At 32.3% G+C, this 144,179-nt stretch overlaps 15 protein-coding genes across 18 annotated transcripts in view; 7 read left to right on the plus strand and 8 right to left on the minus strand.

The window, feature by feature from the left end:
- Positions 1–13,529: 13,529 nt before the first annotated feature.
- LOC122590726 (chaperone protein dnaJ 11, chloroplastic-like) lies at positions 13,530–13,931 on the plus strand. Its single transcript, XM_043762906.1, has one exon. It carries the CDS (start codon positions 13,530–13,532, stop codon positions 13,929–13,931), a length of 402 nt encoding a protein of 133 aa, XP_043618841.1.
- A 2,708-nt stretch (positions 13,932–16,639) lies between these two features.
- LOC122594614 (chaperone protein dnaJ 11, chloroplastic-like) lies at positions 16,640–17,287 on the plus strand. The gene has a single exon (XM_043767050.1). It carries the CDS (start codon positions 16,690–16,692, stop codon positions 17,095–17,097), a length of 408 nt encoding a protein of 135 aa, XP_043622985.1. The 5' UTR covers positions 16,640–16,689; the 3' UTR covers positions 17,098–17,287.
- A 2,532-nt stretch (positions 17,288–19,819) lies between these two features.
- LOC122592881 (protein DNA-DAMAGE INDUCIBLE 1) lies at positions 19,820–26,103 on the plus strand. The gene is made up of 15 exons (XM_043765205.1): positions 19,820–20,006; positions 20,151–20,183; positions 20,308–20,444; positions 22,075–22,183; positions 22,256–22,372; positions 22,504–22,569; positions 23,030–23,092; positions 23,173–23,217; positions 23,375–23,436; positions 23,846–23,939; positions 24,020–24,182; positions 24,277–24,347; positions 24,889–24,931; positions 25,329–25,366; positions 25,805–26,103. Exons 1-15 carry the CDS (start codon positions 19,941–19,943, stop codon positions 25,931–25,933), a joined length of 1,236 nt encoding a protein of 411 aa, XP_043621140.1. The 5' UTR covers positions 19,820–19,940; the 3' UTR covers positions 25,934–26,103.
- Positions 26,104–28,768: 2,665 nt separating this feature from the next.
- Positions 28,769–32,289, plus strand: LOC122594338 (alpha-ketoglutarate-dependent dioxygenase AlkB-like). Its single transcript, XM_043766812.1, has 4 exons — positions 28,769–28,936; positions 29,817–30,122; positions 30,333–30,653; positions 31,218–32,289. The coding sequence occupies exons 1-4, from the start codon at positions 28,784–28,786 to the stop codon at positions 31,491–31,493; spliced, it is 1,056 nt and encodes a 351-aa protein (XP_043622747.1). The 5' UTR covers positions 28,769–28,783; the 3' UTR covers positions 31,494–32,289.
- Positions 32,290–33,124: 835 nt separating this feature from the next.
- On the minus strand, positions 33,125–35,521 carry LOC122593190. The gene is made up of 5 exons (XM_043765562.1): positions 34,851–35,521; positions 34,525–34,723; positions 34,135–34,413; positions 33,823–33,940; positions 33,125–33,739 (listed from the first exon to the last, which is right to left on the minus strand). Exons 1-5 carry the CDS (start codon positions 35,377–35,379, stop codon positions 33,200–33,202), a joined length of 1,665 nt encoding a protein of 554 aa, XP_043621497.1. The 5' UTR covers positions 35,380–35,521; the 3' UTR covers positions 33,125–33,199.
- A 486-nt stretch (positions 35,522–36,007) lies between these two features.
- LOC122593191 (heavy metal-associated isoprenylated plant protein 41-like) lies at positions 36,008–39,145 on the minus strand. The gene is made up of 5 exons (XM_043765563.1): positions 38,742–39,145; positions 38,110–38,308; positions 37,528–37,806; positions 36,534–37,042; positions 36,008–36,453 (listed from the first exon to the last, which is right to left on the minus strand). Exons 1-5 carry the CDS (start codon positions 38,965–38,967, stop codon positions 36,290–36,292), a joined length of 1,377 nt encoding a protein of 458 aa, XP_043621498.1. The 5' UTR covers positions 38,968–39,145; the 3' UTR covers positions 36,008–36,289.
- A 981-nt stretch (positions 39,146–40,126) lies between these two features.
- On the minus strand, positions 40,127–44,624 carry LOC122593193 (25S rRNA (uridine-N(3))-methyltransferase-like). 2 transcript variants are annotated; one of them, XM_043765565.1, is made up of 5 exons: positions 44,286–44,624; positions 41,665–41,863; positions 41,233–41,511; positions 40,784–40,898; positions 40,127–40,719 (listed from the first exon to the last, which is right to left on the minus strand). In XM_043765565.1, exons 1-5 carry the CDS (start codon positions 44,512–44,514, stop codon positions 40,237–40,239), a joined length of 1,305 nt encoding a protein of 434 aa, XP_043621500.1. In that variant the 5' UTR covers positions 44,515–44,624; the 3' UTR covers positions 40,127–40,236. The 2 variants fall into 2 exon arrangements, with proteins under 2 accessions (XP_043621500.1, XP_043621499.1); XM_043765564.1 differs by having other exon boundaries at positions 40,784–40,901.
- Positions 44,625–52,311: 7,687 nt separating this feature from the next.
- On the minus strand, positions 52,312–55,503 carry LOC122594228. Its single transcript, XM_043766696.1, has 5 exons — positions 55,130–55,503; positions 53,937–54,135; positions 53,464–53,742; positions 52,960–53,077; positions 52,312–52,894 (listed from the first exon to the last, which is right to left on the minus strand). Exons 1-5 carry the CDS (start codon positions 55,344–55,346, stop codon positions 52,415–52,417), a joined length of 1,293 nt encoding a protein of 430 aa, XP_043622631.1. The 5' UTR covers positions 55,347–55,503; the 3' UTR covers positions 52,312–52,414.
- Positions 55,504–69,056: 13,553 nt separating this feature from the next.
- On the minus strand, positions 69,057–71,834 carry LOC122590728 (heavy metal-associated isoprenylated plant protein 41-like). The gene is made up of 3 exons (XM_043762907.1): positions 71,642–71,834; positions 69,863–70,061; positions 69,057–69,702 (listed from the first exon to the last, which is right to left on the minus strand). Exons 1-3 carry the CDS (start codon positions 71,832–71,834, stop codon positions 69,057–69,059), a joined length of 1,038 nt encoding a protein of 345 aa, XP_043618842.1.
- A 13,508-nt stretch (positions 71,835–85,342) lies between these two features.
- On the minus strand, positions 85,343–86,607 carry LOC122592444 (sufE-like protein 1, chloroplastic/mitochondrial). The gene has a single exon (XM_043764671.1). It carries the CDS (start codon positions 86,554–86,556, stop codon positions 85,501–85,503), a length of 1,056 nt encoding a protein of 351 aa, XP_043620606.1. The 5' UTR covers positions 86,557–86,607; the 3' UTR covers positions 85,343–85,500.
- Positions 86,608–97,084: 10,477 nt separating this feature from the next.
- LOC122593483 (ankyrin repeat-containing protein P16F5.05c) lies at positions 97,085–99,856 on the plus strand. 2 transcript variants are annotated; one of them, XM_043765899.1, is made up of 7 exons: positions 97,085–97,231; positions 97,427–97,524; positions 98,574–98,661; positions 98,846–98,910; positions 99,306–99,374; positions 99,455–99,504; positions 99,600–99,856. In XM_043765899.1, the coding sequence occupies exons 2-7, from the start codon at positions 97,450–97,452 to the stop codon at positions 99,706–99,708; spliced, it is 456 nt and encodes a 151-aa protein (XP_043621834.1). In that variant the 5' UTR covers positions 97,085–97,231; positions 97,427–97,449; the 3' UTR covers positions 99,709–99,856. The 2 variants fall into 2 exon arrangements, with proteins under 2 accessions (XP_043621834.1, XP_043621835.1); XM_043765900.1 differs by having other exon boundaries at positions 97,431–97,524.
- Positions 99,857–103,903: 4,047 nt separating this feature from the next.
- Positions 103,904–105,720, minus strand: LOC122591044 (fructose-bisphosphate aldolase, cytoplasmic isozyme 1). Of its 2 annotated transcripts, none has more exons than XM_043763235.1 (3): positions 105,621–105,720; positions 104,822–105,504; positions 103,904–104,380 (listed from the first exon to the last, which is right to left on the minus strand). In XM_043763235.1, the coding sequence occupies exons 1-3, from the start codon at positions 105,646–105,648 to the stop codon at positions 104,018–104,020; spliced, it is 1,074 nt and encodes a 357-aa protein (XP_043619170.1). In that variant the 5' UTR covers positions 105,649–105,720; the 3' UTR covers positions 103,904–104,017. The 2 variants fall into 2 exon arrangements, with proteins under 2 accessions (XP_043619170.1, XP_043619169.1); XM_043763234.1 differs by having other exon boundaries at positions 104,780–105,504.
- A 2,564-nt stretch (positions 105,721–108,284) lies between these two features.
- On the plus strand, positions 108,285–111,674 carry LOC122593451 (regulatory protein RecX). Its single transcript, XM_043765864.1, has 6 exons — positions 108,285–108,388; positions 108,513–108,739; positions 109,439–109,688; positions 110,130–110,222; positions 110,709–110,796; positions 111,150–111,674. The coding sequence occupies exons 1-6, from the start codon at positions 108,339–108,341 to the stop codon at positions 111,432–111,434; spliced, it is 993 nt and encodes a 330-aa protein (XP_043621799.1). The 5' UTR covers positions 108,285–108,338; the 3' UTR covers positions 111,435–111,674.
- Positions 111,675–112,330: 656 nt separating this feature from the next.
- Positions 112,331–115,889, minus strand: LOC122590731 (LRR receptor-like serine/threonine-protein kinase RGI3). Its single transcript, XM_043762908.1, has 2 exons — positions 113,102–115,889; positions 112,331–113,010 (listed from the first exon to the last, which is right to left on the minus strand). The coding sequence occupies exons 1-2, from the start codon at positions 115,887–115,889 to the stop codon at positions 112,556–112,558; spliced, it is 3,243 nt and encodes a 1,080-aa protein (XP_043618843.1). The 3' UTR covers positions 112,331–112,555.
- A 22,152-nt stretch (positions 115,890–138,041) lies between these two features.
- LOC122593130 (cytochrome c oxidase assembly protein COX15) overlaps positions 138,042–144,179 on the plus strand; it is a 7,019-nt gene continuing 881 nt past the window's right edge. Inside the window, exons 1-6 of the mRNA XM_043765488.1 lie at positions 138,042–138,529; positions 139,359–139,660; positions 140,436–140,661; positions 141,667–141,912; positions 142,018–142,128; positions 143,894–144,025. Coding sequence (XP_043621423.1) covers positions 138,296–138,529; positions 139,359–139,660; positions 140,436–140,661; positions 141,667–141,912; positions 142,018–142,128; positions 143,894–144,025 — 1,251 coding nt within the window. The 5' untranslated portion in view covers positions 138,042–138,295. The remainder of the gene's footprint in view (positions 138,530–139,358; positions 139,661–140,435; positions 140,662–141,666; positions 141,913–142,017; positions 142,129–143,893; positions 144,026–144,179) is intronic.

A 144,179-nucleotide genomic window follows, 5' to 3' on the forward strand; every position in this document is an offset into this window, starting at 1 on the left:
GTGGCCCAAATTGGTTCCCGCGTTCTTTTTTTTAAGGGTTCTCAGAATAACCCATCCCTATAAATTTTTATCCTTTCAGAGACGACGCATTATTAAGAAAAGTAAGTTACTGTTCTTGTTATAAATTTGTGTTTATATCCATTTAGACCCGATGGGTTGCTCCGACCCATTTTATCTTTAATCTGCCTCAACTAAGTAGTCATTCAAGTTTAAGGACCTACCTAAGCCAGAATCTTCGCCACTGGTGCAGGCTAAAAGAACAAGGTGGTTTGGAGATAAAAGATATAAGAACATGGAATGAAGTATTGTTGATTAGGCAATTCTGAAAAATTGTAGAAAATAAAGGATCCTTATGGGCCAGACGGGTGAATGTGGTGAAGCTTAAAAACAAGACTATTTGGTGCTATCAAGTAGGTAGGATTGAAAGTTGGGGATGGAAAGTAATGATGGAGATAAGAAACTTGATTAAACAACATGTATTTGTTGAAATTGGTGATGGAAAGAGAGTTTCTATGTGGTATGATAAATGGTGTGTGGATGACCCTTTACATGAGTTTATCGGTAAAAGAGACTTATATGATGCAAGGGTTGAAGATGATGTTACAGTGGATAAAATGATTATAAATGGGAGATGGAAGTGGCCTAATAGATGGGTTGAGCAATTCCCATTATTATAAACATAGAGGTTCCAAATATGTGTAGTGGGAAAGAAGATAAGGTGATGTGGCAGACCAAAACTAATCAAAAAGTGGAGTTCTCTGCTAGACAAGCATGGTATGATTTGAGAGATGAATGACCAAATATGGAGTGGAAGAATGTGATTTGGTTTAATCACTTTATACCAAGACATGCATTTATTTTATGGCTGACAGTACAAGGAAAGCTCATTACTCAAGATAAAATGGCCATCTAGAAGGAAAATGCAGATTTCAAATGTGTATTCTGTAATACAAATGCAGATAGTCATGATCATCTATTTTTCAATGTGATTTTGTCAAAGGTATTTGGATGGAGCTACATCAGTATATGCATCAGTTGCAAGAAATGGACAGAATGCAGGATGTGATCAGATTAGTGGCAAGAGGAAGAGGAACTAATAAACTAGGTGTGGTTGTGAATAAACTTCTTGTGACAGCTTTGTATATTACATATGGCAGGAAAGGAATGCTAGAGTGTTCACGAACCAATAAAGAAACAAGGAAGCTATATGTCAAGTCATAGTAGACAGTGTTAGATACAAGCTTATGACAATTAAAGTAAGGAAAACAAGGAATGTAGAAAGGATTGCAGATATGTGGAATTTGAGCTGGATAAGCAACACTTTAAAGGCTAAGTAATGGTGTTGTATTGTTATGGAAGGTTGCATTTGCGTATGAGAATAGTGAGTAATGAAAGATGGGACTACTTGGTTCTTGGAGTCAAGTCACTCATACATTACAAGAAAGATTTAAAGATGACAAACAACTCAATAAATACTTAAGTCCTTGGTTCTGGAGCTGAGTTAGCTTGGATGGTTCCAAGCTGAGTCAGCATGTACATTTTCACTGGAAGATGATATCTCTTAAACTCCAAGTATGTTTGTGATTCTAACTGACCCAGCCCACCCCAAACATTAAACCACCAACTTAAGCCCATTATCGATTTTAAGCCATGAAACCCTAGCCTACATTACCTCTCTCTCTATGTATATATATATATAACTATGTATACAATGGCGGATTTAAGAATGAAAATCACGTGTGTCCAAATTTAGTTAATTTGGGTAAAAAAAAATTCCCCCCCCCCCTATTCAATAACGGGTCAGGTCTTCACAAAACATTATTATATATATCAAAATGAAATTCTTTCGCAATTTGAGTACTTTCACAAAGTACCTATTAACATTTATGCGGAGTTCTTATAAGATTTCATAGTTCTACCTTGTCATATCGTTAACTGAACTTCTATTCCGGCCAAGGCACGAGGAAGAATATCTATCGAATGAATTTATGCCCAACATCAGGAATCAAATAACACCGTGGAGTAATTATTGTTAAGAGTAAATGTATGCGATACCACATTAGGACCATTGTGAACTTCAGTAGTACCCGCCTCAAAATTTCACTTATCCCCCTTTTCTCTGGTTTCGTCGTTTTGCACAACATCCCGCTTGTCATCATAATTGCTTGGCAACACCCACGGTACGTTTAATTGTATCCACCATAGTAATGATCTTAAAGTTTATGACCCGACGGTTAGTCTCAAATCTCTTACATGTTAGTCACACTAGTAGTCAATGCTCTCATACCGACATGCCACACATAAATCATATCTTTACACTAAGGCAAAAGTACTAATGTTCTAGGGGAATCGTTATGTATCATGTCATCATACCAAGTTAACAATAATTGTTCCTCATCAAGCCACATACTTATGTTCAATACAACACACAACTGCACAACTAAAACAAGTGGTCCAAGGTATAATCCGAATTCGATATGCTCTCTAGTTATTGTCCAAGTATGTATACAGGGTGTACCAGCGGCTAACCCTCCACCCATTCAACTCCCATTAAGCATATCGGTTCCTTATTATACTCTAGGCCAACATATGCAATCCATGATGTCATTAACTTGTTATAACACCGGGTAACCATAAAATAGTTGATCAGGCTCTTTTAGGGTTGCCACAATGTTACATCAAGTTAACGCCATAACTTCATTTTGCCCTAAATCATCAAACAACATCAATTTAAATCATCTCAATCCAACAATATGCACATGACCTCATTGACCTCAAATAACCACATTGACCTCATGCACTTGACCATCACACAATAACACATTGTCCGCATCAACCCAGTTGTACTCATGTTATCACATTCATCACACTGTACTTGCCACAACATAACACATTGTTCATATTGTACCCGTCACAAAACAACACGTTGATCACATAGTACTCATCTCAAATCAACACATTGATCACATAGTATCCATCTCAAAATAACACATTGTCCAATTGTACTCATATCATTACGTATACGATCCTGCCTACGAACTCTTAGTGTACACTTACAAGGTTCATACAATTCACATTGCATTCAAAATTCCTAACCATGCATGCTATATGAAGAGATTTAACTTAAGCCGTAGTCTAGGTCAAACCGCCTAATTCTCTACGACCACGCATGGGCCACCATTCTGTAACACCCCGAGCTAGGCTCGAAATACTACCGAAAAGATATAGCGTATGCATGGGATTATCGTAGGACATGAACTATATGAAAATAAAGGGATTCGGTGAATCCATCATTAACAAACAAGTACATAAAGCATAATGCAAATAGAGGCAAATGAATCCTTGATCCATGTAAGACTAAGCTCAAACTCTGGCGCAAGCATCCATCAACCATCACGTCTTGGATTCACAAGGTTACCTGAAAAGTGTACTAAACAAAGTCAACACTAGGTTGGTGAGTTCGTGGGGACGAATGACGAGGATCTAATGCCAAAGCCATTCACAATATGAACTAAGCTAACGAACAAGGAATACACTTACAGTAAGCCCTTAAAAGGCACGAGTACTCAATATAGGTTGGCTCGTAGCGCAACCTGGACCCACATGTATCCATTGCACAATCATACCATAGCTAGAACACACATAATGCACAAGAACACAGAATGTCGACATCAACAAATATCCATCAAGTTCTAAAATGTCAAACATGTCCATCAATGTCCCTCAATTGTTCTCATGTCATCTAATTGTCATCAAGTACGTATAGCACACGTTTATTGCACATGCACACATTGTCCCTCTATTGTCATCGATATTGTCATCAAGTACATAAGTACCCGTTTAATGTCATCAAGTACATAAGTACCCGTTTAATGTCGTCAAGTACGTAAGTACCCATTTATTTGTACATGCACACATTGTCCCTCTATTGTCATCGATATTGTCATCAAGTACATAAGTACCCGTTTAATGTCATCAAGTACATAAGTACCCGTTTAATGTCATCAAGTACGTAAGTACCCGTTTATTGTCATCGAATACGTAAGTACCCGTTTAATGTCATCATGTCCATCAACTCAACCATGCACAATGCACATACATTTCATACGACTTTACATTTAAGGAATCTTAGATGTTTGTATACAGGGTCACCCGCAGCCTTCCCACCACATCTCCAACTCATTAAATGTATCATCGTGTTCCATGTATGTACAACTACCCTAATCATAAATAAATCAATCATACTCAAACAATACATAATCAATCAATGTCCATCAATGACCCTCACATATGTACTCACATAATGAACTACGCAAGGTATTTAGAATACGCATAGTAAACAAGAACAAGTAATAATGATATCAAGAAGTATCTAACAAGTTCTATAACGCCCAACATGTCTATCAATGTCCCTCAATTGCACTCAACTACACGTAATGTACCTGATTGTACTCAATTGTGCGTAATGTACTTCATTGTACTCAATTGCACCATGACCATCAATGCCCACCCAGGAACAAACACTATGTGTATATACTTCGTACGATACTACTTTTGAAAGGCCTTTGATGCTTATATATAGGGTCACCCGCAGCCTTCCCACCACATCTCCAACCTTTCTAAAGTATTACCGTCTTCCACATATGCACGACTAACCTGATAATCAACCAAACATGCACATACAATAATCATATAATAACCACGTATTTACACGTTAACAATTCCATCAATCAAATAATGTCATCACTCAAGACACTCAACATATGCACAATCAAGTCATGTCATCATCAAGGAAATCAAACGTATGCACAATTGAACTATGTCATCAATCAAGGCAACACATAATTGTACAAACAAACAAGTAATCACACAAAGGTTGTACACTTTTCAGCCCGAATCTCAAACGAGTAGGGAGCTACGAACTCACCTTGATCGGCAATAGCAAGTTAATATCAAGCTACGAATGCCCAATGGTCGTCAAAAGTCCACAACCTAACAATATATGTCACAATACAAGACATGGTCAATACTAGTTATACTATACCACAATTTCCCCTAAAGATGTTTTATAAGTCATTCGAGAACGTTTAAATGACAAATGAAGAGTTTTGGTTAGACACGGTTCAATGACTTAGCACCAAAATTCCACTTGAAAATCAAAGTGTTTAGAATTGTGTTTAACCAATTTTGTTAACCTTAGTATGTTAATATAAGACCAATAAACAAGTTTTGGATCATTAAAAGTCGACCGATAACCGAACGAAAAAGTTGGGGAAGGAACAGAAATACTGCGGTCGCTCGCACGGTCGGCCGTGCGAGCGCCTGCAGTACGGGAAGAACTGGGCACATAGCACGGCCACAAGCACGGTGCGTCTGTCTGAGCGGCCGTGCTCCGACTGGGCAGATTCTTTACTTCAAGATCGACTAAGGAAGCTCCAAGACACATTTTTATGCATAAATCACCATATTTTAACATCATTGAACATAACCCATATCATAATTTTGATTCATAACATCAAATCAAGGTTAGAAATTGTTTTAACCCATTTGAAACCCTAGGAAACCCTAAATGCCCTTTTGACCCAATTTATGACCCAAATTTGCTTGAAATCAACTAGAAACAAGTTAATAAACATAAATGATGATTTTGGGATGAGTTTAGCTTACCAAAACCTTCAACAAGTGTTGAAACTCAAAATTGACCCGAATGAGAGGTGTTCTTGCACTATGAAACCCAAATTTTTCATATGTTATAGACAAAATGAAGATGATAATGTTTCTTGTATAATTCTTGCTTTAAAAGACAATAATGGTGATGAATTTCTAGAGAGAGAGAGATATGAGTGTAAGTGTGTGTTCTTGAGAGTTTAGAGAGAGAAAAGAGATGAAGAATGAGAGGGTGGTGGTGGAATGGGGGGAATAAGAGTTGGGTCACGGGTTAGGGTTAGACCCATGGGTAGGATCCACATTCATTTTACTAGTTAAATGTCATCCAAATGAAAATCGATTAGCACCACTGATGACCTCGACTAACACATAAACCATCAATTTAATAATACATTGACCCATATAAACGCATTGCACCCCATTGAACCTCAAATTGCACTTGAACTATATTGGTTAACTTAGTAGTTAGTTAAATTGTTCACAAGTCAAAGAGTCAAGGATCGCGGTTATTACATCTTGAGTTTTATTAAAGAGAAGAAGAGAAAAGAAAGGAAAAGAGTTGAAAGAAGAATTCAATATATTTTGGTTACAATTTTTTCTTTCCACTTTTGGGATGATTTGGAAGAAAAGAAAAATCCACTCCTTCTCTTCTATTCACCTCTCTTCTCTTCTTTCCCCTTCCTTTAAGAATGAACTCGAGAACACAGGGTTAAAGTTTGGAGGGATGCTACTAATGAACCATTAAGATTAGAAGAAGAGCCTGTGTTTTTTGAAATTTTTTTATTTTATAACTATTTGATATAGGAATAGAAGAATATGTATATCTAATTATATTTTATATACTTCAAATGATTCAAAAGACTTACTTTATAATTTACCTAGGTCTGCATCCTTAAATTACATGTGTCAAATTATAACTTTATATACGTTTGTTATAAAAATTTTCGATCTAACGTTGGTCCGTGGACCTAGTTGACTAACACTTGGAACCGCCCTTGTATGTATATATTTACACATACCTTAAGCCCTAAATCCGTTTCAGCAATGTCTCACTTTTTTCTACTCCCTCTTTTTGGTGCTAACAACATCATTAGATTAGATGTAATTTTTTTTGAGTTGTTCTTTAACAATCCATTATATAAGCATTCACACAAAGATTTTTAATTTATTCGGTTTTTTATCATCTGAGTCGATTTTTGATATTACATGTTATAAGAGTTAATTTCTGCTTTTAAGGTTTTTATTGAGTTTTATCATCTGATTCAATTTTTTATATTGCAATATAAGCATTCATTTATGATTTTAGAATTTTTTTAATCAGTTTTATCGTATTTCTTAGATAAAGTTGTGAGCTTTCAATCGTTTTTTTGTTGAGTTTCCACCAGATGAGAACACTGATATGCTACGAGATCTGTAAGTTTTCTATTTTATTTTATCTTATGCTCTTCTCATTTTATTGATTTTTATGATTGTTTTTTATTCTTATGATGACTTTAGTTTTCTTTTTATCATATGTTATTTTGTTTGATATCATGTTATGTTTTCAATTTTATTTTATGTGGATTTTTAGGTTTATTTCCTAAAAATAATCCTAAAAAGCTTGTGTTATTTTTAGGAATATTTCTTAAAAATAATCCTAAAAAGCTTGTGTTATTTTATCTTATGTTATTTTGGTTGATATCATGTTGGTTTTCTTTTTATCATCTTTATATATAATAAAAGAAAATTGTCTTACAAAACTATTTTTAGAAAACAACATTATGTGGCATGTGTATATTTTTTTCTAAATTTTTTATTTATGATGTCATATTTAATATTGAATATTTTTAAAGATAAATTGTTCATTAAATACTTATTTTAAATTTCTATTTTTATTTAAAAATATTTTTATGTTTTGTTAATGCAATAGGTACCCATATATCTATAATCTCTTATAAAATATATTGGACTCCCTATTTTAGAAATTCAACAATCTATTCAATATCCTCATATTGCCTTAATTCACACGTTACCTCTAATTCTATATCTCTAAACACAATCAGACAAACACTTTACCAAGATCTAACACACAGTCACTTCTTTATCTTCTTCTTATTTACACACACACATATTAATTCCCTCACTGTTTTGTATTATTATTACCGTTTAACCATCGCAACGCGCAGCACCAACCCTCGTATATATAAATTATGTTAGTCAATTTAATATCTCCAAATCAAGTTATAATATGTCAATACAAAAATTACATGTATTTTTTTAATAATTTTTTTGCTTTTAAAAGTTTCAGTTAAAATACCCGGGTTTATTAGTTAGTATGTTATTATGTTAGCTTGTGTTTTTTCTTTAATCCTCTTTGTTTGTTCTATATGCAGGCTGATGAAGGTCTATTTGAATTTTGAGACTCTTTTGCGCATCAAACTCCCCTTCTTCAACAGACCCTCTTTGCCAAGCTGCTCTTCGTGATTTTCCAAACTTACAAAAATATAGAACAAGGCTTAATGACCATTTAAAAAGTTGAAAAGGTAAATGAAAGCGCATTAAAAATTCATTCGCTTTACTTGCTCTTTATACATGATGGGCTAGTACCTATCTTGAGCAAGAAACAAGAAAGGTACTAACCTGTCATGTGTAAAGAGCAAGTAAAGTGGAGGAATTTTTAATGTGTTTTTATTTACATTTTCAACTTTTTAAATGGTCATCAAGCCCTGTTCTATATTTTTGCAAGTTTGGTCAATTGTGTTGAACCATGATATTCAGCCTTATAGCTGTGATTTAGTATGAATATTTGCTGTATGAATGACTCTAATAGATTAATATGAGGTATTAGCTATGCACTTTCTAAATTGCTATCACTTTGTTTGTCGCTCTGTTTTAATTTCCCGATTTTATTACAGGTTATTTAAATTTTGCTTGTGATTCATGTTTTTAAGATGTCACTTTACATCTATCTATAATTTGTTTGTAAAAAGTTTGTTTGTAAAAAGTTGTTTGTAAAAAGTTTGTAAACCTATAATTACTCTTTCTATTTTAATCTGGCTGGAAACTAGGGGACACATCCACTTATGGCGTGACATGTCACCAGAGCAAAAGAGATATGTGATGATCTTTAGTTTTTGCCGCTAAAAAGGCAGAAGGGCACGACGTGGCTTTTGGCTGGGTGGAATAATATTTGTGGCTACAATTCAGACAAAAATACACATATAGAAGCAGCAGATTTCTGGAGGAGGATCGGATTTTTTTGAGGCACCACACTTGACATTTTCACAGAACTTTCCTCCCATTTTTCATCCGATCCAACACACACACACACAATACCATTCACCCCAAAAAAAAAAAAAACCTTATCTTCATCATCAAATCATCATCTAAATCACCATCAATCCATAATCATCTAAATATTCATCCACCCATCTTCATCTCTACCACTCCCTCTACAAAACCCACCAACCATTTTCATCTAAATAATGAAGAGTTGTCATATTCGGGGATTTTGGGTCTTGGAGCATTGTGAGAGTTGAGGAAGAAGAAGTTTTTCATCCATCTCATTCATTGATTTGATTTTGCATTTAAGGGTTGTATTTCTCTACTCTATTTTATTTTATTGTAAACAACATGGATATTTTATATGATAATATATTTATGTTTGTTTCCTTAATATGATTTGTGAGTAGTGTAATATGGTGTTTGGCTAGGCATTAGAATGAGACACACTTTGTGATGACATTGTTTAATTGATGGTTGAAGGTTGATTGTTTGTGATTTTGAGATTGTTGACTTTAAAAGTCATATTTTGACTAGATGATGAATTAGGATAACATGATATATACTAGTGCTTTGCAAATGACCGTTTGATTGAACTTGTATATGTTGGTGATTTTTCACCATGGTGTTTATGAACGTAAAACCATATGTTGCTTTTGGAGTCGATTAGTAAAATAAGATTTATAAATTAATAGGTTATAATTGCATTAAAAGATGAGCGTCTAAATGTTTTTATAACTTGTTAGCTTGGTTTGGGTACATAAGTGGGACACCAAGTTGTATTTTAATCTAAGCCTCTTGAGTCGTTTTTCTTGCTAAACGGTGGGAGTAGAGAATACTTGTGACCGCAATACTCATTTTTACCGTTTCTAGTGATTTTAATGTCTAAATCTTTTATCGTAGATGACTGTTTAGTTAATTGAATTGGATAATTAAGTCACACCATTTCTCAAGTATAAGTCAATAATCTCAAGTCATAAATAGTCAACCGGTTTGCATTGCTTTATTTTAGTCAACCATGGTCATCACAATATGAGAAGAATTCGCCTAGCCAAACACTATTGTTGATTATTGATTGTGTGTTTGTTTAACTTGCTTTAGTTTATGTTTGAATTTAGTTTTCGTAGTTTAATTAATCATCAAATTTCTCTTTTTAAATTTAACAAATTGCCTTGCATCATCATTATAATTCGTATAAGATTTTCAATTCACCGCCTCTTTGTTCGACACTCGAGTCATATTTGCCATATACTTGTGTATTTGGTCAAGTCTTAGACTTTCCATTAATTTCTTCTCGTTTTCCACCTCCATTATTATTGACCGCGACCCGGTGATTTTCCGACGACGTCATTCGGGCCCCGCATCATTTATCTAAATATACTGTAGAACAATTACAAAGAACAGTATCAATTTTACAAAAAGATAGAAGGTTAAATTAAGTTTTATCGTGGGGCCTTATTCTTGACCCATAGTAAGCCCAAAGTTTTAAACATTCTGCACCACTAATCCATGATGATTCCATTGAAGACTTTGTCATTTCTTACCTTCCATTTTCCCAACCAGTAACCATAATAAACCAAGTGTGCCATAACCCATACGTTTCTTAAGCTCAAGGATGCCAAAATTTCTAAGCTTGGATCCGCCTTGAATGCCGAAGACATAAAAAGCAAGCATAAGGAACTCTTGACACAAAGAAAGTCCGAATTGAAATATCTAGTCATGGTGAATACAATCCAAAACATCAAGGTGGAGGATTCCATAGATCCAGTCAAATAATGTACCATACAACAAAAGAACATCCCAGCAGTATAAAATACTGTTTGCAAAGTTATTGAATCCATTAAATAAGGGTATACTATATAAAATACTTAAAACCAAATTTAAATATATTTCATAAAAGTAGTATTTGTTTGCAAACATATTATTGCATTTCATCGTTTCAAAAAGAATACATATAATAATGCAGTTATTCCTCATAATCACATGGCATATTTTTATAACCAAAATATATTTATAAGTGGACTAACTGTGGATACTATCAAATGGACCGCGTCTTAATGGCCCATGCAAACGATTAAACATTTAATTAATAAGAAAGTGAAACACATGAGAAATGTAGAACAAATACTAACTTTGAGTTAATATTGATCATTTTATAAGGTTTCACATTATATTGCATGAGTAATCTATATGAAGATTATGAAATGCTTAATTGAAAAATCTAGGTGCGTATATCAGTATTGTTGTGAAAAGCAAACAAAAATATAATACATTAATAATTATGATGTACATGCATGTTTTGTTTTCTTTGATTGTCTTCACTAAAAGCTTTAAATTATCTTTTGATTAATTTTAAAACGTGTTTAGGAGATCCTTTATAATATCTTCAAAATGATAATAATATACTAGCTTCTATTTGTTATACAAACATTAATGTTTCATTTTTGAAAAGTAGTTTATATTAGAGTTGGAAACAAGGTAATAACATGTTCCTTCTAAAAATCACTTTTTTGAATAATAATAGTAACACGGTTGAATCACTTTTGAGGTCACTTTAAAGTATTACAGCAGAATGAAATTATCCAAATCGGAACATTTAATTAACATGCATGCTAGTCGGACTAGTAAGTTCGAATTCACATATTTGATTCGTTTGTCAAAACATAATTCTTTTATGGCAGGCTGTTTAAGTTAGTGATGTACTGTATAAGTATTAAGTATATAGATCAAAGATTATTATCACTACTCCTCTATAAAAGTTCTAGGTTACCTCATTAATTTTGGAAAAACTACAAAGAAATTTACTATCACTACTCCTCTATATATAAAAGTTATAGGCCGGTTACCTCATTTTAGAAAAACTACAAGAAATTTACTAATTCACCACTCGACAATTGCCACCACTAGCATAGTCTCGCAGCATCAATAATACCCGCCTCCTTCACCACCCGAGCGTCGTCACCACTATCACCGCCACGTTACGCGGATACTGAGCACTTAATACATCATATTCGTTTCATGTATGACAATACATAAGCTCTTGGTGCAAAGTACCTCCTCTTTACGCATTCCAAGTGAAGGATCGCTTTCACGAAGACCTATTTGTAGCCGAGATCTCCTCTACTTAGGTTAAAGATACTCAATCTGATCATACTTGTGTATTTGGAGAGCTAGAAACAACAAGGTTTTCTCCAACAAAAATGTCACCTCGAAACGGATCATGGAAAAATAAAACACACAAGCTAGCTTCATTTGCCTAACCGGAGATCAAATTACACAAATGTGAGTTGGAATTGTTGGTGTACTTTTGATTTGGAATATATGTAATCTTTGAAACTTTTCCTACATGTATTTCTCCTATATTCTCGCTAGTTTCATTAAGTAATAAAAATTATATATGTTGCCGTCCAAAAGAAGAAAAAAAAAAAATTGGGTTATGAAAGTAGGCCGGGTGATTTATCCAAAGAATCTATAATATATATTTGACATCTAAAATATGGTTTGCACAATGTGAAATGGTGACATAGAATTGAAGGACATATGCTTGGTTACTTGGAAAATATCGATAAATAATTTATAACTGTTAGAATATATGAACATATAAATATACAAGATCACGAATAAACGCAACGAAAAAAATCGAAACATATATGCAATCACATTAATTAATAAAGAGATAATCAAAACGTGTACCTTATATGCAAAGATCCAATTAAAATAATAATAATAAGATTATTATTAATGCTTAGGGTTTAAAGCAAAGCCCCTCCATGATCGCACACTAGACACCCCGAATAATGTATGCTAGTACCCCGATCACGAACCTAAACAAGCCTTTGTTTAAAACCCTAAACTAAAGTTGAAAACCGAAAACCCCTTTGAGGTGGGGAGTTCGGCCGAACCAAAGAAGAGGGAGAGAGAGGAGAATTGTTTGTGAATGAATGAATGAAAAACCTAGGAATTAGCCCTTGTATTTATAGGGTAATTTTAGGTTAAACAAAACTTGGAAACTAAGCAACATCAAGGCTATGGAAAGCCTTGATGAAACCGTCCCCCATACATGGACCAAGGTCCAAGCCCACTTTCCAATTTTCACATTTTAATCCTCCTTTTTAATTAATTAAATATAATTAATCATTTAACTATGTTTAATTAATTATTTCGTGATCAAACTAATTAATATATTACTTTAATATATCAATTGTTATTATCGAGTTACCGTGTCATTTCGTGTGACCCCGTAGGCTTAAATTATTCCCGGACATGCGACTTATAATAATATGATCATATGCCAACAATAACAAAAACTAATCGTCTAATATATTATATATGTGTTAACGATGAAAAGAGATTATAGAATTCCATACATTAGCGAAAACAAGACCAAAGACCTATATAATTCCACTTTTACCAGAAACATTAATTTGAGATATTGATTTTTGACCTTCTAGAAACACTGATCGAGCCCACAACTCGATCCACAACACATTTGTTATATATATAACCCAGCCCTTTAACGCATTAATTATCCTGCATTCCTAGCTACCAAATCAAAAATTTCTCATCATTTTTTCATTATATATATTCATCTTTCTAGAGATATGAATATGCTTGGAACTCTCACTGTCTCTGGATCTTCCTCCAACATGTTTTCAGGAAAGCCTTCGATTCACGCATTACTCGACACAAAGCCAAGGGTGGCCATGGACCGGATGACGACTAAAAGACCAAATAGTAGTCTATATGAAGTTCTACGTGTTGACAAAAACGCTACACCTATAGAGATAAAAACAGCTTATCGTAGCTTGGCAAAGATTTACCATCCGGATGCTTCCTCGCGTAATCATGGCGATCATCATGATTTTATCGATATTCATAACGCTTATGCTACGTTATCTGATCCTGAGGCACGTGCTATGTATGATCAGACCACCGGATTCAGACGAAAATACACGGCTGGATATAACACGAGGCGGAGATGGGAGACTGACCAGTGTTGGTAGCTAGATTTAATTTAATTTTACTAAGAAATCATGCATAAAAATCATATATATATATATATAGATTTTTTTTTTTTGGTAAAGATATATATCTATATATATATAGATGGGTTATGCATGAGACAATAATATATAGATGTTAGAGTTAAAGAAAAACATGACATGTTTTCTCATTAATTAATTTTGACCTTTTTGGTCTTTTTTTCCTCTAATATATATATTGTCAAGTATATATGCTTATGTTTTTTTCTATCAGATACAAATTAATCTTAGTGTTTTAATTTGCTAATGAACTAGTTAATTAACACAAAATGATAAAGCGAAAATGTGATTGTAGTTAACATTTAAAAGGAAGCCAAGATTAAAGCAGAACTGTTTTATTATGTGTAACAACTAATTATAAGCTAGGACAGCTTCTCTCTTCTTGTTTTAATACAATATGGTTAAGAGATTATCATGAAAATATTATAAAGCAAGAAGACTATATATAATTAAATTTCATCCACTAAAATAATACAAGGAGAGGCTAGGGGCGGGACAGATCATTTACTTTTAAATAATCAAACTTTCCTTTTCATTGTTAAACTAATCAATCATGATTCTTACAACGGTAGAAACATTGTTGTTATAAAGAATTAATTTTAAGTGGGCTAAATCATATGAATGGTATCCGAAGTTTCTCGACTTAGGTTATTCATACTTACAGTTTAAAAATTACGCCAACTATATTTGAAATTGACATTTTTCCACTCAAACCATATTCGATCATGAGTGTGACTAGCTAGTGTAATTTTTAAAATTATTCTTAGATTACAGGATGATATCTGTGGATATGGTCCGAGTGTGAAAACGCCAACTTTTGATATGCTTGACATAATTTTTAAACGGTAAGCAGTATGAAACCATTTATGTATTTTACCTTTTTAACTATTAGTGTTGTTGTCAAAGACAAAAAAAAAAAAACGAATGAGATTTTCTTGTTCGATCAGATTATTCCAATAAAACAAAATTTTTAAATTTTTTTTTTTAATTTAATTCAGATGTATATGATATATATAATTGGGTATCCCATAGGGCCGCCAACTAAGATGTTACTTACTAATTAAAAGTTTGAACCTAATCAAAAATTAACTTTATAAAAGAAATTAAAGGTATAGTAGTTAAATAGTAGTAGCTAGTAGTATCACGTAATTCATGTGAAGTGATAACTCTATAATGCATCTAGTTAGCTAAAATCAACTTTAAACGCCACTAACAAAAGTTACTTGTAATGGAAATGACGATCAATCCAACACTTGCGAAATTAGAATCTTGGGTCCCATGTATATTGATCAGGTTCAAAACACAACTCGGTTAATTAACGTGATGTAAATCCTAATTATATAATTAAAATATTATAAATAACAGTGATAGATTTAATTAAGATAAAGTTGTTATTTTTAACCTTTTCATTTTCACCATATTTTAGTTTAGATTCAAAACGTACTACTTAAGAAAATTAAGAAGCGTAACTAAACGTATGTTCAAATTGTAAATATTTATCTTTAAATTTATTACTCGTATTTTTTTTATAATCTAATTAAGGAGCCGTCGAGGCATTCACGAGGAAGTGCTTATTTCATAAGAAAGGAATTTTTAGCTTAAGAATAATTATTTAATGGTGCATTCTGACAATGAAGCATATATGACGTATCATACTTTTAAATTCCTTTCATATGGTAGTGTTCTCAACTTACGTTTGTTTGTTATTAGAACCTCTAGTTATTTCAAAATCCGGCTGTTTTCGGCAGCCCTAAATGTCAAACATACATATAATTATAGTTATACTTTAATTTAATATAATGTATAGTAATAAATATTTCTAAAATCCATAAATCTAAACATTTTGAATCAATATATCTATTGATACATGGATTTTACCTTTAACTTTGTACCATATCAATTCTGTTATTCTTTGTATACTATGTCTATGTAAACATTTCAAGTGAATATCTTGATTTCGATATACATACGACAATCATAAAAAGAATATGACATGATAAAAATCATTAGTTTTATTCCGTATGGATTTTTCTTTAAGCTCTTTCTGCGTATAAAATTATTTGATGTATAAAATAACCTATTTAACTTATTTCAGTCAATAAATTCAAATGAGAATATTCCCTTCATTATAGTAATGAAATAGTGTTGATATATATGTAATTCACTTGATAGGGATTTCAAACATTTGCTATTTTAATTTTAACTTTTGATTTACCATGGGTTAACACTAGATTTTTAAACATGTATATCAATTTAGTCACACTTATTATTTTTATTTCACTAGGTAAATTACACTCTATGATACTCCTTTTATAGCTATATATGAGTTATATCTAGATAAACATTTAAATATTTGACAATCGTAAGAGTATTTATCCATTATTTTTCTTTTTTCAATACTAGTAACAAGTTTTATTGACATCCATAGCAAGAACGACCCAAGACTTTATTCCACCTTGATTTACCACAACCATTTAGAAATGAACCCTTTGACCAAACCTTTTTGAGGATTGGATATTGACCCTTCTAGAAACCATTGAACCAAAAAAACCCACAAGCCCATGGGCCCACAACAAAACCGGAATTCTTGGCTTATTGAACCAAGGCACATATTTATAAATAAAACCCCACCTCTTTACTAACTATTCCTATACACACACACTAAAATATTTATCTACTTGAACATATAATTTTTTTTTTTTTTTTGTTTCTTGTTGATATGAATATGATAGGAAGCTCTTTCCGGTTAACTAATCCTTCAAATCCAACAGGATCTTCCACAAGAATGTTTTCAAGTAAAGCTATTCTCGAGACAAAGCCAAGGGTAGTCGAGCAGACGACGTTCAAGAGACCAAATAGTCTATATGAAGTTCTACGTGTTGAAAGAAATGCTACACCTCTAGAGATTAAGACTGCTTATCGTAGTTTGGCTAAGATTTACCATCCGGATGCTTTAGAATTCAAGCAACAGGATGATCAAGATTTTATTGAAATTCATAACGCTTATGCTACGTTGTCTGATCCTGAAGCACGAGCTGTGTATGATCAAAAATGTAGACGAAAAACAGGATTATACACGAATGGATTCAACACAACTCGACGATGGGAGACTGACCAGTGCTGGTAGATTTACTAGGAACAAGAAAGTTATAACCAATTCAGGAACCAGAAAAAAAATGTGACCATTCATGGATATTACATGCCTCCTCTTTTTGGCCTTTTCTTTTGGTCTTTTTTCTCTAATATGTTGTCTGGGATGTCAAGGTATGAGATATAAAATAATCTAATTGCTTCTATAATAATTAATTTAATGAAAATAATTCATATTGTATTGTCACTGCTAGCTAGTGTACAAAGTAAATTAGAAGTTTTGCCGTTTTGGTACTAGATATAATGAGTGATACATATATTTTTGTTCAAAAGTATTTAAAAACTTAATTAGATGATTTTAACTATTGTAGGTAATTAATTTGTATCTAAGTTTGATTGTGTTAATTACTTCAAGAAAACCAATTAAACCAAGCTATTCAGGTGTATCTAGACAAGGCTTCTTCTTCTTTTTTTTTTTCCAATTTTTTTTTTTATCAATGGAGCGAGTACTAGTTTATAGAGAATTTGACGGTTTTGATTAATTTCACCCACTAAAAAAGAAGAGGGGCCGTAAAACCAAATGATATCAAACTTTTACAAAAGTGAAACCGTTACTGTTATAAAAGTAGTCCGATCGTTTTAGTAGTAAAATACAATAATTCATTATGCATAATATCAACTTTAAACCCCACCAACAAAAGTAACTTATAAGGGAAATGATCGATCCAACAGTACTTCATATCTAGCTTTGGGTCCCCTATGTGATGTTTCAATGGAAACATAGTTAAACGTTCATCATGTGAATCGTTCTAATTAATATTAAGTGGTGATTTTGAGATATCCATTTTGGGTTTGATCACATTTCACCCATTTTAACTATTGATATCTTCCCACCTTGCACCGATTCTTTCTATCCCTCAACTGATCACGGTCACATCTTTTTTGCGAAAAGATTCTACTACAAAAATTAAACGGACCCGTATGCCACATAACAATTTTATTTGAAAAATAAATGGTGGGGAATAAAAAATATTATATACAACAACAACAACGGTATTCAATCCCGGCGAGTACCCGGGATTTGAGGGAGATGTGACGTAGACAGTCTTACTCCTACCCAATGGTAGAGAGACTGTTTCCTAAGGACCTCCGGCCTAGGGATTACCCTTGGAAAAATATTATATACAACCTCTCAAAATACAACAAAACAAACAAACGCGCGTGAAGGTTGACTCAATACCATGATTCGTTTTGCTAGCTATGTGAAGAAACAATCACTAATATTTGGAAACAAGAAACACCCACAAATTGCATAAAAAAAACACCATAATGCTCGCCACTTTTCTCCTCTATCTATTTCACAAAACATTAATAGTATTTGAAGCGAATTTCGTTACAAATTTGTATTGGATATATATATATATATATATATATTATCACACATAAAAACATCGAAGGATCTATCTTAGTATAAATGAGGACATGTTGTTTGATGATATGCATTACATGTGTATGCTTGGTAATCGTGGGAACAATACTCGGTTTGGTTTTTGGTTTCGATATATACAACCAAGAAATCGAGAAGATAAAGAACATCGTCCATTATTCTCAACCTCACCCTTCGTATTCTTCGCATTTCATTAGTGGCAGGCCCTTTCGTTCTCCTCCCCCGCTCTAAATAATGGGGTTGAAATACGTGTGTATGATGTAATTAACTTGTCAAATTTCGACGTTATTCTTTTGGATTATATGTACTCTATACAATAATAACAATTATATTATACGCCGTTTAATTTTCATTTTTTATTGAAATTATGAACTCGATGCTTTTTGGATTAAGATATATACAACAACATATATGTTTACAGTATGTAAGTTTTAACAATCTGTCCAATTGTAATATTTAAGTGCGATAAAAAAGAAAGTTCATCAACATTTTCAAAAAAAGTATCAAGCATATGAATGTATAATTTTGATCGATCTACAATTCAATAGTTTGACAAAAGAGTATTATAGTATATTAAGTGGAGATGTATAAATTAATTAATTATAGGAGAAAACTTATTAATTCATTAAGGGTAAAATGGTCATTTCACATGAGGATATTTGTTGAAAAGTGTTAGAAGAGAGAGTGTGATAATTTTTATAAAGTAATATATATATACTAAAAGAGATAGAGATCAAACTAATGAGAATGTACTTTAAGGAGGGGAGATAAAGAATGTTGGTTTTTGATTATTATTTTTTTTTAACTTGTTTTTTAAGGTTTTTTTTTTCTTTTTTTATCTTCTCTTTTATTAAATAATTCTATAAAGAAATTTAAAAAAAAATTCTTTTTTTTCAAAGTGCATAATCCGTAAGTTATAGGCAAAGCCTCTTGGTCTATGGCAGAACACGTTAGGTAGATAACTCATCACCGATCACCCTATATAACCTATCAATCCCATCAGCTACCATTTATTAATATCTTTAAGGGCGAAACTAATACCGTCAATTATATGTATAACTCACCAACTCGGATTATATTTTTATTTTTTATTTTTAAATTTTGTTTTTTATAGATTGAGTTGATTAAAATAAAGAATGAAAAAAGTAAAAAAAAAAAAAAAAACTAATATTCTTTTGACCTGATTAAAACAAAGTTGTGATATTCGATCGGTACAAGTAAAAAAATAAAATCATGAAGTCTTAAAAATAGTGAATCGATATCACTTCGCTTTAAAAGATATCTTTACTCGCAAGATACAGTTCCCGGTAATCTAATATAAACCCACATACCCGATCCCAATAATTATAATTAGCGGGTCAAATAACACCACCTACAAAAAGTCAAAACCACACACAAAATCTTTATTCAGAACACTTGGAAATCAAATCGGTATGAAGATCACTGTAATGACCCCAGATGAACAAATCCTCTCTTTAGAAGTTGATCCTCATGAATCTGTATATAATCTTTCCTTCCAAAACCCTAATTAAATCTTTATATGTATATATATATATATATTTCTCTTTTTTTGTATAAATTGTTTAAATTATTTTGCCAACCGAGTAATAAAAATAATTACTTTACTTGTATATATGTTGCAGGTTGAAAATCTTAAAGCTTTACTTGAAATTGAGGTAAATTTTTTTTTTTTTGACTTTTGGTATTTTTTTTTTGTTAGTGTAGTTACAATTGTAATAAAGTTTGAATCTTTTTGGAAAATACAATATGGGTTATTAATTTTATAGTTTTTTGTTGTAGTCTCAAGTGCCACTTCTGCAACAACAATTGCTCTACAATGGAAAAGAGATGAGGAATGCTGAGACATTGAGTGGTTTGGGTGTTAGTGATGGAGACTTGGTTATGATGGTTTCGAATGCGGCTTCTTCTACTTCGAGGTGGGAATTTTTCGGTTCTATCTTAGTTGTCGGTTTAAATAAGTTTAATCACAATGCTGTTTGTTTTTAAGTTGCTGTCTATGTAAGTTTTGCTTGGATATAGCTGATGTAAATGTGATAAGGACATTGTGATAGGTTCTGTAGGAACTGAACGCCTTACTTTAAATGATTGCTACTAGAAAGTAGAAACAGCTTGTATCAACCTGACCATTTTTTACCCAACTCGATTCCGGTCCTTGTTACTGTAAACCTAGTATAATGATGATTGAGGTGGAGTCACTGACCTTTTGCTTCTATCACCCAGTAAATTACTCATTGGATCAACTATTGTTGTTACAACTTACAAGATTTTGGTTTGATCTATATCTATGACATATATGATTAGCCCCATTTGTTTTTTAGTGACAGTTTTCATCAATTGACCACTGATATCTGTATTAGCCTGAACTGCTTAGTATCAGTTGATCTGACAGACTGACATGCTAAATTTTTAGCTTAAAGAAAAACATGTAGTTAATTAGTCATATGAAACACATTTGGTTTTTGTAATCATATAATACGATAATTTTATATAGAATGGGTTTACTAGTTTTTAAATGTGTCTAACTTTGCCAGAAAATCTATTGTATGTATCCTACTTATAACTTGCATTTATCTGTTCAATCTTCAATTGTTGTTGTATGAACCCGATGGCTTCTTCATTAGGTAAACTAAGATCTTATAATGTGGAATCCATTTAAGTTGCCATGTCGTCTGGCGTATCACCAAAATAGGTGCCAAGTCAATGGGTTGTAAGTCATTAGAAGCCACTAATTGGAACTTCAATAAATGCAATAGCATATTCTAAAGTACTCACAGAATAGTTTTTCAGGTGAAGCTAGATACTTTTAAAAACTTAACCCATATAAAATAAAGAACTTAAACCTGTTTGTCTGTCAACATGATCAACCTCTTTCAAACCGTACTATAAACACAATGTATGATGTATCACCATTGTTACATGTACACCTTCTTTTCAATGCTCTAGTTTCTAGTTTTAGTGTTGAATGACTGACAGCTGAGATCTTTATCACTGTAAATATTTTGGTGGCTTCGTAGTTTGTAAACACTTTAGTTTCAACTGATCTCTCGTACATGGTAATCTGTAACTCATTCCCGTAGGACACCAGAATCTTTGTCTTTTTTATACTATTTACTGCACCTTCTACTGCTCGTGATTATATAATTTCTTATGTATTTTATATTATTCTTTCCTTTATAGATCTAAGGTATGTGATATTAGTCTTCCTCATCTTAAGTCCAAGGGGTTGTCTTGTCATTAGTATAAACATTGTTTTCGCTAAAGCTGTAAAGTCAAAAGGGGTAGTGTGTCAAACACTCAAGTCCTAAAGCATATAACTTCCATAACCAAACCAATTCTCGAATGGGTGCCATGTTAGGGTTGCGGCTGTTCACAACAGTCACCACCACCAAATCGGTGGCTATATATACAATTCATGTACTCAACATCAATATAGTGATTTGACTATTTATAAAAAATGTCAAGATTATCTATCAGTTTGTTATTTGTTTGTGAATCTTTGATTTTGGGGACAACAAGCTATGCTAACATCAAAGTTTGACAACACAGGGCTTCTAGCAATGAAGTCAGATTAAATCCAGATGGGTCCGCTGTAGACCCAGCTGCCTTCCAGCAGCAAGTGCGCAATAATTCAGATTTAATGGCCCAATTATTTCAGGTAAAACATAAGTTTTGCTAGCTGAAAAGTGAATTTCTACTGTAGACTCCTCACCTTTGATTTGAATGTCAGAGTGATCCTGAGTTAGCACAAAGTGTTCTCGGGAATGACCTGAATAAGTTGCAAGACCTCTTAAGGGTGCGCCACCATCAAAGATCTGAATTTAATAGACAAAAGGAGGAAGAGATGGTAATTTGCTCTAGGAACGTTGATGGCTTCTTTTCTATAAATTTATGATGTGTCTTTTCATATTCCGGTTATCAGCTGTATTTTTTAATCTGACAATTATGTTCATGGTAATTTGTTTTTGTAAATCATAGGCGCTACTTTATGCAGACCCTTTTGACGTGGAAGCTCAAAAGAAAATTGAAGCTGCAATCCGGCAGGTGTGTGATCATTTGGTCTTTTGTTTAAGAACTACGTGGTATAACTTTTCTTTTTTTTCATTTGGTGTGGGGAAATATGTGTTTTATCACTATTAACCTTGTTATTTTTGTCTCTTGATATACTTATGCAGCTCTTGATCAACATCACATATTTACATATCAAAGAATCTTAATATCCACTTCAATAATTTACCATGGGAAAGCCTGAACTAGTTTAAAATTACAACATTAATCAACTAGTCAATTAATCTCTGTAATATACTAATATTAATCTCTATAATGTTTTGGAATATGGTAGAATTTATCATTACGCTGTAGTTTCGTGTTGCAAATGTTATGCTGTTATACCCAGTTTTTTTGTGTATGGCCTTTCATTGCTCTTTTTATTAGCTCCTTCTGTTTGAATTTTTTGTGTCATCTTGTTATTTTGACTTTTGATTCCGTGCTCATTATTTTTTAGAAAGGTATTGATGAGAATTGGGCTGCTGCACTAGAACACAACCCTGAAGCTTTTGCAAAAGTGGTATGAATTATTGACCAACACTTCATAAAACCAAAACTTTTGTTTATCGTAACCAAGTACTTTCTCGATTTTCTATTCAGGTCATGTTGTATGTTGACATGGAAGTTAATGGTGTTCCATTGAAGGTACTAACAGATAAGAAAAATCCTTCATCTTCTTTTATGGGATTTTCACATTAATATGAGTAGTTATTTCAATCCATGTGTTCTTCAATGTTTTTTGGAACATATGTATACAAGTACATAAAGAGTTCTAATTTAGGTTATAACAATTGAAATTCAGGCCTTCGTTGATAGTGGAGCTCAGTCAACTATTATATCAAAAACGTGTGCGGAACGTTTGGGGTATGTACCTTTTTTGCATTATTTGTAGAGACAGATTAGTACAACAATTTCAGAAAATCATCTATAAAACTCTATTTAGCCGGTGAAAATCTCCTAAACTTGTGTGCTAATAAGTGATTATTACAGTTTTTCTGGGTTACTTGAAAGTGCATAAAAGATGCCACATCAATCAAACATCAATACTCAACACAATGTCTTTTTGCAAAGCAAGACGCCATGAGTATCATCTATTTCATGGAAAACCTGGCTGTGATCTCAACTTGATTAAATCATGTACAATATATAAAGTTACTAGTCTAGGAATTTTTTTCAGATCCACAGATCAAGGAGGTTTAAACTTTAAATAATCTTTTATCATACCACAGTTTTTTGAAATGGTAGTTATATTCTGTACTATTGCAATGTTCAGATTGCTTAGGCTCTTAGACCAACGTTACAAGGGAATTGCTCAAGGGGTTGGCCAGACAGAGATTCTTGGTCGGATACATGTTGCTCCAATTAAAGTAGTAATCTTTCCTTAAGTTGTTTAGTTTATATATTTCCCATTGTTCTTGTTAAATATGTTAATTTTACATCATGATAGATCGGGAATATTTTCTATCCTTGTTCCTTTTTGGTCTTGGATTCTCCCAATATGGAATTCCTCTTTGGTTTGGATATGCTCCGTAAGCACCAGTGCATAATTGATTTGAAAGACAATGTCTTGAGAGTTGGTGGAGGAGAGGTTGCTGTACCGTTTTTGCAAGGTTGATCATTGTTATTACACTTCATTGTCATTATTATGTTTTACTAACTATTAGCATTTGTTGACATCTTGAACTATATTGTTTGAATTTACAGAAAAGGACATCCCAAATCGTTTATTAGATGAGGAGAAGCAATTGAAGGAAGCTTCTAGTTCTGGACTTCAAGTAAGATACTGGTCTATATGTCGTGCATAGTAATCATCCCATAACAGCTCACATTTCTGAAATAACCTTTAGAAGTGACAAATGGGGGATTTAGGCTACAAGTAAATTTGGGTAGTTGTTTATATGGGTCGAAACGAGGTGGGCAGACAGCATTTTATATCTAATTAATTTTATTTTTTTTTTCATTTTCTAACTAGTTAATGTATTAACTTTTAAATATGGTCATAAAAACTAACCACATCAGTAGTATTTAATTTGTTCAAATACATTTGATTTAAATCTATACTGTGAGCTACTTATAAAACCCGTTTCCCTTTCAGGTAAATTTTGTAGTTTGAACCATTTGATATGTCAGAAATAAAAACGAACCCATATATGATATATTTTCAGATTAAGGGTTGGAATGGCCACCTTTAGTCACCTAAGTGTTAAAGACTTAAAGCCACCTTGTATTTCAATTTTCACTTGTAATGGCAGATTCACTTTAAGTCTCCATAGATTATATAACATCAAGATGTCTTCTTGAAAATGTATTTTACAGGGTACTTCTGGATCAGCGACACCACTCAGCGGTCAATCCTCTGGTTAGACTTATATCCTGTTATGTATTTTGTTAGTGTTATTTGCTTCCAAAAAACCTCAAAGAGCATTGGATGCGAGTAAGTCTCGCTACAGCTCATTGCTTTCTATTTCAAGTCTCATGAAATACGCAACTTTTGACCAAACAAATAGGTTCTATGAAATTGCTTAATTAGCAGTTGCATATCTAAAATGACTATTAATAATGATGAAATGGGGTAGTCTTTCGGATCCAGAAAATTATCGTCATTGTACTGGTGATGATATCAAACAAGTAGCTTTCGGTTCAAAAAATTCCATGAAAGAAAATGTTGCAATTTTCATGTCGTTCCAAAGTGGAAAGTGGGTCAGGGAAGTGTATATATTTTAAGGACAATAATGACAGTTGTTTGCCTTGTTTAGCTCAACCTGCAGGACCAGTTGGTGGCATTTCTACACAGGTAAAATTCTTCGTTCTGTAATATTCAAAATCACAGAGGGATTTGATTGAACACCAATCATGAAGGAAAATTACAAAATACATAGGTGGCATAATGGGAAGTTGGTAACTGAATAACGGGTTGGGCTTGTCGAACCATAAATATGTACAGTAAGTTTATAAAAAATGATGATTTCAGAAAGTATATTAACTCAATAGTTTCAGTTGTATGCATTGAGCATACACTGTGGGTGACTTATGGCCCGTTTCTTTAGCAATTGCTGTTGTTGTTGCCAGCAATTAGATTCAACCCTAACCATTGATAAGTTATAAGTAATTGAAATCCAAAGAAAATGCTAGTGGAACATGAAACCCTAACCATTGATAATTTATAATTGAAATCCAAAGAAAATGCAAGTGGAACAGTAAATCTCATGTTTAATGCTTGTTGTGATTTCAGGGGGCCGAATTTGAAGCAAAAGTTAGAAAGCTTATTGAATTAGGGTTCAGTAGAGAGGCAGTTATACAAGCTTTGAAGTTTTTCGATGGCAATGAAGAACAAGCAGCAGGGTATCTTTTTGGTGGCTAAACCTCATATCCACATTAATTTTTTAGCTAATCATGCAATTACTAAATCTTTTATCCAACAATATCAAATGTGTATTTTGTATTATTAATCTTAATTTCCCAACTTTAAATTGTACTTCATAACATTGATTTTGCTGGTCAATTGAGAATGGTTCCAGTTTTAGACATTTATTTCAGCGTGTGATTGTTACTAGCCATTTTTCTATGTTTCATAGCTACCGGCGTTTATCCTATGATAGTTTCAAATATTTATCGGGCCCTCTATTGCATAGGTGAATTCACGAGTCAGTACAAATGTAATCACTCAAAAATCTTTCGGATTAGAAAGAACTTTCTTAGAGACTTAAAATATCAATTGCCTTTCCCTTATTCAGATAGTATAAACACATTGAGCTCTTCTTGCATTTCAAAAGATAGCTCATGAAGCAAATCTCTAGTCTTAGTAGACCATACAAGATGCGACCAGGAGCTTGAAGAGCAAATAATGTTTTCTATGGGATCTTCGTGGCATGCTCAATATGGCATACTTACCGGTTGCTCTAAGAAGATCATGCTGCCATGCAGATGAATAAGAATCTTCATGCTGATAAATGCTTTGGCAATCTTCAATCAAGATGTCATGTATATTAGGACGTGCTACAAAAGACTGTATATATGTGCCGTTTTGATAGCTCATTCCAAGTTGTCAGTTCGAGTCACATAGCTTTATTCTTAAACCTAGAATACAAAATGCATATATTTTGTAAAAAGTTTGTAAACCTAAAATTACCCTTATTCTCTTAAAAATAAAAGAGGTCAACATTCTTCCAAGCTGGTTCTAGACCTCATGTTGAGTGTTTTGTGAGAGATGATTAGACTTTAGACATATTTATACTACTATATAAACTTATAAAGCATCAACCTCTTTAATATTTTTAGTAATAAAAAATTAATTTATATATTAAAACTTTGAGTTTTATATTGAAATAGTTTTTAAAAATATGTTTATTGAAGTTGTTCACTGGGACACCATTAGCGATATTTGAATTTTACAAAATCATAATATGCCAATCAAAGTTGTAGATTGTGATATACTTAGCGATATTTGAATATTAAAAAATTATTATAGATCATTTTCATTTTATCGGTTGTATTGTTAAACATGGTGTATTACATTCTTTTTTTATTCTATTAAAAATAATATTTTATTATTAGATAAAATCATCATAAATATTTAAATTAAAATATGACAATGTTATCTATGTTTTCTATACTGATTATGTTTTTACATGTTTTTTTTTTCTTCAGTCATGATAATTACTAAAAAAAATTCTAAAAAGAATAATAATACAATTATTTTTAAAATCTTAATATATTTACAATAAATTTATCTAACTTTAATTAATTAGTTATGTATTTATATCATTGAACGTACTATTAAAATATATATTATCTGTTATTGTGTTAGATATATTAGATATTATTCTATTGGATAGAGATAAGCTACTCCCTCCATCCCATCAAATGTGTCCACTTTTAAAAATTTAAGGTCAATTTTTTGCAACTTTGACCTTGAAAATCTTTGATTGTGTTATATAATATTCGATAGAAGTTATATTGATGTAAAAATATATAAAACTCAATTAATTCATAATCTTACGGGTGTTCGTGGACCGGTTTGGTCCGGTTTTGACTAAATTTCAAACCAAACCGACATTTCCGGTTTTAACATATATTAAACCAAATCAAACCAAGTAACTTGTCAAACCGAACCAAACGAAACCATGTGAACCGGTCCGGTTTAGCCGGTTTGACGGTTTTACATTCTATTTCTCTTTCTTTTATTTCTATATAATCTTGTGTATATTTGTAAAGATTTGTGACAAGGAATCATAAAGAACACTTAAAATTAAAACATTTATCACATTATTAGAACACAATACACGTTTGAGCCAACAATGAGAATACATTCATCATATAATATTTTTCATATAGATCCCACATAATTTAATTTGTAAGAGAAAGAAAGTTTAATTTCTCCAAAAACATATACAAGGTCGAAGCAAAATATTTACATAAAATATATTATATCCATTGTAGTATCAACACATTATCGTAATTAATATCCATTGTAGTACCAACACATTATCATAAAACTATATATCTGTGTATTTTTTTCTCTTGATTTGAACGACTAAATATTATCAAATATTATGTACGTAAATGCTATTTGGTCAGGTCCGGTTTATGACGGTTTGTATTTTTTAAACCGTAACTGAACCAATGAACCCGGTTTTTTAAAAGATATACTATCAAAACAAACTTTAACAACTCAATCCGACCAAACCAATCCATATACCACGGTTTGGTTCGGTTTTGACGGTTAGACGGTTTGATGAACACCTGTAACTCATATAATTTCATCAAGTATTATCCAACATAAACAAAGATATTCAAGGTCAAAGATGTAAATATTTGACTTTGAAAATTTAAAAGTGGATACATTTGATGGGACGCAAAAGGTATAATTCTTTATTTATTATATTAGAACCATTGTTTAAAAAATATAAATTTGTAATGAAAAACAAAAAAAATATAAATTAAAGTCAATTTTAAATAATAAAGTTGTAATTGATCGATAAGTTCTTAAAGTTTTTAAAAAGATTATAAAAAATTACCTGATCTACCTTGGATGAACTACGTTATCCTATGAAAAAAACGAAACTTACTCGTATTTGTTTAGAAAAAGAAAAAAAAAACGAAGCTTATTCAGTTATTTGACTTATTTGTTTAATTAATTTGTAATGTAAAACCCAATAGTATATAAATCCCCTTTCACCTTCTTTTAAAATTCGATTTTTGGGAAATAACCATGATGAATCATTTGTGTGGAATTGGTCAGTCATCATCATCGTTGATTGGATTGATCTGCAAAAAACATACATTAAATCTTTTTCAGTTTTCATCTCATCGTGGAATTATGAATCTTTGTAAAGTTTCTCACCATCCCATTCGCCATTTAAAGGTCAGTACTTTTTATACTAAATTAATATAACCCCACTTCTTTTTAACCTTTTGTAATTTGTACTCTATATTTTGGTATGTTTATTCACTCTTTCTAGCAAACTTTGTATTTTGAGCTGTTAAAATGTTGAAAAAGTGGCCTTATAAATAGAATATTAAAATGGGGTGATGCATTTGTTAGAAAATAGGTCTCTTAAGCAGGAAGAATTTACTATTTCAAATGTTGTTAAATATTAATTAGGGTTAAATATATGGAAGTGTAAGTAACTTTTACATTTTTTTTATTGTGTGAATGTAACTTTCATTTGGTTCATTGTATGTAACTAACCCGTTAAATTTGAACGATTAATGTAAAATTTTTACGTTGACCAATCAAAACCTTCAACGTGGCAGCTCATATGGTGTGCCATGTATACACTTTTACATTAATCGTTCAATTCAGCGGGTTAGTTACATACAATGAACCAAATAAAAATTACCACACAATAGGAAAAGTGTAAAAGTTACTTACACCCCTAGATAGTAAACCCTATTAATTATAAAAGACTTGTGCATTCTTTAGATCAATAGATTGCCTTTTCTTTAACGTGTTGGCCCGAAAAAAAATGAAACGAAAATCGCCAAACTTAAGAACACGTTGGTAGACACATAGTTCAAAAATGTATGAATCTGCAGAATTTATCCATTGGGTTAGATAAAAATGCAGAATGTTGCATACCAGCAACTAAGACTTGTCGGCTTTGAAATGTATCTACAGGAAGACTTCAGATTGTAAAGAATAAGTTTTTTAGTTCTATTGAGACTTTGTTAGCTTATAGTTTTGTTTTTTTTTTCTTGTATATGTTGTGTATACACTTATTACAAACTTTTCATGTGATTAGGATGCATTTCTTCGATCTTCAGTTTCAGATCATGACTCTGATATGTACAAGCGGGCTTCTCTTTCTTTATATGAATCTCTAGTAGCATTTGGTAAAGGTTGGGCAACATATTCTACTGGAACGGCCAAGCAATATCATCAGATTGGTGGTGCTGCTAATTTTCGCCAAACAGAACCGTTTAGTTTGATTCTCCCCAGGAACATTGGCAATAAATCAACCAAAAAGAAGAATGATGCTGAAAGTACGTATAAAATACTTGGATCTGGAATGATACTTTTGAAGAATTACCTCAGCATTAGTGACCAGGTACGTTCTGTATTCGAGCTCTATTATTTCTGCCTGCTACAACATGTGTATTTTGAAGTTCTGCTTATATCAAATGAAGCTAAAGTAAAATCATGATGCTTTGTTAATTTAGTTGCAAAGTTCCACGAATAATGCATCATGCTTGTTCAGCAATTGAGTTATAAGTTCGATTAATTAATACTCGTATCAACTTGCACATCATTTTATCAGGTTGAAATAGTGAATATATGTCAAGAAGTAGGCATAGGTCCTGGGGGATTTTACCAGCCTGTTTTCTTAAGTGGAGCAAAAATGAAATTGCAGATGATGTGCCTTGGTCGAAACTGGGACCCACAAACAAGCTCTTATACACGTTACAGAAGTGATGGTGTTCAAGCCCCATCACTTCCCGATACACTTGTTTCATTGGTTGAAACTTCACTTCAAGAATCTTGTGCCCTGACAAAGTCGAAGGATGAAATTCCTTTAATGTCTCCTGATGTTTGTATAGTGAATTTCTACACAACTACCGGTCGGCTTGGTCTCCACCAGGTTTGATACACAACCTTTATATCTGTTATGTAAATAAATTGGTAGTACACTTTGTATGTAGATTTGGACAAAAGGCAAAAGCATTTTGCATAAGAATTTTTGTAGACTGTCAAATATCCTTTTTTCTTGAAGTTTTTTGTATTGCTTTTGACATTTATATAAGAACTGTGGTTAGCCTGTCTTGAAACATGTAAATAGATCATTTCATTCAGTAAACAAGCTGTCAACCGAAGTGTTAAAATGTTCCTGGGGCTTTTTTAGTGCCGTTGAACATACGCCACGCTATATTGGACAGTACCACAAACACCTTTTTACCAATTTTCCTTACTAAAATTTACAAAATCTGGAGTTCTTAAGATAAACTATTGAGTTTTGTTGCTGCATTTGAATACAGTGTCGATTACTCTTGACCCATTTGACCCATGCAGCTCATTTCAAATTTAGTTGAATTCTTTAACAGAAGTTATTACCCATTACAGATAAAGTATAATCTAAGTTGACTCTTTACTAGAGGTAAATGCGTTGGAAATGCCTACTGGAAGTTAATTGCTTTTTATGTTGCAGGATAAAGATGAGAGCCCTGATAGTCTGAGAAGAGGATTGCCTGTAGTTTCCATCTCCATTGGCGACTCTGCAGAATTCTTGTATGGTGATACAAGAGATACACAAAAGGCAAAAAAGGTTTTGTTAAAATCTGGAGACATACTAATATTCGGTGGCAAATGTAGACATATTTTTCATGGGGTACAGTCGATCATACCGTACTCAGCTCCTCTGTCATTGTTACAAAAGACCATGCTCAGACCTGGCCGTCTTAACCTTACTTTGAGAAAATATTAATTAGGCTGAACGGATGATGTTGCCATAAGTTTGACCATGCTAATTTTTCTTTTTGAAGGTGGCTAGAAAACCCCATTAAACATTGACAAACTTTTGGAAGTTTGAAAGATTTTTTTCTAGGACTAGTAAAGTTAGTTTTCCGCCATAGAATGAGATCAGAGTTTGCTGCTTTTTAATGCAATCTGCTCGTATTTTGTTTGCCTAATTCACAAAATTTCCTAGCTTTGAAATGCCTTTTCCTTCCGAAAGGTGATTGGACTTTTAGATCTTCACTACCTAAATGCTTTTGTTTTTATGATAGATTGATAGATAGTGGTTTGCTGTACGGTTTATACTACTTTTTGTCAGTACCGAGGAAGTAACTCGGTGTGTTCATTATTCGATCTGTTCAACCGGTCTATTTATTAGTTAAATCCTTTAGCCTAACTATGACTGAGTACGTAACCCAAATAGGCCATGTTATAGTTGTTTGTAAGTTTTTGTTTCGAATTTGGATTGGGATAAGATCCCTAATAGTCTCAAAAGAGGATTCTTTGGGGTTTCTAGGCCTCTCCCAAAGGTGGTGTCACGGGCTCTTCACCAATTTGTCACGGGAAGACACCGTTGGCATGACTTCTTCACAAGCATGTCACCAAAAAGCTCTTCCTCGTAAAGAAATATTGAAGACGAGCTGAGTGGATTATTGATGGAGACAATACTTCATGTTATACATAGATTATAGTAATATATATTTACATGGTGAAGTATTTATGTGTGCATGTGTGTATTTTTTTATTTTAATGTAGGTATTTTAGTATATTGGGTATAATAAAATATGTGAGAAAGAAGTAAGGAAATGGGAAGGAAGAGATATTGTTTGCAGAAATGTGTCATGAGGTTAAAAAATAAGAAAAATATGACATGGCGTTGATGTGGTAGTGGAGAGAAGTAAAAACAGAAGCATGATTGTATCGGAATCACATAGTTTTGGTATTTTGCCGCAGTTCTAGAATCTAGACAGTTTTCACGGAGAAAAGAAAATTGTCGTGGATTGAGCCCCTGCACCGTGGTGAAAAAGCTCTCACATGGTAAGAAAAAAAAAAGAAAAAGAAGTAAACCTTGAATCCATTTAACACATGCAGTTTAAGGACATCAACATCATCCTTGCGTTTCTCCGTGTAGTGGGCTTATTATAAAATAATAAATTGCGGTGATAATGCTACTAACTTTATCTTTCTATTAAATCACAAAAGCTACAAAAACAACATTATAATCAAACTTGTCGGGACTAATTGGTATTTTCGGGATTAGTGGATTACCAATCCTCCTTGCACCCACCGGCCACAAGTAGGTGCAAAATATTTAAGGCCAAGGAAAATGAAGAAATTTGACCCAACGATGAAGGAGGCATCAACAAACCAATAACTTTGTAAACTTGACCCTTTCTACCAGTTGAATCTTATGTGGTTGAATCTTTGTTTCCAACTTATGTAAAAACTAGAAACCTTATTATGCTATGCTAGCCTATGAATGAATCAGATTTGGCGTATACCACTTTTTTTGTTTGCAAAATTTTGGCATTTGATACATGTTTGTTTTTGGCAGTCTCTCTATTATACGAAGATAACACAGACTCTTATAAAGCTTAAACATGCATAAAATTCATTTGCATACATATTAAAAGTAAGTCCAAGCCATTACAGTACTATCTCACAAAAAGAAAAATACTAAGAACACCAATAACTAACTACTAAGACTACAAATATCATCAAACATCTTTTATAAAGCTTATTCATCCATATTTTGTATGCATCAATTTCTTTATTTAAGGACTTTACAGATTCCATTAACTTTTCCTTTTGAATCTTTTCTTTACGTAAAGCCTCAATTCCTGCTTCTTTCTCATTCCTTCGGCGAGTTTGAGACTCCATTAGTTTTTCTTTGTATGAATCCATTTCTTTACTTTGGGATTTTAAAGCTTCCGTTAACTTTTCTTTTTGAATCTTTTCCATAGCCAAAGCCGCATTCGCGACATCTTTCTCCTTCCTTTGATGAGTTAGAGACTCCGTTAGTTTTTCTTTCTGAATCTTTTCTATAACCAAAGCTGCAATCGCTACTTCTTTCTCCTTCCTTTGATGAGTTAGAGACTCGATTAGTTTTTCTTTCTCATCCCTTTCACGACGAATCTCATACATTGCTTTTTTATACCGGCCACTTAGAGATGGATCAATCCAGTCAATGGATTTACAGTGCTCACTATCAGGTCCCTACATACAGTCTCAAAATTAATTTGTAATATTAGTAAACAATCAATCTCTAATATTACAAAAATACTCCGTAACAAACTTACTTTATATTTAGGACAACCCATAAATCTTCTGTTTGGGTTGTTCTTTGACCAAGATATATGCTCAACTCTTCTTAGAGGAGGATCGCAATTGCATAATCCATCTTCCTTGATCGGATTGCTGTTGCAAAGTACAGAAGAGCAAGAACACATTTAGTCTCAATTGGTGTGGGCAAAACATATTAGAGGTGAACAAACGTATACAACGGCAAAATAATGACACGGAGACTCTGTGAAAACAAAATACATTTTAAAAGTGATTGCTAGAAATAGAAATGAAGAACACAAAGTGTGTTTCTACATCATGCAGCTTACCCTTTCGAAAACAACACAAACTTATAAGTACTGCACTCTCCTAAAGGAAATGATGCGTCAGATCTCTTTCCGTCTCCTCTTTTATTGCTGTAACCTGGATAATCTTCAAGTTTGAACTCCATGAGTTCAAGCAATATTAGAGAATTTTGAGTGGCAAGCTCTTCAATATTCCAAGATTGGAAAGGATCGGAAGTCTTGTGGGTTACATGAACTTCACCCTTTGGACGCAACATGCCACTTGCATTCTTAAGGAAACCACAAACCAGATTTCTGTGCATCCTTTAAAGTTCGTGGAAATATAACCAAGAAAGATGAACATTTTACAAGTAGTAAACCAGATATGAAACTGTGAAAATTAACTAGCACAAATACATTAGAAAAGGAGCTTACTTGATGACCCGTTGATCATCTTCAAGCCCCAGAAAACCGGCATGTGGAAAGTTAAAAATAATCCGGTCAAACTTCTGCATTTGAAGATCTCTATGAAGCTTCATTTGGAGTGCATCAACTTCATGTAACAACTGAGCTCCAAGAGAATGCAAGTTCTCCAAGTTTGTTTTTGCTCCCTTGTATTTCTTAATCACAACATCTAATAAAAGGGAATCATTGATAACAGGGGAAATTTCATAAAAACTTTTATGCTTAATTATCTCAATTCCATATATATAATTACCAACAAAGAAAGTGAAGACAAAATACGGGAAATCGTTAATTACCACAAGAATCAAGGGAAGTAGCCACGATGTTGGAAGCATCACCAAAAGTCATAGCCAAACTACGTGAAAATGAGAAATCTCCTTCTCCAACCAGCAATATCCGATGATCAGACGAATAATGCTTTAACCATTTTACTTTCTTCTCACTCCTTATCCTTCTCCTCCTCACAGAGTTGGGCTGGTTTGGGCACTTTGCTCCCGAGCTCTCTTCTTCACTCAAAGACGTCAAATTTCCTTCTCCTGCCAAATTAGACGAATAATGCTTCAACCATTTTACTTTCTTTCCACTCCTTCTCATTCTCCTTTTACTAGAATTGGGTTGGTTTGGGCAGCTTGCGCCCACCGAGTTTTCTTCTTCCCTTAAAGATGTCAATCCTCCTTCTCCTACCAATAGTTTCTGGTGATCAGACGAATAATGCTTCACCGCTTTTACTTTCTTCACACTCCTTCTCCTTCTCCTTTTACTCCTAGAATTGGATTGGTTTGGGCAGCTTGCACCCACCGGGTTCTCTTCTTCCCTCAAAGACATTAGCAATCTTCTCTAGATTGTGTAAATTTTGTTGACAGATGTGGGTGATTTTGACGACTTACAAATATGCTTGACTTGACTCCGATCACTTAGTAGAGAAGAGAGAAAGTATGTTTAGTCTGCTTTTTTAAAGGAAGCAACTAACGACTTATGGGTCTTTGCTTTTTAGCTCTACAAATGATTAAAGTGCTACAGTAAATAAGTTCTAAAACATTTCCTTCAATGTTAAGAAAATACGGACATAAAGGTGGCCAAATAGGCCAACACAATCACTAACCAACCGCTAGAAAGTTGCGTGGAGTCGATCATCGATTCTTCGTCACCCGTATATCTTGACAAAAAATTAAAAAAGTTGAATAACTATATGCATCCGACAAAATTAAACACACTTATTATTAGACGAGTAAAGTACTTATTTTGAAATGAGAAATGGTTTTGCTAACTTATGCCATGGGGTACAAGCTATGGAATATCTAATAAAATATACATTTCTGAAATATAAACAAATGCATTTTATTTATTTTTTTTATCAATTTAATATAAAAATATTTACCATTTTAATATGAACCATAAATATATATAGTTTTTTATATCTACACCAAAGGTTCTCTAAATCTGACTGAACAAGTTGAAACAAGAAAGATTCTTAGTACTAGAAGCAGAAAAAGGTAAACAACAATGTTTTCCCAGTTGACAATTATGACAAATGGGTAATGTTTTACAAGAGCATGAAAGAAATTTCCTAGAAACTAAAAAATCAAAGATTGTCAGGGGAGGCCTCGACAACGATGTCAAGTAAGAGATGTGACAACAGTGAACGACACAGTAGAAGAAGATCGATCCAATGAAGGTAAAACAGGATAAAAACTCGCCAAAGCTACCGCTCTGAAAAGTGTTCAGGGGGACGTCATTACTGTACTAGGTACATTTGTCCTATCCTAGTGTAGTCAGAAGGATGGGGCTGTAGCCCGCTTTCAGACAGTGACAAGTTGTATCCTGCAGCTGCAGCGTGCTCGAACGTAGGATGTATTAATAGCGAGCCGGAGGGTGATACACTATCATAGGTTGACCAACCTAAATAAGCAACAAAACAGCACCATTACCAACCATAATTGATCTTGATTTAGGACAAGATGTTAGTAAAGAAAGACTACCTGGAGCACCAGTGTCCGTGTAGTACATTGGGTCAGCCTGAGGTGGCTGCAAAGACATTGAAGAAAAAGCTGAAGCCAGATCTGTAGAAGTCGCACCCTGTTCCCCATAAAGCAGAGTAGGGGAAGCAGTGTAACTAGGCCAAGAGTTAGGCTGAGCATGCCCGTATGCAGACCAATCTGGCATGGTTGTAGGCTGCGACTGTTGTCCTTGAGATAGGCTTGCTAATGGTAGTTGCTGGTCTGATCCATATGTGGCAGTTGGGTATTGCGATGGTTGCCCAAATAAATTGACTGGAGCGGGTTGTTGTGGAGCCGAGGAAAATGCCTGAGCCGGAAAGTAATGTGGAGCCGATCTAACAGCCCCTGAAGGCTGCAAACCTGCAAAACAATTCCCAAAAGGACGTTGGGTGACTTGCTGGCAATACTGTTGAGGCATATAAAGCTTTTTCTGAGGCTGCTTCTTTTTTTGTGAAACTTTGTTCCGGCCAGCTGAGGGTCCACACTTGGCTCTGATACCATGAAAGTTAAGAGTATTCAGTATTAATCAACGGCTATAAATATACAATATAGCGCCATCATGTGACCACTTGGGTCCACAGATGAAGACTAGGTCACGTAAAACTTACCAAATGCAAGTGGAAAAACTATATCGTGTGATCCATGTGTGAGGATGGTGAATTACCGGGCATGAGTTATATGCAGTATGCGCTCTGGGTACCAAGACCAGAGGGTCCCCCCCCCCCCCCCCTTTTTTTTTTCTTCTTTTTTTAAGATAAATAAACCAACTATAACTATGTAGGTTCTTTGCCTAAGAGTATATAATGACAACATAAATGCTTTAACTAACAGGTGTCACAGATTTTAAACAGAAGCAAGGGTAAAATGTTTCTAAAATTTCAAGAAATTGGTAGTTCGCTTTTGTTACTGAAAAATTTTAAAGGTGGTTTCTAGAAATAGAAATGAACAGAGTATGTTTCCACATTATGCAGCTTACCCTTTCGAAAAGAAGACAAACTTATACGTACTGCACGCTCCTAAAGGAAATGATGAGTCAGATCTGTCTCCATCTCCTCTTTTGTTGTGGTAGCCTGGATAATCTTTAAGTCTGAAGTTTACGCGTTCAAGCAATGTTAGAGAATTTTGAGTAGCAAGTTCTTCGATGTTCCATAAATGAAAAGGATCTGAAGTCTTGTGCGTTACGTGAATTTCACCCTTTGGATGCAACATCTCACTCGCGTTTTTAAGGAAACCACAAACAAGAATTCTGTGAATCCTACAAGCAACAAAAAGTTCGTGAAAAACAAACAAAAGTAAAATATTATTTTTTTTATTATAAGACACTAAATAGATAAATAATTTACAAGAAGTAAACCAAATATGATACTTGGAGAATTAACTTTTTTTTAAAAAAACTAAATATTACACTAATTCTACCCCTAAACAATCATGTCTATGCCAAGGTTTGAACCTTGGTCTCCTTCCCAAGAGGATCTATCCAAGCCTCTACCAAATTGGCTAACCCGGCGTTGGCACTTGGAGAATTAACTAGCACAAATTCATTAAACAAGGGGCTTACATGATAACTTGTTGATCATCTTCAAGCCCCAAAAAACCGGCATGTGGAAAGTTAAAAATAATCCGGTCAAACTTCTGCTTTTGAAGATCTTTATGGAGGTTCATTTGCAGGGCATCAACTTCATGTAACAACTGAGCTCCAAGAGAACGCAAGATTTCCATGTTTGTCTTTGCTCCCTTGTATTTCTTAATCACAGCATCTAATAAAAGAGAATCATTGATAATAGGGAAAACTACAGAGAAACTTTTATGCTTCATTATCACAAGTTCTTAACCATATAGACATAGAGGAGATTAAGGTGCAAAGGGTGTTAAAATGTGAAGCGTGGACGGCCTTCCTCCCCGTCACTGCCACCGCTTCGAAATTATGATTTTAAGCGGAAAAGCATTGATAAGGGGGACCTGGTGGGGTGATTGTTCATAGAGGGCGATTGATGAGGGGGTGATCTACCTCATGTATGTTATTAGTAACTAAACATATAGCTCTACGTTACTACACTAATATTATTAGGGCTTCAAACACTTCGTAACTTATACACTTCGCATAATAACACACATCTATTATTATTATTATTATTATACACAAACAAAATAATTAAAGACAAAAAAAAAGGGGGGGTAATAGTTAGATACCATAAGAATCAAAGGAAGTAGCGACAATGTTAGAAACATCACCAAAAGCCAAAGCCAAACTAAGTGAAAACGAGAAATCTCCTTCTCCAACCAACAAAATCCGATGATCAGATGAATAATGCTTCAACCATCTTACTTCTTTCTGCTTCCCACTCCTTCTACTGCTAGAATTGGGTTGGTTTGGGCCGCTTAAGCCCACCGGGTTTTCTTCTTCCCTCAAAGGCATGATCAAACTTGTCCAGATTGTGATCTTGACGACATACAACTCTGCAGGTTGACTTGACTCCGATCACTTAATTAGTCGAGAAGGAACAAAGTATGTTTGGTTTGCTTTTTCTGAAGGAAGGGAAGCGAAGCGACGACTTAGGGGTCTTTCTTTTTTAACTCCTACGAATTATTTTTTTTAAACGGCAACTCTACAAATTATTAAAGTGCACAATGGGCCAACCCAATAATATTAGGATAGTCATTCCTAATATCAAAACAATTAATAAAACTTATACTTTCTATATATCAAAAACCTATCCGTAAATGTACGACAGTCCATACTAAAACCTTTGTTATCATTATTGTATCCTTATTCTATCGAACCAACTATATTTATTTAATTAAATATAAGTATTTAAAAAGATATTCAAATTTATTTTTTAATTCTGGATTTCGTTTTTTTATTAAATATAAAATTCTTTTATTTTCAAATCTATTAATATGAAATTTGTATGTTGATTTGTGTTGTTTATGTTGAAAATTATTGGTAAACAAGCTGTAGAATTAGTATTTATTTTAGAATAATGAATAACTCACACCAATCGGCTTGGCCACTTGGAGTTGTACGCGAACTTCCAACAATGTCGTTTCTTGAATTGCTAAACGTTGATAGACTTATTATTAAGCCCGGGTTTTACAAAAATGAAGGCACATTTTTTTTTTTAATACTTTATTATTCTTGAAAATATATATATATATTTTTTATAAACTGAAACCCAACATTTGGAATAAATCACTTATAAAAAAGTCTTACTAAAAAGAAATGGAGTAAAAAGCTAAAAAGCCAATAAATCCTTGCTTCTTGAAAAATACTTATTAAGCTTGGAAAAAAATTACTAAGCATAAGTTGTTTCGGTAGGAAAAAGAAAAAAAAAAACCTGAAAAATGCTTAATAGCACTAACAAAACACAATTAGTTTACAAGGGCAAAATTAAAAAAAGGTATGCCAAACACCCCCTTAAGAGAGCTTATTAGCTTATTATGGGTCAAATAAGTTGGTTTAACTTCCAAACAACTTATTAGATTACCTTGTGCTATGCAAGCCTATGAATGAGTCATGTTTGGTTTGGCAGTCTACATATTAAAAGGAATGAAGTAAACAGCAAGACATACAAAGCTTTAACATACATAAACTTCATTTGCATTCAAATTGAAAATAAGTCCAAGGCTCCAAGACATTACAGTACTATATCACTAAACAAATACTCAGAACACCAACAGGCAACAACTACCGTTTCTTTGAACGACAACACCAATAACCAACGACTAAGACTGCCGATACCATCAAACATCTTTTATAAAGCTTATTCTGCCAAATTTCGAATGCATCAGTTTCTTTATTTGGGGATTTCAAAGCTTCCATTAACTTTTTCTTTTGGATCCTTTCTTCAGGTAAAGCTTCAATTGCTGCTTCTTTCTCATTCCTTTGATGAGTTAGAGACACCATTAGTTCTTCTATGTATGCAAGCATTTCTTTATTTTGAGATTTCAAAGCTACCATTAACTTTTCGTTTTGAATCTTTTCTTCAACTAATGCTTCAATTTCTGCTTCTTTCTCCTTCCTTTGATGAGTTAGAGACTTCATTAGCCTTTCTTTCTCATCCCTTTCACGACGAATTAAATGAAGCTCATACATTGCTTCTTTATACCTTGATTCACTCAAAGGAGGATCAATCCAGTCGACGGATTTACAATGCACACTTTCAGGTCCCTACATACAATCTCAAAATTAATTTGTTATCGTAAACAATCAAGCTCTAAAATTACAAACTTACTCCATATTTAGGACAACCCATAAATCTTCTGTTTGGGTTCTTCTTTGACCAAGATGTATGCTCAACTTTTTTTAGAGGAGGCTTACAATTGCATAATCCATCTTCCTTGCTCGAACTGCTGTTGCGATTTACAGAAGAGCAAGAGCACATTTAGGGCTCAATGATGCATGCAAATTTTGGGCAAAACAATATTAGAGGTGAATGAACATATATAATGGCAAAATAAAAGTTATACCTAACGGTTATTATAGATAATGACGCGGACCATTATGGAAAAGAAAAACATTTAAATTAACTTAATGGTCAAGGAAGCATTAAGCCGAAGTCAGGGTTAAACATTTCAAAAATTGCAAGAAATTGGAAGTCTGTTTCTATTATTGACAAATTCTAAAGATGGTTTTTTAAAATAAAAATGAACACAAGGTATGTTTCTATTTTACGCAGCTTACCCTTTCGAAAACAACACAAACTTATAAGTACTGCACTCCCCTAAAGGAAATGATTCGTCAGATCTGTTTCCATCTCCTCTTTTATTGCTGTAACCTGGATAATCTTTAAGTTTGAACTTTATGCGTTCAAGCAATGTTAGAGAATTTTGAGTGGCAAGTTCTTCGATGTTCCAAGATTGGAAAGGATCGGATGTTTTGTGGGTTACATGAACTTCACCCTTTGGACACAACATGCCACTTGCGTTCTTATAGAAACCACTAACCAGATTTCTGTGCTTCCTACAAGCAACATAAAGTTCGTGGAAAATAAAATGATAAAAGGAAAACATAATCTATATATTATAAGAATCAAGAATGACGAATAATTTACAAGTAAACCTCTATGATACTTTGAGAATTAACTAGCGCATATTCATTAGAAAAAGAGCTTACTTGATGACTTTTTGATCATCTTCAGGCCCAAAAAAACCGGCATGTGGAAAATTATAAATAATCCAGTCAAACTTCTGCATTTGAAGATCTCTATGAAGCTTCATTTGGAGTGCATCAACTTCATGTAACAACTGAGCTCCAAGAGAATGCAAGTTCTCCAAGTTTGTTTTTGCTTCCTTGTATTTCTTAATCACAACATCTAATGAAAGGGAATCACTGATGATAGATTAAGTTGCATAAAACAATTTCCTTTCTATGAAATTTTCCTTTACAGTATGCCAAATCAGAATACAAATATATTTTCTTTATTTGTCTGTTAAAATAAACTCTCAGACAACAAAAAGCATGAATTCTTATTTGACATAAATGTGAACTTAAAAACATTGGAGTGAAACATGAACATGAGTACATGACCACGAACTGAACCTTATCAGTTTGGTTATATTGGTGAGGGAGTAGTGATCAAACCCAAAGATCGTTTTCTTTCCCAAACCAGGAACACGATAGTATGATATTACCCAAAAGGGAATCCTTATTAAGTTTGGGTCATTCTATGGGTGTCTAAAGTAGCAGCCAGAAATCATTGGTTATCAGCCCAGTAGCCACATGCCCCCCTAAAAAGCGGTTTGGTGCTGAAATAAGTGGAGATTCGAATCTTCGTTCCCCAACCAAGGTTTCCGGGGTGTCAACGCTAGTCAGCGTTGCAGGGTCGCTAGACTGGAAGGAAAAATTTCTTCATGGGATTAAGGGGTTCCCGGGCATTTACTCTATTCTAAGAAGCAGCCAGAGATGAACATGAATACATAAAATATATTGGATAGAAAAGTTTGATCTGCATCTTATCAAAAAAAGAAGTAAACCAGAGAAAACATACATATATATCGAATAATTTGGGTAACCAACAACATAAATCACTCTCTTCACACTACGGCTGACAATCAGTGCCGTGTTTGGAATGATGGGTTCAGGTTGTCGAGTTCATATAACAACCGCAAACCCAACCCATTTAGCTAGAAAAGTGGAACTCTAAACAGTAACCCAGTCCTGTAATAAGCCGGTTAATCATGTCGCTGTAGTATATAATTAACAGGTACCGGAGTAAATTTTCCTTCCTCTGTCCCAAAATTATTGTCCATACACAAAAATCACATATTATAATAAAAGTGCAATCATTAAACTGTGCAACCAAATGACCAATAAAAACTTATCAATGACATCCCTAAGGGTACCCAATGCAAAACGAGATAATATATCTAAGGGATAAACCACCCTTCATCAAATTGTAAGCAATGATCATCAGCACCATAAACCAATCTTCCTACTATATTCTGCCCAAAAACTGGTATGTATGTTTAATTATCTCAACCATATATTATAAGGGGTAAACCCATAGTTGTCAAACAGTCAACTCGTACGAGTCAGAGTCACTGGTCGACTCGTACGAGTCGTATCAAACCAAAGTGAAAACGAGGTGACTCGGTGGATGACTCGACTTTGCTCCAAACTCATCCAAGTCTATGCGACTCAGTTTATGCAAGTCACTTTCTGAGTCACAATAAAATAAAAAAATTTAGCATAGTTATTTTATATGTTTTTAAATTAGATTTTATTTCAATAGTATATTTTCTTATTTTCAGCTTAATATATATAAAAATTATATTATATTATATTATCCTTGTACAATAAATACTTGTATATCTATATCTATATCTATCTATACTTATCTATACTTCTATACTACTATATAAAAATTATACCCATATGTTGAAAAGTTTACAACTTGGGACATGCGAAATTACCGTTTTACCCTTAATTAATTAACTTACACAATTATTCCATAATCTTTTAAAGGATATATATTCAGTATCTCTAATTTCAAATATCTTTATATCAATTTCATACACCACTTGACGCCATCACCATCCATTGACGCCACGTACCACATTGCAACTAATATCATCGACGCCGCATTGCGCGGGTATCATGCTCGTAAAGACAATAAGAAATAACCTTTTTATTTTTAGAACTGTTGAATGTTACACCATGCAATATTACATAAATACCCCCTTTTTTCTTTTTTCAAATTATCCTCTTTTTCATTCACTAATTTAATTATTTCCACTAATATAACTAATATATCCTTAATAAAATAAATCATACCACCAGTCCCTTAACTCTTAAAATAACTACACTAATCAGTCACATTTACTTCAATAGACTGCAATTATCGTCATTACCACCTGTCGCTGCCACCACCATTACATTACCGTCGCCACGGACAACATGCTAGTTATTATAAAAGTAAAGATTATCTAATATTGTGACTTTAAAGTCTTATGATATGTGAGTCATGTATCGAGTAAGGAGTCAAAATATTAAGCTTTCGAGTCGAGTGAAATACAATGAGTCCACAACTAATAACTATGGGTAAACCACCCCTTTTATTCTACCCATACATTACAAACCCTCCTTTTAGAGTGTTATACTCTAAAATATTACTGAAACACCTTTGGTGGTATACGACATCAAAAAAAAAAAAAAAAAGAGGCGGCATATGGATCACCTGTATATCTATAATTACCAACAAGGAATTTGAAGACAAAAAAGGGTATGTGAATTACCATAAGAATCAAGGGAAGTAGCCACAATGTTGGAAGCATCACCAAAAGCCATACCCAAACTAAGTGAAAATGAAAAGTCTCCTTCCCCCACCAACAAAATCCGATGATTTGACGAATAATGCTTCAAACATTTTACCACTTTCTTCTGACTGTTACCACTACTCCTCTTCTTAGAATTGGGTTGGTTAGGGCAACTTGAGCCAGATTTTTCTTCTTCCCTCAAAGACATGATGATCTCAAATCCTGGCTAGATAGATTTCATGTGTAAAATATATTTCAAGACAAATGTGGCTGATTTTGACGACTTACAAACTCTGGGTTGACTTGCTTTTGATCACATCATTTAGTAGAGGAAAGAGAGTATTTTTAGTTTGCTTTTCTTTTCTTTATGTATTCTGGAGTTTTTATTAAAAGAAAAGAAAAGCGAAAATTGGATAAGAAAAAAAAGATAAAAAATTATATTTATAAATTAATTCTTGAGTTTTATTATTTAAAAGAAAAGAAAGTGAATAAAAGGATTTAAAGGCATTCTTGAGTTAAAAGAGAAGGATAAGAAAGGATAAAAATATGTAATATTATATTTATAGACCCATAGTTATTATACTTCATATAAAGGTTTGAAAGGTATATTGATAAATTTATAACTTATCCTTCCAAATCATGCCAAATATGGAAGGAAAGTTTTTAGCTTTAAAACCCCTACTTTTCCTTTCCATTACTTTCCTTTCTTTTAATCAAAAACTCAAAAATACAAAAACATAAATTTTTCTTTCCTTCTCTTTCTTATCCCATAAAAATAAAACTCAAAAATGCATTCTTAAAACAGTGATAATCAATTGTTGGTGGTCTTGCTTTTTAACTCTAAAATAATGAAATGATTTAAAGTGCTACGGTTAAGTAATTTTTTTTGTTTTAAATAAAAACATTTCCTCCATTGTTAAGCAAACGGAGAAAAAGGTGTCCAAATACCGTCACTAACCAATCCTCAAAGATTGCGTCAATCGCTCATCGTCACTTTTAAATTGTGTCTCAATTAGATTGAAAATTTTAAACAGTTATGAAACTGTTCGTTTATACTTTATAATTTAAGTTCAGGCCCGTGCCATGAATTTTGGGTGCCCAGCTCAATAATATATTAATGGTGCCCATTAAACGTCAAAATTTGTCATTAACGGCTGAAATATAGTAAGTATATACAAAAAGGTATCAAAACAAACATAACTATAATGTCGTTCGAAAATATAAAATAACTATAGCAAAGTTTTCTAACTTATTTTTAAATGCATCAAAAGTTAAGTTTTGATAATTAATACCACAAATTATTTAAGTCTCACATAAAAAAAATTAATCAAAGTATATAAATCAATATATATGTTTGAACAATGAACACTTCCAGTTTACGTATTTACTCTTTGCGACTATCTGTATATATTAACGTCAAAAAATATAGGATGGGATTATTATGTATGGTATAATAATAAAACAATAATATAATTCATAAGATATTGATGGACTAGTGGACTTTAATATATAAGATAACAACAACATCTTTTGCCTATAGATATATCTTTAGCAGCAAAATTAATTTAATATATCAATATATAGAGTGACTCAGTAACGTATTGTATACAAAATTTGGTGCCCCTTACTTTTTGGTGCCCTGCTCAATTGAGTTTTTCGCACTTGCCCAAGACCGGGCCTGTTTAAATTTATAGGTACAAGCTACAATAATATAAATACAACATTTTAATAGGACCTTATTATTAGAAAATTACTTATTTTGTAACGAGAAAAGTCTTGTAAACTTATGTTTATACTTTACTAGATTAATCCCATATGATGTATATGGTAATATACGCATTACATTAAATTGATTATAAATATAAGATTTTAAGTAATATTACTTGAAGACAATGATTAACATATATACGTTAAAAATATGAAAGTAGTCTCTCTACCTTTGGATAGAGTTAAAACTGTCTACAACTCACCTCTCCCATACCCCGCTCAAGGATTGGGTACAGTTGTTGTAATTAAATAGATTTTTAATAATATTATACTTTTATTATGCATGTAAAATCTAAAAGAAACATATATAAAGTAGAATAAAGAAAAAAAATTAAGAGAAAAATTTAGATATAAAGGTGAAGATAGGAAAATTAAATCATATATAATAACAAATATCAAAAATATATGTGTGAAATTGATAAAGTAAATATCTAATTTAACATTGATAATATAATCGAAAAGTAAAATATTAGATAAAATTATCAATGTAATCTAGTTTTATATTAAATTAAATTAAAGGGAAAAATCTATAAAAAAGGTAACCTATTTACACGAAATTCCTATTAAATGTAACCTATTTTGTTTTCGTCTATTTAAAGGATCTTATTTTCATAAAATTCCTAATAAAGGGTATATCGTTAGATTTTGACAGACGGAGCCCATCAAGTGCCACGTCATCGCTGCCATGTCATCACTTTTGCTGACGTGGCACTTGACTTTGACCATCCCAATATATATATATCGATTTTATATATCATTTTTCTTATTTTTTTTTTCCTTTCTCTCTCCCCGCCAAATTCTCCCCTTTTTCTTCTATTTCCCCCCAAATTGAAGAACCCTAATTACTCCGCTCCAAAATTCGTTCGATTAAACACTAAATTGATAGTAAAAACTTATACCGCAATGTTCCAATCGCACAGGTAAGTGTTTAATATTGCTAGGCTGCCACGACTCTGCGACCTTCGAAGATCCATAATGAATCTATTTCTTTAGCAGAGGAAGCTAAGGCTGATGCAATCTCTGTTGTGATTGACCTTCGAAGTTAAGATATTTCTTTAACAACATATTTTTTAGTTAATCCAACTACAAGTCGAACCCGTTTTCTTTAAGAAAAATTTGAAAAAGTATATTATTTTATGATGATTTGTATATCTAAATATTTTAAATTGTTTATAGAATTTAATATTACAGTCAGTGTTTGATTTAGGTCATTAAAGATCGTTTTTCCTAGATTTTATTAAGATTTTTCTTTTCTTTTTTTTAAACAATTAACGTAGTTATAAAGGTATCTTTGTTAAAATGTAACATTTATATAATACTTTACGAAATACATATAGGATTAGTTAACATTGTTCAAATGGCTTGTTTAAGTATCGAACACGATTAAGGTAAAATGATTAGATAGATTTTGATGAGTCAATTTATTTTTGTGTAAGTTAAGATTGTGCAAACAATTAGAATTTGATTGTGTTCCTAAAAAAAACAATTCTTTTTTTATTAATATAAGAGATAAGAGATATCCTTTAAAGTTATTATTCTATCAAACCAACTATATTTATTTAATTTATATTTAATTAAAAGTATTTAAAAAGATATTCAAATTTAGTTTTTAACGAGATACGTGTAACATTTGTGATTTTTGACTCGTATTAACGTATATTAAACGTAGATAATCTTGATTTAACTCCATGACTTTGTGGCTCAATTGATTTTCGACTCGTTGACCCGAACGTGCTAAATGATTTACTATGCTAACTGATTTAAATAGTTCATGTATTTATGTATGAGTTAGAAACGTGTATTTATACTAGACGAGGCTATGTGGTCGTATTTATCGGTTTTATGACGTAATGTGACGTTAAAAACTGACTAGAAACGTAATCGGGGTGATCCATGGGTCGACCCATGATCCATGAACCACCCATGACCCAACCCTATCCTCCCAATCATCCATCCATTCAATTCTTACACTTTCTCTCTTTCTCATCTCTCACTAAATGCACCAACAACTCATCTCTCTATCTCTCTAAATTCTTGAGTTAATTTAGTGACATCCCAACTAGATTTGCAATAAATTCATCATCATTATCATCACCTAATCATCATATCAAAAGACCAAACCTCAAAGTGCAAGAAATCTCCTTTTATAGCTCAAATACGGGTTAGAAGCTTGTGGAAGATTTGGTAAGTTAAATCTACCTTATATTCATCATTTTATGTTGTTGAACGTGTCTCTAGTTGAATCTAAACGTTTTTGGGTCAAGAATCGAGTCAAAACCGTATTTGAGTCAAACTAGGGTTTCATTTAGGGTTTTGGTTGAATTAAGATGGTTTTGAACTTGTGTTGATGTTATGGACGGAATTTTGTTATGGGTTATGTTTATATGTGTTTATGATGCTTAAAAATGAGTATTTGCACTTCCAAAATCGTTCATAGGTCAATTTTAGTGTTGAAATCCGTTTTGAGCAAGAACATGCCCAGTTGTGCCACATCGAGTAATGATGTGCCACAGTTTTAGTGTAAAGTTCGAACATAGTCAAATATGCGGCACATGCAGGTATGCATGTGCCACATTTTTCCAAAGATTTGAAAAAGCTAAATATGTGCCACATTGAGTAATGATGTTCCACAGTTTTTGTGTAAAGTCTGAACAGGGTCAAATATGCGCCACATGCATGTAAGCATGTGCCACATATTTGCCCAAAAATCTGAAAAAGCCAACTATGTGCCACATGCTTTTCCTACGTGTCACATATTTGCTAATCATGTATATTTAGTGTTCTAAAGTGTTTAAACCTTAGTTGCTTAACCCAAACTCATTATTACATCTTAATGATCCATAACAAGGCGCGTGTAACACTTTGATTTCTACGTCCGGATTTAGTGTCAAACCTCAACTTGTGTTCAATCAAAACCTTTATATCTTTAACCAAATGTTCTAAATTCATTTTACAAACCATCCTTGGGAATGTGGCATAGTTTAGGATATAATGTGATGATAAGATGTTGATGTAATAGGTTTGTGATCGTTGTGCTCCTCATTCGTCTGCTTAATCTCCTTCTAACGACTTCTAGAGGCCAAGGTGAGTTTCGTAGCCCCTACGTTTACTTTATTTGGGGTAGAAAGTGTACTCGTTTGTTAAATGCTTGTCGGTTGATACGTTTGATTATGATATTGAACGAAATGATAACTACTTAATTATTTGCTTGCGATATGTGTTATTGAAACGTTTATTACATATATATACTTACGTTATGGATTGTTAAATTCACGTTATGGGTATCCTTATACTCACGTTATGGGTATTTTTATACTCACGTTATGGGTATGTTTATACTCACGTTATGGGTATCTTTATACTCACGTTATGGGTATCTTTATACTGACGTTATGGGTATCTTTATACTCACGTTGTGGGTATTTTTATACTCACGTTATGGGTATCTTTACACTCACGTTATGTGTATCTTTATACTCACGTATTGGGTTGTTGAGCCCACGTTATTGAACGTTAGTAATCCTCGTATATCATTAACGGTTGTTATCCCGACACACTAGACTTTATTATTTAAACCTACGAACTCACCAACTTTATGTTGACCCGTTTTAGTACACTTTTCAGGTGAACAGGTGAATCAAAGACGTGTTGGATGATAATTGATTGTTTGCATGATAGGATTGGACTTGGACTTTACTGTGGATCCGTGATTCATTGTCCCTGCTTATGGGTTATGCTTAGGATCATATACCATCTTTTGTACTCTCTTTTGTAAACGTTTGATGGTCGTGCTCCTTGTGCATTTTTGTATGGTCTCGGATTTGTAATTGACTAGCTTGTAAGGATTCCCAATCCTTTTAATGCATCTAGATTTGTCTCTACTTAATTTCCATGTCGTGCTGCGCTTTTCTTGTGATATCCCATTATTCCGCCTTGTTGGGGTGTTACAATACGTTACTCAGGCGTTGCCCCGGGAGAAGTTATATTTATTGTGTTCCGTACTGTATAAAAATTATTACATGCTTTTAGAAACATTATATAGCTCAAAACCTGAGTTGATATTGATTTTTTAATGAGAAGCAATTATAAATTAGAAAAAATCGACAGTAAAATTTTATTACAGATTAGTATATTATATAAATTCTAAAAAATAATAAATATAAAAGTAGAATCTTTAAAATAAAAACATAATTAAAGCTAACTTCTCAAATCATTGAAAATAGAAAGTGAAACAAAAATAATCCATAATAATAAAACATCAACCGAAATAACATTGAAATTAATAAGTATTGCAAACAAATTTTTCGGAGATGGTTATGTGTATATATTCAAAATATACACCAACTGTTATCTGTATATATACTATGTAATAATTCACTTGTAATAACATGAGATAATCTTAAAAAGGTTACAAACTTAAAAAATGATAATATGCAATTAAAATAAGTGATCTTTGTAAACAAATTAGAAGCAATTTAAAAAATCAAAACATAATTTGTCAAGCCCAAAATTAAGAATATAAGATGGGTCCAAAATAAAATGAAGTTAGCCCATTAAGAAAATAAAAATGGGCCCAAACAAATAAAATGGCCTGTTACTATTCTTTACACGCATTTCCGTACCTTTGTTTTTAATATATATATTAATTTTGGATTTCGTTCTTCTTAAAATACTAGATTTTAGACCTGTTTTATATATACGTGTTTTACAATATTATTAATATAAGAATTAGTATATGAAGCAAAAAAAAAAAATAAACTTATAAGTTATATGTAGAAATATACTTAAAAAGGAATTGAGATATTTACATGTAAATATTGAATGATAAATCATATCAAGGTTGGATTGTGTAGTAAAGTTTTTTTTATAGAAACTCTTTCAAAGAGGCAATATCTTAACTTTGATTATATAATTGATCGAGTTTTCAATGATGTATTGCACCAAAATAATTTTAATTTCGTTGGCCATGATTGTTAAGAACAATAAAAGTAACTGCTAGTTCGTGGGATTTTCCATAATTTTGTCTGTTGTGATTTTATTTGTAATTTTCAGTTTATATAAAAAGAATATGTGTTCTAAATATAACTTGATTTTGATTACTAATAACAACAATGATATCCTAATTATAGTCTGATTACAATTATTAATAACAACAATATTACAATTATTTTGATTACAATTAATATTATGAAATAAAATATTGATATAAATATGTAACATTCCTAACTTTTAGCTATATTTTGTTCCTTAGATAAACATTATGAAATAAAGTATTAATTATATTTAAATTGGGTTAAACATGTAAATTGATGATGAAAAACAAAAAAGTTAAACCATGTGTCGATTTAATTAATTTTGAAAAATTAAAAGTTGTGATTGATCAATTAAAGTTAGGCCTTTTAGTATATATTAATATTAAGATTAAGATAAAATTCTTTTATTTTCAAATCTATTTATTTGAGTTTTTCTTTTTAATTAATATCAAATTTGTATGTGGATTAGTGTAGTTTATGTTGAATATTATTGGACCAATAATATACATACAAATATTGGTAAACAAGCTGTAGAATTAGTATTTATTTTAGAATAATGAATAACTCGATCGAGTAGGAACGAAACAACACTTGGCCATTTAGAGTTGTATGCGAACATCCAACAATGTCGTTTCTTGAATTGCTAAACGTTGATAGACTTAAGTTTATTAAGCCCGGGTTTTACGAAAATGAAGGCACATGGTTTGAAAACACAGGCTTAAAGTAAAGGCCCGAATTTGTCAAATATGACTATATTATTCCTGAAACCTTATTTATAATTTTGTTTTAATTTTTTTTGGCTTAAATCTCAACATATGCAATAAATAACTTGAAAAAAAGTTTTACTAAAAAGAAATGGAGTAAAAAGCTAAAAAGCCAATGCACCTTTGCTTCTTGAAAAATGCTTGTCAAGCTTTGAAAAAAATTACTAAGCATATGTTGTTTGGGTAAGGAAAAAATCCTGAAAAGTGCTATGCAAGCCAAAACACAATCACTTTAATGGGGAAATTAAAAAGCTATGCCAAGCACCCCCTTAAGAGGAGAGAGCTTATTAGTTTATTATGGCTCAAAAATGTTGGTTTAACTTCCAAACAACTTATTAGATTACCTTGTGCTATGCAAGCCTATGAATGAATCATGTTTGGTTTGGCAGTCTACGTATTAAAAGGAATGAAGTAAACAGCAAGACATACAAAGCTTTAACATACATAAACTTCATTTGCATTCAAATTGAAAACAAGTCCAAGGCTCCAAGACATTACAGTACTATATCACTAAATAAATACTCAGAACACCAACAGGCAACAACTACCGTTTTTTTGAACGACGCCACCAATAACCGACTACTAAGACTGCAGATACCATCAAACATCTTTTATAAAGCTTATTCTGCCAATTTTTGTATGCATCGAGTTTATTATTTAAGGATTTCAAAGCTTCCATTAACTTTCTCTTTTGAATCTTTTCTTCAAGTAAAGCTTCAATTGCCGCTTCTTTCTCATTCCTTTGACGAGTTAGAGACTCCATTAGTTTCTCTTTGTATGCAAGCATTTCTTTATTTTGGGATTTCAAAGTTTCCATTAACTTTTCGTTTTGAATCTTTTCTTCAACTAATGCTTCAATTTCTGCTTCTTTCTCCTTCCTTTGATGAGTTAGAGACTTCATTAGCCTTTCTTTCTCATCCCTTTCATGATGAATTAAACGAAGCTCACTCATTGCTTTTTTATACCAGCCACTTAAAGGAGGATCAATCCAGTCAATGGATTTACAATGCGCACTTTCAGGTCCCTACATACAATCTCAAAATTAATCCGTTATCATAAACAACCAAGCTCTAAAAATTACAAACTTACTCCATATTTAGGACAGCCCATAAATCTTCGGTTTGGGTTTTTCTTTGACCAAGATACATGCTCAACTCTTTTTAGAGGAGGGTCACAATAGCATAATCCATCTTCCTTGCTCGAATCGCTGTTACAATGTGCAGAGGAACAAGAACACATTTAGGGCTCAATTGATGTGTGCAAATTTTGGGCAAAATATGTTAGAGGTGAATGAATGTAGATAATGGCAAAACAAATACTTTAAGTAACAGTTATGATCGTTCAAAAAAAACTAATAGTTATTATAGATAATGGCACGGACACAGTGTGAAAAGGAAAAACATTTTAAAATTCACTTGATGGTCAAGGTAGCATTAAACTGAAGTCAGGGTTAAATGTTTCGAAAATTGCAAGAAATTGGCAGTTTGATTCTATTATTGGAAAAATCCTAGAGGAGGTTTTAGAATTAGAAACTTAAAGGTGATTTCTAGAAATAGAATGAACACAAAGTATGCTCTACATTATGCAGCTTACCCTTTTGAAAAAAACACAAACTTATAAGTGCTGCACTCTCCTAAAGGAAATGATGCGTCAGATGTCATTCCAGCTCCTCTTTTATTGCTGTAACCTGGATAGTCTTCAAGTTTGAACTCGGCGCGTTCAAGCAATGTTAGAGAATTTTGAGTAGCAAGTTCTTCGATGTTCCATAAATGAAAAGGTTCTGAAGTCTTGTGGGTTACATGAACTTCACCCTTTGGTTGCAACATGCCACTTGCATTCTTAAAGAAACCAGAAACCAGATTTCTGTGCATCCTATAAGCAACAAAGAGTTTATGGAAAATAAAATCATAAAGGGAAATTGGGAAAACATAAAAAAAAAAAAAAAAAAAAAAAAAAAATTATTATAAGAATCAAGAATGATGAATAATTTACAAGAAGTAAACCAAATATGATATTTTATGAATTAACTGGCACAAATTCATTAACAATGCCAAAATGGAGCTTACATGATGACTTGTTGATCATCTTCACGCCCGAGAAAACCGGCATGTGGAAAATTATAAATAATCCGGTCAAACTTCTGCATTTGAAGATCTGTATGAAGCTTCATTTGGAGGGCATCAACTTCATGTAACAACTGAGCTCCAAGAGAATGCAAGGTCTCCAAGTTTGTTTTTGCTTCCTTGTATTTCTTAATCAGAACATCTAATAAAAAAGGAATCATTGATAATAGGGGAAATTCTATAAAACAATTACCTCTTTTAGAATTTTCCCTTGATAGGATGCCAAATCAGAATTCAGAATACAATATACGTTCTTATTTGTCTGACAAAATAAATCCTTCACACAACAAATAACATGAATTCTTATTTGGCACGAATGTTGATTAAGAACCGTTAGACTGAAACATGAGCATTACCACGAACTGAACCTTATCGGTTTGGTTAGATTGGGGGGGAATATGATAGCATAATATTTACCCAAAGGGAATTCTTATTAATTATTATACATGTTGGTAACTCTAAATCTTACATACATTGTGATTTACATTCTTAAGTTTGGATCATTCTATAGGTGTCAAAAGAAGCAGCCAGAGAAAATAATGAGATCACAAGCTTCTACGTCACAAATATCCCTAAGGATTAAAGGTTCTAATACGTTCTAGTACTACGTCACGCCCCCGTGCATCAGAACCTTGTCGATCTGACAGGGGAGTGGAATTCACAAAAATAATAATGGTGTTCCCATTGGGTGTCTAGTTCCAAACTCTCGTCGGGCCTAACGGGTCCATATGAATAAACAGGAACCTTCAACACTGGCAAACAGAGAATGGTGCTTCCCAACAATCTTAGGGAAATGGAAAGTCATATTAATGTCACAGATCCGTTTGTTCCTATTTCCCATACGCATGCTTCAAATATCAAAAATAGTGCCGGATTTTATTTTTATTTTTGAAAAATAGAATAAAATAACTAGTTTCAAATTACAACTCCACCTCATCATACAATGGCATGTGTAGACTAAGTTATCTTAAACGGGTCGCCAATAGCAGGCTAAAGACTCGCCCAGTTGATCTGGGATCATTGTCTAGCAGGGGAGTCTTTAGTTATCTAGGAGGTGTATATATGCTTTTTAATTTATTCATTAAAAAAAAAAAAAGACAAATGTTAAAAAGTATTATATTATATTATGTAATTACCATGAGAATCAAGGGAAGTGGCCACAATGTTGGAAGCATCACCAAAAGCCATACCCAAACTAAGTGAAAACGAGAAATCTCCTTCTCCAACCAACAAAATCCGATGATCAGATGAATAATGCTTCAACCATCTTACTTCTTTCTGCTTCCTTCTCCATTTAATATTATTCTTTTTCCCACAATTGGGCTGGTTTCCTTCTTCCTTCACTGCAGACATGATATGATGCTCTCAATCTTTGTCTAGATATTTATATTTCATATATGTGTAAAAATCCAATGTGGGTGATTTTCACGACGACTTATTACAAAGTTTGGGGTTGACTCTGATCACATCACTCACAGTAGAGGAAAGAAAGAGAGTATTTTTAGTTTGCTTTTCTTTTACTTTCTTAAAGCAGGTGATAATCAATTACTAACTTGTATGCATTATTGTAGGTGGTCTTGCTTTTTAACTCTAATAATGATAAATGAAATGATTTAATTTAAAGTGCTACACTTAAGTAAGTTACTCGTATGAGAATTTTTTTTTTTTATGAAAAATATTAATTGTCTTAAAAGAATAGCCTAAAAATCCTCTTAATTATTAAATGGAGACATGTGATAAAATCAAGTGACAAAATTAGGAAAGAGATTTAGTGGATAACACATGTCACCTTCTTAAAGTTTTAAGATGATTTTTGGCTAATTTTTAAAAGGATTTATCATTTTCTTTTTATTTTTAAATTAATCGTTCCTCCATCGTTAAGCAAACGGAGAAAATTCGAAAAAAAAGTGTCCAAATGTGCCAATACTATCACGAACCAACCTAAAAGCTTGCGTGAGTCGATCATCGTCATTTTTAATTGTGTCACAACTAGATCGAATTATTTTAGTAAAAACTACGTAAATGGTTAAATTCTAAGATGCATATCCTATTTTAAATACCTATAAATAATTTTACTAGTTTGATAAAAAAAAAAAAACAATTACTACCTAACTTTAAGTAAGAAACAAAATTAACCAATCATAACATGACAATTGTCAATGGTAAATGATTGGAAAAAAGTGTAAGTCTCAACTACGAATAGATAAGTGTTGAAGACACATCTATGTCAATGGTAAGTGTACTTTGCAACACTTTCACTTAATCTGGACGTGACCAGTTTAGAGTGAACAGTGTACCAGGTTAACTTGAGTTATACTTATTAAGGTGACAAGTCGAATAAGTAAATACAATGCAATAATGTAAAGTACAAGTAAAGTAAATTGGTGAGACAATATGTAATTTTTCAAGTGTATTTTATTTATTAATTGTTAAATAAAATACAAGGTTGTTGCGGAACCAAGATAATACATGAATGTAAATATTCTAACAACCTATGAAGTACAATTGATCTATACTTGGAAATTCTCTTAACAATCGAAACACTTAGAGTTGTGAAATGTTCTTTTTTGCGATTGAGAGAATATTGCACAAGTTCACCAACAATATTGCAGAATGTATGTGGTTGCAAAGTTGTTGAAATGCTTGGGCAAGGACCTCTATTTATAGTCGAAGGTTGAGCATTGGGATCTCAACTTCGACGTACAAATATGTTTGACAGCACACAAAAGTATTAGTAAATAATTATTTGTGTGTGTGCTAATTAAAGTAAGACAAAAGTTTACTTTATTCAACCACTCTACAATTTTGCACTTTAATCCACAGACAAGATTATTATCCGGGTAAAAGGATGTAGTGTATAGGTCCTCCTCGTAATCAGTGTAAAGCTTTGTAAAGACATTTACACTGGAAGATCTCCAGTTGATTAATCTGGTAGAAAGTCAACTGGGCTTCGCTGCCATTGCCTTTCTCTTTCTTCCACTTGTTGTCTTTGACTTCTTCCCCGTCACTGCCACCGCTTCAAAAGGGTGTTAAAATGTGAAGCGTGGACGACCTTCTTCCCCGTCACTGCCACCGCTTCAAAATTATGATTTTAAGCGGAAAAGCATTGATAAGGGGGACCTGGTGGGGTGATTGTTCGTAGATTGCGAATGATGAAGGGGTGATCTACCTCATGTATGTTATTAGTAACTAAACATATACCTCTACGTTACTACACTAATATTATTAGGGCTTCAAACACTTCGTAATTTATACACTTCGCATAATAACACAAAATAGTTAGATACCATAAGAATCAAAGGAAGTAGCGACAATGTTAGAAACATCACCAAAAGCCAAACTAAGTGAAAACGAGAAATCTCCTTCTCCAACCAACAAAATCCGATGATCAGATGAATAATGCTTCAACCATCTTACTTCTTTTGTTTCTGTTATGGGCCATTGATGTTGGTATTTGCGTACCATTTCCACCATCTTTAGTTGAACACACACACACAAAGAAAGTGGTAATGGAAATGGCCTAAAAGGAAAGACTTGAGCTTTCCTCTCTGTACAGTATACATGCGGGTATTTGGTATAATGGAATGATACGAACATCATTTCCTTGTTTGTGATACATATATCAAAAATCATGAAGAAAGACTTCCCTTGTTTGTTAACATTGAAGAAAGAGAATGAGAAAGGAGAAGGGAGAATCAATTTCATTCTCCTCATTCTCTACAAATTGTAGAGAATGTGTGAGAATCGAGAAATATATATTTTTTTTCTTTTCAAGATGTTATATGTAATAAATGCATTATTTTTTAAAATTTTATTTTTTTATATATATTCATTCTCTGTGGGTACCAAACAACGGAATTCATTCTCTTTCCAAATACTCATTCTTTTTCTCACTATTTCCATTATCAATTACATTTACATTCTCTATGATTTCCTCCTACCAAACACCCCGAGTATGGGACTAAGTGTCAGGATGGTATTACCATATTACCCTTCGTTTCATCTGACTTTGGAAAAGGGAAGTGATATTAGCACTACTTGATCATTTTGATATATTTACCACAACTGTGTTTTACTATTTCATACAGTCAGCTGTAAAACTTGTACGTTGTGATACGTATATCAAAAATCATGATACGAACATTATTTCCTTTTAAAATCAAACGACATGATGGATTTGATACAAGAAGTTAGGGCATGGTTGGTAATAAATTCTATTGCGACAAAAGTGTGTACGTGAAAAACTGTAAAAAGATTGCGTAAAAACTTTTAGAATTTTTGAAAATAAATGATTTATTTAAAAAAATATAGTATGTGATAAGCCTCAAATTGTAGATGTTTCCCTACACCGAATTGGACGTTTTGTACTAGTTTTATAGCCATTTATACTTGTTTTGTGGTGCGTTATGGTGTTTGCTAGTGGTTTCAGGCCTATAGCAAGTATATTGCCCCAAATGGTAGAAAATAGCTCAGAAGTGGTCCATATGCACTAACCGAAGAAGAACGAAGCTGAAACGGCAAAACTCTGCAAGACCTCGCGGCGCGATGAGGGTTTCTCGCGGCGCGACCTGAGAAACTTGAAGTCATAACTCTGGCCTGCATGAACTCGTGGCGCGAGGAGGGTATCTCGCGACGCGAGACAGGGTTTTTCAACCCAGTAGCAGCGCGAGTGGAAGGACTAGCGGCGCGAGTTGGGCATTTTCGAAGTCAGAACTTTGGCCTGGAGGAGCTAGCGGCGCGACCCGAGTTCCTAGCGGCGCGAGTTCTATCTGACATCACCATTTTCTCTCTCCTGGGTATAAATACCATCCACCACTCCACCCAAACCCTAGTCTTGGACATTTTTCAGCTCACACACTTATACTTCAGCCGTTTTTCAAGGTTTTCAAGAGTTTTTCACTACTTCAACATCATTTGAAGACTTGAAGATTAACTTTAGCTATTGTTACTCATTGTAGCTCGATTGTAACTTCGGTTTGTATTTGTTCTCTATATTGGGTACATCATGTCTTCCTTTCTACTTCAATCTTTAGCTTTTAACATTATGAGTAGCTAAATCCTTATACATCTATGAAGATGAAGTGAAACAATTAGTTATGGTTGCATAGTATTTTGAATTCAAGTTGGTTTTACTTAACATTTTGTCAAGATCTTAATGAAGTGATTTCTTCCACTTAGATTTGTGTTCTTGGTGATATTTGTGTTTTTCAATAGTGGTACTAGTTGAATGCAAGTATTATTTTAGTTGTTTGTCTATGAACAATTTTTGCTAGGTCATGGTATGATAGTAAAGAATATAAGTTTAATAGAAATTACTTTGTTAAGTGAACTTAACGGTTGGTGGTACCACGTTTCTTCCACAAAGATAAAATTGTTATTTAAGTAGTCAAACAAACTAGTTAGTTCAAAGAAGTGTAATAAGGTTGGTGGTACCACTTGTTGTAAGGAATTGAATTGATTAGGTGATTGAGTCGATTTTACAACCGGAGTGCACGCCGAGCGTGTTTTAGTCTTGTCACGATGTCACCAACAATATCGAATTTTGAGCTTAAACCATATGCAACCTAAACTTCTTGTGTAGCGGATTCGACATAGATGACTTTTTAATTATTTGTTACGACTCAAACTATTTTCGCATACTCTCGATTGACACCCCGAATGCAGCCTAGCTCTCCCCATTCAATAGGCTAAGCCTATCCCTTTGCCGTAAAGCTAAGACAGAAACTCAGCTAGGACGGTTGAGTATTTAATTTATTTTACTTGTCGATTAATTAGCTTTCTGAAACGCAAAGTGACAACTCGGTCACAAACCAAACTTTTTCTTGATTTACATTTTTACAACCTTAAGTACAACATTTAGTCCTTGTGTTCGATCCTGGTCTTACCCATTAACTATATTACATACGAACGGGTACACTGCCCGTAAGTGTATGGTAGACAGTAAACGGTAGATCTTGTTATAAATTATTAAACTCGATTTCACACATCAGTATGATAAATAAAAAATGTTAAAACAAAATAAATTTTATAAAAACTAGTGTTATACCCGGACGTTAGTCATCGATAACGATCGGACACAGACTTTTTTAATATGTCAACGGTTACCATTATTAGGGGAAAAAAACAGCTTTAAATGATACGTAAATCTTAAAACATAAACTTTGATAATGAAATAAAAAATTGTAAACTATCTTGAAACTTGAAAGATAAACATTAGAAACTTAAAACTTTCATGGTGCAAATAAAAAAAAAGACTAAAACTAAGTACCATGAATTATTTTACATAAAACATTAATGGTAAAAATAAAAAGTTCCAAAACATTGAGTAGTTAAAGTGTGAACTACTAAAACGTTATCACTCTAAAAATAAATATAATAAATCAAAATATTATATATAAAATCCAATAAGACAAGATAACATCACATGCTTTACTATTCACGCAAAAATATTTTAAATACTCCCTCCGTCCCAATTTAAATGTCACATTGACTAACTTTGACCGTAAATAACTTTGTTTGTACTATATAGTAGATGATGAAACTTATATGAACGAAAAGTAAATTAAAAACTCAATCCATTCATATATTTTATATCAAGTGTTACATGACACAAACAAAGTTATTTACGGTCAAAGTTAGTCAACATGACATTTAAATTGGAACGGAGGGAGTAGTATATATGGCATAATATAACGATGGTGTTACATTAATCTTTTTTAAATTTGTATATGTCATTAAGACATGAAGTGTATATTATACGAGTAAAAAATTAATTTAACAAGTTACTTGCGCCTATATAAAAAATTAAAAAGAAAAAAAGGAAAGCCATCAAAAGTTTGAAAAAACAGTTCAGTTCTTCAGTTTGTTCGGCTCAAGGGGCTTTCACATCATTCTGCGCCAGATAGGTTAGGCTACGAGTATATTTTTTTATTATTCGAATTATTAGCATACTTACTCTTAAATTATATAGTGGTCGCATTATATTTTTGATTGTGAATTATATGTGAATAGTTTTGATTTTCTGGTTTTTTTATTCATTTAGTTATACATCTCGAATAGTTAATTGTATGTAATTATTGATTGCTATTGTTATTACGTATGCCTATTTGATTAATTGTGAATGAAACATATTTGATCTTGTTTGCAAAATAGTTAATCATTTTGTATACCTGCGTTGGCATCGGATATAGGCATACCCGCGTTGACATTGGATATAGCCTATATCCAATGCCAAGGCGGGTACACAATCGGATCAAATAAAATGTTTACATTGAGTTCAATGTAAAGGTTTTAGACTTTTAGGCTAGAAATCAAGGGGACTGGTGGGTGCAAATAAAACCTTTACACAATCATATATTTGCTCTGTCATGGCTAGTGTTCAAATATTTATAGGTTGGGGTCGCTTGATTCGAAAAAGCCTTTATACTGGTCGGCTATAAACTAGTCTTGCAATGGAAAGCATGGACGGTTTGCAGGGCTAAGCACCCACCAGTCCCCTTAATGTAAAAGACAACCATTTTGTATAAATTAAGTATAAATATTTGATTTCTAGTAATGGAAGAGCAAATAAAACTTTTACATTGGGCCCTTAAAAAGTAAACTATCGTCATATAATTTTATTTTAATAACATTTTATTAAATGGTTATGTCTTTTACATTATGTTGTATACAACGATCAGGAAAATCATATAGTTGAACCCCGTCACGTTAAATCCTGGCTCTGTTTCTGATACCAACAAAATTAAAAAATGTGGGTTAGAGAAAAATAAAGTTGATATAATATAATAAATTGGTTAAAAGTATTGATTGAAATTATGTTGTGAGTTGGATTGCTATTACGCTTAACTATTCAAGCTTCATGTTAATTAGTAGCTAGACTCCGAAAAGGTCATTATCACATGAAGTAGGGGTGAGATTGGGTCGGTTTTGGTCCAAAACCAAAAACTGAACTGAAACTTTCGGTTTTTGAAAATCAGAAACCATTGGATTTGGTTTTGATTCGGTTCGGTTTGTCGGTTCGGTTTGGGTCGGTTTTCGGTTTTGTTTCGGTTTTTTTTTTTTTTTTGCTTTATTATGTAGTGTTAACTAAAAAAAATGTTTATTATGCAGTAAAATTCTTAAAAGTTTATAGAAGCTAGACTATTAAGTTTTGGTCATCTATTGTTAATGTCTAGCAGCAAAAAACATAGAACATAATATAACTTATATTTATGTAGAATTGGGTTATTAAGCAGGAATAGTTGCAAAAACAAATTAACGTGACTTTCGTATTCGTATTGTACATAATGTAATGAAACATTAGTTACGTAAAGGAGCTAAACTAGTAATAGATACGAAATGATATAAATACTAAATTAAAAATTATATATATAGTATTCGGTTCGGTTCGGTTTTGAGGGTTGGTTTTTGTACATAAAACCGAAAACCGAACCGATCCGTTCGGTTTTTGAAAAAACAAAACCAAACCTTTATTATAATTATAAACAATTTAAGTCCTTATCTTCTAAAAATTTCCACTATCACAATTACATCAACCTACACCACTTGACACTGCCACCACTACCAATAGTACCATCACCGACACCACTAGACTGTCTTCCCCACCACCGTCGCCGCATTGCGCGGATACCATGCTTATATATATATATGGTAACACTCCGGTGAGAACACTTTTAAAATAGAGTTAATTGCATAAATTATCCCTGTGGTTTACCAAAATCCGTGGTTTTCATCCCTCTCAAGAAGTTTTAGTGATTTTCATCCCTTTCACAAGAATTTTTAGCGATTTACGTCCTTATTATTAACGCAGTTACCTTCTTGCCGTTAAAAGGCTTCACGGGCCGCCCACGTGAGGACTGTTATGTCATTTTGCATATCACAGGGACGTTTTCTGCCAAAATATAACTCTATATATATTTTGCTCTTTCTCATTTCCCCACTAAAATTATTTCCCCTTTTCCCTTTCTCTTTCCCCTCATTTCTTATAAACCTTAAATTAATCAATCCCTTTTTCATATCATCAAAAGTTATGGTGATTTATTCATCATGTGGATCTCCTTCCATCATACGCATATCATGGACACCTAATAACCCAAGAAGAAGGTTTTACTGCTGTTCAAGAAAGATTAGTTTGGGTTTTTCAATTTTATTAATAATTAATCATGAACATATTTTCGTCTTTTTGATGTTCATGGCTGGATTATTCGAGATTAGGGATCAAGGTGTGGATTCATTCGTTGGCACGACCCACCAATGTGTTCAAGGGATGTTGAAGTTATACCCAATTTGCTACGGTCTATGAATCGAAGTGAAGAAGTTGCTAGAGCAAAATCAAAGGAAGCAAGAAGATATAAGATTATGTTCGGATTTAGTTGGGTTTTTTTATTGTTTACATGATGTTTTATTGATCAATAATGTAACAAATTTGATGAATATGACTGTATGTGTAATTAGTGGTTTTCATGAAATGAAGGTATTAAAATTGCACCAATTGTTTACTGTGACACAATTTGGCATCCAAGAGACAATCTACCTAGTATTAAAAAACGACCATATGACAAAATGACTATATAACGGCTTCATAATAAAATGACCATATAACAAAATGACCATAGCACAACAATTTGCATACCAAATGAGCATATAACCAAATTACCAGATGACAAAGAAAACGACCATTGGCTGGAATTTCATAGTATGCCAAAATAGCAGTTTCAAAAGAGACATAACACATGTTGTTTCAAAAAATACACCAACCAACAGTTTAAATACTAATAACAAATTAAAACTACTCCACCGATGTTGTCCACAAAACTGGCCTTTCAGGAGACTCACTCAACATCCCACCATGATTAATTTTCAAAGAAAACAAATTAAGGTTAGAACCTAAAAAAAAAAGGAAAATATTAGTGAACAATCAATTTAAAAACACCACCTTTCTTTTAAATGAAAAAATTAAGGAAAATGGGGAAAATAAATCAAAAAGGTGGAAATAAAAAACCTAAATTATCATAAGCTCTGGTAGGATTGAATCCATTGTTTGTTCGTATATTCCATGTAGTTGTCATTGTGAAATATCGAATTATAAACCCTAAAATTTCATTGAGTGATTTCTTCGATTGGTTCTGCTTTGATTTGGGGTTTTGAAGATGAACGGGGTGGTTTAATTGGGTTTTGTGGGATTTAGGGTATTTATTTAGGAAAAATTGGGGATAAATGGAATTTAAATGATCGTTTTGATAATATATGAGTTTTGGCAGAAAACGTCCCTGTGATAAGCAAATTGACATAACAGTCCTCACGTGGGCGGCACATGAAGCCTTTTAACGGCAAGAAGGTAACTGAGTTAATAATAAGGACGTAAATCGCTAAAAATTCTTATGAAAGGGATGAAAATCACTAAAAATTCTTGAGGAGGATGGAAACCACGAATTTTGGTAAACCACAGGGACGATTTATGCAATTAACTCTTTAAAATAAGAATGGTGAGAATACTTAAAAATATCATTTTAATGCATTAAAAGTCCATAAAACTAACATAGTGCATAACTAATTAACATTATTTAAGTGTTTAACAACACACTGATCCGTCAAAATAAAAAAACACGTTTTTTGTTTTGTGCATCCATCTTGGATGCATATTCATCAAAATTTTACATCCAACAAAAAACATGATTTTTTCGATTTTGACAAATCAATGTGTTGTTAAACACTTAAATAATGATAATTAGTTTCGCAATATGTCAGTTTTATGGACTTTTAATGCATCAAAATATAGTTTTTAAGTGTTCTCATTATTTGTTCTCATTTGATAGCCACTATATATATATATACTAGGTCTTTTACCCGCACGATGTGCGGTTATTTAAAAATGTTGTTTTAGACTTTTAGTTATATGAATATTTATAATAACTTTTAACAACTATACATTATTTAGGCATGTACATATAAATCTATATTATCATTAAATGGAAATTTTTACATTTATTGAAATAGATAAATTCAAAATATAACTCTTATTATTTATGAAAATCTTTGCATTTATATAAAAACATACGTTACCAAATATTCATATTAACTATCACATATTATACTTCATGCAATACTAATGAACATAAAATGTAAATATAATGTAAAATCATAACGATATTTTATTTTTTGCAAAGTGATATGTGACTTATTAGAATTTCATCACACTCTTTCAAAGAAAATAGTTTCATAAACTTACATCATCAAATAATAAAATTCATAAAAGTTGAAAAGCTTTAATTAGATATAGTTAGAAATCAAATTCAAATTATAATTAGATTACAAAGAACAAACTTATGATTCAAATTACGTTGAATTCACCTAGTAATTGATAATAGTTTTTTATAAAACGTAAAATCACCACCACAAAAAGGATAAAAAACTATATTACAATGTGATATATAATATTGGTTATATTGGATTGTAAAATTAAGAAATAAATAATTTGAAAACCAAATATTTTCCAATTTTAAAAATAGATTTTAAATTCATACGGTTTCTATTATGATATAGAATGTGATTTTTTACTTTTATTTTTGTAAGATTTTGTTTATATATAGATTTTATTTTTATTTAATTTAATAGTTTTAAATAATATAATTTTGTAGATTTATATATTGTAAAAAAATATAGAGATGCCACATAGGATAAAGACCTATGTGGCAATTTTTAAAAATAGCTTTAAATTGTAGAAGGCTTTAAAATGCTAGGATAACTATTGTTTTAATATTTATATATATATATATATATATGTATATGGACAATCAAATAAGAACAGTTTTAAAATAAGAACGGTGAGAACACCTTAAAATCATCATTTTGATGCATTAAAAGTTCATAAAACTGACATAGTGCATAACTAATTATTATATTTTAAGTGTTTAACAACACATTGGCCTGTCAAAATCAAGAAAATCATGTTTTTTGTTTTGTGCATCCATCTTGGATGCATATTCTTCAAAATGATGCATCCACAAAAAAACGTGATTTTTTTTATTTTGACGGATCAATGTGTTGTTAAACACTTAAATAATGATAATTAGTTATGCACTATGTTAATTTTATGGACTTTAATGCATCAAAATGATGTTTTTTAAGTGTTCTCCCCGTTCTTATTTTAAGATTGTTCTCACCGGAGTGTTTATATATATATATATATATATATACTAGGTCTTTTACCCGCACGATGTGCTCGTGGTAAAAAAGTTGAAAAAAAAGTAAAGATTGTAAATATTTTTAACATTAAAAACCCGTATAAAACATAAAAAGAAAATGGTTTATCACCCATCGAATAAGAAAATTACTTGGAATAAGAAAAAGGATAAAAACACAAATTTTTGATAAATCAATGCTTTCCAAATTTAAAAATATATGTTAAGTTTATACTTGTTTTAGTTTTGGTATGAGATTTGATTATGTTATTTTTTTAATGTACGTGCTTTAATTTTGATATGGGATTTGATTTTATTATTTTTTCTTATAATTATGTGTATATAAAGTTTTTATTTAGTTTAATGTACTTGTAGGGAATCCTACGTATATCCAAAGTTAAACTATTATATTTTTAATTTTGTATATCTCTTATATAAATAAAAGAGAATTGTTTCTAGAAGATTTTTGTAGAAAATTTCCTATGTGTCAAACTCACAATCTTTCTTGCAAATGTTTTTAGAAATTATGACATCATATTTAAAATTATAATTTTAGCAACATTTTAGTTTTTTAAAAAATTAATCCATCTTAAAACTATCTTAATTAATTTATTAATTTTTCATATAACTTTATAATTTACATTTAAGTCTTGATGAAACTTTAATAAATATAGACATTTTTATATTTATTTCCAAGTAAAAAGAATATTTTGAAGTTTAAAATATATAACTACATTTACATGCTAGGTATCTTATATAAAAAAAATAAATAGCTTGATTTAAGAAGTTTAAGTTAAAAAATTATCATCAAATATATTAATGTTTGTTGTCTAAGTACATCAAATATATTTGATACACAAAAGCTTAAAGGTAGCTATATGCATTTGTTTATCAAAATTAAAAAATGTTGTAGTAAATAATCACATAGATATTTCAGAATATATTCAATCCATTTTGTCGCAACTTCAGCAGGATGATCATACGCTTTTAAAAAACTATTATTAATATGCCCGGGTTGAACCTGGGTTAATTAGCTAGTTAGTCTTTGTTTTAATATTTAAATTATTTTTTGACATATATAAATAAGATAAATATTGTAAAAATTATGGAGATGACACATATGATGTAATCCTAGGTGACAATGTTTTAAAATAGGTTTAATTTTGAAGAGAGTTTTAAAATGCTAGGATTCTTACTCTTTTAATATAGATATAGATATATATATCTTTTTGAACAAATTTTTATCCTTTTTTCTATTTCAACACAATTATTACATAATATACATAATCTATTAATCTACATATACAAACTCAGAGTTATCGATCTCTTCGACCAGTTGTTCCGACTTCAAATAAGCTTGTTTTATACTACAAATATTTCTTATCTTTCATAGTTCTAGCTAGGTCATAATCAACACAGGAACATTTATCAATTTCTTCCACACCCCATCGATTGAGCAATTCGGCACCAAGAGAACACAATGCAAAAAAAATGTTGGGCAAACGGACATGTATCAATAACATGCTCCAATGCTTCATCAACATGCCCATACCAAACAATAACTCCTCTCTTTTATAACGCATCCTTCGTTGATAGCCTGTTTTTCACAACAATTGAGACGAATATATAGACGACTTAATTGTAGTCAACTAGTTTAATGTTTTTACTGTGGTTAGCTAGCTAGTCGAATATATATCATCTTCATGTTAATTATTAGTTGTAACAAGACCTAGCTTTTGTTCAATTCCTTTAGGGATTTTGTGATTGACGTTGCAAAACTTTGGATTTTTAATTCTAACATATTCAAGCAATGCTAGAGAGCTTCCAGCGTCAAGTTCTTCTATAATCCAAGAGGAGAATGGGGATGAGATTTCGTGGGTCATGTAGATTTCACCATTGGAACACAATCATAACATACCAATGATTTAGAAACCTCGAACCACTTTCTACGTGAAATGTATTTATTCATACCAATGATTTAGAAACTACAAACCCCATTTGGATAAAGAGAAATCTTTCACTACAATGGAAAAAAGCTTGATGTAAAAAAGTAAAAACATTAAGTTGTAGAGTAAAAAAAATGTTATTTCATAATACATTTTATGTCTACAATCCTCTTACACATATGACATGTCAAAAAGAATGCAATTAAGAAATTTTTCTATGTATAAAAAGATGAAATATACCTAATGGATGAATCCCCTCCCTAAATATAGCAATACTTCCAGATAAAACTCTCATTTAAGATGTTCTTTAGTAGTGGCCAGTAGTCAGGTGTTGTCATACTCTTCCATTTTTTACAAAATGTCTCGGTTTTTAAATCTCATGGGTTGAATATCTTAGGAGCGGCCAGAATAAAAGTTTGAAAACAATTTAGAATCAAATACACGCTAGTTAAACCGTTTACATCTAAATAAAAAAACTTGTCCTCTCCTGATAACCAAAACAAGGATAACCTCACCATATTATTTGACAACCCAACTCGATCTATATTACATCATTGAATTTTAGAAACGATCTTTACTTTAAGTTTAACATTTCCTTTTTAGTATTTTTTAATATAATGTTTTTGGTTCATCCCTGTTTCATAAAACAAGTTAGAAGATACACTACTAACATAGTTAATTCACACGCAAGTAATGAGGTATATTCAACCTGCTGCACAACAAATCTGTAATCAAGACATATCAGACTATGGATGGATAAGCAAAATTTACAAAAGCCAGATGTCACACTGTACATAGCCTTTTCTTGAACACCAGTTTACAGTCGTGTCCAGGGGCCTGACTTACAAAAAATTCTGATGGCGGCGACATGAGGCAAAACCAAAACATCAAAGCAAAAGAAGGTAATCAGCTGACCTGTTTTTGGGTTGAGCAACAGCTTAGAAGCCATACTGATACTGGTGATCGGCCTCAAGTAAATGGTTTTGCAGAAATAATAACCTCTGTTTACTCATATGTTGAAGCTCTGTCAAAAGATATGTGTAAGCATTTAAGGGATCAACATGGATATTGGCCTTGCATCTTTCAAACCCGATTTCCAGCAGATGCGGAACAGAACGGAAAATATGCTCATCAACATGCCCAAATGTTGATAGTGCATGATCAAAATACTCCTTGAAAACCTGGAAGCATTCAGAGCTGTTGAAAACAGGAGCAGGATTCTTAGCCATACTAATTTGCAGTGTTTGTGATGAAATTTCTTGAGGTTGATGAGGGCTTCTTTGACATGAGGTGGTTGGTTTTTTGGCTTTTAATGACAATACGAACTTGTAAGTACTACACTCTCCTAGATGAAATGGCTGGTCAGATCTTTTTCCATCGCCTCTTTTGTTGTTGTAACCTGGATAATCTTCAAGTCTGAACTTTATGCATTCAAGCAATCTTAAGGAATTTTGAGTAGCAAGTTCTTCGATGTTCCAAGATTGGTAAGGATGTGAAGTCTTGTGGGCTACATGAACTTCACCCTCTGGACGCAGCATGCCACTTGCGTTTTTAAAGAAACCGCAAACCAGATTTCTGTGCATCCTATAAACAACACAAAGTGGAAAATGAAAACTTAAAAGACAAAGAATAAGACTTTTGCTAAGAACCAAAAATGATGAATAACATAAAACAAATAAACCAAATATGATACTTTCGGAATTAACTAGTAGCCAAGCACTAAGTCATTAGAAAAAGAGCTTACATAATCATGCGTTGGTTGTCTTCATTCCCATGGAAACCGGCATGTGGAAAGTTATAAATGATCCGGTCAAACTTCCGCATTTGAAGATCTGTATGAAGCTTCATTCTGAAGGCATCAACTCCGTGTAACAACTGAGCTCCAAGAGAATACAAGATATCCAAGTTTCTTTTTGCTCCCTTGTATTTCTTCATCACAAGATCTAGTAAAAGAGAATCATTGATAATATGCCCATAACAGAATAACGATAAGCCCTTATGTTTCTGTTAAAACAGATAAGCATTCTTCTTTGATATGTATGTAAAACAAGAACCTTTATATTGAAACATAAACATGTTCCTTACTTATTTGGTCAAACTGATAAGGTAACAATAATTCAATAACTAATTTCCCAAGTTAGGCACATGATAGCAATTAGCAAGATACAAGTTCGTATAATTTACAACATAGAAGTATTATAGTACCAAATTAACTAAAGTGCATATTGTCATGATCAAAGTCAGCACAAGTTCAATAAGTATCTTCATCATAATTGAACAAGAATATATCAAATATTGAGTCACCAACAATATAAATCCCTCTCTTCAAGGTAGAGCTGACAAACTCGGCCATGCTTGGGCTGAAAGGTTGGCGGGTTCATATCTCCCAACCCAAATCCAAACCATTTAGCTTATTTTGAAAGATTAAACCCTAACATAACGACTAACGCAACCTAATCCATTTGATAAATGGGTTACTTTGACCCAAAACAGTTTGAATAGAAATGCACATAATAAACTATTAGGATAGAAGCATAAGTATCCGTAAATACTTTGAAAACAGACAACAAAACATATAATATCATAAAATACTTACAACTGTTGAAAAAAATAAAATTTTATACTTATAATCTGTATCTTTAAACAAGTTAGTAGGTTGGAAACTAGTTACTTGAGAATGTCAATGTCAACCCAAACGCGACCCACTTATTAGGCTCCTAATTGACCCATTTACAACCCTAACCCTTTCCACAACCAGTCAACTAATAAGCTTTCCCCTGTTGAGGTTACACGGATAAAGTGAGTCTTTGACACAAATGTACACGACCTAATCAAAGTATTCTTTGACTTTTTCCTAGCCACACCCCAAAAATCCAAGATGCTTCCCCAATGAGGTTCGAACACGAGACCTTTTGTTAAGACGGCACAACGGCTAACCTTTTAACTTATTTTGAAAGGTTGAACCCTAACCAAACGCAACCTAACCCATTTGATAAATGGGTTAGTGTAGCCTAGTGGTAAAGGAAGAACTTGGTGACCTTAAGGTCTCACGTTCGATCCCCGCTTGATAAAAAAAAAAAAAAAATTCCTGAAAGGTACCGAAGCCTAAACCCACATGTGAAGTTCTAAAGACACGGGTTCAATCCTTTGGGTTGTCTAGATCATGTGGGGATTAAGATGGAGGGGAATTAGGATGGAGGTATTGTACCAACATCATATGGCTCACACAGGGTGAGTCGATGGGTATCCAATTGTGTTACCGGGCTAGGGTTCCCTCCATTACCCTTTTTTTAAAATTGTTTGAATTGCCTTGATGCACATGATAAATTATTTAAGTATAAGTATCCGTAAATACTTTGAAAACACATAACCAAAACATAAAGTATGAGTATTGCGAATGTCACCATGCATTAGGCTGATTATTGAAGCCCTAGATTATATTGATCACCTACAATTTTAAACCCTATAATAGTTATAAAGCTAACAAAAGAAAGAAACAAAAAAAAGATTAAAACTTTATTACCAAAAGAGTCCAAAGAAGTAGCCACAATGTTGGAAGCATCACCAAAAGCCAAACCCAAACTAAGTGAAAATGAAAAATCTCCTTCTCCCACCAACAAAATCTGATGATCAGATGAATAATGCTTCAACCATTTTACTTCTTTTGTTTCTGTTATGGGCCATTGATGTTGGTATGTCCGTACAGTTTCCACCATTTTTTAGTTGAACAAACACGCACTCACTCACACAGAGAAAATGGTGTTGGAAATGGCATAATGGGCCAAGGACAGACTTGAGCTTACTTCCTATATACACTTTTTGGAGTATGGAACAAAGTGTGGGGATGGTATTACCGAATTACCCCTAGTTTTATTAGACTGTGGAAAACCAAACGACATGATGGACTTGATACAAGAAGGGCACTTTTGGGAATATAATTCTATTTTGACGAATTTATTTTGGTGAAAACTAGATTTTAGATCCGTGTCCAGAACCCGTGTCCAACACTACACACGGGATTTACGACATTATCAATATTAGATCTTCATACATTTAAGTCATAAAAGCTTATAATTTTAAAGATATAGGGTTTTAAGTGTTACACTTTTTAAGTTGTAGTACAATAATCATATGTTTGTCACTGTCATTATTAGCTGAGATATATTGATGAAATTGTTTGTCGTATTCATTCTACAAGGCATATGTTATAATAATTTCTCTATTGTATAACTTTTTAAAACCAGTTGTACTCATAATGTGATATTATTATGAATGATAATTAAGAATTAAAATATAAACATACTTTTGATCATGTATTCGACATTGAAGTATATGTATGTGATCATGATACGGAGCCATAACACACATAGGTTTATTTTCAATCATCTGTCCTATAATAATTAAATAACAATTAAGATTGTTTTCATACTCTTTGATAACAATTAGGTTTTTTGATTTGAGTGACAATTGTAACTTTAAACATTAATACGCAAACCTAATATACAAAAAAAAATGTGTACCTTTTTGATTTGAGAGATATGATGAATTTTGAATAGAGTTCATATTGACTTTGATTTAGTATTCAAGTAACCCTGTGTTGTAATCGTGTTTTGTTCTGTGACCGTCTCATGTTTTGTGATTCATATTGTGTTTAGGATAAAGGATGTTGTATATCGTCATTTGTTATTATGTTTTGGATATGTATCTACAGTTCAAATTGTGTTTATATTAAATATTAAACTAAATATTAACATTTATAATTTATAAAAATCTAATCTAATGTTTGTTAATAAGTCATTAGGTTTTGAAATAATTTTTTGTAGACAATATTTAATATATTGAAAAAAAATTTAACAAATTAAATGATTGTAAATTTTATAAAAATTTCTCAAGTTGATTGTTAAAAATAAATATAAATTAAGTGTTTAGGGCTAAAAAATTTAAATTACTGATAAAAAACAAAAAAAGTGAGTATTAATGAGACTTTTTCTACGAAATAATATAAATACTAATATAATAATATATTTTGGATAATGATTATTAGGATTTTTAATTTATAGTTAATCTAAATGATGACATAAGCGAAAACCAATTTGATAAAATTGAGCGATTTGATTGGTTAATAAGTAATTAGTTCAACTATCTTATAGTATATATTAAGATATGGAAAACATTGTGTAAAAAGTATTAGAATTTTCAAAAATATGTGATTTATTTTATAAAAATGTATAGTAATAAATAAGAAAAGTGTTTTAAAAATAAATAATCTATATCTATATAATTATTAAAACAGTAGGAATCCTAGCTTTCTAAAGCCTTCTTCCAACCTAAAGCTAGCTTCAAATATTGCCACATAGGATTTATCTTACGTGGCATCTCCATAATTTTTTTGACAATATTTATCTTATTTATTAATATCAAAATAAATTAAGTATTAAACAAAAACTTAAAAAAAAAACAAATCACATCCATATATAAAAAATATTATATAATAACTATAACATATATTACTACATGTTACGTACGTTTTTTTTATAAAAAAAAAAATTTTGATAATAATGTGATTATAGTAAGGATTTTTAAAAAGATATAGTTTGCCAATATCTAGCTAAAAGAGTTATGGCTCATTTAAACCCCAAAGTTGTATAATGCAATTTTTTATTTTAATAAAGATATTTTCTATTACTTTTTCTTTTGCTAATATAAAAAAACAAATTTGCATAAAAAAATCAACCTATATAAACATCATACTATTATAACAACTTTGCTCTTAACATTAATTTGTTTAACAAATCTTGCACGATGTATTAGTTAGTTTCATCTATCTCCAAGCTTTAAACATATTCAATAGGTTCTTCATGCATTATAAAATGAACTCTTTTGTATGATAGATGATGGGAATAGTTATTTTGTATATAACTTTTATATCTTTCAACTATATGTTAAGCATTTGTAAGTAATGTTTTTCATAATTTTTAACATATATATCTACATGTATCATCAACTTTAGCTTAAACAATAATTTAAACAACTCACGCATCGCGCGGGTAAATTCAATGTTTTATTATATATATATATATATATTAAAACAGTAGTTAATCGAGTCTTCTAAAGCATTCTTTAAATTCAAATCTATGCTAAAAAATTGCCACATAGGATTTGTCCAATGTGTCATAAAAAAAAAAAAGAATATCATATATATCTTAGCTTTTGTTTTTCAACCTTTTTGAACAATAATTTTAACAATCCGTACATCGTGCGGGTAAAATACCTAATTAAATTATATAAACGGAGATGATGGTATTACATTAATTATTTTAAAGTTTGTTGATGTTATACAGTATTTGTAGGAGTGTATTATTAGGGGGTTTTCGAAAGTTTTGGATTTCATCCAAAGCATGTGTGGTTCAAGCACCGTATACTGCTCAATTGGATGTCACTGTGGTGTTTCGAATGCTAACTGCTAAATACTAACTCGTTGTTAAAAAAAAAAAAACATTTTATCTACCTACAATAATTATTTAAGCTGTTGTAATATATTAATCTGTACGTAATTTCATTTTTAACGAGTTAGAGCAGTTGGCATGAGACATCAACATGGTTAATTTTCTATTTGTGTTTGTGCGAAGTTTTCTAATGTTAATAGTCCTTTAGTAATTAGTATTGTTAAGAAGAAATCGTGAGGCTTTGACCTTTGACCAAATGTCTAAAATGAACCGATATTAACACTGTCAAAATGGAAACTTGACTCGTGAAATTATAAGTCTTGTATTCATTGCTTTCGGAATATGTTGATCAACATATGTCATATGTGATGGGTTGTACTTACTCTGGAGAGGCTTGAACAAAGTGATGATGATATGTGTCGAATATATATATCATTTTTTTTTTCTCTTTTTTATTTTCCTCTAAATGATAATTTTGAATTCAACTATATGTCTTTTTCATATAGTTCACAAGGATTTCTTGGACTCTTGTTTGTGGTCAAACGCCATTTAAGTTCTATAATTATTGGTTGTCTATGGTTGGTTTCGAGAAAATGATCACGAAAAGCTGGACCGAATCTGGAAACCATGTTAAATCCAATGCGTTTATGTCACGTTTAAAGACAAGCTCAAATCCTTAAAATCCGAGTTGAAGCGTTGGACGAAAGAAAAGGCCAAGGTGCGATATTTAGAACACATTACATTTACTCGTGATATTGCTAAGCTGATTTGAAGTTTAAACAAGACTTTTATTTGTTAAGGGACTTTGTGATTTACGTTATAATAATCGTTAGTCTTTTAGGTTAGCATCGAATTTTAATTTGCAAAGGTTGTTAGGCCATTTTTTGTAACCTTTTTAAATTTAAGTAAATGCAACTGTTTGTCAGGAGGTCTAACCTCATAAAACTAACGATTTTTTTTCGATTGACATTTAAAGTTACTGATTAGTGATTACACTCCTTTCAATATTAAAAATGAACATATCCTTTTATCAGAAAACTTTGGTAAACGAATTTTAGTTTGTAAAAGTTGTTAGGCCATCAACCACTATTGGGCTCTTTATTCAACTTGGTTTGAACGCCTTCCAGCTCGTGTGAAGTTGGGCCTCACGTAGTTCGTGATTTAACATGTTTGGCACAAATGTTGGGCATATGCACTTCTTCGGTGAAAGATTAATCCGAATTACTATATGTGTTTACAAAAGAATGATGATTTCAAGTTTAAAAAAAAAAGGAGTAAATTGGCGGAACCCTCTAAGTGCAAACTGCATCATTATCATCATCACATGGATCATAAGATATAATTTCTTCCAATGTTTTCATAACTGGACCGGATGGCGAACCGGTCTATCTGTTGGTTACTGGTTGAATCGGTCGGATCGGTCGAACCGGATAAATAACCGTATAACATTATATATTATATGTTATACGGAGTACTATAGTTTATATTATTATAGATATATTTTTCTTATTTATTTATTTATCAATGGAGTATATGACTTATTCCCACTCACCAAATCCAATAAAGTCTCTGCTACATTTTGAAACAACTAACTAAAATATGAGTAGCAAACATTCATTATTGAAAAAGTAAAGCAAACAATGCATCGATCTCTCTTTTCTCTGATGCTTTTCTTTCCTTTTTTTTTTCTGTTTGTTATTCTCAATGTTTCTTCTTTCTCTTGATTGATGAAATCGTGAAAACGAAAATCAATGCTAATTTATTGTAAATTACTGAAGTAAACAGCTAAAGGCAAAATCATCATGCCACCTTCAATAGATCTGATCGGAATATTCAAGATATGGCCGGAAGTTCAAGATCTAGCCGGCGATGGTTTCTGCAACTCTTAATTCAAAGATGGTTTTCTATTTCATAAAGCCTAAGTCAATAGAAGTCCATGGACCGGAACCTCCAGTTCCCGGCCAGATCACCGGCTACTTGCCTGACCGCCCGACTCTCTGCATATCCGAACCAACACCATCAACTGGACCGTTATAGATGCCGGGTCACGGCCCGACTGATCCAATCGGCCGGGCCGGTCCGGCCACGAAAACATTGGTTTCTTCATTTGCCTTTAACAAATTTTAAACATGTGACATTTAATCTTCATCTGTAGATTTATTTGGTTAAAGACGGTACCACTGAGATATCACCCCACTGGTATCATAATTTGAAGTAATAATCTACTTTTATAATAACAAATATTATTTAATAGATTTTTATAGTTTAAAAATGCACTTTAGACACTTTTCAACTCACACAACTCTAATATGATAATAAAATAGTATGGCTGGTTTTTTTTTAAAAAAAGAAAAAAGAAAAGAGGTTAATCAATTTTAAAAGTGGGTAATGACTAATGAGTCGTTATAGTATAAATTGAGGGGAATCAAAATCCATTATGGGCGGATAGTGGTGACTTTGGACAACCGATGCCGGCTGGAGAAGTGTGGGGTCTCTGAAGTCTGAACGTTTGGAACTCTTTAATTAAACTCCCATGCGAACTCGGGTTTTCCATTTAATGCAAAGGACTAGTAACATAATAAAGTTTCTTAACGAGAAATATTAAACTTAAAACTAATTTCTACAGACTACAGCTTTAAGTGAATAGACATGACATAAGAGAAAATTGACACACAAAAACACTGATTTGAAAACATTTGTCTGACGTTATACTTAGAGACGAGTAAGCAGTTCTACCTGAATTCGTAGCAAATCATCGTACTTGAAAATGATAAATTCATACCATTTGAATTATCTCATTATCTTTGTTAATATAAAACCTAGCTATTTGACTAAAAAGATTAAGATATGCTCGAAATACTTGATAATAACAAAAAGTGATAACACTTGAACTATTATTAATCCATCTAATTATTGTGTTGATTCTAATATCAAGGAGTAGTAAAAATTCTTAACAAAAACAACCAGACATTTTACATAATGGTTAGTTGGAAGATAGTAAGCATACAAATAAAAGAAAAAAATAAGGAAATTGTGATCGACCTTAATGGCTGGCGACATCATCCACCTTTGTTTGATCACCCTTATAAAGAATTATTATTGCCAGTATAACTCGTCTTTCTGTGCTCACATTACAGCAAAATAAGTATCAATCATAAGAAGAAGAATCATCATCAAACTTCAAAGAATTCTTTTGTTTTTGCATGGATATATTTTATGGGCCTATTAATATATGGGATATATGGACTATATCTTATGGGCCTATAAATACATGGCGTATACCATATCAATTTTTGCCAAGTGAAGTGAACTATATGTATGGAAACCAATCTTCTCTTTGGTCGATCTGGTTAACATGGCAATCAATCATTCCTAATTACCAATCACCCAAATCAAGAAACTTAATATTAAAAGGGTAAATGCCTAGGACCTTAGTCCCTTGGGAGGAATTTTTCCTCCCAAGCTAGCGACCCTACAACGCTGTTTGGCGGTGAGACCCCAGAAACCTTGGCTGATTGAATATGTTTTTTTGCAGGGATTCGAACCTGGGTGGTGTTCCCACCAAGTTGCTTTTTAGGGGCAGGTGGCCACTAGGCTGTAACCCAGATGGTTCAAGAAACTTAATATTTGTGGTCAAAGGTACTACTTTTGACCTTAAAAAACTGTAAAGATCTCGTACGTGATCAGTTTAAAACCAACAATTTTCCAATTCTTTGCATTAGTTAAAATCTTATAGGCATTTACCAGAACTGTCAATAAACAAACTTATAGAATCTAAAAGGGATAGTCAAAAACCTCTCATGGTTGATCCTCAAAAACTAGCTCCTACATGCATACGGACCTTCATTGTCACCGTAGCTAAGATGCTGATATTTCACGGCACTCGGCAGTGATCGGTGTCCCGAGCAATATCCACCTTCTTACACAGAGATGTGGGTCTTTTTCTTATCCATAATTAGTTGTTTTTTAATAGTAAAATGTGCTGGTGAATCTAATGTTTTAAGCTGACTCAAGATGTACATATATATTAAGAAGGTCTGTTTTGATATGGAAGATTCTCAACTCCATTCCATGGGGACGGACTCATTATAAAACTGATGAAATGGATACTGACAAACTAAACAATGGTGCGTAATAATTACTTATGTTGTAGGAGAACCCAAATCATCCGAGCTTCTAATTACAATCACCCAATGTCTGAATGTTAATTTCCACATTATGACAATACTTATAGCATCTGATCAGTAGATAAATACTAAATTTGCACAAAAGAATCAGAACTCAAACAAGTTTAACAGTACATATACTTGTAAGAGCATCGGCTGTAGATTAGCTCCACAATTATACTTGTTATATCTATGTCCCCGCTTAAACATTAGTAGTTTCGGCTTATTTAAACCCAAACATCAAATCATTATTGCATATATGAATGAGTAGAGCTAACTCAAAATTGTCTGAAGGTAAGATTAAGATGCCCAGGTCTAAGATTGGTTTCTTCTAACAATGGCTGAGGAGCTGTATCTGGGACGCAAGGCTTCACCCCTTGATAAATAAGCCTAGAGCATCCACCAAATATCAGCACGTCTCCTGATTCCAACAAAATTTTCTCTGCCCGGGATTCCTCTGTCATAGGATAATTATACATGAATTCTGCAGAATCACCAATGGAGATGGAAACAACAGGCGACCCTCTTTCGAGACTGTCAGAACTCTCGTCGACATTCTACATTAAAACAAAAACACAAACTTAACTATAACTAGTTCAAACCATTAACCTGGAAGATTTAGGTTACGTTGTATTGTTTAACGGGTCAGATAGCTTCAGCTATAGCTAAAAACTTAAAAAAGAAACAGGATAATAGACAGTATTCCATTGGGGATTCAAACTACAAGGATAATATACCCTATTGTAGTGTCTCGACTGCAAACAATTAACTACTAACTCGTTCATAAAAAGACTTACATAGCTGATAGCCCTGTCAATATATCTATGTCTCAAAACGAATTTGGCTGTTAATTGAAAGATGATTTTCAGGTTCTAAATTCCACCGTCAATGTCAATGATACTTAATCCAGTCATGAGTATGGTATGACAGAGGTGGGATGTAGAGAGTCTTATGCCAACCGATAGGTAGGGAGATTGCTTACAGAAGGAACTCCGGCCTCTTGATATTACTGTAAGTGTATAAGACCCTTGCACATTAACCTCCACTACCAGGATACTCATGCGATGCAATGGCAACAACAAGAAAGAAGACGATGGTGGATGACACAATGTCATGTTCATACTTCTATATACACAAGTAATGAAAACTTTCATTTGAATAACATGTCTTGTTTCATTGTGAATAGAAGATAAATAATGAGTTTATATGATTGACATGAATTAAAAAAGGTAAGTCCATAACTAAAAGATGACATTGTGGCTTTCACCATCTTCTTTTATCCTTTTTCGATACTGCCAGGTCATATAGTTTGGGTACCACTAGTGTATACTTATGCAAACAATAAAAAGCTAACCTGATGCAGACCACGTCGATCACAGTTGGTATAAAAATTTGCAGTACAAACATCTGGGGACATTGAAATAAATTTATCGAATGTTATTGCATGAACTTCAGCATATTTAAGTGAGGTTTTAAGTGAGGTTTCTACCAGAGAAATGAATTTGTTAGGGATAGGTGGTGGTTTAGAACCATCCCTCCGGTGAGGTACATCGTATCTGGTTTGTGGATCCCAATGTCGACCAAAAGACATCATGCGTAGTTGTAGCTTCTGTCCACTCTGGTCACAGGGCTGGTAAAACAACCCGACATATTCTTCACATGTTTTCACTATTTCAACCTAAATAATACATTGTCAAAACAATATTTTGACGAGCAAGCATTACTCCGAAAACTTGAGGACAAATTATTGAAGTAGGCCTTTCTTACTGAGTTGGTACTAAAAAATTAAAATGTAAAACAAGAGAGGGAAAAAAACAATTGTCATTCTAAGAGAAAAATTATGCAGTACAAACAGATGTTTCAACACATCTATACAAAGTGGAGATACGAAACGAAAACAACAGAAGGAGATATACCTGGTCAGCGAGGCTGATATAATTCTTTAATAGATAAATACCAGGGAAGATTATTTCACAAGAAATTCCAGTATTGTCATTCTGCAATTCAATCCCTGAGGTTGTGGTTTCGGGTCTGGGGTAGGGATAGAGTAAACTAAACCAAGGTTTATTTGTTACGTTTTGATGCAAACCATTATCAGCATCCGCAGCAGCATCAGCAGAAGTGTTGTAATATTGCTTATAACAAATTCCACTAGCAGGCGTTAGGTACGATTCCAGAGATTTATAATTCTTATGATATGAAATCAGATGATTGTCAAATGCTGCAACCTGCATGATTAATGTGCTAAAGATGTTTACCTTTCTACGTGTAAAAGAAATCATTAAATTTTTATCACTTATAATTACAAAAACATAATGTTCATGCTTATATTCGTGAACTAAGTTTTTATATCTGCAATTGAGAGTGTATCTTCGGTTTTCCCCTCGTATTCTCTTGGGTTACATAATTGAGTGATAAGAACATGAGAGCAATTTCACGGGAAAAAAAATGCATGCAGAAACATTTGTTGGAAGTAAAATTAAACAGGCATGGGCTACGTTTAAAAAGTTATTACATGCATAAAAGGTTGCACGCTTTGGATTATAATCCGTGAATCTAGAGGTTATGTTCAATGTGAAAGTAGCTAGAGACCATTAGCACATGTATGCAGTTACCAAATTTTACAGTGCAAGCAGTTACATAGAAATTCTTGAGTGACTTGAGATGAAACAATATCAACCACTCATTGATTTACTACTAGTCCGTATGACTTTAATCTAAAATCAAACCAGACCTAGGAGTAAGGACTAGTAAGATTAAAGTTTCTTAAGGAGTAATATTAGAATTTAGACTCGGGTCTCCCACGTATTCTCTTGGTTGACGAAATCTTTTAAGTGTACAAGTTTTACGTTTACAAAATTTAAATTTCAATACATTAATAAGTGTAAAAAAGATGTAACATGCGAGCAAATTCATGAAAAAAACCTCATTTGAAAACATATGTTTGAAGTAACACTAGTTAATGGGAAGGTAGACAGCTTTAGCAAGTGTATGCACTTCTACCAAGTCTCATAGCAAAGCATTATAATAAGTCACCTCAACTTGTTAAAAGAAAACTTTCATCCGAGAAAATCAACTCAACAAGTTTTGTGGTTATAGAGTAGGTAAATGCTCATTTGAAAACATTTTTAAGGTGAAAATCAAAGAACACATCTTAGCTATTGGATCATTTCAATCAATGGTTATCTCTCTCTCTAACCTATCCATGGTTGTAACCACTACCATCCGCCGCTACCATCACCACCTCCATATCCAATCGCCACCATCTCCAAAGGCTAAGCCTGCACGACTAATGATGGCACCCGCACGACTAAGGACAGATCCCACACCATAGATCACCATAATCACCCATCAGGCCATCACCTCCTCTATGTCCCCTTTATGTATACCTTTAAGGGTAGAGCTCATACCGTATCATCATTAGAAAAAGATGATGGCAGCAATGGTAGTGGTGGCAACTGGGATTCATCCCTTGATTTTCAACCTTGTTCATGTTTTCAATAAATTACAACCCTGATAAAGTAACCCTCTTTTGAAACAAAATTTAAAAGTACGAATAAAATTATGAATCTATAGCTTAAACCCTTATTATTTTAACTCGAATACAATTAAACTAAAATATTAATTAAGCACAAACATTATGTGAGCTTTTGAATGAAAAATGAACATTAATACAACAAAAGAAGAAATAAAAAAGAGGAGGAAGCAGAACCGATGAGTGATGTGGCAACCTCCATCTTTGCTTGATCACCCTTGAAATTATATCATTTTTGTCTCAGAAATTAAAGCAAAATTGTTTTAAGCAGCAGCAGATGGTTCCATCGGTTATAATTTATTTTTAATTTTATTTTATGAGAAGCCACTCGCAGGCACGAATCAAGTACTTAAAAAATGTATAGTAGTAAATTTATTAGAGCCCAGCCCAAAATAAAATTCCCACCAGATATGTAATCAATTTCTGGAAGGGGAAAAATAAAGATTCGAAATTATAAATCACATTTGTGCTAATCAATTTCTGTTTAAAATTATCCTTTGTTTTATTTTTGTAAGCATTTGGTGGTAACACGACTCAAATGAAAATCCTGAAACCCGAAAACTACAATTTTAATTGACATCTAACTGTGTCGAAGAGTAGTAAAAGAAACATACATGCATACATAAATTTTTCATAATGGTTAGTCGGAAAATAATAAGCATACATATAAAAGAAAAATGAGAAAAATTAAAAAAATAATAATAAGGAAATCGTGATAGACCTTAATGGTTGGTGACATCATCCACCTTTGTTTGATCAACCTTGAAATAATATTATTATTACTACTAATACATTTCATCTTTTTGTGCTCAAATTTTATTTATTAGGGTTTTTTTTAATTAAATGATGAAGAAGAAGAAGAAACAAGGTAGTATATAAAGAGTATTCTGTTTCGCATATAAAGAGGGAATTTTACTTGCTTTTTGTAGCCCAGCCCAATCAAAAAGGCCACTCACTGTAATTAATCCATCACTCTGCATTTACTACTTAGATGATCTAGAGTTGTTCACTCTGCGCTTACTACTTTGATATTTGAGTTGTGCATTCTTATAGTATATGTTTTGGAAGTAATTTACCAGCTTTTACAAGTTCTGCAATAATCAGATTATAGTGTCCAGAAAAGAAACTTGTGCATATGATTGAGTGACCAACTAGTTATGGTCAGACAATCCATTATGAACAACTCAGCTTCTTCTAGTTGAGTGCGATTACCAAAGAGCAGCAAATTACTCCAGCGTGCCCGGCATGCTGATACGATGCGTCTTTAACCTCCAATTTAACCGGCTCAAGCTCTCTCGTTAACACATTCAATATCTTCTGTCCTCTAACCCCTAAATCACCAACATCCATCAACCCATTTCTTGATCCCAAATCACCATTACTCAAATCCTCAACTGGGCTCACATTATCCAAACTTGAGCCAACTTCCTCAACATGGTTTTGATTCTCTTGAACCACATTCCATGACTCAACCCTATTCTTGCCTTCTAAATACAAACTAACTTCCTTTTTCTTCATCAACTTCAACATTAAACGCGTTTTAGAAGTAATTTATCAGCTTTTACAACCTCTGCAATAATCAGTTTATAGTGTTCAGACAATCGAAATTGAACAATTAAATGTGTACTAGGACAGATTCAGCTGGTGTCCCGGACTTGATCGATAAAGCATGTAACACATATAGTAACTCATCTTCCAACGGATGATATTACAAGTCTATGCCTCTAACACAAACTCTTTCCTTCAATTTCCTTGAAACTGCTTTCAATTATAATGTAGCTTCCCTTAGACAAGTAATGGTTCAAATCATTTAAGAAACATCCATCAGACTTGACCAAAATATAAACTTGGTTGCTTCAAATCATCACATAAAATCAAGTGAAAAAAAAAACAGGAAATGATTCATCAAAACTCAAGAATCAGACAAAGTATCCGACATTGGATAACCAGCAGTATACAGCAGACCAAGAATGACTAGAGAGGGATTGGCGTGTGTCTTCTCGTTTCCAGATAAAAAAAAAGGGGGGGTAGCAAACAAATGACCAAACCGTGGTAAATTCTTGTAATACTGCAAATAATTGCCATTCTGCTTTCACTTACTTTTTGATAAAAAAATTTCACAAGGTTCGGGTCATACCAGCTATTCCTTTTCCAGCCATGTTAGGAAAATGAATGTCTTGGCATGTTCATTGTCGCTTAATCACTTAATTCAAGAGGAAAGGCTATACATGGCATATACCATATCAAGTTTGCTAAGTGAAGTAACTAATATGTATGAAAACCAATCTTCCCTATGGTCGATCTGGCACACATGGCAATCATTCCTAATTTCCAATCAACAATACAAGAAACTTGAAGTTTGTGGTCAAAGATACTACTTTTGACCTTAAAAAACCCTAAAGAATTCGTAATCAGGTTGAACAAAGAAATTTCCAATTCTTTGCAATAGTTTAAATCTTATAGGCATTTACCGGAAATGTCAAACAAATACAAAGAATCTAAAAGGGATAGTCAAAAACCTCCCGTTGTTGTAAAACTCAACGTGTGCTTTCATACTCTTCTATTTTCAAATGTCAGTTAAGATGCACAAAAAATATTTAAAATACAATCAGGAGCCTGGACTCGTTTTGTATGGGTACCGACCCATTACTTCTATAACCATCATACACCAATGCTAAACACAATTATCAAACTATGAGCCAGTATTCTAGTATTGGGCATAAAAAGGATGTTTACATATAAGCTTGTGATGTGTTTGAATGTGCGTTTTAAAAAGTACATATCTAGTAACTGCAATCACGGGTAGAAATAATCAATAAAATGCTGGGATAATCTAATCAGTTATAGGTTGCACAGTTTAACACTAGTTGCATCAAAACCAAAGGAAAGAGTGAAACTACTTTTATACCCTGACCTAAATTAACATCCTCCAATAATCACAATTTGTCACAAAATCAAAAAACCGTCATAAGTGATTAACACAACTTCAAATAATAAAACATATCTGCTGTACCATGTTTCTTACTATTAAATATCCTATTCGGATCATCCAATATCAGTTGCTCACTTTCAAAACATAAGTCTAAACAATTAAATTTTATTACGTATATGAGCATCTAGGGTAAAAGAGACAAATATGGGAGTTTGATAAAAATATATATCAAAAAACAATAAATAGACAAAATAACAAAAAGAAACAAATATACAACCTCATGTCAACAATGCAGATCATGTACTAGTGATCGAATTCTGCTGGTGTCTTGGCCTCAATGGACAAAGCATGTAATCCACTTTGTAACTCATCATCCAACAATGAATATATAAGTCTATGCCTCTTAACCATACTTTTCCCTTCGAATTCCTTTGAAACCACTTTCAAATTAAAATGTGTCTCACCATCACTACCTCTCACCCCAGCATGCCCAGCATGCTGATACGATACGTCTTTAACTTCCAATTCAACCGACTCAAGCTCTCTCGTTAACACATTCAATATCCTCTGCCCTCTGCTCCCCAAAACACCAACATCCATCGACCCATTTCTTGATCCCAAATCACCATTACTCGAATCCTCAATCGGGTTCACAATATCCAAACCCGAGCCAACTTCCTCAACATGGTTTTGATTCTCTTGAACTGAATCGACCCCATTCTCTCCTTCTAGATGCAAACTAACCGCCTTTTTCTGCATCAACTTCAACATATTCAAAAACCCGTTATTCCTAGAAGGCGTTAAACTCTGGTGCAACCCCAAAAGCGTAACAAAATCGGGCGAAACTTTCAAAATCTCTTCAACAGAATGACCAGACAAACCCTTAACCAACAAAGCAGCTAAGCCTTTAGTAAGTACAGAATCAGAATCAGCTTCAAAGACTACATTTTTCTTACCAGAATCATCAAAATAAGCCCTCAACCAAACTTGAGAAACACACCCTTTGACTTTATTCTGGTCAATCTTGAATTTTGTTTCAAGGGGTTTAAGGGTTTTGCCATAAAACAGTAACTGTTCATATTTGGCTCTTGGGTCTTGAACAGATTGGAACAATTTGATGATTTCTTGAAGCTTTTTAGGGAGTTCTTGAATGGGCTGGAGTGTGTTTGGGTCAGGTAATGATTGAGATGTGCAATTTGGGGCAAATGGTTTTGTGGGTATTGATTGGATTGTGGTGAATTTGATGAAAGATTGATTCTTTGTTATGTGGTAAACTGGGATAATTGAGGGGCTTGTTAGGGTTTTGAAGATTGGGGATGAACAGGGGAATTTGGGGGAGAACAAACGGAAAGAAGACATGACTACATGAGTGGATGTAGAAAGACAGAATGTCAAGTTTGGTTTTTATTTGCTTTGGTACAAATTTGATACTCATAATTTAAGAGGGTTGAAATAAAGATTTACATATACCCGTATGCCGCATAATAATTACATAAAATTTTCAAAATGCATAACCACGATACTTTAAAATCATGTTATAGAGCGGATTTTTAAGATTTTGTTCAATGATTTTAATAATGGTTCGTGGTAGTTTCAAATGTGTAGTGCAACGGTGGTGGTAGCGATGTGGTTATTAATTTAAAAGTAATTGATGTAAATTGTATTGTAGTTATTTTATGGTTAAGAGATATATTTTATTAAAAATATTACAAAAATATTAAGTGGAAATATTTAAAATAATATATATAAGAGATAGATAGTTTTGATAAATATGGGTGTAAAACATTTTAGGAATATATTGAGTAGATTTAGTGTGTGAGTTAGGAATGTATTAAACATTAAGAGTATTTTGGGTATTTTAAAGGTAGAGAGTTAAAAATAGAAGAATGTAGTTTGTTTATTAATATAGCATTGTACCCGCACGATGTTGCGGCGGTTTGGCAGTGACGACGATTGGCGATGGTGACGGTGGCAGTGGTGGTGTTGTTCATGGTGGGTGCAACTGTGTAAGTAATTTGTGTAAATGTAATTGATGTAAAGTGATATAGATATAATTTAGAAGATAAATGATGTAAATTAATTTATAAAGAGTAAAATGGTAATTTTTCATCTAACACTTTTATGAGAGAGAAAGTGATAATTATTATAAAATAGTATAGATAAATAGACTAAGTTAATTTTTCGATAAGTTATAAAATATAATATAAGTTACACTAAATTTAAATAGTTTTGTAATGATAAAAACTGACTAAATGTATTATGAAAATATAAGTAATAAATTATACAAATCTAGTATATATATAAAGAAGCCTTCTTTCTGAAAGGTTTTTTAAAAAAATTGTTGATGTGTCATGGTTTAATCCCCCTTTCGGATTCCTATCTCCCTTCAATGATGTCATTATACAAATCTTAATAATTAAATAAAATTAGCATCCCGTTCTAAAAGAAATTTTTTATCATCTATTTGCATAAAAACACCTTCAAGTGCCCTATCTTTTTGAAACGGCAATCTAATTCCAATTGTGTACTAGTAAACAAAATACAAAGTCTATCAAAGAGTAATCATATTTAATAAGTATTTTGTTTGGTTTGGTTATTTTTAGTGCTTTTGATTTCGTCGTATACATTATAGGATTCACGTTTAGATTCCATCTTAATTTTTTCAAGGGCATACCTTTTACTACATTGTCATTAGAGTTTTAATATTTTCCATGTATTTTTGAATGACAACCATTTACTTAATTAGTTGATTGAGTTTTGGTTAACTATCCATGTTTACGTTTAAAAAAACTAGTCTGGTGCCCGCACGTTGCGGCGGTGATGAACGGTGTTGATGGTGTTGATAGTGGCGGTAGAAATGGAGGGCGGCGGTGGAGATGGAAGGCGGTGGTGCAGGCAGTGGTCTTAGGATGGAGATGGAAGGCGGTGGTGAAAGGGTCGGGTGTGTGTTACAATTAGTAAGAAATGGGAGAAAGAGGTTAGCTTTATTTTAAGTAAGGGTATTTTTGGAAGGAAAAAAAATGCTTAATGTCTGAATCCCTATTATCTTTATAAGGGATTATAGATAATTAATCAACCTAACTCATATGCCTAAAAATCAATCTAAAACCTTAAGAATTTGACATGTGTATTCCATTAATTCTCTTTCCTAATCTCTCTCCCTGATTTTCCATATGTCACCATCTTACTATTAGGCATATTTTTAGTCACACCAATTAGGTTGATTTATCATTATCCGTATGTTTATATATGTGGTGAGCATCTTGCTTCGAGGATAATTAATGAGCATACATGTTAACAACTTGGTTAATGATTTTCATGAAGGTAATACAAGAGACCATGAATGTAAAAAAAGGCCAATTTGAAGACGTTGGTCAAATTTACAGCCTAATGATTCAAAAAAATATATGAGGTATAGTATTGATTTGCAAACTAATACATTGGTTAACGTATTGATAGTTGAATCGTGTCTTCAAACTTGTGTATATATGCTACCTTATGATTTAATATATCAACTTTAGGTCTCGAAACAAATGGCTTATTTGGGATGTGTATATATGTGGCTTTATGCTTTAAGTTTCTTTATACTATGCAAAACAATGTATATGTTCAATCATGTTCAGTGTTCCAATTATTATTAAGTTGGCTATCATATATTATATATTAGGAGTCATATACCCGTATAATACAACGACGATGGTGGTAGCGGCGCGGTAGCGACGGGTGGTGGCGGTGATGGGTGGTGGAGGCGAGAATGGTGGTAAATGTAAAAGTAACTGATAATAAAAGAGATAGTGTAATTATTTTAATGATTGGAGGGTTTTTGTTTTAAATTACTCCCTCTGTCCCACTATAAGTGTCATGTTTTGAATTTTTAAGTCTTTATTTTACAACTTTGACCTTATATATTTTTATTTATGTCATATAATATTTCATAAAAGTTATATGAATTGATTACGTTTTAGATATTTTTTTCATTGGGATATAAATTTCATCAAATATTATATAACAAAAAATATATATTTATGGTCAAAGTTAAAAAACAAAGACTTTGAGTATTCAAAATGTGACACTTCTAATGGGATGGATGGAGTATTTAAATAAGGGTATTATCGGTATATTAGATGGAGATGTTTAAATTGATAATAAAGTAGAGGGGTATTTTTGGTAGTTTGAAGTTGTAATTTAAGATTTGAAGAGAGGTCTTATACCGGAATATAGATATAGATATGGTAAAGTGAGGGTGATGATGGTTTGCACCCAAGTTGGGTGAAATCCTTTTCTCATGCTAATTTTTTAATATTTAATGTATTATGAATAAATAATTCGCTCTCCATGTCTTTTATGGATTAAAAAATAGCATTTGAGAGGGATTTTACCCAACTTGGATGCATAACAACACCACATTCACTTCTCCGGAGTTATAATTGACCACCATTCAATCATGCATGTTCTTGATCTTGCTATCTTTTTAACTTATGAAATCCTCTCAAGATTATATTTTATTTCTTCATTTTATTTGTAATAAAAGAATAATTTAAATAGCCCGGGTTGATTAACTAGTAAGATAGTATGAGTGTTTTAGAGAATTTGGTGATAAGATAACAATAGATGAGAATAGTACTTATTATTAGGTTATTCATTTTTTTAAAAGTAAGAAATAGAAAAAAGATAAAACTTTATATTACATTATATATCTTTCATAAGTTATAACTCAAATGTTGTGTATATGTAAGTTGGATAGGAAAATGGTAAAGTTGATTTGTTGATAAACTTTTTATAAGTGTTTCAAAAGAATTAAGAGCGGTAAAGTTGTTGCAAGCTGCAACAAATAGGTTTTTATTTTTAAAAGAGAATTTTATAAACAATCGCCAACTCATACAATTGAGGAGTGGCACACAAAATTACAAGGATTACATGAATTTACAATTACATACAAACGTTAAACGAATTCCAATCTTGCCAGCTAATAGAGCAATTTCTCGTTCTATTCTTAAATCATAAAAAACTAACGGCCTTAATGTCATGAAAGACCTTCTCAAACCAAAATCATGTGACCTTCAAATTTCTTTTCATTCCTTGCCTTCTAAATGCTCCAACATGTCACAAACACAATTCCTTTGAAAATCTTCCTACTTTTCTTGTCAAGACCCACATGTTTATCAATATCGAAAATGTCTTTTGCCGTAAAAAAGAATAAAGGACAAACCTTGCACCACCTGATGACTTTGTACCATAACGTCATCGCAATATCACAACAACATAAAATATGATCGATAGTCTCCTCTACTTCTTCACACAAGCCACAAATTGTACTTTCGAAATAACAATTCCTTTCTTTTAGAGCCATCATCGTGGGCAAGCGATCCATTGAGACTTTCCACATAAACACGTTACACTTCTTCATTACCCATTTCGACCATTTGAACACGAATCTGTCATTATAGTCCATACCACTTCGCATAAATCTCTTAACACTCTTAACCGAGAACACCTCTTTTTTATCCCCAACCCACTTCCATCTATCCCTATAGTTGTTCAAACAAACCGACGACATAAGACTAGACAAGTTTTCCCACTCGTCCAGTTCATTCGCAGTAGCAAGAGCACGAGACCAGTTACATCTATTCCCAAAACAGTTGCTGACCACATCAAATCTTTCCTTGATAGAGCACTTTTTCTCCTTTTCTAATTTAAATAAAACGGGAAATCGGTCCTTGAGTGGTTCATTGCTAACCCAAGAGTCAATCCAGAACCTAATAGCATTGCCATCCCCAACGACACCTTTAAAAAGACCATTTAAATTAACACCGGCAACTGAAATTTTATTAACAGCAGCAACCATTGCCTTCCAGAACCCCGAGAGAGAACTGTTACAAGGCAAAGAAATAAGTGGGTTCAGTACTTTTTTAAGCCGATTTGCCAGAACTTTGGAGATAACCTTATTAGTTATACCCACCAAAGCAATGGGCCGGTAATCATTTAAACTTCCAGGATAGTTAAGAGGTAGAACGATCCAAACATGGTTTACAGGTAATTGATTAAGTTTGTTGAAAAGGAACGTAAATGTCATAGGTGAAGAGTCATGTGATTTTGTCAAAACGGGCTAAATTGACCTATTGAGGTGAAAGTTATGGGTCAAATTTACAATTTTGGTTGTTAGACAAGTAGACATGTTTGAGAATCCCATTTTCAAGTTAGCAAAATGTTTTTAAAAGAGAACGATCCAATTGATTTTGGGTTGAAAATCACTATTATGCAAAATTAGGTAAAAGTGTCAAAAATGACTCTAGAACTTACTTTGTTGTTTCGTATGTTGTAAGAAAATGTAAGATTATACGCTTTTACAATAAACTCACTAGGGTTGCATACATTATGAATATTCTTATTAATTGGTGAAACCATGCATGATTAATCCTATGCAATAAGTATTTAAAATGCTTTTAAGTTTTAAGATTACAATATAGAAAAGTTACTTAGACTATTACATTATCAAAATGTGGATGATCAAAAAAGATTTTTCGACAATGAGTTAGTGGTCCATTGGTTAGGTTTTTGATATTAGGAAAATTCATCAGGGTTCGAATCTCACTTCCAACATTTGTAGGAGTGGATTATTAGGAAGGATTTTCGAGAGTCTTGGGTTTCATCCCAGGCATGCGTGGTTCGAGCTCCCTATATTGCCCAATTTAATGTCACTGTGGTGTATCGAATGTTAACTACTAACTACTGAATATGGTGTTTGATTTTATAAAAAAAAATAAAAAATTTTGGCAATAAAAAGTAAATAATATTACTTATGGTTATGTCAATGAGTTGGTTGATTGTACAATGACCTCTTGACATTACGTAAAAAATATGGTGTTTGATTTGTTTAGTGGACAGTTGTTCGACATATTATTTAGGTTGATTTGCCTTTCGTAGGTTGGGTTTAGAATGACTGTCTCTGTGTGAACAACCTAAGATTAACTTAATGGTAAGTTAATGTATGTTTATCTTAATATGAACTTTTTAGGAGGGTTAGTAGAAAAATAAAAAATGAATATATCTTAACTTCATATTATTTTTTATTTTGAAATTTTAAAAGCCAGATAAAGAAAAAAAGTAGATTTATTATTAAGAGGTTTTCTTCTTATTAAGCATTGGATAAGAAAGACTTAATTAAAACAACATAATGTAGATCATTCGTTATGACATTCAATTTGCATTTGTAAACAAAATGCTAAATTAAAAGAAAAGTTTTGAAATTTTCGACTCTTCCTTTCCATCATCATGATGTTATAAAAAATCTTAGTTAAATAACTACATCTTTTTTTTAAAAAAACGGTCAGAGCCTGTTCGTCTCACTTATCTGCCCCTACGTCATTCAGGCAATGTCCTTCGAATTTCCAGGGAACTACGTACAGAGGGATGAAAACCTCCTATTAATAATCCATCAAATGACACGACGATAAATAGGAGTCAATCTTGCCCACTCAAGATTCAAACCTGGGTCTCCCCGACCCAAGACCCTCATGAAAGGACTAGAATACCACTGAGATTTTACCTACATCAAATTTTTAGTTTTGGTTATCTTTAAAGAAAAATAATTCTGTGCACACCATCATCAATATAATGCACTTGATTTATTCTTATACATCATTTGTAACTCCATTTGATTAGATAAAAAAAATTAACTAAACAAAATAAAATTTTATAAAGTGATTAATAAAACTATTTATGTTCACGAAAAGAACTCAATTTTCACTCATCTCTTCTCTTGTATTAATAAAAGAGAATTGTTTCTAGAACTTTTTTCCTTATGTGGCATGTTAACATTTTTTGTTAAGCTATTTTACAAATTTATGATGTCATAATTGTTTTTCTTTATTTTTAAAAACTCTTTAAGCTCTTTATTTTGTTACAAATTATTTTTCTTAAGCTCTTTAATTTTAATTTTATATCTACCATTGATTTATGTTAGTTACTTTTTACTTTTTCATCACCCTAATCAGTTTATATATTAATTTTCTTCTTTATAAGTATATTGCTATCTCCATATCGTAATAGATTGACAACAAATTACATACAACAACAACGATACCCAATCAGACAAAAGTCGAGTTTGGGGGAGGTAGAATGTAGACAACCTTACCCCTACACGAAGGTACAGAGGTTGCTTCCAAAAGGATTTATGGCCAAAAAGAGGCAAAAGATAGAGAGTGTAAAAAGTTTAGTAACTATACATGTCGGTCGAATATCGTCTGACTACATTACAATTAGAGAAGAATAACAGACTCCACATTACACACTTTAGCGCAAAATGGACAATACATAATAAAAAGGGCATTTAAACCTATTAAACATGTCCATGTGCATACAACCAAGCAGGAATCCAACAATTATAAGCAGTATGTGTAAGAACTCCCCTAAACCCCCTCCCAGCAAACCAAAGAAACAAATAGGGTTGAACCAGACATACATAAGTCTATATATTTGTTCGTTTTAACTTTTTAATTAAGCGGTCCGGGTTGAACCCGTGTTTATTAGCTAGTTATAAAATTGGAACTCTTTTTCATACTTTCTTATTTTATATGTTAGGGTAAATATACGTAATGGTCAAAACCCGACTTGATCTGGAAAATCCGAAATTCAACGATCCACGGTATTCAAAACAAAAGCTAGCCCATTAAGCTCTGGTGTCGGCCGGTTTGGGTCGTGTTCGGACGGGCCTGAGACGGATCTTGAGTTTTCAAAACATTTTCCTATCCTTTTTAAGCATGGGTCAAAACCCAGTCGACCTGACAAAACCTGAAGTTGTACGAAAATCAGAACCGAAACCCGGACCATTAAGTTTTTGGTCAGGTCAGTTCAGATCGGGTCAGGGTGGACCTGGACCGAATCTCGGATTTCAAGTCGGTTGCTCATGCGTACGGTAAGACGTTGGAAATCACTTTTAGTATATTTTTTCAACGTTTTAAAGACTAGTATTTTAATCATACCAGAGTGAAAAAAATTTGCGGTATTGCCGGTATTATCGTTATTACCGAAGATACTGGCCGGTACGACTATATTACTTTTTGGGTTAAGTGCACGAAAATGTAATCAACTAAGGCCGAAAAGTTATTGTGTGCATGAACTTACAGAACGTTTATTGTATGCATGAACAAAATAAAAAACGTTATCGAATACACGATTGACCTGCTATTCCCTTAGCCGGTAACTTTTTTGAATTCTTAGCTACCTGCTGACGTCAACAATTTTGTCTTATTCTTATTTTTGTCATTTTCTGCTTTTTTTTTTACGATTGTATATTTTTATAATTTCTTATTTTTATCACTTAACTTTTAGGGTTTATCACTTTAGTCTAACTTGTAATATACAAGTATAATTTACTTTTAAAGTTTGTAATTTTTATCAATTAACTTTGGATTTTAACATTAATCATCATTTTAAATTTTTTTTATTTTATTTTCTATCTTTTATTTTAACGCATTTAACTTATGTAATTTGTACCACTTAACTTATTGTTTTTTTTTTTAACTTTAGTCTAACTTTTTGTATACAAACTTAATTATAGTTTACTTTTATAGTTTTTAATTTTTATCAAATAACTTTGAGTTTCTAACTTTAATCATCAAATCTTTTTCTTTTTTTTACTTTTTATCTCTTATTTTAAGATTTCTAACTAAACTATAGTAAATTTTAAGTGTCCAAATTTTTGGGTAATGTTGTATGTATAAATGCTTGCATGACGCAGTGTCGATCCTGGGCAACGTCCCTCCGGGGTCAAAAAACTAGTTCTAACTACACACATTCATCAGAATCTAGAACCATAAGAATTTAAAAAAAGATCGAATCTTATATCTTGATGATAATGATGTCAAATAAATAAATAACAAACACAATCAATTGATGAAATACGATGTCAAACCACCACACATATTCTTTTATCTGTATTTAATCATGAAACCGACAAACAAGTAATTCCTTTTACACCCCGCTGCCGAAAAATGTTGTGGGAAATGTTGGTCGTCCACTTTTATTGTCTTTTGTTTTTTCTTCTTCTCTTTGATTTTATTTATTTTATCTATATGTGAGAGATGAAAAAAAGTGGAAATTGTAAAAATCTTGATACAATAAATATTGATTGTAGGATCATGCACACAATAACTTTTTGAGCATAGTTTATTACATTTTCATGCACTTAACCGGCCCACATCAAGCCTTTAGCCGGTTTCGGTATACAATAGAAAATTAGCAGGGTTCATGTATACAATAAACCTTTGTAAGTTCATGTACACAATAACTTTTCGGCCTTAGTTGATCACATTTCCATGCACTTAACCCTTTTATTTTTTTTATAAAAATCCTATAAAACTTATTACAATTTAACGAAAATAGTCAAAATTCAATTATAATCTACTAAAAAATAATACTAAATAAGTATTTTATAATAAAATCCTAATCTTAATCTTAATATATACTATAAGACAGTTTAACTAATAAATTATTAACCAATCAAATCGTTCAATTTTATCAAATTGATTCTCGCTTATGTCATCATTTAGATTAACTACAAATTAAAAATCCTAATAATCATTATCCAAATATATTATTATATTAGTTTTATATTAATTTGTATAAAAAGTCTTATTAATTTATACTTTTTTGTTTTTCATCAATAATTTACACTTTTTAACTCTGAATAATTAACTTATATTTATTTTTAACCATCAACTTGGGAGAACTTTTTAAAATTTACAATCATTTAATTAATTAAAAAAAATTCGAAATATTGTCTACAAAAAATTATTTTAAAACCTAATGACTTATTAACAAATATTAGATTAGATTTTTATAAATTATAATCATTAATATTTAGTTTAATATTTAATATAAACACAATTTGAACTCTAGATACATATCCCAAACATAATAACAGATGACGATATACAACATCATTATCCTAAACACAATAGGAATCACAGAACATGGGACAAACACAGAAGAAAATACGATTTACAACAAAAGGTTACTTGAATACTAAATCCAAATCAATATGAACTCCATTTAAGATTCATTATATCTCTTGATAAAAAAGGTACATAATTTTCTTTTATTTATATATTAGTTTTGCGTATTAATGTTTAAAGTTACAGTTGTCACTCAAATCAAGAGTCCTAATTGTTATCAAAAAATATAAAAACAATCCTAATTATGTAATTATCATAGAACAGGTGATTAAAAATAAATTTATGCGTATTATAGGCTCACATCATGATCAAATACATATACTTGAATGTCAATTACGATTTACAGGATCACAAATATGTTTATATTTTAATTTTTAATTATCTTTTATAATAATATCACATTATGTGTACAACTAATTTCAAAATATTCTATAATAAAATAAATTATTATAATGTGTCTTGTGGAATGACTACGACAAACAATCCATTAATATGTCTCGGCTAATAATGATAGTGATGGACCTATAGTTATTGTACTACAACTTACAGTAACACTTAGAACCGTATATATTCAAAATTATAAGCTAGCTTTTATGATTTTAATGTATGAAGATCTAATGTTAATAATATCATAAACCCCGTGTTCAGTGCTGGACACGGGTCAAAAATCTAGTATAAGTTTAAAGTATAGAAATAACAAAAAAATAATATTAAAGAAACATAAAAAAATTGTTTTAAAAAATCAAACATTTTTTTTTGTTTGAAAATACCAGAATAGTAATACCAGAAATATTGACCGGTATTGAATATTGAAAATAACGGGAATATACCAAACTTAAAATACCGGACTATCATCCGATACTAGTAATACCGGTCGGTATTACTGTTATTTAATATATTGTTTTCTTTTAAGTTTTATAAACGAAGAAAGATTGAAATAAACTAAAAATCCCTGGTTGGACAAACACGGGAAAATCAGCAGCCAGGTAGCCGCTCCTTTTGCTAAACATATCGCGGCCTCTTCGCCGTCTTGCGATCTTACCCCCCACGCCGGCCAGCAGTAACTTTTCCCTTGTCAGGTATTTACTGCTTTTAGTGTTTAGGGTTTCTTTCATTTGCTTTGTTAGGTAGTCAGTAATTCCCAACAGGTTTAAACAATTTTACATTATTTATCTTATATCTATCTCAAACAAAGTAGGTATGTTGAATTAGAATTATAATCAGAAGAATATAATTGAACTTTTTCTTCTGGTTTTATTGTTTCTTTCACCCAGAAAGAAACAAACGCGTACAAAGAATGGGAGTGGAAGCAAACAGAACAGAACATAACCCGATTGCTGCGGACCCTGAATACGTTGAGGCGTTGCTCGAGGTACTAACACCTTAGTTACTTAATGGCATATACATACACACACACACACACATATATATATATAGGGGACAATCAAATAAGAACAGTTTTAGAATAAGAACGGTGAGAACACTTAAAAACATCATTTTGATGCATTAAAAATCCATAAAACTAACATAGTCCAGAACTAATTATCATTATTTAAGTGTTTAACAAAACATTGAGCCGTCAATTTTTGTTGGATGCATCATTTTGAAAAATATGCATCCAAGATGGATGCACAAAAAAAAAACATGATTTTCTTGATTTTGACATGCCAATGTGTTGTTAAACACTTAAATAATGATAATTAGTTATAACTATGTTAGTTTTATGGACTTTTAATGCATCAAAATGTAGGTTTTAAGTGTTCTTATTTGTTCTTTTTTTAATTTAGTTCTCATTTGATGATCACCTTATATATATATATATAGCTGCCAAACCAACATATACTTAGTTTAGTGACTTTAATCCAAAGGTTAGTGTCATCCTTAAATTCCGTTGATTTGTTTATATTTTCAAGTTGGAATATGATAAATCCTCCTAAAAGTCCTCCTAAGTAGCTATGTGATCATGACACTTGGTAGAATCAAAAGATGAGATTAGGAAAAAGAATGAGTGGATTACACTTGTCATGTTTTACGGTCTCTAGGAGAATTATATCATTTCTCTTTCAACTTAGTTACTAGTGCTACTACTTTATTTTGTTGAAATGTAGCTTCAATTTGGTTATGCTCTCTGTAAATTTTTGTTTTGTTTTTTTTTTTAATTTCAGATTTAAGGGGTGTTTTGCTTATCTTATTTTCAAGCGTATTTGAATTTGTAATTTTTTACATAAGCCTTGTTTTGTTGTTGTTTTTTTTAAACTGTAGTTATGAACTACTTTTGTAACTTACAAGTCATAAGCCAAATACAAATTAGCTAAGCCAAACATCTGCTTGTTCTGGTCAATGCTCATTTTTTTTTATATATGTTTATTATGCCGACTGCTAAATAAATCTTAATTGTGCCAAACTGATTCTGATAAGTAGGCCGCTAGATATAACGATTTTGATCATGTAAAGACCATAGATGCTCTTGGGGTTCCTCTCGATTCCAAGGATGAACAAGGGAGAACAGGTAAATTATCTGATATGTTTTTTTCGATCTCTTGATGTTCATGTTTCTTTCTTGTTACATTATTATCGTCTATGAATCATTTCAAAGTTGCATTTACACATTGAATAGTAGTTCCGACAATATATCCACGTGTTTGTTCCTGGTCAATTTTCTAACTTGGTTCTTTGGTGTTCTGTTTTTGTAGCCCTTCATATGGCTTCAGCTAATGGAAACGTTGAGATAGTTAACTATCTTATCAGTAATAAAGTGGTAAGGGAACCGTCCTGTGAGATCGTAGATAATGAATTCCAATTATTTTTTCTTTCACTTGTCCTCTTTATTTTCTTTCGAAGAAGTTACTGATAATTATTTTCTCTCTTTCAATGTTGACTACATATGTTCATTTTTCTGTACATTGCTTTGTATAAGCTGATGTGAAATTGCAATAACATACGCTTCAAAACTACCTTAAGTTCAATAACAAATTAATATTAGTTGCTTAAGCTTAAAATAATGAATGCATAGGGCATTCATTGTTTCTACAGACCTTACAAGAGGTTGTTTTCTATGTGACCTCTATAGTTTCAATTACTTCTTGATTTTGTGAACCCTCGATACCTTTTTGTAAATGGCAGCCAACCTTTTTTTTCTTTATGTCCATGCAGGATGTGAACTCTTCCAATGTAGAGAATAACACACCTCTTCATTGGGCCTGCCTTAATGGGCACACTGAGGTAATACTCCATATCATTTGTTTCTTTCGTGTTATAAAAAAAATCAGCGGTGAGTGACACTTCACTTTCCCCACACTTAGGTTGTTAAGATATTGATTCTAGCTGGAGCAAATGTATCAAGTTTAAACCGGTATGTTAATTTTTGCATTGAAATTTGTCATTAGCATTACCATTGTCTAGGCATTCACAACTTTAGTTTGAAAGTTTGGCGTTTGTATTGCTTAGACATGAACGGACTCCTGTGGATGAAGCTGCAATTGGAGGTAAAATGTATGTCATTGATGCCATCAACACAGCTGTAGCACAAGTGGAACTCACAAATGCAAGTGTTTGAAAGCCAATCAAATTTCCATATTTAAAAATTAGGTTAGTACTGCGTTGTTTTGAATGATTCTATATCGTTTTATACTTTTCGTTGGAGTACCTCTGTAAAATACCATTTTACTATTTCATAGTTTATAAAACGTTGCATCTGAGTAGCATGACCATTCTTGACATACAAATAAACAAGATTATAACTTTTGCACTGAATTCACAGAATAATACACATATACATGGAACGGAAACAAGACTCAAATGCTAACTTCCTAAATATGATCCAAAGCAATATCTCACTTTACTGTGCGAAAGCCACTAAAATGTCTATCAAAATGACATGTAGTTTTGAAACTGACGCTCCCATACAAGTTTTTTTAGAAACAGTTTTTCTAGTTATTGTTGTGTTGAAGAATGATACATCTTAGAGCTTAATACTAGTGTTCAGGCCCGTCCAATGGACGGGTAGTCTCAAAATATATTAATTAAAACTAAAAAATTGGAATTCAAATATATTAAATAGATATACCGAAATCAACTTGGAGTTTTGCTAGCTGAATAGCCACTCCATCAGTCAAAATACTCCTAAAATTTTCCGTTGTAAGTCCCTACACAAGATGTTAGTTGAATATAACAAGATAATGCAAGTATATCAAGTAACCCGACTGGCAAGTAATTCTGATCTAGATAAAGACTAGTTCAGAATTATGGTCCAGATATGGATAGGAATACAAAGTAAATACGAGAAACAAGTGCTTGAAACTATATAAATAATATGTATAATCAAGTATTAGGCAAAGAGTCACAATATATTTTTCAATGTATTTTATTTATTGATATAAACAAAATACAAAGGTTGTTGCGGAACAAAGATAATCACACTTGTGAAAATATCTAAACAACCTTTGAAATACAAATGATCTATCAACTAGGAAATACTCGTAAGAATTACTTAGAGTATATCTCACAAGTTGCAATGCCAAAGTTCCAAGCAGTTTGCAAAATGTGAGAAGCCTTGCATTTATAGGCAAAGTCCATAATGACGTGGACTAGGCCGTACAATACTTTGTTGGGATACATTTAAGGAAATCAATAAGATTCCTTAAATCGTGCATTTTAAGGTTAAGTGTGAAAGTCATTTGATGTGACATTTCACACTTTATTCCCAACCATTTGACTAAACCAAAAAGCTTTCCAGAGACAATGTTATTGTTTGGATAAAGCATGGTAAAGTGAAAAGGCTTCCTCGTAATCAGTGCAAAGTAGTGTAAGTCCTTTACACTGAGCAACTTCAGATCTTCAATCAGATAGAATCTCCTCAGAGCTAAGAGCTCTGCTTCTCAGTGGATTCTCTTCTTTAGTCTTCAGTCTTCAGTCTTTGACTTCAGAATGAATGTCTTCAGTTGGGCTGATCTCGATCTGAAGTGAAGCTTCAGAGAACTAATTCTGAGAGGGTCCTCTAAATTTCTGTACAAGTATTTTATCTGAACTTCAAATATTTCTGAACAAATTACACTTGGTCGATTTCTGACCTAACATCCGTCCATTCACCATTGACCCAGCCATGTATGATAGTGCCCTGCAAATAGCAAAAAAAAACATGAAAAAAATTGGTAAGTTCTGTTAGTGTGTTTCTATGTATTTAATCCAATTTTAAAAATTCAACCCCAAACAAATTAAACATAAGAATCGAATAAACATCTTTACATACAGATCCAGGAAAATTATTCAGGATAAAAAAGGAACCCAACCAAGGACATTCCAAACGTCGATCAAATGATTTTATCAGCTAATGCAAGAAAGATAAGGAAACAAATTGTTAATAAAAAAAGGGAGTCGAGCCAAAAACCTTGCAAAGCATCCTAAACATAATGTGGATCAAAGGGTTTTATTTAAAGGTATTATTTAAAATTGATATCATACTTTTCATAAGATCCGAAGTATATCTGTCATACACAAACTAAAATGATGAATTGTTCCACCATCCTAAATAATCATACTAAAACATTCAACACCATCTCAATATGTAGCATTTTCCCCTGATAGGATAACAACAGCTAAAAAATTACACCATTAATGAGTTAGTTTCAAAACAGATTCAAAATAATCATAGTCGATATATTAAAATAATCATAATCTTACTCATAGCAAAATTCGATCGACTTTTTATCTAAAAGTTTATAGAAAAATATAATCGTAAATCCTAAGAGTTAATATAGGTTACAAATTAGTTAAGTCATATATATCATAATTTAATCAATACGAAAGCTAAAGAAGAAACATACGAAAATTGACTCCATATAAATATTGATTCTAGTTTATCCTTTTTTTTTCAACTTTCGTTAAATAAAAAATTTACAGTTTCTTATATTCTAAAAGTGTAAACTATATAATTTGAAAAATACTTAGCAATTCATCAACAAAGACCTTCTCGAACGTTTTGATTTTCTTCGGGTTGTTCCACTCCGAAAGAGTCCATACATGCACAATACGGAGTCGTAAATGATGGTTAACATGTGTTGGCTTAAGATCTTCAAGATGAACTAATGTGCTCATATTTTTTGTTGTTGACGAAAAAGCCATAACGAACCTCAAACTAAATTAAAAGAAATAATAATAACAATAACAATAACATAAGAATTTAATGTTAAAAAATAATAATAATAATGATTAATTATGTGCAAAGTATATAAAAAGAAAAACCCTTTTGTAGTTGATCGTAGCTTTTTTTTTTGTTGTCGTACGTGAGTTATATTATAGATTACCAATAAACCGAAAAGTGTAAATTAATTATTTTTAAATTGGGTGAAATTGTAAATTGGTGATGGAAAACAAAAATGTGTAAATTAATTATTTTTAAGTATAAATTGGTGTTGGAAAACCAAAAAGTATGGGAAATGATATTCCTACAACACGATTTATCAATCTACAACAATATCTGCTTTATGTAGTTATATTATGTACAATAAAGTTTGTATCTTTGTTGTAGATGGCAAAATTATGTTGTAAGAATATCACTCTCCAAAAAAAGTATAATTAATTATTTTTAAATTGGGTTAAAGTATAAATTGGTGATGAAGAATCAAAAAGTTTAAAAATAAAAATAAAAATATTTTAAATTGGGTTAAAGTGTAAATTGGTGATGGGAAACCAAAAAATGTAAATTAATTGTATCAGATTGGGGTTAAAGTGTAAATTGGTGATGAAAAAACCAAAAAGTGTAAATTAATTTAGATTAATATTAAAAAATTAGAGAATTAATAAGGATAGAGAATTAGGCTAAAGAAGAGGGATTAGGGGTGCCAAGTGTACCCCCAACCCCCTCTTTTAGTTATATTATAGATATAGGCATTACTCTTTAGTACATTTTTTCTAATCAGGTATAGGAAATTGTTTAATCCTAAGAAGGTTCCTGCATGTCTCACGGATAAACTTTACTATTTTTAGAACTGAAGAAAGAACCCACTCCCAAAGAGTATAAACAAGCACTTGTTTACTAAAGAATTACATGTGGTAAACGTGAATGATACTTATATTCTAAAAGAGAATTATTTCCTGAAAGCTCATCTTTTAAGTGGTATCATCTTTAGTACTTCTAGTTTAGCATACACTAATCATCTTTAAGGTGGCCTTGTAGCTAGATATGAGTGGAAGATCTTAAAAGACATCAACATTCTTTAAAATAAACTCTGTTTGTTCCAAAGTAAGTTTCAAATTGAAAAATACACAAAGGATTAGGAAATGCCTAATAATTCATAGTGGAGTGACAACTGACAAGATTACAATGTTGCCCTTATTTTACTTTTTTCTAGTAATTGAATGAGTTATTATCGTTCTAATGTTGTTTTTGATAGCCATATCCATATTTGAATGAAATTAACTTACAATGCATTGCATGTTGTTTGGTATATATATGAATAGAGGGATGAATGAAATGGACAGAGTAGTTGAGATTTTGTAGGAATTAAAGGGACATAATGGGTAAATTTCTTTTAAAGTAGATATGAAATGAAAGAAAGGGAGGTTAGAATGGAAAAACTGAGTTTGAAAATGAATAGCATCCCATTTGGAATGAGCTTCTAAAAGTGAAAACAAACAACCTTTTCTCATTCCAATAGAATTTAACATTCCATTCCAACCATGATTCTAATCTACCAAACTGGGTCTAATAGAATTAAGGGTCAATATATAGAGTAGTGAATTAATAACAAGTATGAATCTCAATGTAAGGATATATATCCACATATATAACATGAACATAACAATTCAAATTACAATATTTTTTCCACCAACTCTTTTCAGTTTTCACTGCGTCATAGGTAACTTAGTTAGTATTTGTATCCCTTCACATACAAACTCTCGGAAGCCAAACCACCTGCACCATCTCCTCCATATGTCCCAAGAGTCGCCTCGGAGTTAGCCTTGCACCTTGACAAGAAATTGGCTTGTGCTGCTGCCACGTTCTCCTTCTTTCCGCCCCATGTCTTAAGTGTGCTTGACTGCAAAGCTCGCCCAAATGAGAACGATAGTGTCCATGGCTTTAACACTTCCAACTTGTTCATTGCATTCAGATTCACTGTCGCTTCTTCTTCACTTTGTCCACCAGATAAAAACACAACTCCTGGTACTGCTGCTGGAACGGTCCTACGTAGTGCTGTTACTGTGTATTCTGCAATCACTTCTGGTGTCACCTATTAAATCAACAAAATAACAAATTATGTATAAATTGTAAAATATAAGAAAAAGGTATCAGATTGCGCAAAGTGTAATTATAATATGCAACGCATTTGATGTCTTATAGTTATTGTAGTCATATTTGACACAATATAGTTCTTAGAAATAGATCTTTCCACAGCAAACACTATAGTGTTTCAGGTCAATCAAGCCCGAGTGCCCAACCCATTTTGATCAGTACAGGAAATTACCCATTTTGACATGTTAATGACCCGCTCATTTCATCACTTTTACCATAAACAAGTGCTCCCTCAAATTTTGGTAAATATTTTAGAAGAAACATAAATGTAACATTTTGTTCATATATAACCCCCCAGAGAAAATAAAAAAGAGTATAATCTTTTGTGAATTCTCACCCACTTTATAGTTTTTCTATCTTCTGTACTGGTTACTAATACCTTTGGGCTATCAGATCCAGGTGTAACCATATTCGGTTTCAAGAGGGTTCCTTCAAGAAGCACATGTTGCTCGTTGAGCGCTTTGTAAACCGCAGCCAACACCATTTCAGTTGCATATGCACATTTCTTGATATCATGGCTCCCGTCAGTCAATATCTCGGGCTCTACTATGGGCACAAGCCCATTCTCTTGACAAATGATTGCATAACGAGCCAACCCTTGAGCGTTCTGTTGAATAGACAACTCAGAGGGTTCGGTCGGTCCAATCTTAAGGACAGCACGCCACTTGGCAAAACGGGCACCCGCCTTGTAGTACTCAGCACAACGTGCACCAAGCCCGTCTGTTCCTTGAGTAGTGGTTTCACCATTTGTGCCTGATAGGTCAACCACACCCTTATCAACTTTAATCCCAGGAAGAACATTTGCCTCTAGGAGAACATCAACAAAAGGCTTCCCATCGGCCGTTTTTTGGTAAAGGGTTTCCTCAAAGAGAATAACACCCGAGAGGTAAGCTAATGCGCCTGGTGAGGTGAAAAGTAGTTCACGAAGGGCTTGACGGTTTGATTCAACGTTCTCAACGCTGATGCTCGAGAGACGTTTCCCAATGGTGCCCGTGCTCTCATCGGCCGCCAATATACCCTTGCCTGGTGTGGCAATGTACTTGGCATTCTTGATCAACTCATCTGCATGCATGTTACAATATATTGATACTTAAATAATTATAATTAATATATATAAACGTTTAAACAATGTTTAATGTTATTCAAATGATAATTATAATGATTATAGTAATATTTACCAGCATATTTTCCTACAAAGGCTGACATGTTTTAGTAGCCAAAGATATTATGAGTATAATGCAAGACGAGAAACCAAGAAATGAGGATGACCAAACTTTATACTGCAGATTTTTATTTTTTATTGAACTAATTTAAAAAAGAGGGAATATGCCAAGTGAGATTCAAGCTAATGAGTGATCGACACGTGTTGTGTCCTCGAGCCTAAAGAAAGTTATCAAATTGAGATAAGGGGAGAAAATGGGTGATGTATAAAGATGACACATGTCATTTTTTGTTGTTTGCATTTGGACTGTTTATTTATCTATCTTGTTTTTGTGAACATGATTCATAAGCTTCTCATCCATTTTTTGTGAACACACATAAACACCTTCAATTCTTCCAAGATCTTTGTAAAGGAGATTTCCGTACTATCCTCCTACCTTTGTGCTTGCATGCATCTAAAGTAACAATATAAATTATACGTATACAATTTGTTACGAGATTGAAATGTTGATAAATTGTAATCATATTGAAATGTGTAACGAATATGTTATAGATTATGTGTCCGGATCTAAATTTAAGCAACGTATTTGTGATATGTCTATGAAAGTTCATTTAGCTGAAGAAAATGATACATACTTCTAACAAAATCAGACTTATAATCTTTTTAACAATTAACATTTGATTATAAATTTTTACGATAAATGTAAACCACTAATTTGCTTTTTTTTTTTAATTTCAATTGTTTGTTTGATTTTACCAAGTGTTAAGATTTAGTTGTTAAAAAGATTATAAACTATTTTTAAAAGGGATTTGTTAGTGACAGCCTTTAGGGTTGTCAGTAAAAACTAATTGGGTGCATTAAAATTTGTACCTTGCTGTTAGGAAAATCAGGAGAAAGTTTTTAATATATAATGTACAAGTTTTTAAGCCTGTAATAAGTTGTCAGCGTTTTTCAAAACAATGTATCATATTCTTGTAAATGTGGGTGGAAAGGAGAAAAAGAAGAAAGAAAGCCCAAAATGCAATTGGCAGCATAACAATACCTAACTTTTTCTATTCAAAATATACAACACACAATGGTTGAAAAGAATAAAAATACTTGGCCGTTTTTTACTTTTACGCTTGATTTACATAACTTAAATAACAATGAAAAGGAAGAATCAAATAGAGTTCGATCCAAATATTCTTCCAAAACCTACATTGTTTAATGTTAGTCGTAAAATCGGTTAGTGAGAATACGATAATGAGTCGATTTACCATTATATTATCTTTTGTAGTGCCATTTTAATGTATTTATAAGGTTGACCTTTGAACTTTATGCTATTTACAGATATGGTAGAATTCAATCCGTGGACCTTTTGCTACTTCATTTTCAAGCAAGTAGATTTTTTTTGTAATGACAAAAGGAACGATAGTGATTCGATCTCTTTTTTCTGTAAGTTTCTTCATGTTTGAAGAATCGATATAAATACGATGTATATACAAAACTAATTAAGCTAGCTCAACTGACAAATGCATTCCTGGTTTTTCCCACAGATCTTGGGTTCGATTATTAGGAGTGACAAGTCTGTTGGTTTTTTTCTGAATAACCTGTAACGGCTTATGGTCTACATCTCATGGTCTAGAGTACGTGCAGGGCTTCACCATTATACAGTGAGATGTTCTTGATGTCGAATACCGACTAACTGTTAAAAAAAAAGTCATGTGGACTTCAACATATGATGACGTAGATTTTAGTTTTTGTTTGTAAGTTTCTTATTAACGAGATGGGTACCCGCACAATGCGGCGGCGGTGGCGGCAATGGGTGGTGCTAGTGGCGGTGTTGGTAACGATGTGGTTATTAATCTAAAAGTAATAGACGTAAATTGTAGTGTAGTTATTTTATGGTTAAGATATGTATATTTTGTAAATAACTTTATTAAGAATATTATAGAGATATTAGGTGAAAGTATTTAAATTAATTAATAAAAGAGATAGATAGTTTGAAAAAATATGGGTGTAAAATATTTTAGGAATATATTGGGTAGATTTAATGTGTGAGTTAGGAATGTTTTGAAAATTAAGAGTATTTTGAATATTTTAAAGGTAAAGAGTTGAAAATGGGGTAATTTGTTTATTAATATAGTATAGATTTAGGAATAAAGGGTTTGATAATAGTGTAAATTAAAAGAGTAAAATAGAAATTTTAAAGGTAGAATGTTTAATTTTAGAGGGAGTAGTTTATTTATATAGGGAGTATAGATAATCACTTAGCATGATTTATTCAAAAGAAGCCTAGAATTTGAATCTACCCAAAACAAACTTGCCGAAAGAATTTTCTTTAACATTGTATATGAAAATAAATGTCTCAATTAAATTGCATCGTTAATTTTTTTTGTAAGACACATTTAAAAACTCTATATATAGATCTGGATATCATAACATTGATATTTGGATCCTGCCGATTAACTAACACCCATACGACCATACCCGAACAAAAAATTTCGTTCTATTTTATGTATCCACTTTTTTTTTTTGTATAAGTATCTTATTTTAGTGAACGTTGTAAAGTATCTTATTACAAAAAATAAATAAATGAAAAAACAATAACTAGTTACATTATTGGTCCCTATAGTTTCACGAAACAACTATCTTTGCCTAAAAGATATATACTCTTAAAATACCGCCTGTTCTAGGGTTTATGTATATACTTCTTACCTTTCAAACTTGAAAAAAATAAATTAAATAAAATGTGATGGCAATTTTCGCGGGAAAATTAATTTACTGTCCTGTATTGAAGCCCTGGTAAATAAATTACTGTCCATCTATTTCATTTCAATAGTAGGTAATTTGTATAAATTGTTATTTTTATTACTTTTTGATTGTGAATATGTGTATTATTTTATTTTTATTATAAATAATTAAATAGGGCTTCAAGGAAGATTATAGTTAGATGCTGTTCAAATTTGGGGGAAAATAGTTGTGTAAATGTTCCAGTTAGATACATTCCTAAGAAATTATCAAATGCTAATAATAAACCTAATGATTTTACTCCGGTTCCCAACGACTCCAAACGTAGATTCATCAAGCATAACTCGTCGAATGTTAAGTTTCGAAAGGTTAAGGAGAAGTCACCCGATAATGATTTTAAGTCAGGTATAATTCTTTGTTTTCCGGGTTTATTTGACTGTCGTTTTGAGTTTGTTGTTTAGTTGTTATTTAGTATAGTTGATAGTTTAGCAAAATCATAATAATATGAATCTGTAGTGTCCGTGTGATGCGATGATGATGATGATGATGAATAGTTCTAAGCAGCCTCTCTATCCGCGGGCAGGGTATGGCTGTCTACATTCAACCGGGATTGGGTTTATTGAGATTTTACAAAAATTTGAATTTTCATACAATCAAAACTAAAAAATTCCAACTGCTATGAGTGGCAGTAGTGTTGATGTAAGAAACGGGTGACGCGTCACTTTTTTTTCTTGGACTGAGAAAAGAGCTGATGTCGCTTTTTTTTTTTATTGATGTTTATCTTTCAAAGGGGAGGGAAGGTTTGCTTGAAAATTGTTGTTGGATCCTCTAGCGTGTAGCCTGGTCGGTTTCATAGATGGGGGTATTTTTATTCACCAGGTTTGATCCCCATCCAAGACGGGCTAATTAAGTTGGGCTAGTGAGGAATCTGATTGCTTTAAAAAAAGCTCATTGGTGAGGTTGGATCAGTTGGTTTGACCACCAATTTAGCTGGTCCTCACTTGACGTGCCTGGCCGTTTTGGTGTGGGCCAGTTACGCTTGATGGAAACTCAAGTTTGTAGGGGTGTCGTAGTTAAAGTAGATTTTGTGTATTTTTTGAACAGGTACTTTCAGGTCAAAAGAGACCGAAATTCGTAATTCGGTTATGAGATCAGAGGTGGGAGAATATGATTATAACTGGAGATCAAAGCCTAAGGATGAACTCAATGAGATTGATACCATGGAAGGTTATGAGGAGCCTATAGATGATGAACTTGACTTTCAAAATGGAAATTACGAAATTAAACATCTGGTGGTCGAATCTAGTAAAAGTAAAGAAGCTGAGATGGTAGCGGTTGGATTACTCGCAAAAAGGTTAGTATCCTTGCAAATTTGCTTAGAGTCTATTAAGAGTTCCGATGCTGTAGTTTTAGTCGATAAGTATGGTTGATTTTCTTATTGCTGATAAAAGAAAATATAAACACGCTCTCTTATCAGGATAGCATAACATTTAAAACTCAAAAATCTCTGCTGATTAGTTTCTTGTCGTAACCTATGTAGCAAAATATAGCAGAGACAAAGGGATAAAACATGATGTAGGTTTTATGCTTAGCCTGGATATCTACTTAAATCATATTCTAGAAAACATATAATGAATATTGCTAACATTCTTTATTGTGTATTTCCTTGTTTCATTTCCACTATCAATTTTCTTGGAGGATAGTTGGGAGATATAGTGCAGAAGATCTTATGGTTCTGTATAAATATGTTGGTCATCAGATCTTCTGGCTTTATGAATGCTCATTTTGTTTGCAGAACATATACAGCACTTGAGCTTAAGAAGAAACTGCTAGGAAATAAGTTCTCGCTTGAAGTTTCCAATGCCGTGATTTCTGACTTCCAGAACAGGTGCGTAATCAATACCATGGATCTTGATTTAGTATATAGGTAGTATGTCTTATTTACAATTTTGATGTAGAGGTGGCAAACAACCCGTTTTAGGGTAAATGGCCAAAATTGCCACCTCTAGAGTATTTCTTCTATCAACAGTTCTCCTATTTTATTCACTTCCATATTATGAGTGCTATTAGCTACTAAGGTTACATAATGTAGCTTTATTATCCACCGTTTTCTCTTTAAATCTTTTCTATGACGAAGATTATGGGCTATGCTCTCTTTTGCCTTTAGAGACGATAGTACATAGTGATTTCCTTGGAATACGATGATAGTTGATATTTTTTTTAAAGGTTACCCTTTCTTTTCCATTTCATCGTTTAGAGTTCTTTACTGTCACACAGGGCCAAAACCTTATGTCACAACTGCTGTTTAACGTTTCCTGTATGTTTCTTTATTGCTTATCTTTATGAAGTTTATAATTCCTTAAGTTCCTTACAGAGGCTTGATCAATGATCTTTTGTATGCTGAAGCATTCTCTCGATCGAGATGGTCTTCATCAAGTTGGGGTCCACTTAAAATTAAGCAAGTAAGCTGTTCTTCCCTTGATTATTTCTACACTATGATAAGTAGAAATTTAATAACAGAAGATGAAGTATCTGAGTGGCCAAGCTGTCACACATACTAGACCCTACCATGTCTATATTATAAGGACGATGGCAATGGTCTAGGCATGAGGCTAGGCATCAGAACCAATGGTCTATTGACTTTCAGTGTCCCTTTTATTAAACATAAACTTTGAAACAAATATATCATGTCATACAATACTGTGTTGATAATTTGATTTTTTCTTGCAAGGAAGAATAACTTTTTCTTGATTTACTTCTGTTAGTTTATTAGTAGTCATTAGCGTATCCCTTATGAGATCTGCTTCTGTTACAGGCCTTGACCAAAAAGGGTGTCAATGATTTGGATGCACAGAAAGCAATAAAGTCTGTTTTAGAGAATGATGAACCCGACGATGATGATCAAGTTTCAAGATTTGGATTGTCAAAGCCCTCGATGGACCATCTATTTTCCCAAGCTTGCAAGCAATGGCTTCGTGCTAAAGATCTTCCCAGTGAAAAACAAAAGTCGAGGATAATTGCATGGCTTCGATACCGTGGCTTTAATTGGGGCATTGTCAGTTTCATCTTGAAAAAGTTGCAATCAGAGCATCCTCCTTAAATGATGGTTAGTGATTTGGACTTTACTCACATTCATCTTTTCAAAATTGTAAGATGAAATCAATATAGGATATTTAGCATGTAACTTATGGATATTGTGAAAGTGTAAAATATAATTTGCTCTGGCGGGTCCCACTGGTTTGACTACACAACTATATTATGAGGGGGACCCACCTGCTCCACCAAAGTTATAACCTGTATTTCTGTTATTTATTGGAAAATGAAATGTTAACTAATGACACATATCTTGTAGACCCAGGTCTTCTATCATCAAAACTTTAATTATTTGCCCTAGTCCATTGTCTGCATTTCTACTTTCAATGCCTACGGCCTACCTTAACTAACAATAATAACAATAACAATAACAATAATAATAATAATGTTTTTTTGGATCTTAATGTCAATGCACCCTGTGCAACCTAATAATACATGTGATTTTTTTAACCCGTATACTTACAAATGGATCTTGTATCGGTGTGGGTTATGGGTTTGTTTTTTTTTTTAAATTTTATTTTTTTTTAGGGTCAAATAGGTTAATCAAAAGTTTAGCTCTAAAGGAAATGGGCCAGATGGATTGAAGAATGCATAAAACCTGCTAAATTATTTCATTCAAGAAGTTTTATTTTTAATGTTATTATATACTTTTTGGATCATTATAAAACCAATATGTTACCCAACCCATCCATTTTGCCACCTCTGTCTAATTGGTTACTAAGAAAGGGTGTAGCTGTTTTTTTTGGTTTTTTGTTAGTTGATGTTAAGCTGAGTTGTTATATTTGTAATAGAAAGCAATCACAAGTTTCTCTTGCTTAATTCTAGCACTGCATGTCGTGGTTTTGCTTAGAGCAGTTAAATACATTACCTAGCAGATGTACCCTGTCATTGAGGATGCATGTATTAAGTTTAGTACCAAGTCTTTATTGCTTTGCTGTAAACCTGTGAAGCTCACATGTACATGTGGTGTTTAGACCCCGGGCCCATGTGAATTAGTCCTGGGATGCTGACTCAGCTAAGATAAAGAGATAAAGAAACTAAGTTTTTTGCATTAAATTCTAATCACAAAAATCTGAAATTATCAATCAGTATCTAGCTTCTAGATAAAGACATATGGGTCCGAGGTCACTAGACTGAATCGTCTGGAAAGGTATAGGAGTGGTTAGATAAACCTTGTAAGGCCATGGTTCTAGTAGAAGGTGGAGTTGGTTTATGAACCAATGGACCCTGTTTTAGCTCTAGGTCTGACCGCACCGAGTCTTCATGGTGTATCTCCTTGAGCATTGCAACCACATCTTTCATGATCGGACGGTCGTCAGGGTGTGTGCTGACACAAAGAAACGATACAGCTAGCATCTGTAGCATTTCATGCATCTGAGGGTCTGCTCGACCTTTTAATCTGGAATCAAGAATGTCCACCGGCTCCCTTTTGTTATGCAAATGGTCTCGAACCCATTGGACCAAATGTGCACCCCCTGGTAAAGTTGGGTCTAGTGGATGCCTTCCAGTCAACACTTCCAAGAGTAATACGCCATAGCTGTATACATCAGTCTTTTCAGTAATCTGTTGTGCTGAAGCATGTTCTGCAATAATTTTAACCCAACATCTAATCAGTGAAAATAACTATTAACAATTAGATATCAATTACAAAAAACTGACGAATTTTTTCTTTACCTGGAGCCATATAACCGTATGAACCCGCTAGCTGAGGTCTCTGGATCTGCTTAGAAAGACCTTTGTCGTAATCGGTGACGACTCTAGCTAGCCCGAAATCAGCAAGGTAAGGTTGTAGGTTAGGACCCAACAGTACGTTCATGCCTTTCACATCTCCATGCATGATAGCAGGCATGCAATCATGGTGCAGATATGCAAGTGCATGAGCCACACCTAGTAGAATATCAAACCTAGTCTCCCATTGGGCTCCTTTTCCAGCTCCATGCAGAAGCGAGCTCAAGCTTCCATTAGGATAATAATCATAAAACAGAATCTTGATCGTCTGATTTGACCCCCATCCTAATAAACGAATTATGTTTTTGTGTCTGATTGAACTCAGTGTCTGAATTTCAGACCTAAAAGCCCCCGATTGCTCGGTTGACCACATCTTTTTCACTGCAAGTGTTTCCCCATTCATGGTTGTAACTCTATACACAACTCCTGAACTTCCGGTCCCAATAATGTTTGAATTTGTTAAGTTTCTAACTATATCATTAACTGAAACATCCATCTTTTGGTAAAATGTCATTTCCCATGTTTCATGGTCGTGTTTTGTGCTTGCCAAATGTGCCCGAACTAACATGTAAGTTCCTAGTAGGACTAGTACTGCACCAATACTGACAAGGATTAACATGGCTAGTTTTGCTGCTGATCTGGTATGGCCAGCAGGACCCTTTTGTGTATTGACTTCACTTGAAATGTAAAGTGCCGGATTTCCGGCAGTACTGGCAGGAGGGAGGTTATGAAAAAATGAAGTGTCAGGCAGTTGTCCGGTGAAGTCATTGAATGACACATTAAGACACACTAGATTTTGAAGGTTCTTAAGGACATCTAGTCGACCATTGAGTTTATTATGAGAGAGATCGAGGGTTGTTAGTTTGGTCAACCCAATGAACTCCGGTGGGATTTCACCAATGAACTGGTTGCAACTAAGATTTAAAGAGATCCCAAGTGACGGAATTTGTCCTATTTGTTTTGGTAATACACCAGAAAAACCATTGTTCCCAATATCCAAAAACTGCAGCTTAGTACAGGAAATAATCTCCCCTGGAATATCCCCAGAAAGCTGATTATTACCTACGTTAAGTTTTGTTAACTCTGTTAACGTGCCAACACTGCTAGTCAAAGAACCCGTGAGCCGGTTGCTAGACATATCTATGAGTTGTAAACTTATAGGAAGTGTATCAGGGATAACTCCAGTGATTCCATTAGAATGGAGATCAAAAAACTGAAGATTACCACAACCTGATATCGATCTAGGAATCGATCCATCAAATCTATTACTGCCCAAGTCAAGGAAAGTCAAACTCTTCAAGTATCCAATCTCCGATGGAATACTTCCGGAGAGTCTATTGCCACTGACTCTGAATCTATACAAATTTGTGCAGTTCCCGATATCGGGTGGGATAGAACCATACAAATCATTGGAAAGCAATAACAGTTTTCTGAGATTTTTCAGTGAAAATATTTCTTTTGGTATTGTACCAGAAAAATGGTTATTTGAAAGATCTAGAGCTTGAAGATGTTGGCATTGGGATAAAGATTCTGGAATGTTACCAGTTAGATTATTCTGCCACGTGAAAAACAGAGTCATGCTCTGTAATTTTCCAATCATAATCGGGATTTCGCCACTCAGTTGATTGTTGTCTAGTTCTAAATGAGTTAGATGAGTGCAGTTTGAGATTTCAGGAGGTATGTTACCTGATAACTTGTTGACGGATAATTGCAGTTCTCGAAGCTTTAAAAGCCTTCCAAAGCTCACAGGAATGCTTCCTGTTAACGAATTCTCTGATAAATCAATCGTCTTGAGCTCGGTGCAGTTTCCAAATTCCTCAGGGATTGTTCCTACCAATCCATTCTGCCATAGCAACGCACTCTCGAGCTTTTTTAGCTGCCCGATACTTCTAGGGATCGAACCAGTGATGTTGTTCTGGTGCAAATAAAGATTCATTAGCTCACTACAATTTCCAATTTCATCAGGAATCTTACCTGACATTTGAGAAGTGTAAATAGCAATTGTTTGAATTCGCTTCAGGTTGCCTATGGACACCGGAATGCTGCCTGAGATACTGGTTTCTGCCAGACCCAACACCACCAAATTACTACACTTTCCAATCTCCACAGGCAACTCCCCTCCAAGATTCCTGTTGCCACCAGCTCTGATCACTTCAAGATTTCTCATTTCTCCTATACTCTTTGGGATTGATCCACTCAACTGATTATCGTATATAATCAAGTTTCTTAGACTCGAAAGTCTTGCAATATCCACAGGGATTTCACCTTCAATGAAGTTGGAATTTAAATTCAAAGTCTGCAGCTTGACTAACTTACATATCTCTGATGGGATTATACCGGAAATTGAATTATTCGATATGTCGATAACATTAAGCTCTAGATAATCTCCGAATTCGGCTGGAATGGCTCCTGTAAGATTGGTGGAAGATAGTATGAGTGAATTCAAGTTTTTAAGAGGCTGTAAATTTGAAGGCAAGTTTCCTCGCAAATCTAGTGACTTTAGTTTAATGGAAACAACTTGCATTTGTGAGTTGCAATGAATCCCAAACCAAGTGCATGGATTTGGGTCTAAAATGTTCCATGATTTGAGTGATGCTGTAGATTGTGATGTGTTGTTGAAAGTGTTCTTCCATGCTAACAAAGCTTCTCCTTGTGAATCAATGGAGTCACAAATATGAGGGCAGTAAAAAAAGATGGTAAAAAGAAAGGTGAAGAAGAAGCTACGCAGAAGCATTGTTATTGAGAATAGCAAAAGAATGAGATGTGTTATGGGGATTGTTGAATGGGGGGAAACCCCATGTTTTGTTTATACAAGTATTGCACTACAAGAGATCTAGATCAAGTCTACTTTATTGTATCTTTTCATTTTTATATTTATGGCCCATATATAATTATTATTATAATGTAAAGATGACAATAGATAAATAAGTATGTCATCTTATGAAAGAAGTATTATAGTAATTGTTATCTCAATACTACTTTTATTTCATTCCACACATGTGCATAGATGTGGACAACACATGCATACATACTAACAAAGTACATCTCATTAAATAATACTAGTATGATTTTTCTATACAATTATTTAGTGTGTGTTTAGTTCAAAAAAACTTTTTTGTTTTTCATTTTCATTTTCTAAGAAAATAAGAAACGCGTTCAAATTGTAAATTTTTAGAAAAGTTTTCCTAGATAATGAAAATTCCCTTTTCCAACTTTTGCACTAAAATTAGAAAATTGTTTTTTTCAGTTTTTGTTTTCACTTTTCTATTTTCTAAACCTAAAATTAAAAAACAAGTGAATTTGAACATGTTTTCTAGTTTTCTAAAATGAAAAAATAAAAACTCCATCTTTTATTTTGAACGCGTTTTCAAAATTTTCAAAGGTTTTTTAGAAATGAAAATCTTTTCATTTTCTAGAAAACTAAAAATGGAAAACTTAAAAACATTTTTTCCAACTAAACGCGCCCTTAATATCTTACATATTTATGCTATAAAATAAGTAAATGCAGAAACGTATGTTAGAATAGTAAGTTTTATTGGTTTGGTACTAATTGATGGGTGCGACTGTTACGTACTGTAGAATTTTTGTGCTTGTAATACTTTTATTTAAGCTGGTAATATGTATTAATGTTGCTAGTAGATTGCTAGCTTTGTTGTTAATGAAATTAGTTCTGAAAAAACATAAAATTAGCTGTTCTGAAAAAAACATACTAACAAAGTACATCATATTAGATACTTAACTTTGTCATATACATACTTAATATCTTTCATATTTATTTATGGTATAAAGTACTCAATGCATATAATAGTTTGAAAATACATGTTAGAATTGTAAGTTTTTTTTGTTTGTTAGTTTTTGATAAGTGAGAGTGTGAGACTATTGCTGTTAAAAGAAGTTAGTTTTATGATTATGAGACTTGGGGTGTTTGCTTTTATGGTTTTGGTATATTTTCTTGCATGGTTTGGTTGTTTTTAACTTTTGAAGTAATTGTCACCAAACATGCATATATGGTCTTCATTTACAGTACTTTTTTTTTTCCCACTCTTTGGGTTGATTTTACATGTCAACCAATTTTTCACCAAATATTTATACATGCTCTAAAATCACATTACCTATATTAGTTTTGACTTTTGAGTTTTACTATTTTCACTCTTGCTTTGTTGTCCCGTTTTATGATCTTGATACACCCTTTTCAAGCCCAACCTTAGATTCGAGATGACGAAACGAAAATTTTTTGAAAAGAAATGTGATTTGTTTTCTAACTGTGGCCGGGGGTTCCCCAGGTTCATCGAAATATTTTTCTTCAACGAGAAACCTATATAGTTCTTTCATAGTGGCTTTAGATGCATTAGGCACTGTAAATTTCACCCATCATTTGCTCATAAAGTTATATAGCAAAACCTAGCTATATAGGTTGACATAGTTCTGATCTCTCTCAGTATTTTGTGCATGATATTTTATACAATATGAAGACCCACACAATAGAAAAAGGAAATTAATATGTTTTAAAAAGTTAATTAATATTAATTGTTTATTGAGGAATCTAATCTTGTTTTCTCTTATAAATGTACGTGGTCGCACATGACAAGGATATGCATAATTTAAGTCGTATATTTTACCGTATGATTTGTGTTTATAACATGCCCAGATCATAGGATTAGTATTCACAAATTGACGATTGATGAGTAGTACTAAATTTTATAATCCAAAATATGTGAAAGGCTCAAAAACATTTCAGAAAAACCATACATATAAATATATAATAGAACTACGATAACATCTAAAAGCATACTACCTTTACTTTTAGTGATTATCATGGATATAGAACGCACTCTCTACAATTTAAACTATATTTTGAGTATACGAGTTATATCCCCGTGCAATGCAGCGACAATGGTAGTAGTGGCGCGTGATGGTGGTGGCGGCGTTGAGTGATTTATTTTGTAAATTAAGTATAGCAAGTGAAATGTTTAAATTAATGAATAAATTAGGTAGTTCTGAGTTTTTCTTTTATAAAGTGTTATATATTATGGAGGAAAGGGACATTTCAATATTGGATTCAGTATTCATAAACAAGGGCGCAACTTTTTAGGGCGGGGGAGGCCGAATTTTTTTTTCGATGTATATTGTTTTCGTGTAGAAAAATTTCGATATACTCGGTTTCGGCCCCTATTTTAGCGTTAAGGAAAAAAAAAATTAGATCCCGACTCCTACTGAAAATTTTCAGTTCATAAATGTATAAATGTATAAGTATTAACTAATTAGAGTTTATGATATGATCCAAACTTTAAATGTTTTCATTGTGTATGTCCAACTCAAGTATTGATATACTTGGTGGTATTTTTGTTGATGTGCCACCTTATACGGGTGTCATTTTAGCAAGCATATATAACCGAATACATCTCATAACATATATAATAAAAATATATATTCTAAGACAGTCACGCATACATCCAATAGATTTTACACTTGACTACCATTTCCCAAAACTTATTTATTCCTATGTGATAATATATACAAGTCTAATTGACTACATTTCTCACAAATAATATATGTTAATTCGTATAAAAGAAACAAAGTTTATCTGATTTTCAGGAAAAAAGAACTACTTTCTCTCTAATAATGATTAATTAATCAATACTAACAATGACTGAGACTGATCGGGTTTTATAGATTAAACTTTAATCTCATTATTATAAGAAAAAGATGTAATTGTTGATTATCATAAATAAATGGCAGATAGTGTAAGATAGCATCAAGTCATGTGGTCCATATGATTTGATATGTGGGCATATGCAAGGATAGTTCTCTGATCCCTGGTCAGTAGTCACTATCAATAGTTAGAAATGTGATTTGGCTGGATACGGCTAAACTTGTCCTAAACCATATGGCATTAGCCTTTGGTCAGGTCCACTGTTGAGCACTCCACTAGGGACGTTGCACCGGAAACCACGGTTTGTTGTGTCCGTTGAGTTTCAATTTAGGTCCAACGGGAACCCATTACAGACCCACCCATATTATATGAATCATGACAACTTCCCAAGGTTGCATAAGTGAATGAGCTCGAGCCATACTAACAAAAAAGATCGATGATTAGAGGCGGAGCTAATAGTAAGAGAGCTAGAGGGTGCTCAACATCCTAACATATATAATTTCTTATTTAACTTTTTATGTTAAAAGTTAATGTTATTTTCTCAAATTGACCCTCTCAATCAAGCAATTAACCCTTTTAATATCAAATTCTAGCTCCGTCACTGTGAATGATATTAGTGATATATACTTGAATATTTTATGAAGGATTTTTTCATTGTGTTGAGACATAATGGTTTCTTTTCGATAAACCTTGCATATACATTATGGGGTTAAGTATCTCAAAGTGTAAGTAACTTTGCAACTTTTTCTATTGTGTGTATGTATCAAAAATTTTGAACATTTTATATAAATATCTCGCTAAATTGAATGCATAATGTAAAAATGTATACGTGGCAACTATATGAGCTGTCCACGTAAAAGTTTTTGATTGGTCAATGTAAACATTTTACATTAAGTGTTCAATTTAGCGAAATACTTACATAAAATGTTCAAAATTTTTGATGCATACACACAATAGAAAAAGTTGCAAAGTTACTTGCACTCCGGGATACTAAACCCTACATTATGAGCGGTACTGATCCGTACACCATATATATATATATGTATATATAGCCGTATATTACTAAACATGATTTGTATTGTTATATAATACAACACTTTAAAACTAACTATACTACATGTCTATACTTCTATACTATATTATAATAATTATTCACATTCACTATCATAAAAATGTTAGATGTAAAATTACCATTTTACCCTTAATAAATTAATTTACATCATCAATCCCTTATTTTTAAAATTATCTCCACTACCTAGCTCTTTACATCAATTACTTGCTCACTCAGTTACACCCATCATCAACAACACCACCATGGCCACCTTTACCACCGTCGGTCGCCATCACACCAGATCGCCGCTAAATCGCGCGGATGCAATGATATCCTTTGAAACTAAATACGAAATAATTGATTAAAGTAGTAGACAAAGTTGTTGTGTTAGGCAATAGTGACACTCAATTATTAGTATAAGTATAAATTTTTATCTTTTTCGTGCTAGTACGTACAAATATACGCTTCACTATTTGACTATCTATCTATTAACTAATATGAGTATTTGTTAGAATATATGAACATAAACACATAACAAATCACGCATACGAAGCGGAATAGAAACGTATATGCAATACTATTAATTAACAAAGTAATGAATAGAATATGTGTACCTTTGCGTAAAACTTCCAATAATATTATTAAGTATTATTATTATTATAAGGTCTAAACTAAAACCTCTCTACGATCACACACTTGACACCCCTATGATGTATGCTAATACCCGATCATGAACTCACAAACCCGTTAGTGTGCTTTTACCTTTGGTTGAAGTCAGAAACCAAAATAAGCCCACAACCAAATCAAATCTATTGATAATGTGTAATAAAAGTTTCATCACTTAAACACATATTATATAAGTTTACGTATGAAACTAAACCAAATTGTAAGTTTGGTTTTAGGCTTTTGTTCGACCAAAACCAAAGAGGAACGAGAGGAAGGATTAAGTTTAGGGTTTTTACAATTCTAATTGTCACACAAAATCCTTAACCCTTAACCCCTATATATATGGTAAATAGTTAAGGTTTTATTTTTTGGTGACCAAGTTTGTAGAGGATTTGGAAACCCTCTCCTAAATTCGGCCCACCCCCTCTTTTAGTGTAATTAGGAAACTTCCTTATTTTCTAATTTACACTTTAATCCTTCTCTTTTAATTAATTAATAAACACTATTAATCTTATAATAGTTTATTAATTATTTCAAGATCAAATTAATCAATATATTACCTTAAAACATTAATTAATTACATAGAGTTTACGTGTCATTTTTGTGTAACCTCGTAGGCTTAAATGATTTCTGGACATGCGTTTATTATAACGAGTTTGAATAACACATCTACTTTAAATCCGTTCCACAACTAGTTCCGGTTGTACATAAATTAAGATCAAATTCATATATGATGAAAACAATAATCGGGACCTAAATAAATCACTAACTTAGTCACGTGAGTATCACCCTATCCTTTACTTAAATCCCCTAATTAACTAGTTCTGTTGCAAGTGTGAGTACCACCCTATCCACTTTGCAATTTTCCTAATCAACTAGTTTGTTTGATTATTTAAATAACAATTATGTCTACCGAATTACCAATCCCTTAACACGTTTAATCCTATTACTACTGGATTATTCTTTACCATGACATAAAGCCGACTATTTAAACCTTAGACAATCAAAATCATGTAGACATGCAAATAATACCATTAAAAACATGCATACATAACAAACAATTCAATAATAAATAGAAGGATTAAATATATTAAGATCGCGACACAACGTTAAGTGAATTTAACGTTAAATAAAATCATACCACCGTCACATATTGTTTCACTTCATCTAAGTAGATAATAAAAGTTTTATTATGGATTTTATTTATTTTGTCATCTAAGTAGATGACAAAATAAAGAAAACTGACAATCTATAATATAATTAAAAGATGAAGTTGGGGGTACACTTGACACCCCTAATCCTTTTCTTTGTACCTAATCCTCTCCCCTTTTTAATCATCTAAATATTTTTTAACATTTATTTAATAGTTATATTATTAAAGACCGACCTTTAATATTATTAATTAAAAAAAAACTCCCAAAATTATTATTAATTTATCTATATATATACAACATAGAAAAAAACCCCACATGTTCTAAACCAAATATATAATATATACCACAAAAAAAAAAGCTACAATCAACTACAAAAGGGTTTTCCTTTTCATATATTTTATTCATATTTAATCATTACTATTATTATTATTTAACATTGAATTATTATCTTTTTCTTGTCCATTATAGGTTCATTATGAGTTCCCCTTCAACAACAAAAAAATAAGACCACGTTAGTTCATTTTGAAAATCTTAAGCCAACACATGTTAACCATCATTTACGACTACATGTTGTGCATGTATGGACTGTTTCGGAGTGGAACAACCCGAAGAAAATCAAGACGGTAGAGATGGTCTTTGTTGATGAATTATTATTATTTAACATTGAATTCCTATTTTTTTGTCCATTATAGGTTCATTATGAGTTACTGTTTAACAACAAAAAATAAGACCACATTAGTTCATCTTGGGAATCTTAAGCCAACACATGTTAACCATCGTCTACGACTCCGTGTTGTGCATGTATGGACTGTTTCAGAGTTAAACAACCTGAAGAAAATCAAAACATTCGAGATGGTCTTTGTTGATGAATTGGTATGTATTTTTTAAACTATATACTTTAATTTGTTACAAATATTTTATTAAATTAAAGTTGAAAAAAAAGGTACACTAGAATCACTATTTATATGGAGTTAATTTTCATATGTTTTATTTTTTAACTTTCGTATTGATTAAGTTGTTTGTGTTTGTAGTAAGTTTATATATAAAGAAACAACAAATTTAAAGTTGAAAAAAAGGGGTATATCGAAATAAATATTTATATGGATTGGAGTGAATTTTCATATATTTCTTCTTTAGCTTTCTAACTTTTAGCATTGATTAATATTTTTTGAGACTACCCGTCTATTGGACGAGCCTGAACACTAATTATCAAATAAATAAAATCCATAATAATATTTGTGTAGTAATATAGTCTCACGACTAAACTAAAAATAATAATAAAGAATCGACTTGGCTGATGATGAGCCTGTAGATCAACCCAAATCAGAATCTCATCATCAAGAATTTACCAACTCAAACTGAATTTAGGCCAGCACGAATTTCAAATGTAAAACATGTAACAAGATTTTTGGATCATATCAAGCCCTTGGTGGACATAGAGCAAATCACAAAAAATACAAAGTGGTTCATAAATTAGCACAAAATGTTTCATCAAATTAAGATAAAGTCTATATATGTCCTGTTTGTTTTAAAGTGCTTAGTTCTGGGCAAACACTTGGTGGTCATAAAAGAACACATGGCACTTCAGTTGTAAAACATAGCAATATGTTTATTGATCTTAATTTACTTGCCCCAATTAATGATGATGATAATGAGGAAGTTGATCAAATTGAAGTTTCTACTGTTTCAGATGGTGAATTTGTGAAAGCCATTTAGTGAAAAGATGATATTGAAGGTAAATTTTTTTTTTTTTTAAAGGAAATACTAGTCAAAATTGGGATATTAATTTTTGGATCAAAGTTTAATGGATTTTAAGTATTTTATGGCAGTTATCGACTTATTTCAGAATTATTTGATAATTTTGTTTATTTGGTACCGTTATAATTTGATGTCAAGAGATGTGATTAATGGAGAATTCTAGTTGTAATGTGTCTAGTTTTACGGGGGGTTTTTTTTTTAAAAAGAAAAAAAAAATGTTTTAGCTTTAGGTACATTAATCAGGAATGCTTTTTTCCAAAGTTGAAATTCTCTTCTTAAATTTATGATAACTTTGTTATGTTTATCAGAACATGATGATAACTTTGTTACTATTATAAACATATAGGTCTCTTGAAGTCTAGTTTTCCCTTATTTAATAGGGAGGAGATTCCCTCAAGTTAACACTAACATAACTAGTCATGTTAGAGTGATCTTGGCCATTGGATGAAAATTAAGGGCCAAGATTTAAAGATGACATTAGAATCTTGATCATTGATTTTTATTCACGAGTCAAAATCTTCTCAACTTGACTTAAGTTGAGGTATCAACTCAACTTGAGGAAATCCTTACCCTATTTAATGAGGTGTTAGAACGTGTATATAAGCCAAGTCGGTTTTGAACACTACAAAGTGAATATTACAAAAAATTGGTACCTACTCAAAATATTTGGTGGCATGGATGACGAAGTCCTTCACCATAAAGGAATCGCCACCAAACATCCTAAACCTTTCTTACTTTTCTAAAGCAAGATTAACCCTAAGTACCTTAGCGAGATCTTTTACTTTAACAAGTATTGTCTTTCAATCTAAGTATTCTTGTGCTATCCTCATATAGACCAACGGTTCAGACACTCTTGCTAGTTTAGCTAATTATTAGTTATTTTTGTTGTAATTGTGTGAATGTCACAACATAAATATACAATATATTATCATTAAACCTTTAGGGTAGCACACATGAAGCAATGAAATATTAGTTGAACTTCATTACAAAATTAATAAAAGTTATTAGACGGGTCGAAATGACCATTATGTTTAGGATTTGATATTCGTGGGAGGGTAACACTGAGATAAGAGAAGCCTTTCATTGTAGGGGTATTTTAGTCATTTCAAAAACAGAAAGCTCTTTGTAGGAAAAAAATGAGGAGTTTGTTAAGATATAAAAAAAATGACACTTTTGTTTTTAAGGTATACTAGACGGATATCTGCACGATGCGACGGTGTTGGTGGTGGCGACGAAGGTGTGGCGACGATGTGCGGCAGTGACGGTGGTGGTGGTGGTGTAGTGGTGAATGTAAATTAATTGATGTAAGAGAGATTAATATGGTTTTTTAAGGGTTAGGGGATCTACGTTGTAATTTATTTTATTAAAGGTATTGTAGGTAAATAGGTGAAAATGTTTAAATTAGTGAAGAAGAAAAAAAAAGGTAATATGATATTTTAAAATCTTAATCACTTAAAAGGATGAGGTAGTATGCTTTATGGAGAAGTGATATTGCAACAACAAATTTTAGCCATCTACAACAAATTTTGCATAATACAGTTGTACACTGCGTAATGCAATTTGTACTATTGTTGTAGATGGTTAAATTTTGTTGTATAAATATCATTCCCCATAAATATAGAGTAGATATAGAAAATATGATTGAGATCCTCTAAAGTTGTTATTAACTTCGTAGGTGAAGTTGAGAGAATATTGAACTTTGGATTAAAATCAAGGGTTAAGATGCATTCATTGAATTTTAACCCTTGATTTTAATCCAAATGTCAAAATCATCGACTTTAATAATAACTTAAGGGATGTCAATCCTAAAAGAAGATAAGATGAGGACTTAAAAGGTGTAACATAAAAGCTTTCTAAGCAAGTTGAAGAGCTAAGGGATCATTTATGTAAAGTATATAATCTACCTAATTTTAGACACACATCTTTTTACATATCTATTTGTTCTCTCAATCGTAATTAGGGTTTTTACCACTAAGCGATCTCCATGGCTCGCACGTAAGTCTCTCCGATCTAAATTTTATATATTCGTTAATTCATTTATTCATATATGTTGTGTGTGTGTGTGTGTGTATATGTATATTTATCATTGTTTAATTAAGAATCCTGAAACCCTAAGTATATGTTATGTAATTCACAATTAAATTAAAACGAAAAGAGTTGTGATTTTTTAATTTTGTGGAACAAAAATTGCAGTAGACAATCAAGTAGGAAGACGAAGACCTCATCTGATCAGCGTGATGTAAGAATTTTTCTACTCATTTTTTATTTTATTTTTAATTTTAATCTAATTATCATCTGTCGTTTGTAAGTATGATTTTGGCCTGTAACCCTAGGTTTTATTTTCAAGTAATTTTTTTTTAATTGTTTATAAAAATTATTATGTCAAAAGACAGTAAATTTTGGTTTGGAATTATAAAAGTAGGATATTAGGTTTTTTTATTTTAAAAAATGAAACTAATTTGTGTTAATGTTGAGAATTGAGATTTTTTGGCTATTTGTTTTGTCTACTATGTGCCTGTTACAGGTAATTAATGTTTTTCCCTTCGAATTGAGATTAATGTTTCCAAACGAACTCACCTATTGATTTCTTATGTTTTCAAATATGCCTGCTCAGCTGGAGGAAAAGTTTGCCAGGATGCGTCTTGGCTGTACTTCTGAAGGTAATAAGCCTAAGCAAGCAAACAAAAAGAAGACGAGTCCGAAGATGCTATCATCTCAGCAGGTACATTATCATTGCACCCTCTTATTTATTTGTTTTTATTCTATATACGTGTCATTGTATGGATGGATACACCATTTCTCTTCCCAATTTACTCACCCTCTCATGGGATGTTTTCCCAGGGCGGAAAAAGAAACACTCTGTTCAAGGAATATGAACATGGTATATGCTTTTTCTTCCAGCTTCCTTATTTTACTTTTATTTTTTTGTATATTAAATACATAAATTAAGAGTTTGTTTTTGCAATGTATATGTTTGATATAATAGGGTATGCACCTTTTGGTCCACCGCTTCTGTATGACCACCTCCAGGAAGCAGTTGGTTACATCCAGCATTTGGAGACGCATAAGGATGACCTGTATGTCCAGTTATGTCTGAAAGCGGTTGAGAGGTCTATTCAGGATGATGCTGATTTCTATTGTGAATATCTGCCAAAGGACTAGAAGTAGTATGTTTCTTTCTTTTCTTATCATTCTGCATTTTCTTCCATGCTTACTATTGTTTACTTTTACCCACAATTTCTATTGGGTTTTTGGGCGGCTGCAACTATGGTAGACGGGTCCAAATTGGGGCCAGATGCGGAAAACAATTTTTGAGCACCCGAATCCCATTGGATGACCTTTTAGACGCTTGTTCCCTGCTAGATATATTTCTTGTTTGCAGCTTAACTTAATTGCGTTTCTTTTATTTTTACTCTTCAGAATACATTATTATAAATTTATAGAAAAGTAGCGCAATTATCTTTGATACTTTAAAGCTGCCCCGTTTGACCCAAATTTAGAACTGCCCTATTTTACCAAAACCTGATTTCACATGGACGTGTCTTGACTCGTTTATCCACCTCTACTAATTATCAATCTGTCTACCTAAGTTCTGGTTTATTAGTACTTTGGATGTCTATATTTGTTTTGGTTTTTTTTTTCTCACTTGTATTTAATTTGTCAGCGTCCTTTTTTGTACCCAGAATTCAAATTTAATAATTAGCCACTCTTCTTAATTTGCCGTCTTGTTTATCAATTAAATCGCCATGTATCTTCTGGTTGTTTTTCTCTTTGTTAATTTTGTCTATCCTTTCTTGTAGCGAACGGGCCACTGCCGGAAAATGGCAGCCAATTCCATATTTCTCTCAAGCATCTTTCTATGATGTCTAGCAAGGCTTTTGGTTGTTACTATGTGTATGTGGCATTCTGTTTAGAGATACCCAGGTTTCGTTAATCTCTATGATACTACTCTGTCAATGCACGTGGCTCCAATTTAACAAGTTTGCCGTAACAATGTATCTCTCTCTGTTTCATTTTGTGTGTAAATTTACGGAAAACAAGTTCTTATTATTTTTTTTGTTTCATCAGTCTTGGTCTCCTAAGCACCCATTTTGAAGCCTAGTGTTCAATCCAAAAACTGCCAGTGTTGCCTCGAGAGGTGAAAAACTTGTCCACAAAACTGACCGACCCCAAAGGTTTTTTTTGGTGAAACTGAAGGGGGAAACAGTTATCTTCATGATAGTTCCTTTTGAACCCATTTGTAAAGCCTGCGTGCTAGCAGTCATAATTTCCTCTATCATCAAGTATATACATTGCAGCTGAATCAAACCGGGTGGAAAAATATGTATAATTTTATATGTAGTTTTATCTATCCTTTTCTTGAGCGAACGGGCCACTGCCGGAAAGGGCAGCCAATTCCATATTTCTCTTTTACTGCCTCCTAGTGCGCTCACATCTTCCTATGTTGTCTAGCAAGATTTTTCTGTTAAAACTGTGTGTATGTGGCATTCTGTTCAGAGATGCTTATGATAATCTGATTACAAGATGGAATAAACTGTTTGCGAAAAAGTTTAATTTGTCATTTAGAGTAGGCGAGATTGTCTTCCAACCACCATAAATCTGTTCGCAGAAAGGTGTTGACACGAGTTCCCTCACTTGTGTTATTTGCAACCAAGGTGTCTGAGTTTTCTAATCACCTTTTCAGACCTACAAGGTGTCGAGTAATCTGTTCCAGCTACTGTAACTCGAGTTACAGTCTACTTGACACGAATTCAACCGTCCAAAATATTGGCCCAGATGTTGTAAAGCTTGAGTAAAAAATTCATCACCCATCACGGGTCTCTAAGCATTATTGATGATGTTTTGTGACGGAGGAGGTGGCGTTGAATCGCGTCTAGTTAGATTAGGTTGGATAAAACTTCCACGTTTGGGAAGTTGGCTGTATGATGGAGTTTTACCATATGTTTTTTTATTGTGTTGCCTTTGCTCCATATTTGTGTGTTTGATTGTTGTACATGTTGTTGGATTAAAAGAAAAATGAAAGGAAAAAAAAAACGGATGGGACCCATGTATTTTTCTTTTCATTTTTTTTTTATTCTCTAGCGTTCGAATCACACTGAGACTAAGTCGGAGATGACACTCCCCACCCCATCGGTACTGGTAGCACGGTGCATTGTTACACTTGGTGACCGACCAAAAGCATTTAGTCACTGGTGTACGCCGAGTACCCTAAGATGCGTAATGTTGTCAGTAGAGATGATATCAATTTAAATGGATATATATGATGGTTTTATTGTTTGAAAATGAGTATCGATGGTATTATTATATTTAAGTCGATAAATATGTCATTTCGGAAGTTAATAAAAACTAGGTTTATACCCGGGCGTTGCCCCCGGAAAACATGACAATGCATAAGATATGGAACGTACATAAGATTGCCGATCCATACATAACGATAATTGCATATTACAAAAATGTACATAAAGGTAAAAAAGTCGCGCAAAAACAAAAAGTATGTAACCTTTTCATATATGTAACAACAATCATATAACAGTAGACTCAATGCAGTCTTGAAAATGAATTATATGAATACGTAGATAGTTTTTTTTAGAACAGCAAGGGCTGGATTACGGGTATCCGGACTGGATACCGTGGACCTATCCGATCCCCCCCCCCCCCCCCGCCCGATAAAAGTTCCATGAAAGCCAGGACAAAATCCTGGCGGACAATCACAGGGCGAGAGTATCGAACCTGTGACCTTTTGGACAAAAGTCCTAATTATTTGCCATTACACACATGTAATTATAAAAAAATATATAACAGTGATAAATTATAACCTTAATAATGACAGTTCGATAACAATAATATAATGTGTTAGAAACCTAATGAAATAAAAAAAATTATGAATTAACCACATGTAATAAGCTGAGGGACATAATGTTTGTTGTGTATAATAACACATAAACTTATAATGTGTTCTTATAGATGTTATCGATTAAAAAAAATATAACGTGTAGTAATAATGAAGATACTTATATTGAAAAAGTTAAATTTTTCAAAAAAAAATTTGGAGGAAGAAACCATCATCACATCACATCACATCCTACTATATAATAGGGAACAAAAATTGGAGAAGAAAAAGAATATGCAAGAATAAAACAAATGAGTGAATTAAAAAAAAATCCTGAAAAAACACCGCCAAGACTCGAACTGGCGACATCAAGGAATAACAAAAGTCTATCAAAACAACCCACCAAAGTAGTTGATTATTACAATTTTTGTCTAGGTATATTAGGCCTATGCCAATGGTTAATTCACCACCTCTTCTTAGATGTGTCATGAGAAGACACCATAAGCACTAGCATGTCACACCTATTTTGTCACCAAAAATTTCTTCACGGTGAACATGAAGGGACGAAGCAAAGAGTGGCCCACAACTAATAAAAAAATGATGTTATCTTCAAATTTTATTTCCCAATGAAATAATTAACTGATTATTTATTTTTATTACATTATCTATTTATCTTTGATTATCTATTTATCTTATATATATACACAACAAGATAGCTAAAATGTACTATATCCATGCATGCTCATAAATCATATACAATCCATATTTACTTTATAAATTTTACTACAATGTCAAACCGAAAAAACCAAAATAACCTATCTCGATCACCCTGTAACGATATGTGGCAAAGCTTACTTGACATCCCGTCGCCATCAAATTCTTCATCCGCTCCACAAACGAGCAATCCGTCACCTTCAACCAATATGGGATGCTCACCCTCAAATTTTATGGGTCCACCGCAGTACAACATTAATCCATTTTCACAACCATTCTACAATAACATCGGGATTTGGCTGATCCAAGTAATCTTCCAGTACGTTCGTGGAATGAAAGGGTTGCAATACAACAACGTATGGACGCGGAATTACGTGATAAAAGGGTGCATCGTCGACCTCGCAAAGCTCTAATCGAACACATTTGGAACCTCCCCGAAGACTACCGTCGCCGTTAATGTAATAATGTTTTTTATTAAATTTTTTAATGTGATGTAATGTTTTTTGTACTCCCCAAATATTGTAATGTTTGATTTTGTTTATGAAATATGTGTGTTTGTTTTTTAATTGAGTTTTGTATTAAAAATATAGTAAATAATAAAATATGTGAAGAAGAGATGAAGAAGAGATGAGGAAGAGGTGTTATTGGTAGCATTGTGTCATAAAGGTAAAAGATAAGAAAAAGATGATGTGGCGGTGAGGAAGAGATTGTCACCATTGACACAGGCCTTATATATAGTAAACTTAGACCGGTAAGCTTTGTTTTATTCCACTAGTTTTTACCGAGATAGGTACAAAACATGCTAGTATTCCCGATGATTTAACTAGAAAGCAAAATGGAAGTTGGTTGTTAACGTTGGTTGGATGCTTTGTTGGAAAGCGACCGGCTTTTCCACTCGTTAGATTTCATGCATTTAGATTGTTGAAACAATTTGGATTAGTAGATCTGATTTTGAATGACCAAGGATGTTTCTACTTTAAATTTAGCAATGATGAAGGCATGCAACATGTGCTTAGGAATCGCCCTTGGTTGTTTAACGACATACCCATTTTGTTGAAACAATGGGAATTTGGTATTGAACATGATAAGATTAGACCGAGTACAATTTCTTTATGGGTAAACATTTATGATCTGCATGCTAGTATGTGGGATTATGACATCTTAAGTTATATTGTTAGCGTTATTGGAATCCCTGTTACAGTAGACAGTAGACAGAAGAAATGTGTGAGAAAAGGTCCGGCAAGGCTCTTTTTGCTAAAGTTTTGGTCAAGGTCAATGTTGACCACGACATCCCTTCTTTTGTTGAGACACTTGTTTTGGGTAAAATGAAGAAATTTAGGCTATAATACTATTGGAAGCCGGATAGATGTTCACATTGCAATATCTTTGGACATAAGTTTATTGATTGTAAAGAGAGACCTAGATCAGCAGAGGAAATGGAAGCCATGTTGGCTTCTACAACCTCTGTTAATGAGGTGGGCACTAAGGATACAGGTAAACAAGATGTCGAGGACAATCAGGATTTCCAAAAGCCTAAGAAAAGAAGACGACCTAAGAAGGCCCAAACAAAAGGGCTATTCAGATACCCAAGCCCAAGGTTCAGCACATCCCGAAGAAACAAGAGGATCCAACCGGCAAAGCTAACATTTCTACACCCGAGGCTACAACTTCATCAGATTCGCCTCATCTAGCAAGAATTCCACCGGTAGAGAATCTTGTTATAGATTCCCAGTCACATGCACACGTTCCAGCTCAGCACGATACTTGCTCTACCCCACCGGTAGAGAATCTTGTTCTAGATTCTAAGTCAGATACACATGTTTCCACTGAGCACGATATTTGCTCTACTTCAGTACCTGTTACAAGTAATGTTGCCCTTTCAACAAACAAAGAGTCACATTCGGAAAACATTTGGAACTACAAAGATCCTAATGGGATAAGTCATGGTCCGTTCTCTCTCATTCAGTTACACAAATGGATCGATTCTTTCCTTATCGATCTTAAGATTTGGAGTATATCAGGTACCGAGAAAGAAAGCATTCTTTTACTCGGTGTCCTAAAGAACAGTGGATTCGTAACAAATGTCGGTTAGATCCCTATGCATTTGTGGCTTCTTGCAACGAGTGTTCGATTTTACTCATGGGAGGTCGTTTTTTTCTCATATTAATGGGATCTCACTGTTGATCTTAGTAGCGCTCTTAACTTACGTGTTTGTCTCTCATATAGCTATGTTAGCCTTTAACTTATGTCTTATATTTTGGATCGTATTGTAAGGATTTTGTATCGGCTAGTGTTTTCCTAGCAATTTTATTTATAATTTAAATGTCGTTCAAAAATATATATATATACATATATATAGTAAACTCAAATTGTAATTAATTAAAAAATCATGGCGCACACTCCCATACTTCCTTTTTTATTAGTATTATGTACTAGTCCTGATACTTATACGATGTATGATATCTATATAGATTGTATCATAAGGAAATTCGAATATACCTTATAAATGATTTGTGAGTATGAAATAAATTATGGTTAAAATAAACCGATGGTAGAAGTTAAGTTATAATATAAATATAATATATGTTTGGTTAAATTTTTGGATTTACGTTAAAGTTTTAAAATCGCATCAAAGTCGGAAATTGTAAGCATAGAGGATGACGGCAAATACCCCTTGTGATTTCGATTCGTAAACTCAATTTTTTGAAGTTTTCATGTTATTAAATTATTATTATAAGTAATATAAGTATAGAAGTTGAAAAATTAAGAAAGAAAAAAAAATACTACTCTATTAATGAGAAAACGATCAATCGAATAAGGTTATAATGTGTTTTGTATCTAAAATCTAAGAGTTGGAGTTTAATTCTAAGTCTAATAAGGAAATTAAATCTATATATAATTATAATTTAAAAAAAGTTAATTCAATAAAATAGATAAATTTAAAAACAAGTGTCAATCAAGGATTACGTGACACGTCACGTGTCGTTTTACTTTTAACGAATCAATGTCAAAAATATATAGAAAAAGTCGTAGAGATATAATTTGACACCTAAAAACATGGACGAAAGCATACCATTTAATAGTTACAAATTAGATTCATATTAGGTAACAAATATATTTTTATTAAATTAATATTACGGATATATGCTCCATATTTATTTATAATAATTAAATAATAGTTTTAATTATTAAAAAAGATGTGTAAAAATTAGTTTTTTTTAAATAAAATTAAGAAAAATGATGTTTGTAGCCCCAAGGGCTAAAGATAACACATTATTAAAATTAATATTTATTTATCTAAAATATATTTCTTTCACTTAGTCAAATTTCTTCTCTCACTTTCCACATTATATGGAAAAATAAAACTAATCACCATATTCATCTCTTTCTTTATGGAAAAAAATGTTACGGTAACTCAAAAAATTGATTCTTTCGATTTCATATCATCATTCTTGAAAACGAAGGTATGCAATTTTTACAATAATATTTGACTTTGTTATTTTCTTAAGGAAGATCCATATATATTTCTTTTTGCTTACGTAATTTTTTGTGTTTTTATTGAAGTCTTTATCTCTTGTACATGTCCATTAGTGTGGTATCTGTGTTTATACAAGTTTTTGTTTTCAACTTAAAATGCTTAGCAATCTTGAACTAGTGTTATTAACAAACGATATATAAACACATTTCAAAATCTGTCATCAATTTGTATATTACATCAGTTTTTTTTTTCAACCTCATTTTAAGTATTACTCGTATATCTTAGTTTGACCACAGAATCAAACTATTCAATTGTCATGACTTTTCCTATACTCATTTTTGTGTTTGTAGATTCTTGATTATGTTGGAATTGAACAATCCCCCAAAAGATGATAATGAACCTTTCGTTGGCCAAGTCTTTAGTACTTTCCAGGAGGCGTTCGTTTTTTACGAAAATTATGCTAAGGAATATGGTTTTGTAGTTCGTAAAGATCGATCAGCAACAAAAAACAATGTGACCGTAAGACATGATATTTATTGTCATCGTGGTGGAAAGACACCATTAAAAGAAATTGACATTTCTAAGCATCAAAGGCAAAGCGTGTCAGCAAGATGCGAGCGCAGCGCTCATATGCGCGTTAAGTTGAAGAGAACCTATGATATATTTCCAGAAGAATGGCATGTCGCAACGTTTATGAAAACTCACAATCATGAATTACTACCATGCGAGGCAATGCGATTTCTTCCTGACAAATTTATATGCTTTCAATTAATATGAGTACTTAGAGTACTAATATGATAGTATCCATGGTTCATAATTAAGTGATATAGATATGGAGAGATATAATTGTTTATTTGTTTTTATTTTTCCATATAATGTGGAAAATAAGGGAAGAAATTTGACTAGGTAAAGAAAATATGTTTAAAATAGTTAGAAAATAATTTTTAATACATTTTTATTCAAATAATTATAGGTAATAATGTGTTATCTTTAGCCCCTGGGGCTACAAATATCATTTCCCTAAAATTAAAAGGACACGTCGCTCAAAAGAAACCTTAATCATATTTTAGTTTATCTACCAATATATATATAACAAGATTCTAAATTCATTCATAAACAAACAAGAACCGTTGGATGGATTCCATCTTTCATTTAGAACCATTAGATCAAATTTAATTATTTCATCTTTAATAAATGACAACATCAATACTTATACTTTATATGACTTGACAAAATATATCCCTGTTACATATATATTTTTAATTTTAATAAATTTACATAATTAAGATATATATCTAACATAAGAACTTACGCAACCTGATAATTCCTATATGTGATTTATATCTACTTTAGTAAACACATTCCACTTCAATGTGATTTGGATATATATATATATATACACACACTAGATTTTGGTCCCGTATCCTTGGATACGAGGCTACGACATTATCAATATTAGCTTTTCATACATTCGACTCATAAAGCTTGTGATTTCAAAGTTGAAGATTTACGTGAAAAAACTAATTGTGAAATTCAAATGTCAAAAATGTTAACAAATAAAAATTAATATTATGTATTAAATGGACATTAAAAACACATATCCTCTTCGTCTTTTGCAAAGTATATGGATGATATAGTACAATATGTACATGGATATATTATTGTTTGTATATAAGTCTTACGATAACGATAATATAAAATTGATGAAGGAGACCCGTGACCCAGATTATCTTCTATTTTAATAAATTATATTTTATTTTTATAAGTTATCTTTTATTTATTTGGATAATTATAAGTTGATTTAGTTTCCTATTTTAGAGGTGTCAAGTTTAGTATAAATAAGGATTTTGGTTGATGTAAAATTTAGTTGATTATTATTGAACTATAATAGAATTGACGTTTTGTCAATCTTTTCGATCTTTGATTTAATCTTTTAGTATTGAGCCATTTGGTTGCGTGTGAAACTGCATCAAAAATAAAATACTGATTAAATGTGGTAAAGTCTCTAATTTTGATATATTATTGTTTGTATATAAGTCTAACGATAAAGATAATATAAAATAAAATATTGATAAAATGTTGTAAAGTCTCTAATTTTTAGATATATTTTGTTATTAGGTATATATTATTCAACAAAGTAACTATTTTGATGTTGGAATAAAGTGTAAATTGGTGATGAAAAACAAAAAAAAATATAAATTAATTTAAACATGTGCTGATTTAAATAAATTGAGAGCTATGATTGGTTAATAGTTATTAAATAAGTTGTTTTGAGTACATATTAAGATTAAATGAAATAAATATTATATTATATATATAGTTATATAGTTACAATAGGATAAATATTATTGATAAGTTTTAGTTATAATAGCTTAAGGACTAATTATAAATTGTAAAACAAAGTTTGCGTTATTTTCTTTATCGAATAGATATTAAATAAATTTAATTATTTTTCATTATATTTATCTTTAGGTTGAAGTGGTCGACAATGTGTATATATATTTATTTATAATATAAAAGTCAATAAAAGTCAAAATTAAAAATTTGCAGAAATCGAGAGTTATAATTGGTTAATAAGCTATTAGATCAACTGTGTTTTAGTATATTAAAAGATGCTACAATCTTTATAATCTTAATAAATATTTATTTCGATGTGATTCACAAACACATCATATGTGATAAATTATTTTATTTTTGTTTTAAATTAGTAAATAATAACATAAAATCATACTAGTATTTTAAATTGTTTACAATATCGTGTTTTTATGTTTTATCCAATCAACATATATACGATCATTATATATTTTTTATTTGTGTGTGATTTTTATTATGAACATGACTTGAACACATATGAGTTATTTTATTGTCCAATTTTAGGTATCCTATTTTGACTTTTAATTTTTTTCTTTATAACTTTAAACGTAAATATTTTTATTTGTATTATATAGTTGTCGATGAAAATAATATAAATGAAAAATACATTTAAAACTCAATCCATTTATATATTTTGTATTAAGTATTATATAACACATACAAAAATATTTATGGTCAAATTGAAAGAAAAATACTTGAAAAAGTCAAAGTGAGACACTTAAAATGAAACGAATTGAGTAATATATAATTACTTACATCAATGTAATTTCATGTTACTTTATTAGCTAAAACTTGATATTTGATATTGATAAATATGTAAAATAATACATATTTAACTTTAGAATATCATTATACAAAGATATAACATATATATTTCATTAAAAATCCTTGATACAAAATACTTATTAACTAATGGCACCATTATATTCTAACATGTGCCCACAAGACACATGTTAAGAATTAAAAACAGTTAAAGTTTCTTAAAATATGAAGATATTAGGTAAATTTTGTACTTTGTTAATGACTATTAAATATTTTTCTATTTAAAAAAGAAATTAAGTTCATTTAATTTTCCTAAACATGTGTCTTATAGGTACATATTAAAATAATCTTTATGTTATTATGAAAGTTGAATATATTTATCTCGTGTATTATGCGAGTGAACATATATATGATTATTTAATACATGTTTTATCAAATATATGGGTGGTTAATGACGTATAATATTGTACCATTCTAAATTTTAAAAATTTAACGATAAATACATAATCTAAAAATCTCAATATATTGATGTAAAATTATTTTCAGAAAGAACTTTTAAAATTGAATTCTTAAATAGAGGTGAAAAAATACCTATAACTAATTGGAAAATGGAAAGTGATATATTTACAACAAATTTTAGTTATACACAACAATGCATGCTTTAACATAGTTGTACCCTGTGTAGTAAAATATTTAGTTTTGTTGTAGATGGCTGAAAGATGTTTTACATTCTAAATAAAGCGATAATCAAATGAATAATAAATGTAAGTGTATTACTCAGATCTATGATGCTTTGATATTTTTAGATAAGATTATTTAAATTTTGTTAAGTTTTTTTTTATGTGTGTATCTATATAAGCATTAAACTACATTAAAGATTGTAAAAATGACTAATATAGTTACAAGACTTAAAAAGAAGTCAAATCTATATTTAGCTCTTAATTGTATTCCGCTAAATAAATTTGGTTATCTTTAATTTCAAACTATCACTCGATACATTAATTTTAAGTTTTACTTATTGTTTATATAAACATAAAGTCATGAAATTTCATTTTTTTCTCTGTATATAGAGACATATCTCAACTTTGATTGTAAATGCAATGCTGTTTAATGAAACCTTGTTTATTTATAAATTAACTCATTTTAGCGAGATATTAATTTACAACTTTTGCATCATATTATTATTAGTCCATTTCAAAATCTTTTATCTATGTTTGTCAATTTACGATATTATTAAACGATAATATGTCATTAATTGAATATGCTCACTCGCATATTACACGGGACAATAATCTAGTTAGTTGATAATATAATAATAATAAAATTTTTTAGCAGCGAGTTGAGAATAGACTTTCCGAAACACCAAACCATACCCAACGAACCGGCCCAGCACAAGATTCCATCAAACCAAAGACATGGGGAAAAAAACTTTTTATTTTTCGAACAGTGGGAAAAATCTTGTATAATCGATCGAGAAGAAAAAATAAAATGATTTAAACGGGCGCCAAACATACCAACCTGATAGCCGGTCACCCGGTTGTCCACGTTTTGCTATTGTTATTCGCCCCGTTGACGACTTGTAAACCTCTCACAAACCCCCAGTTTCTAAAACAAACACCCCCTCACCCCTAAAACCCTAGATTAGACTTACACATTTTACAGATATCAAATTAAAAATCCTAATCTATATATATAAAAAAAATGTTGGAAAGCAGATTGATTTCGATTATTATAAGAAAAAACAAATCCATCAATCAATTTAAATCTTCTTATTCTTATTCATCTTCATCATCATTAAGAAATAGTAATCATAATGCTGGTCATACTCACCGATTCAATTTCCAAAATTATTACTCAAAGAATCCTTGTAGACATTTTTCAAACCCCCCAACCGCCAGAAGCTGTTTCGTTCGATCCTTTCATAATCTTAACAAGGTAAATCTTTTTTATTATTAATTTTATCATTATCATTATTATTTGTATGTATGTGTATGTATATGTGTATCTAATGTAATGTAGTGCTAATTTTATTTGATGACTTGGTTAGCTTATTGAAATTTTTTCTTCTTCTTGTTTTTAAATGTCAACTTAATGGTAGTAGTGGTTAGAGGCTCATATTGATAAGTTACCACCACGAGCTTTGTTTACCGAGGCTAACTCGTCTTTAACGTTTTTTTGCATCAATATATATTCCTGTCTTTTTTTGGTTCGATAACTTCTTTGCTAACAAGTAGTTTAGGCTCTGTTTGCGACAATACCCAATCTCGTCACAGGCGCTGTATGGGGTGGTGTGATTTAGACCGTCATACCTTTAACCAAAGACCTATAGGCTCTGTTAAGTTACTTGGAAAAAATCTTTAATTTTTTGTTTTTATTTTGAGAAAAGAAAAGGTGTTTTTTTTTTTATCTTTTAAAAAATGTTGAAAACGCATTTGGTTGTGTTCATTTACCATTCTAGAAAATATAAGTGGTTTACTGCAAAGATAGTACTCCGTCTGAAACTATTTTCGAAAACTTGGTTATAAGTCTGTAAAGCAAGTTTTCTCTGAATTATAAAGTTCTTTTATTAAAAGTATATTATAAACACGTTTTTTTTAAAAACTATTTCTTAGAAAAGTGTCTAGTTTTGGTGCAACTAAACGCACCCTTAACTCATCTGGACTATGGATGCTAGGAGTCTCATGTTCAAGTAAATGTTGAAGCAGAAACTAAGCTTACTTCCTAGTAGCTGATGACTCATCAGTTTGTCTTTTTTATATATCAGGGGTCCTTTAAGCCAACCTATAGATATATGTCAACTGTAGCTGCAACTGCTTCTAAAGAAAACAAGGAGGCATTGAAGCTTCTTGTTACTGCTGGACCTCATGCCCAGAAAGCAATAGGAATCTGGCTTTTTGCATCTGCTGCATGGGTGTTTAGTATGGTTGTTCTTGGTGGTGTCACACGACTCACCCGCTCTGGTCTTTCAATGACGGACTGGAAGTTTACTGGCACCCTTCCTCCCCTATCAGAAGAAGATTGGTTGATTGAGTTTGAGAAATATAAACGATCCCCTGAGTTCAAGCGGTTAGTTTAATGATCAGTACGTGTACATTTGCTCTACTATATTTTGCTTAAATCATCTTATATGGTCACAATGTTATTCATTATTCCAAGAACCTGAAACCATACCAGCAAGTTTGATCATTTTAGCAAAAATAATGGTGTAAGCTACCAATGGGGATGAAATTTCCCTTATGACCACGTATTTCTTTTTTATCGATTAGAGTCGGAAGTTTTGACTAATATACTTTTAGATGGGTCATTTTGGGCTATATTTTAGCGGAAAAACTCATATAAAAATATTAGCTAAACAGCGAATGGGGCAAACACTCAAAAAACAATCTTAATGAACTAACTGGGTTGGAAAAACATACAAAAGTTTATATTTAATGCATACAATACAACCTCTGAATCTGCCTATTGAAAGCTTTAAATAGTTTTGTAATCATAAGTAAACCGTTAGTTATTTATAAGAATGCATAAAATGTGGACACAAAGTTAGCACCCATCCATACAGTTTTTTGACTTGTGTCAATTAAATACCCAACACACTTTCCCATGTTTGTTTAGTAACTGCAATTGCATTGTCGATACATCTTTCTGGATCGTCATTCCACAAAGATCACTATATTAATGCTACAATGAAGTTGCAAATTCATCGTTGCTCCAATTAAGAGTGTAATTATGGAGTACTTAGTATTTTGCTACATTCTTATGGTTGACGAAATGTGGCAGTTTTTTGTTGATAGCAACTAATGATTGAGTATTGCTGATCCTACATAATAAATACTACCTGCAGTGTGAACAGAGGAATGGGTATTGATGATTTTAAATTCATCTACTGGATGGAATATGCACACCGGATGTGGGGAAGGGCATTAGGAATCATGTTTGCCCTTCCATTTTCATATTTTATTCGAAAAGGTTATATTAATCTACGGCTTGGAGCTAGACTCGCTGGTCTGTTTGCTCTTGGTGGTGGTCAAGGGATGATCGGCTGGTGGATGGTTAAAAGTGGTTTGGAAGTAAGCAACATATTTTATCTTCGAAATCCTATACCTAATAAATGTAATAATTTGACCAATTTATATGTATATGGGTTGCGGGTTATGTTATAACACGAGCTAAGTGATTCAAATAATAGGAAAGGGTTTAACGGGTCTAGTTGGTCAAATCTGATTAGAAAGTCATTAAAGTGTATTCAAATGCATAAGAACCATCGAAATGTTTACTAAGAAAAGCTAAATAGTTTGTAATAATAATAGTGCTTTGGTAATTATTTGTTGGACTTACATTCAAAATAAATAAATAAAATGGATGGAAACGTTCGAACTTGACACAACTTGCTCTGACATGAATTGATATTCACTCTTTACCAACCTGCCCATTTCTTACTGGAAATCTATATCTAGTGGAAGTGGTGTAGCCTGCAGGTTGGTCGTCTTGTGTAGTGGGTCAAAAGGGCACTTCTTGATATTGGTTGAAAAGGCACGAAGCACTCTTTTTCTCAGTAGTTTTTTTCTGTAGGTAGTTAATGTGTCAAATATATGATTTTAAAAGTTGTAGAATTCAATCATATGTTGGACTTATATAAATTCAAAAAAGCTGGATGAAAAATGTCCCAATCCGACACACTTTCTTTTGACATGAACTCCTTCTAACCCTTTACCAACTTACCCATTTTAACGTGAAATCTATATCTACTAGAGATGGTAAATGGGTTGGGCGGCTTGGGTAACAAGTGAAAAGGATACTTTTTGATATTGGTTGAGAAGGTGTTGGTGTGCACGAAACACTTTTTTTTTTTATCTTGGTAGCTTTTTCGTAGGCAGGTAATGTGTCAAATATGTCTATAAAATTTTTCTCTTCAATATAATCTACTTTGTGAAAAAAGTTATTCAAGAGATTTTATGCATTGAATATACACTTTAATATCTTTTAACCCTTTTGACCTGTTAGAAACAAAACATAACTGGGTCAACTAATTTTAATGTTGTATTAACATCTCAAATTTTCATGTTTCTCATTAGGAACCACCCTCAGAGTATTCTCAACCAAGAGTAAGCCCATACCGTCTTGCTGCTCACCTAACTTCAGCTTTTGCAATATATTGTGGGCTCTTCTGGACTGCTCTTTCTGTAGTCATGCCTGAACCTCCTACTGAGTCAATGACTTGGGTTAAAGGGGCTGCAAAAGTCCGAAGGCTTGCTCTTCCTGTTGGTATTCTTGTTGGTATAACTGCAGTTTCAGGAGCCTTTGTTGCAGGAAATGATGCGGTATGTGACCAAGTTTTTTACATCTCTAAAAGTACTTAATATCACTCGAATACCCATAGTTCTAAAAAAACTAGTTTTGGCTCAAGTTTATGTTAAAATGTTCAGGGACATGCATTTAATACATTTCCAAAGATGGGTGATTCATGGATCCCAGAAGATGTTTTGAGTATGAAGCCACTTCTCCGAAACTTCTTTGAGAACACAGCAACTGTGCAGGTATTTAAGCTATATAATTAATCATATCTTCTGCATTCTGTAAAGATAAAATACTGTATTTAGATAATGCATTAAACTTCCAGAACAAGATGACATATGATTGTTAGATTGTTAATCAAGTATATTGGCATGTAGGGTTACCGACATTGATACTTCTAGGCTATGTTTTGCAAAAGCTTTTCAAGAGCTTTTGGGGAGCTTTAGCTTTTAATTTTGAACAAAAAGCTCCTATGGTGTTAAAAGCTTTGTTTGGATGCAACTAGCTTTAGCTTGTATATGAAAGAAAAAGCTCCAAAATGAAACGCTTCTTGAAGTAGCGTTTCAGGAGCTTTAGCTTTTCGATGAAGCTTTTAGTCATTAAAAGTACACAAATTCCTCTTAAAGTTGCAGCTACAGCTACCATACCAAGGGTGTGTTTGGCACAACCTTTTTTAGGAGCTTTAGCTTTTAATTTGAATGAAAAGATCCTATTTTGTTAAGAGTTCTGTTTGGTGACAATTAGCTTTAGTTTTTTTATTTTGAAACCATAAGCTATAAAACAAAGCGTTACTTGAATAAGCGTTCTATTTGTGGCTAGAGCTTTTGATATACAAAATTACACAAATATCCCTAATCTCCTAAGCATGTTCCTCTCTACCAATATAATCCGTATTTTGCCTCCATCTTCTTTGCAATACATACGAGTCCTTCGAAGGAGACAGAGCACGTTCTTTTTAACAGAACTAAGATCACACGAGGGTAAGTGAATGTAAATTGTAGATATTATTATTTATTTATTTTGGTAGATTTAATTTTACAAATCCCTACATGTTTCTTGCTTAGATTTGATGAATTTGAGTATGATGATAATGATATATCCTTTTTATTGTTGCTGACAAATTTAAGTATAACATCAAACAGATAACATGGTGATAGTGGATTATATATTTATATGTATTATATAAATAAAAAGAGTTAGTGCATACCAATCCTAGGAGTTCTGCAATTTAAGGAGTGCTAAGATACTTCAATTTACGCATACATGGCTATAGATATCATGACTTGCTTTTTATCACAGTATTCTAGTTTTTATCATGCTAAGGTTATGAAATCACTAATGGCTTCAAGTTTACAATATAAATTTGGATGTAGATTTTTTAGTTAATACAGAGCTGTTCTTGCATAGGCTTAAGATATGATTCAGTGAGGTTACATGTATCAGGATAGGAATTTGGCTTTTGTTCCATTATTCATAATGAGATGAAACATACGTGACAAACTTCATGATGTTTTTATGGTCGGAGAACAAACTTTGAAAACTACTTTCAGGGAAAGTCTCTAATGAGATGAAACATACTTGAGACGAGATTGCTACTTTAATATGGGATGCACGACGTTGATGATTTCTTAATAGCATTTTATGTTTGTATTAGTTGTTTTAAGTGTTTTTTGCATTTGGTTATATATGGTGACATTTTTGTAGTTATAATAAGTTGTTCTTTTTGGTCATTTTATACTTTTAAGTTGCAGCTACAACTATCGTGCCAAACACTTCTAAAAAATAAAAGCTCTTGCTAACAGCTTCGGTGAAAAGCTACAACTTACAACTCTAACTAAAAGCTACAGCTACCAACTACAGCTACTTTTGCCAAACATACCCCAAACAATTCTAAAAATAAATGATCTAGCTAACGGCTTTGCTTAAAAGTTACAGCTACTTTTACCAAACATACCCCTAAATCCCTAATAATCCAGTCTAATTTTGAACTCTATTTCGTTTTTTTAGCTTGATCATCGTATACTTGCAACTGCCACCTTAGCATCTATTGCTGGTCTATGGTTGTCAACAAGAAAACTTGAACTACATCCAGCTATTCGTTCTTTGATCGGAAGCACATTGGGGATGGCTGCTTTACAGGTATTTATTTGCTCTGTCAAACCCATTTATACAGTTATGGGGCAATTTGGGTTTTATTTGTTTGATGATGGGTCAAGCAGCTATAATATGATATAGTTGCTGAAAATGCAACAGAATGGAGGCTTCAAACTTGTGTTGCTTGTAGTAATATGTC

The sequence above is a fragment of the Erigeron canadensis genome, chromosome 3 (genome assembly GCF_010389155.1).
Source record: "Erigeron canadensis isolate Cc75 chromosome 3, C_canadensis_v1, whole genome shotgun sequence".
NCBI classification, from domain to species: Eukaryota; Viridiplantae; Streptophyta; class Magnoliopsida; order Asterales; family Asteraceae; genus Erigeron; species Erigeron canadensis.

What these genes read in the sequence shown, in the direction of transcription:
- LOC122590726 (XM_043762906.1), top strand. Translation starts at nt 13,530, where the DNA reads ATGAATATGCTTGGAACTCTCACTGTCTCTGGATCTTCCTCCAACATG.
- LOC122594614 (XM_043767050.1), top strand. Translation starts at nt 16,690, where the DNA reads ATGAATATGATAGGAAGCTCTTTCCGGTTAACTAATCCTTCAAATCCA.
- LOC122592881 (XM_043765205.1), top strand. Translation starts at nt 19,941, where the DNA reads ATGAAGATCACTGTAATGACCCCAGATGAACAAATCCTCTCTTTAGAA. An exon ending in GACAAAAGGAGGAAGAGATG is followed by an intron (nt 22,373 to 22,503) that starts GTAATTTGCTCT and finishes TGTAAATCATAG; the next exon opens with GCGCTACTTTATGCAGACCC. An exon ending in ACTCAGCGGTCAATCCTCTG is followed by an intron (nt 24,932 to 25,328) that starts GTTAGACTTATA and finishes TGCCTTGTTTAG; the next exon opens with CTCAACCTGCAGGACCAGTT.
- LOC122594338 (XM_043766812.1), top strand. Translation starts at nt 28,784, where the DNA reads ATGATGAATCATTTGTGTGGAATTGGTCAGTCATCATCATCGTTGATT. An exon ending in ATCCCATTCGCCATTTAAAG is followed by an intron (nt 28,937 to 29,816) that starts GTCAGTACTTTT and finishes TCATGTGATTAG; the next exon opens with GATGCATTTCTTCGATCTTC. An exon ending in GTCGGCTTGGTCTCCACCAG is followed by an intron (nt 30,654 to 31,217) that starts GTTTGATACACA and finishes TTTATGTTGCAG; the next exon opens with GATAAAGATGAGAGCCCTGA.
- LOC122593190 (XM_043765562.1), bottom strand. Translation starts at nt 35,379, where the DNA reads ATGTCTTTGAGGGAAGAAGAGAACCCGGTGGGTGCAAGCTGCCCAAAC. An exon ending in TTTGTGTTGTTTTCGAAAGG is followed by an intron (nt 33,941 to 34,134) that starts GTAAGCTGCATG and finishes ACTTTGCAACAG; the next exon opens with CAATCCGATCAAGGAAGATG. An exon ending in TGGGTTGTCCTAAATATAAA is followed by an intron (nt 33,740 to 33,822) that starts GTAAGTTTGTTA and finishes GACTGTATGTAG; the next exon opens with GGACCTGATAGTGAGCACTG.
- LOC122593191 (XM_043765563.1), bottom strand. Translation starts at nt 38,967, where the DNA reads ATGCCTTTGAGGGAAGAAGAAAACCCGGTGGGCTTAAGCGGCCCAAAC. An exon ending in GATGATCAACAAGTTATCAT is followed by an intron (nt 37,807 to 38,109) that starts GTAAGCCCCTTG and finishes TGTTGCTTGTAG; the next exon opens with GATTCACAGAATTCTTGTTT. An exon ending in TTTGTCTTCTTTTCGAAAGG is followed by an intron (nt 37,043 to 37,527) that starts GTAAGCTGCATA and finishes TCATGGTATCAG; the next exon opens with AGCCAAGTGTGGACCCTCAG.
- LOC122593193 (XM_043765564.1), bottom strand. Translation starts at nt 44,514, where the DNA reads ATGTCTTTGAGGGAAGAAGAAAAATCTGGCTCAAGTTGCCCTAACCAA. An exon ending in TTTGTGTTGTTTTCGAAAGG is followed by an intron (nt 40,902 to 41,232) that starts GTAAGCTGCGTA and finishes AAATCGCAACAG; the next exon opens with CAGTTCGAGCAAGGAAGATG. An exon ending in TGGGTTGTCCTAAATATGGA is followed by an intron (nt 40,720 to 40,783) that starts GTAAGTTTGTAA and finishes GATTGTATGTAG; the next exon opens with GGACCTGAAAGTGTGCATTG.
- LOC122594228 (XM_043766696.1), bottom strand. Translation starts at nt 55,346, where the DNA reads ATGTCTGCAGTGAAGGAAGAAGGAAACCAGCCCAATTGTGGGAAAAAG. An exon ending in CACTTCCCTTGATTCTCATG is followed by an intron (nt 54,136 to 55,129) that starts GTAATTACATAA and finishes CTTTTTTATTAG; the next exon opens with ATGTTCTGATTAAGAAATAC. An exon ending in TGGGCTGTCCTAAATATGGA is followed by an intron (nt 52,895 to 52,959) that starts GTAAGTTTGTAA and finishes GATTGTATGTAG; the next exon opens with GGACCTGAAAGTGCGCATTG.
- LOC122590728 (XM_043762907.1), bottom strand. Translation starts at nt 71,834, where the DNA reads ATGGTGGAAACTGTACGGACATACCAACATCAATGGCCCATAACAGAA. An exon ending in TACTTCTTTGGACTCTTTTG is followed by an intron (nt 70,062 to 71,641) that starts GTAATAAAGTTT and finishes CTCTTTTACTAG; the next exon opens with ATCTTGTGATGAAGAAATAC. An exon ending in GACAACCAACGCATGATTAT is followed by an intron (nt 69,703 to 69,862) that starts GTAAGCTCTTTT and finishes TGTTGTTTATAG; the next exon opens with GATGCACAGAAATCTGGTTT.
- LOC122592444 (XM_043764671.1), bottom strand. Translation starts at nt 86,556, where the DNA reads ATGTCTTCTTTCCGTTTGTTCTCCCCCAAATTCCCCTGTTCATCCCCA.
- LOC122593483 (XM_043765899.1), top strand. Translation starts at nt 97,450, where the DNA reads ATGGGAGTGGAAGCAAACAGAACAGAACATAACCCGATTGCTGCGGAC. An exon ending in ATCTTATCAGTAATAAAGTG is followed by an intron (nt 98,911 to 99,305) that starts GTAAGGGAACCG and finishes ATGTCCATGCAG; the next exon opens with GATGTGAACTCTTCCAATGT. An exon ending in GCCTTAATGGGCACACTGAG is followed by an intron (nt 99,375 to 99,454) that starts GTAATACTCCAT and finishes CCCCACACTTAG; the next exon opens with GTTGTTAAGATATTGATTCT.
- LOC122591044 (XM_043763234.1), bottom strand. Translation starts at nt 105,648, where the DNA reads ATGTCAGCCTTTGTAGGAAAATATGCTG. An exon ending in CTTTGTAGGAAAATATGCTG is followed by an intron (nt 105,505 to 105,620) that starts GTAAATATTACT and finishes ACATGCATGCAG; the next exon opens with ATGAGTTGATCAAGAATGCC. An exon ending in ATAGAAAAACTATAAAGTGG is followed by an intron (nt 104,381 to 104,779) that starts GTGAGAATTCAC and finishes TTGATTTAATAG; the next exon opens with GTGACACCAGAAGTGATTGC.
- LOC122593451 (XM_043765864.1), top strand. Translation starts at nt 108,339, where the DNA reads ATGGCAATTTTCGCGGGAAAATTAATTTACTGTCCTGTATTGAAGCCC. An exon ending in CGATAATGATTTTAAGTCAG is followed by an intron (nt 108,740 to 109,438) that starts GTATAATTCTTT and finishes TTTTTTGAACAG; the next exon opens with GTACTTTCAGGTCAAAAGAG. An exon ending in GTTGGATTACTCGCAAAAAG is followed by an intron (nt 109,689 to 110,129) that starts GTTAGTATCCTT and finishes TTTTGTTTGCAG; the next exon opens with AACATATACAGCACTTGAGC.
- LOC122590731 (XM_043762908.1), bottom strand. Translation starts at nt 115,889, where the DNA reads ATGCTTCTGCGTAGCTTCTTCTTCACCTTTCTTTTTACCATCTTTTTT. An exon ending in ATACGGTTATATGGCTCCAG is followed by an intron (nt 113,011 to 113,101) that starts GTAAAGAAAAAA and finishes AAATTATTGCAG; the next exon opens with AACATGCTTCAGCACAACAG.